Below are 144,179 nucleotides of genomic sequence, written 5' to 3' on the forward strand. Positions count from 1 at the left end.
TGCACTAGAAAACTCAAAAGCCTTGCCGTATTTGTAAGTTATCACAGCATACAAGTTTGGGATAATATATTATTATATGTTTATTAAGATCTGATAAAATACTAGACACAAATATAGACAACTCTCTACTGTAAAAGTTTATACACTAAACCAAGAAAATATGGATTGAGTAACAGGCACATTTAGAACATTTTTGAGTTAGTCTTCTCTAGCTTAAGAGTTTGTTTCCCCCTTCTTTTCAGTATCTGCAGCAGTTGTGACAATGCAGTTCTGAGCTCTGATAAGACTGCCTGAATTGTGACAGGATATGGAAACCTCAGCGCATCGGGTTGAAACTCCTGTCACTGTTAGATATCGACAGAGAAGACACTTGAAATACATGAGAAGCTTAGTAAGGTGTTGGCAGCTTTCCTTAGTTCAGTCCCTTCTTAGAAAGAGCCAAAGAACTTGTGGAGAAGACCTTGCAGGAACTGATCTTTGAGGCAGCAAAAGTTCTCGGTGAAAAACACATCAGCTGGCTCAGCTGGCTCAACTGCACTGGAGCAACTCAGTAACTTATCTCCTATCACCTTGGAAGAACCAGAATGCCTCAGTATCAAAGCTTTGTGGAAAGTCTGGAGAGAGCTTTCCTATCCACCTCTCTATCCATATGTCATTCTATCCATAGCTCATGGCTGAAGTATTTTTGTATTAGTCTAGAAGGTTTATTATAGGAGGTAGAGATTGCAATGGTAGTCAGTCTGATGCCAAAAAGTTCTTCAGATGACATGAAGTATGTAAGACATCTGGGTAGAAATGACAGTGAAGATGAAGAGAGATCTAGAAGAGCCTGGCACCTTCTGGAAAGACGGCTGGACACGATGCAGGCTGCCTGCAATGTCAAAAATGTCTTCGTTTAGGCAACAATTTCCTACCCAGTATGACTCACATCTTTCCATGAAGTTCTGTGTCATCAGGGAGAAATGCCACAATTTGCTGATTCTCCCAACATGTATGGAACACAGTGTTCTCATCCATTTTTTAGGCCAAAAGCAGTCAATATCTCAGTGAAATGCAGATTGTTTCACTCCATAATATATTACAGAAAGACACAAGATGCCATGTTTTAGTGGTCTATTAAAATTCACCTGCTGTGCTTCAAAACACTCAAGGCTGGGGAACTTCAGCTACCCAAAAACTGTACTAATGGTCGAATAATACATGCCTTATTGTGTGCTATTCCTATAATAATTTGGTTCTCTAATATTTATCAATAAACATCCATTTTAATGAAATCTATTTCAATGAGTTCATACTCCTATTTATGGAAAAATAGATTGCTATAAAAGGAGAGGGCTTCTAGTGCACTCTGATACAATTTTCTAAAGCTGCCATTTTAATATAGTACACTGGAAATGTAAGTGATAATCACAAATCATATTCACTGGGGTAAGATTTCTGTTACATAAAAATCAAACTCAAGTGTGTAGTTCAGATGATTACAAATTTGCACTTGGTTACTAATGCACCACTGAAAAGGTAGGATTTTTTCAACACTCCTTTTCCCTTATGCAGAGGTAAAAAGGTCATGCCACAGAAGATAAATGTACAAAACCATATGCTCCCTTCTGCTTCTGTGAGTGGAAGAGAGCAGACAGCTGTACATCGCAGCAACAGGATGGATCCCAGTAGGGACTGCCAGCTCCACGTTGGCTTTCAGTTCGACGTAGAAACACTTCTCTTACCCTGGAAGGGCTAATTTAGGCCATACTCCTTACGATGATTTGGCATCCCTTTCTTTCTCTGGTTGGTCTTACTCCTGAGATTGGAGCTGTGAAGGGCACTGCTCCCCTGCAAAAATCTGTGTTTGCTCTAAGTGGCAGAGGTTAGCCTTCATCATTGGGGAAAGAACTTGAACCTTAGATGGATTCAAACCTCTAAGAACTTATTTTAATTTTTTAACAGCTGATACCTGCATTCAATGGTTAGCCTTTTAAGCCTGGTTTTGACATCAAGTGCTTTGCATTTGGAAGACCCCAATTAATTTCCAGGTTAAGAAATGAACAATTAGCTGTCACAAAACCTCAGCTGCTGGCCTTACCAGTAGTGGTGTGGAGTACAACTGGAAACATGAGCTCTTGTGACCGTGGTACTGGTGATTGGAGGTGGATTGGAGGGTGGATGCATCTTTCCCAGAAGCATCAATGAATTGAAAATTAGTCCTGGATTCTGCATCCAGTGTGTAGTGGACTATATTCAGTCCTGTACTGGGACAAGAGTGGTTTTGCCCAGTCCAAACATCCGCAGACTTGCTGTAGATACAGAAACAGTGCAACTGCAGCCTTGCAATAGTACCAGTGGGTGCAGAGTGCTGGGATCTCATGATATGGAAGTAGCATGTGGCTAAGTATGCCTTTGTGTCTATAGAGTAGTTGCACCTGGCCTTGCTATAAGTCACTTTTTCCCTGCCTTTGAGCTGTGTCTCGTATTCTGCAGACATAGATGGGAATCTAGATAAGATATAAATTCAGGGCCCTGAAACAACAATCAGGTTGCGATTAGAAGAAATCACATGGCCTTGTGACCTGGCCAAAATCTGTGCAACACTTTCATAAATCCAACCTAAAGATGAATACTTTCTTTATTTCTTGTCTTTTTTTTTTTTTTTTTAAAACAGCTGTGCACTGTTGAATATCAATGGCATGTCCTCTTTCCTTCTCCCTTCCCCCCTCCAGATTCCAATATTTGACTGACAGACAAATAGACAGTATCTCTGCATAACATATATACAGTTTGGTCTCTCATAGGCTGAAGTCCAATACAATACTAGGTTACAGGTAGTTTCCACTATTATCTAGCTTTCCTTTGAGTAATCTTATGCCTGGGAAGCTACTGCTGCCAACTTCCACTTTTGATTGAAGATGTATTTAATTTTTTGGTTGGTTTGGGATTTTTTCTTTAATGAGAAATGAAAAGCCAGGTAGGAAGGAAGTGCTATTAAAATCACTGGGAGCCTGTTAACGGAAAGAAAAAGGATTTTTACCCTTGTCTGATAGAACTAACTCAACTGTGACTTTTAGCAGCAGCTTCTAAATTTTGCTTTAAAACAAGTCTTGAACTTTACACCATTCGATTTTTAGTAAAATATTTAAGAAGTAGAGAGGAAGCCCTATGATGTGTACACAGCTTTTGAAAGGCACAAAAACGCTACATAACATCTAGGAGGGTGTCTGCTAAAATCTGAAGTCAAAATAAAAATTAGGACCCAGTGTATGTAATGTTGTTAGAACCTAAAAAACACAATTTACTATTTTTGCCATTTTCATTCGTAGAAGTGCCTGTGGGCTAACCAGAAGTGGAATTTTAACAGATTGGGCACTCTTTAGACACAGAATGAAGATAATCCTTGCCTTATGGATCTTAAATGCAAATAAATAAGTCTGAAAAACAACAAGGATAAAGTTATACAATTAATAAGTACTGTAAAAAGGATAGTTCCTTTATGTAGCAAAATGTCTTTAAAATATTTTCTTTGTGTAAAAGAACATAGAAGCTATTCTAATAATCCAGTGCAATGTAAAACACTGGATAAATATAATTTCTATTTGGTTTATAAATCATTCTCTATAAATTACAGAACAGTAGGAATGCAAAGGATCTCAAAAGTCAAACAATCCCTGTCCCTGTTTCAAGGCAAGATGAACCATACCTCTGATAGTCTGAAGGATCTCAAAGACTGATGACGCTGGAAATTCTGCCATATTTCCTAGGTGATTTGCAAAAATAATATCTTGCATGAGAGAGTTTAGCCAATAAGCAGAAATTCAACCCTGCCAACAGCCTTAGTCCTGTGAAAAACATAAAATAACTAGCCTGTACCTTCCCTTTGGCATATGCTGCCCCAAATTAGTCAGCTTGTTCTCAGTTGCCTCCTCTGCCAGAAATTTGTCTGAGGCAAAGGAAATAAGAGCTGTATCTGTAGCTCCCACAGACAGATTTGTATAGTACAACTCCATACATTTGTATTGTAACTCTCCCTGTTCCCCAGAAAAAATTGGACAAGGAGGTTCAGGAAGCTGTATTTTCCCTGGCTTTCCAAAATGCACTCCACAGCAAAAATGGTGTTTTGACTGGACATAAAACTCAGAACAAAAGGATACCATTAGTCCTACAAGCCAACTTTTCTCAAATGAGAAGCAATTTTGTGAAAGAAATTAACTATGGGAACAAAACGTACAGATTTGGGGTTGGTTTAGATGATGCAGTATAAGTAATTAGTCTTTAAATGGAGATATTGTATTACATGTGCACACAGTCAATTATATTTTTTAAAGCCTGGTTTGCTCTGGTGGCCATAATTAGATTTCTTTCAAAGATTTTAAGACTTTTAGGATGGACTCAAATCTTAAAATTACATATTACAGTCTTAGAAGCATTTGAAAATTAAAGAGGAAATGGAAGTTATGTAAGATCAATACTATTGAAATAATTCCTTAGCTACTCTTTCCATGGTATCATATTTGTCATAAGAATTTGATCCCTAAATGTGGCTGTAAGTAAATGATTCCTTTCTAAAACGTAAAATACCTAATCAGCAGTTATTTTCCTCTCTTTCTCCTTTCTAATCTATGCACCTTTTAAAATCTTCCTGTATTGTTTCTTCAACATTTGGTCTTTACTTCCTCATTCAACAGAAAAGTGTCTTCTGATGCTGTTGTTGCCTCTGCCAGACTGACCTATGGGTTCCTTTAAATGAATTTGCTACAGCAGATAGCAGGGAACAGGCAGCAAAGCCTGCTACTGACAATGTTTATCTTTTACTAGATTTTCACTGGACACACATTTTTTTTGCTGGTATTCCATTGAGCTGGAGACATGAATGGCAATGTATTTCATCTCGAAAAGATTTGCAGCTAAAGAGTTTGGGGAAGGAACTGCCTTTTGTAGCCAGAGCTACAACAATTTAGGGAAGAGGACTTTGCAGTCTGAAGCTGCTAATTTGCTGTTCATTTCTCTCTTGTAAGGGGTGGGTCTTCCTGCCCTCAGCTGACTCTTAATTTGGCCTTGAAGCATGAGGATACAAAGTTTCTCTGGCAACACTTACTGTAAGAAGAACACTGCTAGGAAATGAGCTGAGCCTACTCGTGTAGGCTGCAGAGCTGTGGCTTTTCTGATATGCTTAGGTTCACAAATGATTTGATTCCCTGGAGTTTATTTGAAGTTTTTAATTAAAATTCTCTCCATTGGTACTCTGATTTTATTGAATGTGACAAAGATTTCTTGGGACTTGATTTTTCTTTAAACTACAGTCCCTTTACAGCCATCACATAGTGTGAAAGAATTTTGAAGTGTGTGTAAATGACATAATTTTAACAATATAAAGGAAACCTTTGGGAAAATGAGAATGTCTGTATTCTATTTTTCTGAAATTTCATCTGTGTGTCTCTGGACTGAAGACAAGACTGTGAAGTAGGAGAATTTTTACATTTTCTTTCAAGAAATTATTTTCAGATATGAGTTCTGTGTCAATACATTTTGCAAGCATTATTTTCACAATTTTGCCATCCTTCTCTTTCACTTTGGGGGGACCTTCTTCTCTGGGAAGGAGGCCATGGAAAGGAAAAAAACTAAGACTTTTGTGGTGGCCATAAAAGACTTCAAATATGCAAGCCTTCTTCCTAAAGCAGAGCAACCGACAGTGCGTGGTTGCTGAGACCAAAAAGAGAGTAAACAATGGAGAGTATGGCACTAAGCTCACTTGCTACTGCACAGCTGGGCAGTTGTAGCTTGGATTCTGGCCCATGCTCCCAGTATAAGTTAAGATTTACCATTTTATTGGATAAACTATACCAGAGCTGTCTTCTTTTCCTGTCCTTCTTTTCCTTTACTTTCCTTCTGTTCCTTCACAGTCCCTGTGAAGTTTTTAAGTCATTGAATCATTGAGTAATTCAGACAGGGAGGGGACCCAGGGGTTCTCTAGTCCAACCTCATGGTCCAGGAAAGGACAGCTATGAGAACACACCATATTGCTCAGGGCTTTATCCAGCTGATTCTTGAAAACCTGCAAGGAAGAAGACTGTAGAACTTATTTAGGCAAAGTCTTCCACTGCTTCCTAATGATGAAACAGGAAGTCATCCTAATGATGAATTCAGGTTGTTTTCTTTACAGCCTGAATTTCTCTTGATTTCATCTATGTCTAGTTTTTCTCAGCCTTCAGTCATGCACCCCTGAGGAGCCTGGCTCCATCTTCCCAATAACCTCCTAGTAGGCACTGCCAGGCTAGTGTTATGCCCCACTCAAAGCCATCTCTGCTCCAGACTGAACAAGTCCAGTTCCCCCAGCTTCTTCTTGCTGGACAAGTGCTCCAGTCCCCAACCCTCTTGGTGGCCCTCTGCTGAACTTGCTTCAGTTTATTCAATGTCTTTCCTGTACTGGGGGGTCCCAAAACTGTATTTAAATGTGATCTAACAAGTGACAAGTAACGGGGGCAATAACATACTGACTTTCCTCTTATATTAATAAAGCTGGGTTGCTGTTGATTTTCTTTGCTGCCAGAAGACACCCCTGGCTCATGTTCAACTTGCTGTCCACCAACACCCCCTGGGCCTTTTCAGAACAGCTGATGCCCAACCAGGCATTTTTGCCCAACCACTAACATCTTCTTCCAGCTTGAATCAGTGCAAGGAGTTAGTCTACCTCTGGTGCAGGACTTGGCATTGGTCCTTGCTGATTTTCATGAGGTTGGCCCATTCCTTCACTATGTCAAGGTCTTCCTGGAGGGCAGACCTTCTCACCAGTATTTCAGGTGTACCCCAAACTGCTCTCATCTGCAAATCTTTCGAGCAACTCTGTGAACTCCTCCGGACCATTGTTAACAATGTGAAGCAGGACATGTTCCAGGACAGACTGTTGTGGTGCTCCACTTGCTAGATTTGCTACTGTCCTCTGAGAAGAGCACAGTCCATTAACCACTGCTCTCTTGGCCTGACCATCCGATCCATCTGCTCATCCAGACTGAAACAGGTGAACTCGGGTAAAAGGGCGTTGTGAGAATCAATGTCAGAAAACTTGCTGTATTTTATTAAGTTTTTTAAGCCTTGCTTAAGTCTTGACATCCATAAATCTAGCCATTTTACCATAGAAATGCTTTCAGGTTGGTTAGACATGATTCAGTCTTTGTAAATCCACACTTTCTCCAGTCACCTTCTTCATATGCTTAGAAACGCGTTCCAAGAGGACTTGCTCCAGGACTTTCCCAGGAACCTAAGTGAGACTGTCCCTCCTGTAGTTTCCTTCTTCTGAAGATGGGTGCAAATTCTTCAGTTGTCAGGGACCTCCTTTAATCTTTATTACTTTACAAACCTTGTAGAGAGCAGCCTTGTAAGGACATCAGCCAGCCACTCAGCTCTTTCAGGTGCAGTCCATCTGGTCCCATGGGCTTGCATGAGATGAGTTCTTGCAAGAATGCCCTGTCATGATTTTCATCTGCTGCTGGTACTTCTCTTTCTCCTTGCACAGAACCCTGGGAGACCTTGCTGATGAAGAATGAAGGAAAAACAAGGCCCTGATCACCTAAAACAGCTATGTCTGTTGTGACTAAATTACCTACCCTATTCAGTAAAGAGAACACTTTCATGGTTCAGCTCTATGGAACTTTCGTGCCTTGTTCTGTATTCAGGAGAATACTGTAGACAGTAGATGCTTTACTGAACTTGTTTCTGAGACCTGGGGAGTAAACAAAAGTTTTATATTTAATTCAACTTCATTTAGCTGAACCTTCTACAGCTCGGGGCCATGCAGCCTAGTGAAAGACAGTGGATGAATATTCTTTCTGTAAGAAAGATAAGCACTACTGCACCTGCGAAGAAGTTTTGAAATTGTCTTTGTTTAAGCTCCTCTTATGTTTTCAGATTTTCTTGTCATGTAACCCAGGTTTCAAGATGCCAGTGAGGTTATGTTTTGGTAGACTTTTTCTGTGCTCTGAATGTGGGCTGAGAGTTGAGATTGCACATAGGCTGGGCACAGGGGAAAAGTATAGGCCACCTGAAAATAATTAGTACTTTTAAAATAAATATATTTGAGATACGGGTCAGGGTAATGACAGTTCTTTTGTTCGAGGTATAGCTCAAGGAAACAGAATTGTTTTCATAATATTGGTTTGCAAAGAATTCTGCTGTTGTGCTTCCTCTGCCTCCTAAGAAAGAACCCCACCAACTCATAAAGAGTATCACATTCACATAAATAACATAAATTTTGCAGAAAAATAGCTAAATATTTTCAGTTGCAGCTAATATAATTTCCCTGATGCACACACTGATGGAAAATAAAATATAAGTATACACACAAAACACCTACAACAATATGTTCAGGCAATTAAAGAAAATCAACAGTACTTCCCAAACTAAATATTCCAAACACATGTCATTTCAACTCCTAGCTAAGAGCTCATCATCATTTAGGGCTGTGTCTTCCTGCCTAAACCGCTACTAAGATGTAAATTTTGTAACATTACTGACCTAACCAGAAGGAAATGTGCACTTGCAACCTGCAACATCTTAATCAGTGCAATTCCCATGTCTAGTCAGTGACAACTATTTTTGAACTGGAATACCAGTCTCAGGTGGAGGAATTTTTGATAGATTTCAGGCAGCACTTAGGTAATCATGTTCAGGGGATTTTTTTTTTTTTAACAAACATGAGAATTGTAATTCTAAAATTCTGACAGTTTAGAGGAGCAGACGTGGCACAAGAAAATAGTGCTCTCTGTCTGGCCAAGTACAGCCTCTGTTCTCTAATAACAGCAAAAGCTGGTTTCTTTAGAAGGTTGTACCTCTTCTTCCCAATAATAACCTTGCTAATTGTATAGTGCTGTATACAGTGGAAAGATTTTTCCTGACCCCGCAGGGAACTAGTGCTATGAAGCATGAGATTTGATTAGCCTTATTATCTTAGCTTGCCCAGTTACCAATGTTGTAAGCTGCCATGAAATTATCCACCCCTTTTAAAAATAAAGCCATACTATTTGTCTTCATTATCTCCTCCTGTGGAGTTGAATTCCACTTGCAAACAGAACTCAGTGATGAAAATAGCACAGGAATTAGACATATAGCCTTTTAACCGTATAGGTGCTGTTTCATTTTATTCTTTCATGTTACTTTTACATGTAAATCAACATTCTCCTGATTATTGTGGTTTTGATAACCCACCCCTAAAAGAAAACTGGTTTTATTTTACCATCAATATTTGTAATCATCTACATGATCTTTTAATGAGTTCCTCTGAGATAGTTTGGAAAATTGTGTTATTTCTTAGAGATTTTGCTGCATTTACTGGATCTTTTTTAAAATCTTCCATGATGTCTTATGTACAGACATGTAATCAAACTGTATACCAAAAATACATAAAAGTAATAATAATAATTAAAAATCCCGTGGTTCATTTCTTTGGCACAAAGAACTTAATAAAAAATATCTTGGATGGTGTGCCAGTGGATACATAAACATTGTAAGATTCCCAAATGGTGATAAACACAGCAAAGAAGTTGATACTTTATTGTCTTAATTTATTGGGTCACGAAGAAAGCATATTTTAGAGGTTATCAAATAAAGAAGTAGTCTAGAATTCCAGCTGTCTTAAGACTGATAATAACAACTGATCCAAGCTAGACATTGGTTAATGAAAGTACACAGAACACTGGACTTGCTGAGTATGCCACCAATCAGTTTAAAACTTCCTTTAAAAATATACACTGTCTCAAAATCTTTCACTCTAAGTGCTCAACAACACTTTGCCACAATAACTAGATGTGAAAAGGGTAACTAACTCAAAAGAAGAAGCTCTTCTTTGGGTACATCTGTTCATTTCATCATTAAAATTGTCATCGGAGCAGTGATAGAGAATTCAGAATTCAGACCCAGAGTTCTGCACAGCATGAGATAAAAAATTTGGCATCGTTGACACCAGGCAGTAGATAATTTCTCCACTATTGTGGCAGTGCTGGTAGTGATTACAGGTTTTCTTTTTCATGTGTACATCCAGAACTGTAAGTGGACTGAAAACCACATCGTCCTCCTTCTCACTTTCTGTATACTGGAGTGTCTGCTCCTCTAACTACTCTAACATCAGAGTGGGAGCCCCAGGAAAACTAAAAGATCCTGGATAAAGACCTCTACTTTGTTACTTGCAGCATCAGCACGGAACTATCACAACATTAGCCACCCTGGTCCCTGCAGTTTTACAAAAAGGAGCAGCAGACTTCATAGTAAAAGAAACCCTTTGCTTCAGTGAGATCTGTATCATCAAAGGCAGAGTTCAAAGCTCTGTAGAGTCATAAACTCCAGTTCTAGTGAATGCTAATCAGTCAGTCCAAAATTATGAGAGTTGGAGCTACCCTATCATACAGACTTTATGCTCCCTGAATCCTGTGGTTTGACAGAGACTGAGATAATCCCTGGCATAAAGCAACTTGGTTTTGGCACTATTCTAACTTATGCCTAGCTGACCATGATCCCTAGCCAGACATTGCAGGGACATAAGTCAGCCCTGGCCGGGTCCCCATCTTCTCTGCCCTAAACTGGGAACAGGGTGAGGTTTGGCTGAAGTGCAGTAATTGCCCATTAAATGGATAAAAGAGATTTACAGTCATTTTTGCACTGCGGGAATGCCACAAAGCCACCAGATTGAACAGGACCAGCAGGGTCCTAAGGACCATCCTTCGACGGCAGATTTCTTCTATGAGCGGCATTTGAATGTAAGTAGTAAAGAGTCAAAAGGATATGACAATTCCTGCCGGAGGGTGAACATCAAATTCTAAATTCTTCTCTGAAATAATACATCTCTAATTCCTTCTTGACCCTAATGGGTCAAATGTATTAAACAGTGGGCAAAATATGGTGTGTGACCATTTGGGACACATTAGCTAGAGGGCTTTAATAGTCAAACAGCAGCTGTGGAGGCAAGGATGAAAGATGTTCAAAGGGCTGTGGAGCAGTCAAAGTACTCCGTGTTTAGATATTTCTGTTACAGCCAAAAACAGGCTCTCATGTTTCACAGGTTTGGATTCAAGCTTTAAGTAGCATTGTAATAAGGAACCTCTAAGTTTTGCAGTGAAGCAATTTTCTTTCATAGGCCATGAAGGTAAAGTCAGGATATCATGAAAGATGTCAGCATAAATTGCTACAACCCTTTCTCCTTAATAAAATACTGTTCAGTCTCCACAAATGCGGGGACTGTAAGAGAAGAAGTCTACAAAATGTTGAGTTGCGAAATACAGGACGAGATGACATTTATGCCTTTTGTGGCTCTGGTTCAAAAGATTTTCCATTAGAACACCACAAAAAATAAGCAAGGGGCAAAGGAGAGAGAATGATGTGGAGTTATTTTTTGAGGAACGAAGATTTTCTATGCCTGTCAGTTTTTCCATCATAGCTGCAGGGGTTCGAACGCCGAAATGGTAGTGTAGGTAATTTTGTAGCTTAGAATTCCTCATGCCATTTTAAGTTTCCTTTCAGTTTGGTAAGGAAAAGATAACTGCTTGTGAAGCAAATTACTAAAAATATGTTCAATTTGGACTTTTTAACTGAGAAATTGCAGGAGGGCTGTAAGCTCTTTGGACCTGGGGATGCATAATTTCACATGCTTGTGAAGCTCTCAGCACAGGGTAGCTACTGTAATTTTAAGAGTAAGTAAAAATGATTCCTGAAGGAATTTTACATGCTGGTTTCCTAAGATGAGGTCCACAACATCTTGTTTACTTGATGCAACTTTATTGGTCAATCTGAGAAGGGTTTTTCACCTGCTGACTGCTGTTCCACAGTTTCTGTAATTATGCCCATCATATATATAGGCTGCTTTTTTTCATATCTTTGGTTGCATAGAAATCAGCTTATTTGTTATCTGGTAGGAAAGCACAATCTGAACCCATTAGAATGAAAATTGGTAACTGTGGGATTTTCTGTTCAAACTCTGCCCCCACATAGTTCTGGCTTTCCCTTTTCCCCAATGGCTCCCAAAGGAAAAGCCAGTGTGAATTGCAGACTGCTTGTTATGAAGGGTTACCATGTCACACCAGGCTATCAGTTGTTCTTGAAACAGTAAAATTAAGCAATTGCAGCCAAACTGTACACTTGGATTCAAAAAATGTCAGGAAAGTCTGTATGAGAAGGAAAAAAGTGAATTAAAACAAGCTGAAGAATGAAGGGTTGTTTTGGATATGAACATTTTCTTTTCTGGGGCAAATTTTACCCTTAGGTAAAAACTAAAAAAAATCCACCTCTAGTTAGGGAGAATTTTTCATACAGGACTGACCGAGTGCAACCCAAATTTCCCGAAGTCCAAGAGTATTCAAAGGTGGGAGCCTCTGTAGAAGCAAAAAGTGAAAGCTACTCTATTATCACTGTTCAAAGCAAACGAATTGTTTAAAGCAAACAGCGAGCAGAAGTGCGGGAAAATCGGTTTTTTCGTTGTTGCTTCCAACTCAGTGGTCTTGCAGGCTATTGGCATCAGGGGAAACTACCCGCCTCCCCTTTCCCCTCCGAAATACGTGACTTCTCTGCCAGTATTTCTCGCGCTCGGTGACTGATCAGGCAGCGCCACGTGTCACGCCAGCGCGTCCCCTCCGGACTCGGACCGAGGAGAGTCCGAACCAGCCCGGGCAAAGCCCGAGCTCCGTCTGGGAGCGCCTGCGCTCCGCGGCGTGGGGACACGGACACGCTCGCACACGCTCGCTCTGTCTCTCGCCAGTGCTCCCCGTCGACAAACGCGGTGGCCCTCACACGCCTGTGCTTTTACACGAACACGCGCGTGCTTTTACACGAACACGCGTGTCCCCTCACACGGCCCCGCGCCGTCCCCGACACGCCCACGCGTGCCGCCTCACAGACACGCGCTCACACAGGCACAGTGGCACGCGCAGTCACACACTCGCGCGCTCACACGCGCTGACCCCTCTCGCCCTCAGCCCCCGGCACACTCACACAGGCTCTGTCACACACGCGCGCGCGCTCTCTCACGCGCAGTGACACGCACTCTCACACGCGCCGACCCCTCCCGCCCCCAGCCCCCCTCGCTCCCGCACACACACACACACACGCACACACACACACACGCGCGCCCAGCCCCCCTCGCTCCCGCACACACACACACACACGCACACACACACACACACGCACACACACACACACACACACGCGCGCGCGCACGCACGCACGGAGGTGGGGGCCGAGTAGAGGCGCGCGCGCTCCCTCCGGGAGGTGGCTGGAGCGGTGTGGGGGGGGTGTGAACGGGAGGCGCTCGCGCGCTGCCGCCGCGGAGGCCGCGCGCGCGCTCGCCGGTGGTGGGCGGGGGAGGAGGAGCGGCGGCGGGAGCGCGTGCCACAGCCACGCCGGCGGCGCGCGCCGAGGCGGGCGCAGAGCGGCTGCGGAGGCACCTCCAGCTCGCGCCGTCCCTCCGGGAGACCCGCGCGCCAGGGATAATCCATGGGGCCGAGCGGCGCCCGCTGAGGGAGGAGGGAACGAGGAGCGGCGGGAGTCGGTGCCGGCCGGTGAGTCCCCGTACCGGCGGGGAGGTCGCGTGTGCGCGGGGCGGGGGGGGAGGGAGGGCTGGTCCACGCTCTTCTCCCCTCCCTCCGAGCCGGCGGGGAAATGGTGGTGGGAGGCGGGGTCCCGCAGCCATCCTGGCCGAGCCGCTCGTCCCGGCGGCGGGAGCGGAGGCGCCCCGTGTTCGTGTGGCGTGAGGGGGAAGAGCCGCCCGCAGGTAGCGGGGCCGGGCGGGCCTGCAGGGGAGCGAACATGGCAGCGCCAGAGTCCGGGAAGAGGGATTTTTGCCCCCAGAACGAGGATTAACCCTCCTCCTCCCGCCTCCGGATGCGTCCCCGGGAGACTCGCGCTTCATCTGCCGCTCTGGATTATCCACCCGCCCACCCTCCTTCCCCCACCCCCTTTCCCGGTATTTTCTCTCCTCCTGGAGATTATCAGGTTTCCCGCCCCTCCCTCTCCGGGATCCTCCGCCTCCCCCCCTCCGAGGGGATTATCTCCCCCCTTCTCTGCAGGATTATCCCCCCGGTTCGCCGTCCCTGTCCCTCACTCCCTGTTTAGGCTCCTCCGCAACCTCGCCTCTCGGGGATTATCTCCTCTCCCTTTGGGGTGATTCTTCCTCTCTTGATCTCTGCCCCGGCCTTTCCCTGCCTATTTTCCTCCCGAGGAAGTCAGCCCTCCCCTTCCGTCTGCTTCTGACTGGGGAAAGGGACGAAAATGTGGTTGTGATCGGGTGGGCAGGAGTTTCCAGCAGTGCTGTCACCTCCTCGGTCGCTGTACGAGTACTACAGGCAAGTGGATGTAGGTGGTAGGAGAGAAGGCACCAGGGATGGATGTGCGGAGCTTGTAGCGGAGTTCAGCCTGTGGCGTTGTGTTCCGTATGCAGGAAAATATCTGCACCCTTTCCGCGATGTTACATCTGATGGAGGTGAAGGAGAGCCGGTCTAGATCAGTGCTTTAAAAAGACATGCATGGCCGAGTGGTAGAGACTGCACGCCAACAGCCTCCGAGTTTCTTTGAGGAAGGTGCAGCGTACAGGAGTAGCATTGTAAGTGGGAGGGTGCTTGGTTGACATTGCTGCTGTCCAGGGGTCAAAGCTTACTTGGATAGCTTCTTGGCTTGCAAGCTGGCTTGGGCTGTTGCTCAGTGGTGAGGAGGAAGAAGTCAGGTGTGTTTTGCTGAGGCTCTGATGCTGATGTGGTTCATTACCATCAACATGCTGGCAGAGAAAAAATGAGTGTTCCTAAAGCGGACAGGGAAGGTTTGTGCCATGTATTTGGCTGCTATGTAGGTTAGATCAACCTCATCTCATAACCCTTGGTCTTCACGCACGTGGGTTCGCTGGAGGAGAGTTGCAGATCTGGCCATCTTGCAGCCCAAGGCCCAGCATTATATCCATTAAACTTCTCCCACTTGGCTTTGAGAGGAGGAGAGGCTGTGAGAAATTGTAGAGAGACTGGGCAGCTATAAATAGATGTCGGACTAGAGGAGGCTCTGAAATCTTAGCATGCTGCTTCTGAACAGATAGTATCTGTTAAACTGCTTGGTTTGACACCAGCATCATAATGTTTCTCTTTTTTTCTACTGAGGTAGTTGGCTTTTAACACTTTGCATATGGCTGGACCATACAACATCTGCCAAAAAATTCTTCTTCAAAAGGATATAGACAAAATTCTCATTTACATAAAGTGCTGATAATTGGAGTCTAGTTTGAGCTTATTTAAATGTGATTTTTAAAGGACCTTTCAGAGAAATCTTTCATTTCGTCTTCCCTCCATTGAAATGTTTGGAATTGATGATCTTGCTCTCCTTAATTTGTTTTCCAAGTGTTGCACTATATAGGTACCTGACTTCCATGTTGCTGTGAAAAATCTGCAGTACTGAGGTATGGCCTCTAGCATTGTTAGGCTTTTATTTTATTATTGAGGTTTTGGAGGTTTTTTGTTTATTTTCTTTTCTTTCTTTCTTAATGGAATCTTTGACATCTAACCAAAGTGTGTATATTCAGCTTTTTTGAATTCTGAGTGAATTCTGAATTTGTTTTAGATCCTATGCATCGCTGCTCTTTCACTCTTTCAGCCTGTCTTGTCAAGAACTAATTAATATGGAAATTATTGACAAATATACTGTACTAGCTCTGTGAAATGGTGTCTGTTCTGCTGCTGTATTAGTGGGCTAACTGCATACCAAAACTCCCTAAAATGATTGTAAAACTGTTGCAACATAAGTTCAATTGGACCTTTATTGAACTACCTCTTGTGCCTTTTTTTTTCTTTAAAAAATAATGGAAGCTATTAACTTAAATCATAGGTTTGTTGTTTTGGTTTGGGGTGGTTTTTTGTTTGTTTGTTTGTTTGTTTTTAATTAAGGAAAAATAAGAAAGAAAGTAATGAAAACATGCCCGGCTAATTGAAAGAGTTTTAGTGAAGGCTAATAGAGAGGATGAATGTCTGCAGGAACCCTGACTTTTAGGACCTTTCTTATTGAAAGCATAAAATTTTAATCTCATCTTTTTTTTCTTTTTGTGAATTCTTGTATATGCAAACCTCAAGGAGGTAGAAAGGAACAGAAATCTTGGCAATATGACTTACTAGTTTTGGCATTTTTATTTGAGGTTTAACCGTAGTAAGAGCAGAAAAACCAAGTAATCTACAAAATAATTTGGCTTAATTTTGAGCTGTTAAGGATGTGATCAGAACATTATCCTCAAACACTGTGTGTCTTTGGCCAGCACCAAGCGCCAGCTTGATATTAGGTCCTTGTGTTGGGTATTTCTACACACAGAAAAAAAGGTCAGTGGTCTGGAGAAAACTTTATAGTACTGCAATGACAAGAAAAAGACTCTTTAGTGTGTCTTTGTACAGTGTCACAGTCCCTGAATCATTCTGTTATTCTAAATGCATTTGTTTGTAGAAATTACAGTTTGAGTGCAATTTTATAAAAGTTCAGTGTCCTGCTTTAAACCCATGCTTTCTGCTATAGTTATAGGTGATTTAAAGTTATCATTTGGTGGGACTGTCCGTGCAGGACACTGATCTCTAGATCAGGGAGTCTTTTCTTTATGCTGTAGAAGAAGAGGGAGGATGTTCCTTTTACTTAAGAGACAGGTATGCACTTAGGATTGTGATAGTGTTTGTGGTCGTAATTTAGGTGTTGCACTCTCCATACAGATGTGAAATGAATTATACTGTCTCAAGATTTGAAAGGTAAAGAACTCACAACTTTAAATAAAATGCCCTGTTATGTTTTGTGTTTGAGGTAAAAATGGATAAAAACTGGAATGGGTTGGCCTGGCTCATGTGGTGAAAACTTGACTTTTTAGAAGCATCCTGCGACTGGAGGGGTACAGACACCATTGGACTTATTTGTCCAATACAAAGTACGAAGTAGAATGCGATGGCAGGATTAAGAGTGAGTCTGTTAGTGGGAAAGTGGTTGTACTGTCCATGATGAGAGAAGCAGCTCATAGAAGGTCCTGGAAAAGGGTGAGTTTAATTCAGGCTGACATGTGAGAGACAGGCTGAAATACAGGTGTACTGGTCACAAATGCTGTTAGAGGGCTTATCTGAGGCCATGGTCTCTATAACCATTTCCAGATGGATCTCAGGTTATACTACAGCAAAACTGTAGTTCAAAAAAGCATGGTGATGGTAATGTGCTATGCTGTGGCTTAAAATTGCGTTTTTTCAGAATAAAGCAAGACTGAATTGTGTGGTTATGGCTGATGTCATTCTTACAAGAATAATAGAGCTAAAAAAAGAGAAAGGAGAGGTTAGGGAGAGGTGTTTTTCCATATCAAAACATTAACATTCTTTTTTTGGGTTAATTAGAGTCTTTTAAAGCTATAGCCATTCACAACATGTGTTCAGTAATAAAAACTTAAAAGTGGGAGGTTCTCTACTTTTACCATCATGTTTAATTATTTTCAAGGTCTCTGGCTTAAAGGAAAAAAGGTGTTACATACTGAGAATGCTTCATATTAGCAACCATTCTGTGGGTTTTGCACATCAGTTATTTAAAGAACTTGTTCTAATGTTAGTGTCCAGGTCTCATGAAGGGATAGTGGAAATCGGCAAGATACTGAAATAAGATGACATTTCAGATTTACTAGCAAAAAATGTTATTTAAGAAATTACTTATACATGTTTTTTAGGAGTATTAATTAGTTTTGCATTCTGACAGGCAACTGTTTGAGAGCAGGGACTTTGTGAAATCTGTGTGAACTGCAGGGAATAGCAGTGGTTTCTGCAAACTTGTGTTTGGGACATGACATGTGATGACACGTCACACGCAAATTCTTCGCATCTTACACAAAAATCATTGCTCTTTTACTTACCCAAATCCCAAAGTTTCAAATTACTGTTTCAGTTAAATTCATTTTTCCAGTAGATGGAAACACAACTGTTGATTTCAAGTAAACTTAAGCTTTTACTTTTTTATTGCAAACATTTTGTCAAGACTGTTGAAATAATGAAAATTAGAATGTAAGAAAAAATTTAAATTTTTATTTTAAGATAGTTCATTTGATCCTCTTTTAGTGAAGTAGTGTTGGCATTCAAATATTGTTTTTGTAGGAAGTGTCTACTCCAATAGTTTGGTTTTAATTTTCTAATTAAAACCTTATCTCCACCCAATGGTCATATGTGCATGAATGAAAAGTTAAAGTGATACCTTTTTAAATGTCTAAACATAGGATGGGGAAAAATAGGTTGAGGGTAAATGAGACTGAGGGTAAAATGATTGGGTAAAGTTTGGTTTGTAAGACTAGTAGCACAATGTAGGGAGCACTCAAGTAAATCAGCAGGGGAATAAAAGAAAAATGTATCAGCCATTCTGACTGTTATTCCATTCCTTGATAATTTTTTTTTTTAAATATTTGATTCCATGTTCATTCATTAGTTGTTCAGGGATCTGCATGCAGGTATCATGTGAGAGGTTTTGTGTGTAAAACATGTCAGCAACTTTTTATGTGACATTGATTTATTTTTTTAACAAGTCAGTGGGCCAGTTGGTAAGTCAGCCTTTACGTATCTTGTTAGAATTCCACCCCATGCCTTTCCTGATCCTCTGTTGAAGTTTACAGGAGTCTTTTTGGCAAGATGAAACTGCTTATGCAGCAGAAGTTCTGAAACTGGGAAGGCAAACCGTAGTCTAGTGAATGAAGTGAGGGAAAAGTTTTATTTCTCCTTTCCAAGCACTTCTGGCGTACTGTATTGTGAGCTGTTGTTCTGTAGCAAAGCACAGTGTTGCTGGACAGAAATTGCTTGAACAATACTAAATTTGCCGTAGTCATACTGCTGCTTACAGCTTCACAGGCATTTTTTGGGTCACTAGAAGGAGGTGTAATTAACAATTTAAAGTTCAGTTTACGCATTCTTTGGTAAAGAACATGAGGGCAGGGAGAAGTCAGTAAGTGAAACTTAATGTTCATGGAGTGTGCGATGGGAAGGCAGTCATCTGAATTCAAATCAGGCAGACAGCTGTGCTTCCCAGATCTGCTGGTACGGCTTTGCCGCTTACACTAGATTGGGTATGCAACAGCAAAATGGGATGAGCAGGGCTTGATTTGGTCACTTCTGACCAGTGCAGCTGCTTTATATAGATTTAATATTTGCACTATTTAAACAACTTCCAGAAGTGTATTGCTTGATGTAGCTGGCATTTGTCATATGTGATCTTCCCTCAGAGGACAAACTCTGTGTGTACACTGCTACGTGTGGTATTTAAAGCAGGGTTCAAGTGAGGCTTATTTATGAAGTGAAACTCTGGTGATACTGGGGGTGGCTCTGTGATTTTTGTTTCATTCTTTCATAGCTTTCTATGTGCCATTTGCTGCATGGATAAAATTTAACCTTAGCATGAGCCTGTTGTGTGAGAGGAGTTGTCCATCGTTAGCTCTGTGATAATCTTAGAGGTGTCGTGGCTCAAGGGGGTTTAAATGAATGCACTACCTTTTGAGTCACTGTGCTTTGGGAAGCAAGATAAACTGGTAACCAGTGTGGCTGGGTTTTAAACAGCACTTCTGTAAAATTAGCTGGTCACACAGAGGTAATGATTGTGCTTGAGTTACTCTGACTGATGGTTCTGAATTCTCATCATTCTGCTGCTGCCTGCGGGGATCACATCCGCTTCATGTTCCCATTGGTAGAAGGGAAAAATGTTTGGACAGTTTTGAGGACAGGCCATAAATGCAGTAAGAGAAAGGATGGGAAAGGAGTTGGAGAGCGTTGAAGAGTTGGCAGTCGAACTATCCCTTGAGTTTGACACATAATTCGATAGGAAAAAATCTGTCCATCCATCTGTCTGTCTGCACCTCCACCACCATTCCCCTGCTTATCTCCCAAGAGGTAGATCTTAGGGATCCAGGCATTGTTAGAAATCTTGCTGTTGGGATGGGAGAGTAACGGGGTGTGTACACTGGTGAGAAGGGTAAGAGGATTTGGATGTTGTTAAAAGGTGCAGAAAGGTGTTTTTTATTTAGTGATTTCCAAGTGTGGAGCCCGAACGCTCCGGGTCTCCTCAGAAAGGTGGCTCGAGCGCGCCCTCCAGTGTCCACACTGGGACAGCGGCGCCGGGACGCGCCCGGGGCTGCCGGAGCCACCGCTCTGAGTGACAGAAGCCAGCTCCGGTTGTGCGGGTGCCTGCTTGCTTAACTGATTACACTGATAAATAAGCCGTGGCTTCTTAACAAATAAGTAGATAAATACATTAAAAAAAAAAATCTGCTGTAGCCAAAACGTGATGCAGTTAGAAGGCTTGCTCTGGTAGTTGGATCAAGAAGTGACTCCTATCCAGTAATCTATTAGTTGAGGAAACTGGTGCAGTCTCTTTGCTGGGACCGCTTGTGCTGTCACCTGGAAGCATGCAAGTTTACTGCTATGAATTGAAGTGTGCACATTTAACTGTCAGATCTTGGCAAATAACTCTGCGAACAGCATGGACTAACTAGACAGCAGCAGAATGAAATGTGTAGTTCTTACCAAGTTTACCATACAGTTCTCAGTCTTAGGTCAGATTCCATGCTGTTCAGGAACACAGCAGGGACTTTCTGAAGGAAGAACTTCATCGGTACTAATGAGTAGGAAATGGAAAAGAGAAGGGCGGACTATTCAGCAGCTGGACTCCTAATAAAGTGGAAGGTCTCAAGGTGTATTGTCATAAGTAATTTGAGATTGCCAAGATTTCATAGATGTTTCATAGATGATTTCAAGTTTCTAGTATTGTTTTGCTTTATTACTTATTAACTGTTCAAAACTTGAGCTTCTGGCTCCTAGTAGAGGTGTTTTTTTAGACAAGGCGTAAGGTTAGGCCTTGTTTGACCACACACCTTATTTCTCCATAAAGCCACCAAACTGTTTTGAAACAGTTGTATCACAGTGAGACTGTCAGAATGGTCCTCTTAGGTCTTGCTATTAACTGGAGTTGTTGAAATAAAACACTTCATTAAGTAAGTTTAAGCTCATAAGAATATAGTGTTTGGTTTTCTTTTTAAAGTAATCTCGTTTGTAAGGTACTGGCAAAAATCTACATAGAGAAGCTTTCAGTGAAACCCATAGGAATTCTTTCTTTAGAGTTATAAAAATTAGTATAATTACAAATTTGGCAAGAAGTACTTTTATAAGACGTTCCAGAGCAATCTGCTACTTAGCTTAGAATGTATGGGCACTATATGGAAAAGTGCAACTGTGTGTCTGTTCTTACTTGACATCTGGTGTGATACAGTCTTACCAGTTACATGTATCTGTTTGCCACCACCAAGAAAGACCTTATACGGAATATGTACTTTTGTACTCAAAGTTCTTTTCTCAGTATGTATGTCATTGTGAGGGTTTTACACATTTCAAATAATAATAAAAAAATAAAATCCCTTGGGCCTCCCTACCCCAGGCATAAGTGATTTTACTTTAGAAATATAATTACTGTACTTCCAGAAGGTAATCTCTCTGGACAGCTATAGACTAGTTTGAATTAGATTACTCTGGTTTTTCCTCCAGGGTGAGTTAATACATTGAGTTTTATTTTTCTGTAATTACTTCAAAATTCAGATCACTTCTAATGCTTGCTATTCTTCCTTATTACTAGATTGGGAGAGCTAAGAGTACTTGCATATGAAAAGTTAACATCAACTTTTTTTTACCTGTAACTTTATTTCTTTCAGGTAGGTATCTGCTCTACTTCTCAGCTTCATACAGCTTATGTTGTAGTCATTTAGTCTCAGTTGTAGAGTTTCTTAATTTGAAAATACTGGAAATATTTACTTAATAAGCAGAGAGTAAGCACACTAAATCTTTCAGCTGTGACATTTAAACAAGTCTAGCTAAAGCAATGTTTTTGTTAAATCTGTATTTCCAGAGTTCTGCATTTGCAAACCTTTCAAGTAGTTTGGCAGTAAGCTGCATGGATAAAACAAGTTATTACTTTTACCTCTATTACAAAATCTTAGGACAGAAAGCCAGTCAGTATGAAAAAAACAGAGAAGCAGAGTCAGTCGTGGGAGATACTCAGTCAAGAAAATGTTTTTCCCATTTTTTTCATGAACTTCAGCAGGAAGTGCAAATCTCTGGATAGATGACTGTGAACCCCTGTGGGACACTAATTCCAAAATGCAAATGCTTTTATATAAATGACCTGTTTCTATGTGGATTTTTCTTAGTTTAAAAAGTAGAAGTACACTTAAGCACTAAATGAGAGAAATCTACAGAGATGAATTTGTAAGTGAACCTCGTTGTTTGATAATATAGTGCTGTTTTGAAATAGAAGAAAATCTTCAGTGTTTTGAGGTCTCAGGACATGAATTCCTGGTTGTGTTGAATACAGGACTAGCCAAGATATCTGTAGAGGCAGTTCATTTTAGTTCTGTAGTTGGCATCTGGTATCAAAGTGCAGGAGTGTTATGTACTAATGCAAGATTTGTCCTGCAGCCTAGCTACATAACACCTGAGTCCATTGCAAACCTGAAAGTATTTTGGTGCTCTTAATACAGTAGGTTTTCAAATAGTAACACCTCTCATTGGGTCGAAGGTCCATCTAACTCCTTTTTACAGCATGCAGTACAACTTCTGAAACCATTCAGAGTCTATCAGGAGCTCCTGTTAACATTATCTCTGAGCAGATTTTCAAGATGGCAGAAGTAATGGTTGTCTCTAGATGAGAAGGAGCTGGAGCCGGAAAATTTAATGTCTGGATAGCCTTAAATTCAGCTTCCAGATAGGGATAAAGAAGAATAAAATGATCCCTGAGTGTCTAGACATCATTATCCAAAAACGGGTGAAGAATTTCGTTGTGCTAATCTGCAACAGTGTCAGAATCCAAAATTTAATGCGTTGTTCACGACTAAAATAACGTCTTATGTAATTGCCCTGGGCCTGCACATTAACAGCTTCCTAAAAGGTCTGATAGCTTTGCAGAGGGGATTGAAAACTAAGACAGCAGAATGACTGATAATGATAAAGATGTAAGACTTGAAGGTCTCCAGAAAGTCCATCCCTTTGTAAACAACAGATAACACACTTGCCACACTTTCTCTGCTTTTCTGCAAGTCATAAGGGAGCCAGCGTAAGTGCAAGAGGATGAACTACAATACCAGGCACAGATTAGCAGCTATGGGTATGGCTACTTGTAAGAAAAGGATTCCATTTCCCTAATATTGCACTGAAGAAAGACCTTGTATCAGGACCTTTCTCCTGTTTGATGTGATCTTGCTCTGTGTTAAGGTATTACCCATTTGAGCTGAACAGGGTTGTTAGCAGTAATCGGTTGTAAGTGGCAGTTCAGTCCTTTAAATGCCCTTTAAAAAATATGTTTATTTTATTTTCTTTGTATGTGTGCATATGACTGTATACATATATGTATACATAAATAAAAGGAGGAAATTTTTAATAAAATATGGTATTTTATATGTATGTGTAGAGATGCATGTGTGTATATAAAAAGAGCATTTGTCTCTGGACAGGAAGCCCAGCATCTGTGAGCTGACTAGGAAAGCATAAAAGCAAAGTAAGCATACATAACATTTTCCCCAGGTAATCTCCCAGAATCCAGCTAATATTTAACTTGAAGATTTTTTTAACCAAATTAGGTTTGTGGATTGCTTATGTAATTTGTGTTGTGTGCTTTTGCTATTCAAGATGCTTCCATTTCAAAACTAGTCTCAACTTCCTAATGGACTAGTATTCATACATAAATTGCTACTGAGCACTGGAGATCTGTTTGATTAAACATGAGAAACTCTTATCCTTGGATTAGATTACTGTTTAGTTTCTTTAAATAATTGATATGGGTTTTCACTGAAGTGCTTGATAACTGAGATGTGATACATGTATCATTGTAGCCTACTGTGAAGATTGAGCCAGTGCTAGTTCTTGTTTTGGTAACAGAGCTGGTGGCAAGTTTACAGCAGATTAATGATTACCCATATATTAGTTTCAGAAGCATGTCAGACTGACCAGGAGGCCCACAGATTGTTCTTTGGTTGGCCATTGCTCCATTCTGCCTAATAATGTGTCCAGGTGGAACAGCAGAAATAGATGTTTAACCTCTAAACACTGGAGCCTGTATGGCTTTACATATTCACCTACTCTCCAAGGCTGCTGGAGCCCTGTGTGAGGTTGGACCTAGCTTTGGCCAAGATCCTGGTGTGGCTTTAAAGGTTCTTCTGCTTTCAGTGTGGGGTTTTAATGAACACAGACAGATACTGTGTGTGAAATGGGACTAAAGGAATAACATTTTAATAGTTTGAATTTTGGGTTGGTTGGTCACTGAGCCCTTTTAACTTACTTGTCTGTGCTGATAACAGGTGATAACTTCCATGTCTATGCTGATAAGCTAAAGGGAAGACTTCTGGATTAGCAATAAAAGTACTCTTTCAAGTTAGACTGGACGGTATGGTATCTTGTACCTGGCAACATCTTCAACTGATGTGTGGAAATGCATAGATAATATGGAAACAGATCACTGTTTCAAATTGCTTTCATTAAAAAACATTCTTCTAAAGTCTCTCCTCACATGGTCCTGTATCTGTACTCAGAATTGGGAACAAACTGTAGCAACTGGCTCATCTTTCACTTACTTCAGTCATTCTACAGGTAGCTAGCAGTTTGTTACATTCAGTATAAGTGAGACTTGAACAGACTTGTGTTTTCTCTTGCTGAAGAAATAGATCCTTCGGAAAAAAATTGATATAAAGTGCAGCATGCATATACTTCTTATATAGAAATAGGAGAAAAAAGAGAAGTAAAATTTACCAACTATACATTGAATATTGTCTTTTCAAGTGATGCCCAAAAATACTCTTGCCCATCTGAAGATGTTGAATGCATCATAAATCTCAGCTAATATTGTCTAGAATTGCTATACTTGGTTATCTGTGACCAAAATTAGAATCCTGCTAAAGCTTCTGTTATATACTTTTTAGAGTTCATTGGCAGCTTCGGCTGAGTTACAAAGAAGAGGAAGGCAAAAGAAGTGAGGAGTCATGAGGACTTTAGATCCTGACCATCTTACTTTAAAATAGAATTTAAACTATTAGAAAAATCTCTAAATGTCTATAGCACAGCTTCTTTTTAATCAAACTGCTCATGGTTTTTATGCAGCTAAGCTACCATTTTGGTTTTCTGCTGTTTCTTAAGCATTTTTGTATACTTAGGAAACATTAGGAGTACTTTCTTGAGTGAACAGAAATATGCAATGAATGGAAGGAGAGTGGAAAATATCTTGAGTATATATGAACCAAATGGGTTAATCAAGACTTACACTGTGTGACATTTCACAGTTTGTACTTAAGGAAATATATGCAAATACCTCTTGTCAGCCTATTTTGAGGGGATCTGAACATATAAACCTCCGAATGAGTCTTTCATTCAAGTAGGTCACTTCCTTTTTGCTTTTTTTTTCCTGGAATAATTCCCTAAACCAACTTTAACAGATGCCTTAACTTTGAAGTCACAGGGACTACTTGCTTGCTTGCAGGCGAACATACAATTAAATGCTTTCCAATAGTATTTTAGCAAATTCCACTTCTCTGTAATATTGTCTAACCCAACTTTTTTAAAGTCAGCAGGCTGAAAGAGGAGCACAATGAGTAGCAAGTTGAACCTACTCAGCTTTGGGAACCTCTCTTTCTTTCTCATCAAGGAAGAAGTGTAATGTCATCTTCCAGGTAAAAGTGCCAGGCTGTGTACATGAAGACAGGGGGAGCAGGTGACAGTGCCATTTAAACACCCCTTCCAGCATGGTGTAAGCACCATGTTTTAGTGCTAGACTGTGTACAAAAAAGGACAGACCAGGCATGGTTTCCTGGGCCATCAGCTGGAACATATCATTAGACATTTCACATTTTTTCTTTTTTCTTCTGATCCATTCCTTTTGTGGTATCTAGTTTTTCTGACTTCATCATAATGTGTTGCCTACTTTCTAGCCATTTTTTCTCTTTTATTCAATAAATTTTCAAATAATTCACTATTAAATAAGAGTTTGGGACTTTGGGACTCAAACAGAATTTTAGTTTTATTTATTTATGTGTTGGAGAGATGACCAACTCTTCTGTGTATGGTAGGGTTTAAATTTTGGCTAAATGTTTTAAACAGTGATGTTGAGGTGTGTGCATATGCATATGTTATGATGGCTGGTTTAAACTGGAAAAGATGACTGTAAAAAAAACCATGAGAGATAATCTGACTCTAAGATGATCTTGAATTTCTGCATCTCGGTGGTGTTTAAATTCATTAAAATATATTTTCCACCGCTTCCAAAATATAATCCAAAAAACCTTCAAAGGATTAAAGTCAGTTTTTCTAGAGGCATCTTTTACGAAGTGTCAGGAGTGGTATGTCTGTAAGTTTGTTTGGGATGCTCTTGTGGTGATATGTGTCTTTTGTGGAATCTGTTTCCCTTCCTCAGAAGTCATAGGACACTCTGTGTTATTGGCTTTGCTGTGAGTGCTGTAGATTCAAGTAAAAATGTTTGGGGAAAGCAAGAATGTCTTGGATGCAGTTGCAGTGATATTTCCATGCTTCAGATTTGTGGTAGAGTCTTGCAACTGTGCTGCACTGTGCACTTCTCATCTTGTCACTCTTTGCATTGTTTTTCTGTATCTGTCATACAGAAAAATCTGTATCAACCTGTTCTTAGAAAGCCCCATAACTGAAGAGCAAGGCTGGTAGAATTACTGTATTGATTATTTTATTAAGTCTTGAACTTAAGATAGTCTTCCTGATAATTTAAAATAAGAGCTCTGACATGTGTGCACATACAGCGCTGTGTGAATGTTCCTTCATCACAAAAAGATACCTGGTTAGGTTCAGGTGTCTGTCTGGAACAAGAACTGTCTGCTGAGTGATGGACTTCATTAAAGAATTAGGAAAACTGACAGGCAGTGCTTTATCTGTAAGGCTTTGGTAAAAAGTCTTTAGGGGAAGGGTTCTACAGTATCCTCTTGTTAGTATTGTGTTCAGAATGGATGAAAATGTTTTTCAGTTTATATTGAAGTTTCTGATTTGCTCACGAAACCAGGAAATTACAGGGCTTTTTGGTGCACTCTGCTTTGACTTGTTTGATATGCTGACAATTCAATTATTTAGCACAGGAAGATTGGTTTTGAGCACATGTGAAATTTATGTAATTGCATTGTGAATTTCAAGTACTTAGAATGTATATAAAAAAATTATCATGAGACTATTTAATTCTCTACCCTTTCAGCCATAATTTAATCCTGTGTTGAGCCAATGCAATGCATGCTTGATTGTATCTTTATCCTTCATAGCCCTCGATGTCCATTGTTCTGAACAGGGGGGATGGTAATTAATTTGTGAAAAGAATTTTTCAGTACAGACACCTGGCTTCTTTTTTGAACTACTGGCAGGAGCTCATTCAAACCAGTCTCTTTGGTATTAAAAGGCAAGTGTTGATTCCTTCTGTGTGAAAGTTGGCTTGTCTGGGTTTGAACTTGTGCTGAGAAGTGATGTGGTATTTAAATCCTGACACTGTATTTGGAAAAACAGAATCTCTGCCAGAGTTTCTGCAGTTGAGAAAGCTTCTTTCATGTTTCAACTGCTTCAGTCATTGAACACAAATTCCTTCCTATGGGATCAAATGTGATTGCTATTTTCTACCATGACAGGTTTCTGCAGAGAAATACTCGGTGCCATCAGTAAGCTTGATTTGTAGAAAGGCTATTATGCTAATGAAAATAAAAAATAAATCTCTAAGCAATATGGTGTTATTATTGCTAAGGTCTCTTCCAAACTGATCATTCCAAAGGGAGTTTCAACATGAAGATCTGATGCTTCTAATGCATCTCTCTATGTGCAGATTGATGATAGTAGGTAGACCTGCAGTCCAGTGGTTGCTTACGAGGCTGCTGGGCTTGTGCCTTTGTTAGTGTGCCACTGGATCTGTCTGGGGACGGATGTTCTGGCAGTCTACCTGCATGGGGTTTACTTTATTAGATCTGTTTGTTCAACCTAGTTTTCCCTCATCACTGGACCAAAAACCAAGCTAAAGTCTAGCATGTGACCTTGCAGCTTAGCACGTACTTGTAGCTAACTCGTAGGATGCATGTAGCTGAGCTATCAGGTTCTGTTGATTTAGGGAAGTGCAAGCCTGGGTACTTAAAAATATCAGCTGCTCTTTGAGTAGAGAGAGTCAACCAGATTCTGTCCTGAGTGTAGGACTTGTTCCTGAACCACATGACAGGTGGAATGTTTACAGGTCTGCTGGGGGCCATGTCAACAGCCAGGGTTTCTGAATAGTTGAAGCAAAATCAAGATTTCATTTGGGTTTTGGGCATGTCTTCAGGAACAGTGTAGTGGAAAACGAAAGAAATACAGTTGATTATTTGAAAAATAATTGAACAGATTAATTTCTTTTCTACAAAGATGAATTTACATTTTCTGAAAATGCATTCTTAGGCTATGTTTTGTTTCAGACCTTTCTTAAGGAAGAATGGGGCCATTTGACTTCAGTGCCAAATTTGCACGAGACAGTGACTACTCCATCTGTTTCTTGCTACCTTGTGCGCTGCGTAACCTCTCTGCTGATATAGAACTTGTTTTCTTTGTTACCATAAGTTATGAATGTCATTAATGTGGTTTTGACCTTGTAACACCCAGAGAGCGTTGTATCTTAGCATTATGGAAAAAGACATCATTGCCCTTTCAAGTTTTCTTGGGAACTTGTGGGTAATTTCATGTTAAATTATTCCACAGTCTTAAAGCTAGTTGTGACCAAAGAACCAATTTATCTGTAGGAGGTTACACTGCTCTCCTTTTATATTGCTCTCAGGCCCAATACTCTTCTGGGAAAGAGGAATTTAATGGGGAATATAATAAACAGAAACTACCATGAATGGGACTGACTGCTCTGAGAACTCAGAGTGTGAGGAGGCAGTCCTCTCAACTGCCATGCTGAAGATGGTTGGCAAAGCAATTGCTCTTTTCCAGGTCAGGACCCAGACTTCATAAAACCTTCTTGTGGAAAAGCTGAAACATGGAATTATTTATGTATTGCAATGAAATTCCAAAGCTGGGGACAGAGAATCAGGGTCCCTAACCTACCATTTCTGATTGTTCATGGGAGGGCTTTAATAGGCTATTTAAGGAGTCCTTTCCAGCTCTTTTCTGTTGATGGTATTAGTAAGTGGTTCTGGCTGCTGATACCCAGGTAACTGGGCCTCACAACTTGTGTGAATCTGAGAGGTTCTGTTGTCAAAAACCAGTGAGGTTCTTGCTTGTACTTGTCTCTTCTCCCATCCCTTTCTCTGAGACCCCTAAGCAGTCTGGGGAAACAACAAAACAAGGGGACTTGAGTTAAAGCCAAGATAATGTGGCTTTTATTGCTTCAGCATAAATAGATTTGAAGAGAGTGTATGAGGATGTATATGAGCTGCTTTTAAGAAGCAGCAATTGCAGTTTGAAGTCAAGAAAAACATTATCTTAAAACTTTTTCATTTTTTTTTTCCCTTCTGTAGACTTTCTCATGGTTCAGATGCGGTCAAAAAGCCAAGTTCCATCATGGCCTTATTTTTACAAGAGAAGACATTGTAAAAGACATCATGTAATAAGCAAAAGTTGTAGTTTTAGACATCTCTACTTCCAGATTTACAGCAATTTGCCTGTCTCAGAAAATGATAAAAAGCCTCGACAGAAATGATTCTTCACTGAGTTTCTTCTTGTCCAAGAAGAAAAGTTCAGCTGTCTTTACATTTGTCAGTACTTCTTTTGGGAAAAAAAAAGAAAAGAAAACATTTGAACTGAAAATGTGCAGCGGTTGGCTTGTGCAACAGTAATCGAGTGATTTGTGTAAAGTGAGTGAGTGGAACTATATACGTGAATAATTACTGCTATCAGGGAAGAGAAATAAACTGAAGTGAGATTCCTGGTGGGCAATGTGAAGCTCAAAGGCAACCAAGGTTTTCCAAAGAAACAGTGGAATGGAACAATGTTTAAAACTCATTGTGTAATTAGAAAAATTGTAACTATTTGGTCAAAAGTTATTCACTGTAAGCCTTTACTTAAAAGTTCTCTGGTTGAGAACTTCAGTTGAGGTGACAAGGTACATGACTAAAAATTCAGAAGTTCCTAGGCAAAACTTAATGAAACCAAACTTGGTGTTCTGAGGGAATGGAGTAGAAAATTTCCAACATGTCAGTATGCATCATGTGCCATGTAGAAGATACCCTTTGCAGTTTGACTCCCTGTGCCCACCTTATACACACAGAACAGTGGCATTCAGGGGTTACGGCAGTGAGTTGGAAATTGTCTTTAGAGTGAAGGTGGTGAACATTCAAAGTGGCAATTTCCTTAAAAACATGTAGTTCTTAATGCAAGCTGCCCTGAGACCACTAGAAAAAACTTTCCCCCCTTATTACTGTGCCTAGATATTATTAAATTGAAATTAGATTTCCCACTTCTCATTACGCATTTGCAGTCATAAATAAGTCCTGATAGCATAATGTGCGGAAGTAGTTCAGAAGGTGAAATACAAGACTAAGGGCAGTGTGACTTACTGCATGGAGTTTTTCAGTTCCCTTCAAAATACGAGTGTCAAGGTGATCTTTTCATTCCTTTTCCAGGGTTCTGGAACATACCCTTCAAAGGACTAAAGGAAGTGACTGCTGAGGATAACGAATATGCAATTGTGTAAATCTCAACTGCATTAAATTGAAAGAAAAGTTTAGAATAAAGTCTCTTAACTAGGGAAGGACAGAGATGTGTTTTGGGCATTCCTACAGGTCAGTAAACCTTTAACAAGCCATCATGTTTTGCCATCTCTGTATTAAAGTACAAAGGTTTTATGTGGTATTTTTTCATTATTTAGAAGCATCAGCAGTGTTGTTCTGCAAACAAATTTGGAAAAGCCATTTTATATCTACTACATCACTGCTAACATTCCAAGTGTGTTTTGGAAATTTTCTTTTTAGGTAAAGCTTTAGCTGTGTCCTTAGAATAAACAAGAACTGTGTCATATGACAAGGGTAGCAGAGTAAACATTTTTCTCTTTTCCTTTCGCAAGTCACCCTGAACTATAACATCATTAATTTAGCAAATTGCTTTTATTGCTTCCTATTAAGTTTGTTTGGACAGAGATGGGGAGTGCTTGCTTGAGACAGATTAGTTTAGTGGAAGTGGGAGCATTAGAGTTTAGGGATGAACTGCAAATGAAACTCCTGGAAAATAATCATGTAAAATTGAAAACTGAGGTCCTGGGACAGAGATAATTGAATTTAAAATTTATAAATTTTGTAGATTCACTTTTCACCTTCAAACTGGGATGCATTGGAAAATCGGATGAAATTAAGTTGATTTTGAATTAACTGAAAACTTCCCAATGGAAGTTCTGTATGGTGGGTCTTCTTCCCTCTATAGTAAAATGGGCTAGATATAATATAATCAAATATATTTTTCATTCTTTATTAAAGAATATGTTGAAATAGTCTAAATATTTTGTAAAGTGCTTTAATTTATTTTGTGCTCCAAAAAGCTGTCTCATATTTCTGTTTTCTGCATCTACATTTATTGAGCAGTTTTCAAATGTTTGTGTAGCATCTATAGTAGAATCTCAGAAATATTTTTAGGCATGCATTGATACGTATCGAATTTAAATACTCCAGTGTTTTGGGTTGAAAAGGATAATTTAAGAAGTACTTCACAGGAGCAGAAGCCTGAAATAGGGCATGCATGAAATGTTAATATATGGGTGTGATGTGTTAAAAGGGCATAGGTGTAGTTTTTGAAGTGGCTGAATCATAATGGAGCAATCAGATTCTGAAAGTGCTGTGTTTGGATGCTTTCATTTAGAAAAGCATTCTGCTGTTGTTATGAAATAAGTCTGCGAATGTGTTATAATACAGCCTTGCTTCACTTGATATCAAAACTCTTCATCATAAAATTCCTTATTGTTAGAATTCCTCAATGGCTCCTACACTTAAAGCTGTAGAAGGAGGTTGTGTTTAAAGCAACAGTAGTATCTGGATGATGTGTGGTTTCTGGTGGATTTTGTTGTCTAAGCATTTTCACTGAAGCAAAAGAGGATCAAAGCCAAAGTGCCAAGAACTGATTTGAAGCCTAAAGCAATAGTAGTCGACAAAATATACTTGTAGTGTTTTCACTGAAGAAAGAGGACACTTTGTTCAGCTACAAGTGTCAGGTTTGGAGAAGAGTGAGGTTCAAAATGATGTTTTATACTGTTTTGTGACAGACCAGGAGATTAAGCTGACAGTATGATATAACTATAAAGAGGACAAAATACATCTTATTATCTATCTGTCTCAGTAGAAAGGGAAGATTTCGGGTGTTGGGCAAGGCACTCATGAGACTCTCGTTTAAAATATTTTGCACAGTTCTGACTGTATTGAAAAAAGGTGCAGAGTGGAAGAGGTACAGGGAAGTTATGCCAGGCTTGCTTCTTTCCTGGTCAGTATAGGAGTGGAGAAGTTGTCCTCCGTAGGGCAGAAAATTGCCCTCTTTAGGTTAGAAGAATGAGAACTGAGATATAAAAAAAAATTGGTTTGGGAACAGGAACCAAAAAGAATTGTTTAAGCCAGATTTCCTAGGTTACCAAGATTAAGGAAACACCCAGGTATCTGAAGTGTGGATTGTTTTGAATGGTATCCTCCTGAGAGTCTGTTGAGTGATCAAGTCCTTTCAGATTGAAGGATACAAGTACCCCTGAGATGCAAGTGACAGTGGAATCAGCAACATCTCTGGTAATCAAATTCCTCATAGGTCTCTGGAGGTGCACAGTCTTGTTACTTTACTATACAGTGGAATATCTAATTTTGTTTATTAAAAGTATATTGTCTTGTTTGCAGATGTGCACAAACCACATTATAAAATACTTCTATAAGTAATGTTCCAAACCATGACATTTACACAGACAGTAGAGTATGTTACAACCCTTGTGAATTTTAGCTTTCTTCTTTGACTATGCTTGCCTAGTGTTCCTAGATGAAAGTGCAGATGGTTGAAAAAACATGTTCATAGCAGAATTTGAACCAGTTGCTGTTGGTGCCTGGTCTCAGAAGTGGGGCACAACATACAGCCTGCCTTTATGCACTAAGACCATGTTGATTGGAGGCCAGCAACAAGTTGCAAGGATGTAACAGTTGGAGTGGAATTCTGCTTCCCTTTGGAAGTGTGTTCATTATTTTCTCTTCAGGTCTAATTTTTGGACGTGTCAAGAAGGGATCTAATTGAGGAAGAAATTATTTGAGTTTTAGTTGGCCCGGGCTTGAATTTTTTAATGGGATAAAACTATAGATAGTTCTGCATGGTTTTGCCTCAAGTTTTCCACCAAGAAAAGTGGTATAATAAACTGATATTTTGTTTGTTTGTTTTTTGTTTGTTTGTTACACAAAACTTGTTCCTGTGGGTATGTAACTGTGGTCTTTACTTATGTTAGTATTTTGTCAGTTTTGCTATCTTCAGGCTCTGTCCTCCTGCAACAGATAAATAATTTTGAGTCCTGTGGCAGAAATATAGAGATACAAAGCTTTGATTAATTTGGAAGGGTGCACATTAGAGGAAGAAATACTTCAAAAGATGTACTTGCTTTGTTGCATCTGTTTTGCTGGCATTTTGGACTTCATAAATACTGGCATTGATTACCAGAGTGACTGCAGAGAATACAAGTTTCTTCATCCAGGTGCTGCTTGCAAATAATAGGGACGATGATTGATGTGATGCAATAAGCTCAGGCTGTTGTATAAGTCTAGTGGAGTGCAGGATACATCCTGAAACTTTGTTGAATTTGTACTATAATTTTGAGTACAAAGTAGTATCTTAAACTGCATATCCACTGAATGTGTTTTACCTTCATTTAAAAATCTGTTTTAAAATATTCTCCAGTACTTGAACTACTAAAGTGATTGGAGAACTAAGGGTAGTACAGTCTTTCTTCAGCAAAATTGAAATTTCTCCTGGGGCATGTCCTAGTATTCATTTAAAGTACAGTAGTTTTTGTGTGACATCATCATATACTTTCCTAACATCCATAGCTAACATGAAAGAAGATTTTGCACTAAATGCCTTCTATATTCTGCACGCTTGTGTGTGTGTGTGCATGTGTGTGCTTCCTCAGTTAATCACATCTGTGCCTGAGGCTTGCATCAGTCTTCCTCTCATTAAAAAAAGTCAGAAAATGTGGTAATACCTAACACCTGTATAGGCTTATCTTCAAAGCATCAAGCTTAGTGAGCATCAAGTTAATTGCCTTTATACTTTATGAAATATTTTTCTTTGCAATCCTTTAAGAAAAAGAAGTCTAGCAATTTCTGCAATACTGGATTTTAGTGTATCTCTTATCAATATCTCATTGTTTGTCATGATATATGTGTTCAAATAATACTTAACCTTTTAATTCTGCTGATTTTGGAGTTGTGATGCTTTGTTCCCTTTTTATCTTTGCTGAGATAATTTTTAAATAGAGCTTTTCTTTCCAAAAGATGCAGCTGTGTGGTCCATCTGTTCATCAGAAAATTTGTGCTTCTTCTTTTTTTAGACAAACTTCACAGCCTGAAAGAAGTATGTCTGCAGTGTTCGGGATGAGAAAGGGTTGTTCGCTCTTCCCCACAGCTTTTGTGACCTTCACAGTCATGAAAAGTGGGCTTGTAAGATTGAGCCAGGTTTGATAAGGGTAGGAACTGCTCGAGCTTCTATTTATAGCTATGCTAAAATAGCTCCATCTTGGTTGCCAGTAGACTTGGAAAAAATGAACTAAAAAGATTAGCAAACCTTTCTAAGCACTTATGTTATTTCTTTTCAACATGCGAAAATTCAGTGGGCAGAATTTGAATATCCAGAACACTCATCCTTATCAATTAGACTTTCCTTCTTCCTTTGCAAATTCATTGTGATTATGCAGTCAGCACAGTGTGCATGCTGCAGACAACAGCTTCCTTCAATAAGCAATCTTATTGTCTTTCTAGAGGAGATGTACTGTATTTACTGCATGAGGAAGGGGTCCTGTTTGGAAAAGGTGCCTGTTACAGTGGACTGCTGCCCAGGAATGTCTGAGTTAAGGTGGCTGGCTGCAGGGCTGGAGTGGCACTGGCCCAACACTGTCAAATAGTAGATGCAAAGTCTGTGGATGCTTGAGAGCCCAAGCGCTGTCGTACCCTACTACAGTCAGCAACGTGTGTGGGATTAGGTGTAACTAATTTGTACCCTATCAGGAGAAGCAGAGGAGCTGATCTGCAGTGGTCCATCACTTCTGTAGCGCTTCTCTGGAGCAGTTGCTGAACGTGATCTGTGCTCAGTGGATACAGCTGCTGGCTGTGAAAACACAAACATAATGTTGTATGTCCTCACTGCATAATGCTTTCCAGAGACTTATGTTAAAATCTGGTTTCTAGCAGTAGTAACAGACGGCTTTGTTAGTGTTTCATACACTCTGGGTCAATAGTCTGTTAAGTGAATGAATTTGTTACATGTTCTCAAAACGTTACCTCATCCGTAGGTACTCTTTTTCTAGATTGCCAAAAATACTATACTTTATAACTGGGGAGAGAAGTGGCCAACACAAAATAGCTTTTTTCTTTGCCTTATCTTAAAGCATAAATCTGTTATTTTAAAAACATGAATGCAAATAAGAAAAAGTTAGTGTTTTCATTGGTTAAGGGCTAGAGAAGTTACAAATTAATTTTCTTTTGTCTGATCTTATTTGGTGTCTTGTGAAACTTTTCTTTTTGATATATCCCACTTGAAAAGGTTTTAAGTCACACAAGAAACTATTTCCAAAGTTTCTGTATGTGACCAGGTTTTAATCTAATTTCCTAGACTGTGTGTGACGCATCTGCCTCACCAGTAGTCCTTGAGGTATTTATTATACCTTCCTAGCCAGATGAGTAGGCCATGTGGAAATAAATATGCATGTTTATTTAAATATATTATACATAATTTTCTTTTCATTCCTGTTATTTTGTAAGCTTGGAGACTAATAAAATGAAACTGAGCTAAAAAAATCTGTGCAAGGTATTCACTCTGGAAAGCTTTAATTTTCCCCAGTGAGTGACACATTTGTCTTCTGTCTGCAAATCTGGAAAATTTATTTAAATGTATGCTTCCTCTTTCCTTTACATAGAATTAATATAGATGAGAATTAGGCACTGAAAGAAAGAGTAAAATCAAATTTGATAGAAGAATCACAATTGAGAGCTTGGTGAAAACCTGTCTTTTTCTTACAAATACAAGAAGAGAAGAGTTATCATAGGATCTTTTACTTCTGTTTGATCTGAATTTACTATTGTAAAGTACAGTGTGTAGATTAAACCTTTGAAGCATCCTTTGGTTGTCTGAAGAGCTCTTTGTGAATTAGGAGGAGTTAATTATGGCTAGTAAATTTTGCATTAGGAAGTGGGATTTCTGTATTCTTATGCCTCGGGATGCATGCTGTTTGCCACAGAGATAATTAACATGTCTTCCCCCCTTTTACCTTTTTGATATGGGGTTCAACTGACAAACTAGTTTCCCCAAGTATGGGGTCCTGTGCATGGTGGATTAAATTGTTCAGTGCATGTACACAGCAGACCAGTAGCTCCTGCTGAGTCTTGCTTGAGGCTTTAAACTTGCTATGGTTATGAAAATGTTCTTTGAAAATTGACTGTGGAAATTAATTCTGCGTTTGTGTGTGTTCCCTGTTATCAGAGCCAGGGGCTGGAGTGGAGAGGGGCCCATTGTAATCTCATTTTCTCTTAGGAATCCCAAGTCAGACTCAGTTTTATTGTCACTCTTTCCTAAGAATCGATTAATTTCAACACCTTGCCTCAGCTGAGAGCCTGTTTCTGCTGCTGGGTTCATCCTGTTGTGTCTGGAGGCTGTTGTCAGTGTGTGTTTCTTGTAACCGTGTTCCTAGATGGTCTGTTAACCACTGTAGTAAACATTGCCTATCTCATACTGTCCTCACAAAAGCAAATCCTCTTGTTTTGTGATGAGACTTTAAAGTTTTATGCAAATGGGTCTTTGAATATAGAAGAAGGCTTGTCTTCAGAGAGAGAAGGAGATGCATGGTAGAGCTCTCAAAGTTAGTATGTTCTTATTAGTTTTCTCTAAATGATGGGGCAAGAGAGACCCAATTAATTTTCCACTGAAGAAAAAGCTTTTAATTGGACACCAAAGCATTCAACAACAAGGAGCACTTCTGCCAACCTGGTTTATGCAGTTTGTTCATGTAGTCCTTATTCTGCAGGGCTTTCTACTCCCCCAGTGGGTAACTTCTGTCAACATTTCAAGGGTGGATTTGCCACAAAAGAGATGTGAGGCTCAAAAGGCAATTTTTGATGGAGTATTTAGATTTGGTAGTTTCTAAACTCCTCATTTCCATCTGTTTCTTGCTTGATAGGACCTGATCTTTTAAGTAAAACTTTGCTACATAAGTACTTCCATCTTCAGCTTTCATTCCTGCTCCACAAAGATAGGATAAGTGCTAAGGTGGCTTTAGCCCGGAAAGAAAAGAGTGAAATAGTTTAAAAGACTGCTACTTGAAATTCCTTGTGTGTATACATTATTCTGAAAGATCATTATAATTAAGCCTGGAAACAACATATCTCCCACTGTTTGTTTTTTAATAAGATCTTTTTTCCCTAGAAATGAATAAACAAAAGCCTTTTGAATAGCTACCCAAGAAGAGGGCCCATAATACATTTCCCAAAGTGTCTTCACCTCCTCCCTTCTCTGCCCTTAAATAGTTTTTGGATAAATCAAATTGTTTGAAAGTACATGTATGAATATCTAAGGCATATGTAGGTCAGTAGTTGCTTAGACTTTCAAAGTTATTTTCACATGTAAGCAAATATTAGCATTTTGCATTAAATGGGAACTATGACTTGCATAATAAATGTAAAACACTGAAATTAAAATGCTTAGTCTAGTCTGTCACAAAAAGTACTCATGTATTTGTTGCCTATTCCTCTTACATAAACCAGCTGACATAATTCCTGTTGGAAAATGCACTTGGTGACTTTTTGAAAAATAACATTTGATCATGTTCTGAATTTTTTTGCCAGGTGAATGTAAAGCAGTGAAGCATATAAATGTTCCTCTGCCTACCATGTGCTAGGTAAGAGGTGCAAAGACTTTGTTGAAGGTCAGGCTTTCTCTCCTCTTAAAAATTTCTTGCTTAACGTTGTAGCTGGCTAAAATAAAGGGGTACTTAACAGTAGTATTTTTTTTATTCAACTACTGGGAAAGATCTTCCCTTTAAGATGGGACATTAGCTATGCTGAGGCAATTGGGAGCCTCCTACTGTGTTAAACATAAGCAATCGAGGATGAGTAAATGAGTTACCTTTAAGTAACCAATTTGCTTATTCCTGCTTCTTTGTTTTGCTTTCTAATATTGAGGCAACAGTACTGATAGCTAAGAAGACTCTTGCCATTATGGCTGTACCATGAGAGAAGGCAACCATCAGACACACAGCAATAAGAAGATATTCCTGAAAACAGCTGATTTGGGTTTTGATGACCTGGGATGCAAGTCTGCCTTTGTGGATTTTTTAAACTCTGAATGTTGATAAAGCTGGTTGCTGTTTTCCAAGAATGCCGAAATATAGTTAAGTAGTTCTGATGCTAGATGTTTGTGAAACCTTTATTAAATAAAATATTATTTTGAAAATACCCAGTCTACTTGTACAAAGGTTGAAAGACATTCTTAAGAAACTTAATATTGCTCTTAACAGTTTATCATTGATTATAAAGTTTTTATGTAGGGACTTTATTTTTTAATTTGATCTTTCTAAGATAGGCAAAATTCTGAAAGATTTAAGTAAGAAACAGCCTATTATCATGGAGATGTGTAAAGAATGTCTGTATTATGCATGCCTTTGTCACCATCAAGTGCTGGAATTGCAGCTGGCAGTTGAGATGAATGCTTTGTCCTGAAGGAAGTTTTATATTTTCTCTGATTATTTATAGGAGCAAAAGGCTAACCTGAAATCCTTTAGAAGCAATTTACATAACTGTTAAAAATGTAAAGAAAGCTTATTATTATAACACAGTATTATGCAGCACCTGATACATGACGTAAATTCATGAGAAACATCTGTCTACTTCTGCAGATATTATAGCTTGCATAACTTATACAGTAAGAGTCTGTAATTGGAAACTGAGAAAACACGAAACAAGGCAATTGCATGTGCAGCTGAACTAGTCAAGATGTGGGACAAACCTAGTCTGAGGAAGTTGTGACTGTTTACAAAGCAATTTAGTGACTTTACGTAATGTGTGATTGCTGACAGCACTTTGTCTGTTATAAAGTAGAAATAATACTGCTTCAAAATCTGAAAGCATAAAGTGTCATTTTCCCTCCTACTCATGGTTTCACAGAAAATTCACTTTTTGGAAGCGAGAAGTATGGCTAAAACACGTTTAAAATAATGCAGTCTTTTGACATGCACTGTTGTACTTAAAATGTGACATGAGATGATTTGATTGAAAAGTCAGTTCCACTTGACAGAAAGAATGGCCAGAATTTTTTTTCTCGTGATGGAATTTTTTAGGAAGAATTGAAATCAGAAAGTAGGTGTTTAGAAATGCTGTTTGTTCTGTTACTGTGCAGTGTTTCATAATAGCTTTCATTATAAAGCAATGTGGAAAGTTAAGGGTAAATTCCTGTGTGGGAGAAGGGGCATATAAGCTTTTCTAATTCACTTGGTATATACAGCTCTGCAACATGCAGAGCATTGCAGAATGCAGTGGTTGTTCCAAGACTTTTTATCTTCTTGGGGATCTCAGCAGGAGATTTTGTTAGTATACCTGTGTGTGTGTCTGATCATGTATATGTAACTCTGCAGTTAAAAACAAGAACAAATTCTTCTTAGGACAAGACAGCTGGGATGGTGGAATTTTCTGGCTTTTTCTTGGGCAGTATTGTTCACTCTCACCCAAGCTGCTGCAGTTCTCTCTGCAAGTCTGTAGATAGCCAGGAAAATCTCCACTGAGGGTACTGGGCAGGCACAATACATTTCTCATTGTAGGATATCCTTCCCATTGCAGTGTTCTGTGGGACCAGGTTGGTGTTAGCATCTGCACTTAGTGCCAGTCAGAACTGGTTGTAAAGGACTGATGGGGATGGACACAAGGGTCCCCAAGGTAAGAGCTGCCTTGGAAGCAAATTTTTGGTTTAAAAAAAATTATTTCAATAACAATGAATCTGCCTATACAAGCATTGTAAAACTTGTAGTTGGCTGGTGTAGGTACAAGGTCTGGAAACTTCTTCTGAAAGAGGGATTAAACAAGAAGAGTAGTGAATGAGTTGCTTTTATTGTATTTGGAAGATTATGCTTACCTTGTACATAGTTTGTACTTGTTTGTTTTTTTCCACCTTTAAGTGGTAGTGAGTCTTGAAAGGAATGTGCCGGGCCTGCGTTTAAGTTGATGTGGTGGTCAGGGTTTGGATAGATCCTTTATTTCCATCTGTCAAACACACACAAAAAAGATCTTTTTCTATTCTGTTCCTTTGTTCTCAGTAGATGTATTTGACTGCTTAACATCTGTAAAGTTAATATTGTGGTATTTCCCAGAGCTTTTGCTCCTCATGGAAGCCTGTTTTGGTCAGTACTTACTCTTTGTTTTTGTTTTGTCAGCAGCCATGCAGCAGGTCTTAGACAACCTTACCGATCTGCCGACATCGACAGGCGCTGAAGAGATAGACCTGATTTTCCTTAAAGGAATTATGGAAAACCCTATCGTAAGATCACTTGCTAAGGTATTTAAACTTGCAGCTGGAAATATTTTAACTCTTAAATTATTGTGTGAACATTGAGTATGGATTGAGGTGTTAATGGCTTTCATGTATGGTATGTCTTATTAAAAGAATAGAAGGCAAGCTTGAAGGTGAAGATTTGGTATAGTATAATTTCTGTGCATGCTGATTAATTGTTATATGTAAGATTCTAGAGAAAGAAGAAGAATTCAGAGACTACAAAAATAATGTGGTTACATTATTTATGAAAAAAGTCAAAATACTTGAAATTAGACTCAATTGATTTTAATGTAGTCTTGTAACCACTGTTGTGTGCAAAACCCATATGCCCTCTGATTTTTAGCATTTTTGCCAAAGATGAAAAGTGAGAGCAGTAACCTTCCTTCTCCTGTGGCATAAACAAGTTTTCTTTTTGTCTTTAGCTCAAAACTACTTTCTGATCAGTCCAGGAAAATATTGTCTTCATGCCCTTTCCTGGGTCTCAGAATAATGCTGTTACCTTTGATTGTCAGCTCTCTGAGACATTAACTATCCTTAGTTTTGGTCTTGGGTTACGAAAATCTTTTATTTATAGATGGTAGCAATCAATTATGAATACGTAAGGTGATATTTGCAAAAAATCTTGGGGCTCTGTAATTAAAATGTAGGTGATCTTACCAATAGGAAATGCAGTCAAATATTGTACAGCACTTAAATTCTTTCTTAATTTTATTTCATAAAAATAAGCTCCTTTCATGAGGAAAACACAGTTAACTTAAATGCAGCTGTGTCTTTAATAGGAATAGACATCTGAAAGCAATGCCCTCTGGGCAGGTGTGAAATACTCTGTAAAGCTGAAGGATTGTTGTGCAGGGATTTTGCTCAGTATAAAAATCTGGAAAGGAAAACTTCCCATGAGAATTCATAGAAGAATTTACTTCTGTTAAGCTGTTCGAAAAAATGGTTTTGAGTCAAAGACATTGCATAGTAATAAACTGAGAAGTAATAGAAGTGCCTCATCTGCTGGTGAAATGACTGTGGAGGGAAAGATTTTGTACTAAATTTGCTAGAGTAAGTAAAAGCATTTTCTTGCTGAAGTTGGAAACAACTCGTTAAGTATCTGCTCCATAGGTCATCTTTAATTTAATATTTATCATGAAGAAAATGTTCATTGCAAAGTTTTTTCCTGTCAAGAATTTGTGCTTTAATGGCCAATTACAATTATGTGGAATTTAATGACTAGCAGACGTAAAAAAAGTGCTTGTAATGGAAACAGATTCTTAACTGTACACATGCTTTATATAGAATGCTGAAAGGTTTAAATTGTGTTCACATGGCACGACCACACTCATAATTTCTTTTGTAATTATTTTGGAAAAAATCTCAGTCTTAGTCATTAGAACTAAATAAGGGTAAGTTCAAAACACATTTCATGAAGTGTGTGTAGTTCATACATTTGTATGATATCCATTTGTCCCTAATATCCATTGTCCCAAATATCCATTTGTCCCTAAAAATACATAAGCTTGTTTTTCTATTAAAAGAGCTAGTTTTAACAGTATACAGCAATTCTCAGAACTCTGAGATGGCCACACTATTTAAACAGAATAATTTCAAAGCAGGCCAGAACTATTTTCATTTTCCTTTATTAGCCAGTTATTAAGGCTAATCGTTATGTAAATTATGCCCTAAAGGACAAAAAGAAACTTAGGGAAATTGGCCACAGGTCATACAAACTTATTTTTTCTTTTCAGTCCTTAAAAAAATGAAGATAAGCAATAAGCATAGTAGTTAGTTTATAATATTTTGCAGTGCAAAGCATGGGTGGTCTTTTGAAACTGGGTTAAGTTCATTTCACACTTTTTCTGTGTAGAATAAAGGCATCAAGGTAGAAATTACAGATCTTTTGGGGGATAGGGTTCTTTGATGGTATCTTTCCATTTTTTCGTAGGTAGTAGGAGAAAGGGGAAGTAACTGTAATCATTGTAAAATGTTTTTTCCTGTTACTTACTGATGTTTATAGAATCATACAGTAGTTTGGGTTGGAAGGGACCCTTAAAGGTCAGCTAGTCCAACCCCCCTGCAGTGAGCAGGGGCGTCTTCAAACTAGATCAGGTTGCTCAGAGCCCAGTCCAGCCTGACCTTGAATGTTTCCAGGGATGGAGTGTCTGCAGCCTTTCTCTGGGCAACCTGTTGCAGTGTTTCACCACACTCATTCTAAAAACTATCTTTGTTATATCTGAGCTCAGTCTACCCTCTTTTAGTTTTAAATCATTATGTCTCATCCTATCTCTGTGGGCCCTACTAGAAAAATTTTTCCCATCTTTCTTATAAGCCCCCTTTAAATATTGAAACACTGCAATTGGATCTTCTCCACACTTAACAACCTCAACTCCTGTGCTGACATTTGTGTTCAATCCTAACTAGCCTTTAGAATTATTATGCTTTTTGGAAAATAGATGTTGAGCTTGGAACGTGCATGAAGTTTACTCAGTTTTGCTACTGAACTGTCTTATCAGAATTCTCTTCTCCTGGGTTGTTAACTATTCTTTCAAACCTCAAAACTTTTATCTTCTTTCTGCAGTCACACTATTGCTTTTAGCATTGTATGCCTGCAGCATACCAGCACAATGCCTAACTCAGACCAAGGAAACATCTTAGGAATAATCTTTAAAATTTGAGTCCAGTATTTAGGATGTCGTATTGTTGGAGGTAAAAGCCTTACTATTTGAACATTTGGCAAGTATAATAAATATCGAATGCACCGAAAGACTCAATTCAGTATCACTGTTTCTGAAACGATGAATTGAAATAAAAAAAGAATTGCAGTATCTAAGTTAGGTATTCCTGTTTGTCTGTTGGTTTTTTAAATTATTCATATCATTCTGTATCCTGCTACTCCTCAATATATTACAGGATCAGAGGTTGTTCACTGATAAAACTTCCTGTTCCCTATTATATACATGGCCTTTATTTTGGAGTAAAGGGTTAGGATACTTGTATTTAAATTATACTTAGTGGTAGTATTTTAAAATGAATATATGAGAAATAAGACAACCCATATTCTCTAATATCATAAAGGTTCTGCAGTTGGATTATGTTTAAAAGTCATAAGATTTGTATTTTTACTTGCTGTAAAAGAAGTAAACTTTAAAAGAAGGATATTGTTTACTGTATGTATTATGTACAAAATAGCATTCCCTTATTAAGAAGAATGTGTGTAGGTGCCAAGCTTCCTATGCTTTGTAATCACAGTGATTTGGTTTGTGTGTGTTGGTGTTGGGGAATGTTTGAAATGTCTTTTTGTTAAGTTAGCCTTTCCAGAGTTTGATCATCAGTCTGGCAGAAGTACCATTTTATAGATACAAAGTAGAATTTAATATTCAGATCATTTCAGGAAACAAAGTTTTCTCGCTTTAGCAAAATTTTATTTTAAGGTCTGTTTTAAAGTGCTAATAAGAAAGTAGAAGTGCATGAATACCTTCAAATTATATATATGGGAAGTATATATGGGTGAATCTCAATTATATCTCCTATTTGTTTGTTTTTTATATGCCAGAGCGATTGCTCTTTTTTAAATCTCTTGTTGCTATGGTGTTGGAAATAACTCTTAATTAAGTGAGTTGAGAATCAGTTATTTTTGGCCTCCTCCTTTTCCCCTAATTCTATGATACAGCACTACCTGTAATAAGTTAGTGAAGTATTCAGATTTATGAGATGTTTCTCTTGCTGTTTAAAGCTCCTACCTTTAAATGAATTTCAGTATCTGCAGTGTTTAGGAAAGGATTATGTCTGCAGGAATAGCTCTAGAAATAGATGAAAAGTTGTCAAAGAATCACAGCATAGTTGAGGTTGGAAGGGACCCTCTGGAGGTCATCTGGTCCACCTGCCTGCTCAAGCAGGACCTCCTGGTTGCCCAGGACCACATTCAGACAACTGTTGAGTATCTCCAAGGAGTGAGACTCCATCCTCTCTGGGCAACCTGTGCCAGTGCTCAGTCACCTTCACAGTGGCAAAAGTGTTTCCTGATACTCAGACAGAGGCTCCTGTGTTTCAGTTTGTGTCCCCTGCCTCCTGTCCTGTTGCTGGACACCACTGAAAAGAGCCTGGCTCTGTCTTTTTTGCAGGTACCTGCAGGTACTTATACACATAGATGAGATCACCCTGAGCCTTCTCTTCTCCAGGCTGAACATTCGCCTTTCCTCAAATGTGAGGTGCTGTGGGCCCTTCATCATATTTGTGGCCCTTCACTGGGCTCTCTCCAGTATGTCCAGAACTGTACACAGTATTCCATGTATGGCCTCACCAGTGCTGAGTAACACTCCCACTTCTGGTAACATTCCTCTTAATGCAGCCCAGGATGCTGTTAGCTGCCTTTACCACAGACTCTTCTGTAGCATTTCCTTTAGTTATGGAGGGTTTCCTTTAGAATGTGCTGTTTTGAAGGTGTTTCAATGGGAGGAGTCTAGGGTAAATGCTTCTCTTAAAGAGTTTATTTTTTTTCTGAGCTCCCATAGTTCCTTTTTTTTGTCCTTCTTCTAGAAGGTGTGCTTGTACAGGGTTCTGAAGCAGAAAAGATCCTGAGGCACTATACTGTTCTGAGAGGACTGTTGGGTGTATATATAGAGGTTACAGGAAATGAGGACATACAAGCTTCTCTGACAGGTGTTGCTTATGAAGTTTGTTGGGTCACATAGTTAAGCATGTGAAATCCTTCAGCAGTATAAAAATAAAATATACAGGTTGTCCTAAATATAATTTTTCTGGCTTTCCTGCTGAAGGTTGCACCAAGAAATTACTTTAAAAGTTTATAGATGGGAACCTCTTGAAACTTATTTACAATATAGTCTCATATATTTAATCTTACAGGCTCATGAGCGACTGGAAGATTCTAAACTTGAGGCTGTCAGTGACAACAACCTGGAGCTGGTGAATGAAATTCTCGAAGACATCAGTCCGTTAGTAAATAAAGATGAAAATATTGCAGAATTGGTTGGAATACTCAAGGAACCTCATTTTCAGGTGCCACCTTTTTACTGTATGTTACCAACTTACTGTATCAGTCTCCACATATGAATCTAGGAATAATAATGAAACAAAACCTGACCTGTAGCAAACTAATATGTAGAATTTTACTCTGAATGAAAGGTAAAGCAGAAGACCTGTGGGGTTACAAATAAGCCTGATTTTATTCTTTGATATCACCTCAAGAATATCTTCACTCACTGTATTATAATCTACTGGAGTTTCTGTTATAAATCTCGGACAAGCATTTACTTTCTATATGAAAGTTTTCATAACAATTCCCTGAAGGCGTCATCCTTAACATTTCCAGGTGATCTACTGATAATTCTGCATTTCGGTTCAGCTCATTCAAGCTCATGTGTAAGACGTACGGTTTGCAGAGTGAATGAACATGACTTTTCTGTGATCTGATCTGCAGCTGAAGTTCAGACACTGCATCCTTCTCCCTATTGCTCTGCTTAAGTGAGGGGTTGACGTACTTGTCAAAAGCAGATGTTTTCCATAGCTGCTGTTCTATGACCAGCTGCCATACTGACTCTTAAAGATTGGGGTTTGAAAATCTTTGGTAGATTCTGGCCTTTCTAGGCGGGCTTCAGCAGACTGTAGTACTTGGCTATAGGTATCCCGTAGAAGAACAGAAGCAAACCTTTTGCCACAGTACAAATGAGCTTCTTTTGGCACGCAAGTATGGAGTCGTAGACATTTTTGGGGTATATGAGTTTAAATACACTTTTTTCCCTAGGTTTTCAGTTACAAACTATACAAACATAGCAGTGAGGTGCCTTACTGTTTAACATGGATAAACACTGGAAATACTGTGAAGCTATATTGTGGTCTCTTGGAAGAGGGAGCACTTTAAGAGCTCAGCTTTTGAGGTAGTAGCTCTTGTGAGTGATGACAGTTCCACTGCCTCTCCTGAAGAGCAGTGTGTTGGCCTCCTGTCCAGAAAGGCATCATAGCTAAGTGATCAAAGGCTACGATTTGGAGACTTACTGGTGAATAAACCTGCAAATCAGTTTTTGATCCCTTAGCAGAAATTGATACTTGAATAGGAGAGGAAGAGCTTGGAGGAACTGGTATTAAAATGCAAAAGGATTAGAATTGGGGGCCAGCTGGTGCAGTGACACACTTGACAACGATCTATTGTGTTAGATAGAGAAACCAAAGCTGAAAGTTAAAGAGGATGAATCAAAAGATGAAAAGGACATAATAATCGAAGTGCTGCACTTTGAAAGGCACTGTAGCAGTGATTTCTGGAGAGAGATGGCAAAGACCAGAAAGCAGCTGGGCAAAGCATCTTTGGGGTGGAGACTGAAAATGACCTGTAGGAGAGTGAGGTCAAAAAAGAATTATATTTAAAGTGAATAGCCAATACTGAGGCAAACCCAGCATTCACTCCTGTTCAGGGGTCAAATTTACAGAAAGGCACAACATGATGCTGGTGTCAAATACTCCATTAGTTCAGGCTTAAGCAACTTAAATGGGTAATCTAAAAGTTCCAAAGTAGCTGGCAAACTAAAATGTTAGTATTTATGCTGTTTCTTGTATGTTTTTTGTTGTTTGCTTTATAGGAGCAGATGTGAAATTGCATATTGCTACCTTAACTTTACGGTTTTCCTCTGATCTTTTGTTAGTATTTCCTGATTCCATGTTAAAGGTTCATTTAACAAACATCTCTTCTGTTTTCCTTCCCTGTCCCAGCACTAGTGAAGACTGTAAGGCTAGGACAAGCCAACTGTGATACCTCCCAAAATGTTTTGTGAGGATTTAGTAATTTTTTTGCTCAGACTTCTGAGTGAGAAGTGGTATCATTCACCCATGGGTCTCCTCCATGAGATTGTTTTCTGAGTTGTTTTTTCAGTCGTTTTTTGAACCCATATGAAAGTCTGTCACTCACAGCATCCCCCATCAGAGTGGAAACTGTGCTCTTTTGGTTTTGAGACTGTCTCCTGTCAATTTAACTTAATATTCCCTTGCTTTTGTGTAGGAAGAAAGTGAACAGTTTTTCTTAATCAGCTTTTCCATGTTACCAGTATTTGAGAGATCTCATTGTGTCTGTCTGTCTCAAGTAGATAAAATGAAGGGAAGCAAAGCTGTATACAGTGTGGATTTATGAAGTGGTGTCATAATTTCCATTGCATCTCCTACTCATGGCCTAAAAGTTTTTAGTATTTGGTTCCCCTTATAACAGCTGATGAATAGACTGGAATAGTTCAGTTGGAAGGGACCTACAGTGATCATCCAATCACTGCCTGACCAATTCAGGGCTGACTAAAAATCATGTTATTAAGGGTGTTGTCCAAATGTCTGTTAAACACTGACAGACATGGCACAGAGGCCACCTCTCTATGAAGCCTGTTGCGGTGTTTGAGCACCCTTTCAGTAAAGAAGAGGTACCTCTAGAGTCAGAAACATAGAAGTGGATTGGTTGTTAGACTTGGATTGGTTTTGTACTGTTTGCATCTCCGAGATACCATTTCTGAGTCTGTCAGTTAATATGTTAAACTAGGATTATGTTTCCCCATGCAGTCTGTATTGAATTTATTTGCTCTGTTGCTCATGAGGTGCCTCTGCAGGTTACAGTCAGTAGTTTTAGTCCTTGAATAGCTGAGCAGCATCAGCAAACCCTGTCATTTCACTTCTCATCCCCGTTTCCTAGATCATTTATCTGACATGTCAGTGTATCGACAGGTGTAGGACTGAGCACAGCTGCCTGTGGGAAATCCCCTGGTGACATGAATTCTGGAAACTAATACTACTATATTCCTGGCACCAATTTTTCTGTCTTTTAACTGATATTTTCTTCCACTCAAGTGTCTTACTGCTTATCCTATGTAGTTTTGTTTCTTTAAGAGACTTCTATCAAAGGCCTTATGGAAATTGATCTATATGTACAACTTTAAACTGCCTTGTTGCTGTGCCTAATGACTCTTCCAAGGAACCTGACGAGATCTGAGAAGCATGTCTTCCCTTTATTAAAGCATGTTGATGCTTTCCTCTGATCTATTTCGTCCAGTCATTCTGGTTTTTATAGAAACTTCAAATTTGTTTAGTATCAACATCAGACTTACTGTTTTGCCATTTGTTGACTCTTCCTTGGAACCCAGTTTAAAAATTCATGTCATGATTATTGCATGCTGCTGCTTCCTGGGTGGGTCATGGGTATGTAAGAGCAATACGCTATTTCTAGAGCTCCCAACTTCATTTGCTGCAAAACCTGGATAGCACAGAAAGGACAAAAAAGTGTGAAAGGAAGAGAAAAGACTATTTGATGGTTAAGATAGTTAAATACTGCCCTGAAAGGAAGAGAAAAGACTATTGGATGGTTAAGATAGTTAAATACTGCCCTGGAGAACTAACCTATTAATCACTCTGTCAGAATTAGAATTCCTTTAAAAAAAAAAAGTCTAAAGCAGCTTTAACTTGTATTTTTTTAATATATTTTCAAAGTGCCTGTTGTGAGGCCTTCAGTATCATTTGCAGAAACAATGAGCACTTTTGGCTGCTGTGTACAGGCAAAAAACTACTTTGAAGTATATCTGCTGTGATTCAATTTTGAAGCCTAAAATTAGAGCATACTTTTTGGCCCTTCATTTTGTGCTTCCATCACCCATGGCAAGGCAGGCAGCAAAACCAACTGAGGCTGAAGTACTATTATTTTGATTAAATGTTTTTATTTAACTGATATCATAGTTATGGTGTCTCTAGAAGAGCTTCTGGGGCAATTTGCAGACCAAACTGTGGATACAATATTCTTTCTAAGGCTTGGGGAAGCTATATGTCTCCCTCTCTGAAAAGGAAAGAGAAAATTACCTAACTACTCAAGAAATAAATGCTATCTTTTATGCCTCATTTGGTGCAAAGTGGCATATTCCAAATTGTGCAAGAAGGGAAAAAGGAAAAATACAACATCAATTGCAATTATAGAAAATTTCATTTGTATCCTTTCTCCAGTTCAGTAAATGTGTAAACAAGCCACCCTGACTCTTCTGAAGTTTCATGGACACTATTGTGTAACAGGTTTAGAGGTTGATTCTGTATTTTACAAATGAATGGTGCCACTTTATCACAGCATCACCTTACAGTTGTAACCTACCTTAGCATACAAGTATCAAATGTGGTATACAAATCATCACTGCAATAGCTTACTTGAATGTATCATTTAGTGCTAAAAATATCAAATTACAGGACTTAATTTCTTTTACACATTTTTATAGTAGAACATTTGGGAAAGACTAGCTTTAGGAGTACAGGTGCATGCATGGCTATAGGATTATGTTTGCCTGACTTCCCTCCCTTTTCTTGTTTCTCCTTTCATTCCATTCCTTTTCTTCCCTTCTGGTTTTAACTCTTTTTAGTTTTAACTGAACCTTTCAGGGGTCAAAGTGTGGAAGTTCTAATGAGTTTCACAGTATTGATGGCTGGCCCATATGTTTTGAAGAGCCAGCTGGCACAGGCAGCACATGGCAAAGGCTGTAGCAAGTCTTACCAGGCAGTGGCTGGAGAGCAGAAGAGAAGAGTGGTAAGAGAAGTTGCCTTAAGGGAAGAGGAAGCAGTTGAAAATAACCAGACTGTTGAAGTGGTTAAACATGCAGAAGAATCACTTCTGCTGCTTATGGAAGACCTTTTTCAGTTACTTTCACCTTTTCAAGAATTAGGCAAGCCATTCATCCTAAATAGTAGAGTCTGCTGGCAATAAAATACTTAATCTGAAAAGCAGCCAATATATTATTCTAATAGTTAGGTTTATAATGGCTGATCATACCTTTAAAATGTTTCATATTGAAGTGATCTTAAGTTGCCTCCTACACAGATATTAATTTATAGGGTTATTTCCCCCACATATTCCTGTCTCCTTACCAACCTACCTGATTTCTCTAAGATCATAAATGATTTCTTCACATTTTCAGAATAGCCTTTAAAAATGCTTCATAACATGTATACATTGTGTTGAGAATTTTTTTAGGAAAAACAAATTCTGAATTTGAACTTGGCTTCAGCACTGCAGAGAGCCTTGGATGTTTAACGTTTCTCTGAGTTTTTACTTACTTTTGAAATAGCTTTTTTACCTGTTAAATATGTGCAGCCACAGAAAACTACTGTAAGGAAGTCAATATCTCTTAAGTTTATGGGTTATTTTATGACAGCATCTTGCATAAAGGGATCATACTGTCTGCCACAGGACTGTGTGTCTTTTGTGTGATCTCTCTTGTGCTTTGTAGAGCTCTTCTAAATGTCATATTCTGACAACACTGCCATTTTTTTCCATGAGAACCTTTCTACAGCTATCCAGTCTTGGATAGTCAGCTGATCCTGTTTACAGGAGGAAATTTTGTATGGAGGAAACTTTGAACTGTTTTATGGTTGTTAATTGTTCAGTCTGTGTTGTTTTGCAGACTTTGGCAGTGGTTTTATAAGTGTTCCAGGACCAATATGGAAAGGTCAGATTCCAGGGGAGCTCTGGAGTTGCAGGGGCACGGGATATCACTTTTTCCAATACCACAAGAAAGAAACAAGAGAAGTTCATGCAACTGTATTTCTCAGATCACTCAGCCACGTTACTGAAATAAGAAAGTAACTTAGCGACATAGTTGGCGAGGGGTCCTGCAGTGGTACAGACACATGGCCCCTGTTGCCAGGTGGCTGTGCTTAAGTGTTCTTCAGGATTGTAGGCCATGACCTGGCTGGCTGGAAACAGCCTCATAAAACTGGTACAGATTCTTCAGTTTCAGATCTGAGAGTTGGGGGTGGGATGATAATAAGTGAACTATGATTGCAAGGAAACCAATGAACTACTTTTCTTAAAGAAACCACTTTATAGTTCTGGGCAGCGGTGTACAGTTCCTGATAGTCCTTCTGTGACCCAGCCATGAAATAGCAAAAAAAAATCCTGTGACTGAGAGATGGTTAAGTAGCAGTTAAAAGACTTTTTGCTGATCCATAAAACTGAGTGGTTAAAAAGTATCAGAATGTGGAATGGGATCAGATTTAAGAACTGAAGAATCTAACAGAGCACGTTAATTTGAAAAGGATAACACAGACTGTTAGCTTAGTAGTCATTTTGACTGTGGATCAAATGATAATCCATAAATTGCATTACCATTAAAGGGCAGGGAGCTGTACAAGCATAGTTATGTGTAAGGCTTCATGAAAAGTATAGTGGTTGCAGCTAGAAAGTTTGGGAACAATTTATTCTAGCACATGACCAAAAGAAAACTGGAATTATTATGGTGATGTATCTACCTGGTTTTATCAGTGGTAATGTGTTAAAAAATGTGTAGCTGATGCTAGTTGGTTTCATTTTGAAAATACAGAAAGATCCAAAAAAAATGTTGCTTGCAAACATTGGCAGAGAGAGAATTATTCTCCTGGTTTGGATTGGATAGTGAAGAATTAAAAACTGCTACCGTCTGACAGCTGCTTGATTTAAATAAATGATTGTTTTTCCTATTTAATTTGATTTCAGAGTATCAGAGCATCCACAATAAGCAGCTGTCTTTACAGTCTTAATGGAAGGGGCAAAACTGGTGAATTAATACTTCCTTCTAACCTCAAGTTGAAATATCAGCAGGTTCATTGTGTAATGAGCAGATTAAAATGACTGTTCAGGTTTGTGACCCTTTGAGGGCTTGTATGCTGAGCTTAGCACTAAACTAATGTGGTTACACAATGTTTAGCTTGAAGGTGGCTTACAGAAGGATGGAGCGGACTGCATAGCAAAATCATTAACGTTACCTACTTGCCTGCTCTGCTTTATAGTAGTTCTCTGTCTTCCTTTGGCATGTGCATGTCCGTATCAGTGATAGTCCCCGTGGTGTCTTCCCTTTTTAGCTACTTATGTGACACCGGTCAGTGATCTGATTTAAGACTGTATCTCACCAGGTCACTGTTTGAAACAAAGCTACATTGTTTGAGGCTAGTAGGCATCTCCTCTGCTTGCTTCTTTTTTTCTCTCTGTATCTGTCAGTGTGACTCTCTGTGCTGTAGGGGCTTTAGCTTGAACTACTGTATATGATAGCTATTGGGTGTTTCTGTTTTTCCTCATAGAATCATAGAACAGTGTGGGTTGGAAGGGACCTTTAAAGATCCTCATTCCAACTGACCCACCACAGGCAGAGACACCTTCCACTAGAAGGTGACAGGAAGACAGAAAGTCTCCACTGTCTTATTTTACAAGTTTGATCTTGGTTTACCTGTATGTATTGTCTTAGAAACTTTTCTTTAAATCTTAAGGTATCTTTTATCAGAAAATCATGCCTAAATTGCATTGTCTTCCAAGCATGATGATGTTTATTTCGATCTCCTCCTTTGGCTTTGTATTTGTGAGGACTGTTGAAAACACTTTTAACTATAAGGTCTGAGCTCTTGTCTTCCAGAAAGTAAATTCTGTCAACTTGGATTCATTTGGTGCTAGCATTCTGCCTTGGCTTTGTGCAAGCAGGAAGCATTCATTCTGCAGATTGCTAGAAATCCTTGCTTACCTGTAATTATCCAAATTACTGGTGGGGAAAATTTTACTACATTAAACACAAGTATCTAATGATGAGCTGTCTTCATTTTTTGCAGTGGGTTGTTCGTTTACTGTAACCATTTGCTGGGATACTTTCTCATTAGGTGAAAGACTATTTTAGGTACTCCTTTTTCTGTCTCCTTCCCTGGCAAGATCACACATTCGTCCCAAATTAATTACATTTCTCCTATACTTCCTTAAGAAGCTGCATTTACAAAAGAGAGCATATTTGCCAAGACAGTAGGCTTATCAGTCCATGTGAGCACTGTTGATGTCAGTTTTTTCTTCATTCCATGTGAAGTGAGAGTTTTATGATCTGGTCCCAAAAGATTATTCAGCACTAAATCCTTTTGCAAATGATTATTTCAGGATTTAAAGAAAGACCTTTTCTGTTCCTTTGCAGTCACTCTTGGAAGCACATGATATTGTCGCTTCAAAATGTTACGATTCCCCTCCTTCTAGCCCAGAAGTCAATAATTCTTCAGTGAACAACCAGGTTGTTCCAGTAGATGCTATTCGTATCCTTGGAATTCACAAAAGAGCAGGAGAACCACTGGTAAGTAACTGAAGATGAATTTTTCTTTAGATTAGTACAGTTGAAAATGTTTGCATGTGCCTGGTTTCTTGCATTATGTTTTAATTATTTACATTATTATGTTGTGTAATTTAATGGGTGATAAGATCTGTATTGAGAGGTTGAAATAAATGATAAATTGATTTAAATAAATGATACTTATGTGTTCTCTCTCTAAGATATAACAGGGTAGTGAATAAGCAGTCACTAGGCCAAAGGACTTGCTAGCATAACTGACTAACACACATTTGGTCCCAAGACAAGATGGCAGGGTCGCATGCAGTTGAGAACAACACAGTCATTTTTCAGTCTTATGAAAACCCTGTCTGAAAGCACTTTTATGTCACCTGATGCTTCTCTGTGTATTGGGAGCTCTTATTCTGCAGTAACTGTTACTGTCTGTTTTCATTGGAGTAGGTGGAATATCCCATAGCTGTGTATTTCTGCTTGAGATAATGGTAAAATGAAACTGAGATTCTAACAGTGGTGAATTGGTTGTCACATCTCTCTTTCAGGGTGTTACATTTAGAGTTGAGAACAATGATCTGGTAATAGCACGAATTCTTCATGGAGGAATGATAGATCGACAAGGTCTTCTGCATGTAGGTGACATTATTAAAGAGGTGAATGGCCATGAGGTTGGAAATAATCCAAAAGAATTGCAAGAACTGCTGAAAAACATTAGTGGCAGTGTCACTTTGAAGATTCTTCCCAGCTACAGAGACACCGTTATTCCTCAACAGGTGAGTAGCACATTTCTAATGGTTCTGTCAAAAGAACTTCTTCTTAGTACTGTATTATGTAAGGTTATTTTAAGATTTTGGATTAAACATAGGTTGATTATTTTGTGTGTATAGTGCTAGGAAGAAGGCTAAAATGTAGACACCTGTATTAATTTAATTACATTTTTGAAATGTGTTTATTCATTACCTTAATGTGCTACATCCAATACGCCTGCCTGAAAAAATCTCCTATCTGAAATCGATGAGCATTTGTATATTACATATAAAGCACGTTTCTTTGACATCGAGTGACCTCTGATGACCCAGCCACAATCACACTAACATGCAGCGAACTCTGCGTGTGTGTTTATAACATGTTTGGCGTCCAAGTAATCTGTTTCATGGAATTCAGAAACATACTGAATTCAACAGATTAGCTTGAACCCACTGATTTACATAGGAACTTAAATGGTGGCTATTCCTTATCCTTTCGTTGTTGCTGCAGGCTGTCAGTCTCTCCATGGCAGAAGTAACTTGTTGCTCTAAATCAGTGCCTTTGAAACACCTTTTAAGATGCTCCTTCAGTGGGTCTTAATGCCCATGACTGTAACAGGCTATGCTTACATTGAGTAGAGGCTGAGGGAATGATGTGCTGTCTTCGAGGCAGTGCTTCCTCTGCTCCCCAGCCTGATACAAAGAAAGTCAAAAGATGTTTCCAGTCGACTGATGATGCACCTTACTGTTTCTTCCCTTGCATCAAATTTGAATCTTAAGCAATCATGTATCTTATCTGTTTTAAAACATTGAGTTCATGGCAAAAATAATTCTTAAGATTCTGCAAGCCTTGAATTCAGTGCTCACATTCTGAGAATTTTTCTATATTTTTAAGTAATTAAAAGTCAGAATACTAATTGTATATACTGAAATGCAAAAATGAGTGTTTTGTAATACATTGTCCAAATGGAGCAGTTGGGTTTTTTTATTTTTATCATGAAGCTTTTTCAGCCAAGGTTTGCACTGTTGATTATTCTGTCTCAGCTGGTATATACCTTTTTTTCCCCTAGTTTGTATTTTACATGTCAAATGCAACTTCCATCATGTCAAGCTTTTTATGCTCTAGGTAAAGACATTACTTCAGTTTGACAGATAAATTAGTCAGAATGTATTTTATAATGTCTTAGCTTTGTTAATTTTTGCACATTTCAGGTTTTTGTGAAGTGTCATTTTGATTATAATCCATATAATGACAACCTCATTCCATGCAAAGAAGCAGGTTTGAAATTTTCTAAAGGAGAAATTCTTCAGATTGTAAACCGGGAAGATCCAAATTGGTGGCAGGTTGGTAAAAATATTAAAATAAATAAAATAAAAAACTGAAAAGCATCAGTAGTTGCCTTAATAATAAACTCTTTAAATTGTGATCTGCTTCTATTTAGCAGTAGATACAAGAAAAAATATTTACACTCCAATTCAGTTTCAAGCTAATATCAAGATATTAACAGTTGAAACTAGAGGAAATTAAATGTTTTAAATTGTATTTGTAAGGCTTATTTTGCTGTTAGGGCTACTTGTTTTGTTTTTTATCATAGCCTGGATGTTCCAAAATCAGTTTAAGTGGAAAATTTCTAGCAAAAAGTCTTAGGTTGACTATGTTAATTGTGGTAAGCCTTCCCTGACAGCGACTGTGGAAGAAGTGGACCCCTTCCTGAGTGCTCAGAGTTGAGGAGAGAAAGAGGGAAATTAATCTTATGGATTTGAAGAAGGGTGAGAATAGCTATTCAGAGGAGCTGTATCTTTTATTTCTACAGTGGTGATCAGCGTCTGTGAGCTGTATCATGCATGTTCATAGTCCTAGTGTTTGTCACTACTTCACATATTAACAGTTCATCCTGCTTTAAGGTTGTATTTCTACATTCAGACCTTTAGTAGAAATGTAATCCAGTGCTTCTGCTATTTTGATTTTTTCCAAGACACTCTACAGAGAATTAAACATCATGAGTGCCTTTGAAAGTGGGCCGAGTGAACCTTTAGGATTTTTTCAACTGAGGTACTCAGAATTAGAAGTGTCAAAGAGTTTAGCATTATTAATTTCCCTTGCTACCCCTACATTGTTCACCCTTTGCAAGGTAAAAAGCAGTAGAGAGCCAGACATTACTTGAGAACAATATATACGACTTCTTTAAAAGCAACAAAAATATTTGAGTATGCATAATCAACTGCTGAATTTTGTTGCTTGTCAGTGACAGAAAGAGAATAAAAAGCATGAGGGAAGGCAGAAAATTTATTACTGCCAACTTAATTAGTTTCAGAAGTTAGACACTCCAAAACTCTGGAGTAGTTTGACATTTAGCTACCATGCTGACTTCTGTATTTCTTTTCAAATTCTCCAGCTGTAACTTGTGGGAGTCCAAGAGAAATAAATCTTCAATACTTGATCAGTGGCAAAATTGAAATGTATTAAATCGCTATAGTGTATTGCTATGCAGATCATGCCGCTGGCAAAAAAAGTTACTTTTTCCTTGTACTTTCTAGAAATGCCAGACTGTTAATGAAAACTTCATACTGTAAAAAATGAGTTAGTCATAGGTAAAAGCATACAAGTTGGAAAGCAAACATTTCCTATTAGCAAATGAAAGATTTATGCAAGCGAAAGATGTATGGAGAATTATAACATTTCATAACTGTGTGTTTGTACATGTTAAGCTTGCTGAGAATTGAGCTTGCCATGAAATTATTTTATAGAGAATCTTAGCCAAATTTTCATTACAAGGAATACTTGAGTTACTAAGATTTTAAATGTGTAGTTACTTAGTGAAAGGAGTTTGAAGGCACAGTTAGGCACGTGTTAATGGCATTCGCTGTGAAATGGCAGTTAATAAGCTGCACTGGAACCTGTTTGTAGCAGCCCAAAAGACAAAATAAGTGTACTGTGTACTAGAAAATCTTGTTTTGTCACCTGAGAGTTCAATATCTGGAGCTATAGAATTCCATTTTATATTTTCATGCTAAAGGTTTATGGCTATAGGAGCTTACTAACTTAATGGGAACCAGTAATGAAACTTGTATCTATTTTATTTAAGTTTCCAGAATTGTAATACTCAATGGCAAGACAGTGTTCCTGTAAAGGAGAACTTTAATATCCACATCTGAGTGAATTTCCAAATTTCAGTAGTAAATGTGTCAATATTCACCACTGAGAAACTCTGGTGGTATGGAAGTCAAGTCAACACCATGTTGATGAGCTCAGTGCTTCTCACAAGTTATAATTTTTTTGTATTATTTTTCCCCCAGGCTAGTCATGTCAAAGAAGGAGGAAGTGCAGGTCTAATTCCCAGCCAGTTCCTGGAAGAGAAGAGAAAGGCCTTTGTTAGGAGGGACTGGGACAACTCAGGTGAGATTTAGTGAATTTCAGGAGTAGCTTTTGCTCTGGCTCCATTCATTTTGCTTTTCCTGCCGTCATAAATAATAAAAAACTGCTGTGTGAGATTACACAGAATATTGTGAAACGCTAAATATTTTATTTTGACTTTGATTGAAGGACAAAGGCTAAAGTCTCTGCTTAGTGTTCAGGGATGAACTGATTCAAACCTGAATCAGTTTTGCCATCTGCTGATGAAAACCTGAATGAGGTGGGACAGGCATAAGAATTAACTTTTCTTTTTTTAAATTATAGGATTTTTAGTATGCACTGAAAGTTACTTAACAAAACACGGATTTTCCTGCTGCTTTTTACAAAGCTTTGTAGGAAAATATTTTTTTTCTTTGTGTTCAGTTCTTCCTATACCATTTGACGTGTATGTAAATAGATGTGATCTCCTGCCTTAGAACATACAAAATTCTAAAATAGTCCTTATATATTAAATTAATCTAAAATTTCATATATTTGTGTAAGTAAGCTTTGGAAAAACAGATTTAACAAAAATTGCTAGTTCATATCATTTTTTATTTTTAGGGCCTTTTTGTGGAACAATAAGCAGCAAAAAAAAGAAAAAGATGATGTATCTCACTACAAGAAATGCAGGTATCTCTTAATATTACATATGAGTCAAAGTTGTCTAGATTTCTAAACTTGCAGAGTCTAATGTATCTAAAGATTTGCAGTAAAATATTTGATCATAAATTTTATAGATCAGATAGTTTTTATGGTTTAAAAGCAATAGTAACCAGTGAAGATATGGTTGTGCTGAGTGCATCATTTGGTAGGTGGAAGTCAGAGAAAAACTGGGTGTTAAAAGAGAAGAAAAGCAAAAGCTTTGTTTCCAGCAGGTTGAGGGGATGTGATCCTTCCCTTCTACTTGGCATCAGTGAGGCCACACCTGAAAAGTGGCATCTGAGCATCTCTCCAGTACAAGAGAGACATGGGCATACAAAGGTAGTGAAAGGACTGGAGATCTCTCCAGTGAGAAGAGGCTGAGAGAGCTGGAACTGTTCAGCCTGGCGAAGAGAAGGATCAGGGCGGGTCTCATCAATGTGTATAAATACCTGAAGGGAGGATGGAGCCGGCCTCTTTCAGAGTAGCTCAGTAACAGGCCAAGAGTCAACAAGCAACAACGCAGGAGGTTCCCTCTGAAAACACTGTTTCCACTGTGAGGGTGACCGAGCAATGGCACAGGTTGTCTAGAGAAGTTGTGGAGTGTTCCTCCTTGGAGATACTCAACAGTTGTCTGGATGTGGTCCTGGGCAACCATCTCCAGGTGGTCCTGCTTGGGCATTGTGGTTTGGCCAGATGGCCTCCCAAGGTACCTTCCACCCTCAACCATCCTGTGATTCTGTAAAAACTCATTAATTGTTAATCACAGTTTTTCCCTTCTGATCAAACTCCAGTTTTCTCCTTGGAAGTAAACGTGAGAATCTGACCTTGATGCTGTCCATGGAGGGATAGCTATCTCGCTCCCAAACCAATTTAAAGCAAAAAAGCTCATATTAGACTTACTGCCCTTTGAGTACTATTTATATTCACATGGGATCTTTTGAAATATAGCAGGACTGCTTAGTTGTTTTTTTTCTTACAGCACTGACTGTGTATTAAACTTTTTTGTACATTTCTCAATCTAGAATTTGATCGCCATGAAATCCAGATCTATGAGGAAGTGGCCAAAATGCCTCCTTTTCAAAGGAAAACACTAGTCTTGATTGGGGCCCAAGGAGTGGGGCGAAGAAGTTTGAAGAACAGGTTCATAGTACTGAATCCTACTAGGTTTGGAACTACAGTGCCATGTAAGTTGTCAGCATTGCTATCATCATATCATACTTTAAGTCTCTGATTATCTGGAAAATACCCGATGTTTATCCCAATGATTCAGTGTAGGATTACTTTTGTCAGAGTATAAAAATTATATAGAGTGGGAAAATGAAAGACACTTCCTCTTTTCAGACAAATGAACTAACATATGATGACTGTGAAAATATTTGTAACTAGCAGTTAAATGTTACTGATGCTGCAGAAAACCAGTTTTTGTCTGTGCAGTATTTCAGTCTGTGGGTTTCTTCAGTGTCAGTCACCATCCCTTACTGGGGAGATTCTAGAAGTTTCTAGTAGCCTTCTGTAAGGAACAGCCAGTGGAGTTTCTCACGTCTGCCTTTTAGTTTTCCACCTGTGAAAGCATCCTAGTCATTATAAATTGTTGCTTTAGTATTAGAAATGTAGGGAATAGCAAGAAATGTCCAATAAAACTGAAGTGTTTATACACCCAACTTGAAGTCCACGGTCCTTCATTTTTTCTCTCTATCAGCTGCAGAAAAAAATGCTCCTCCGTTACTGAAGTATTGTTTCCTTGCCTACCTTTCAGATACTTTGCTCATTCTCAAGACCTTTATGTTTTTTAACTGCTCCCTCCTGTTTGACTGCTGACCAGAGAAGTCCACCCTAGCTACATTATTATTCTCTGCCATATGCTTTTCAGAATTCCAAAACCAGTCTGTTCCCTTCTGTTTTCAGTGGGAAGAAGTAGATCTGATGATAACAGGGGAGGAGGGACAGGTCTGAAAGATGAATTGTGCAACATGAGAGAACCAGTCTCTCTCATTTTCTGAATCTCTTAACACCAAAACTAGCCAGGGTGTTTAGAACTGGTATATAGGACTGATAATAAGGTCGACTTCTCAGTGTTACTTTTCTAAGGAAATCTTGCCCTGGGAACCTCATTATTTTATATTGGCAAAATAGTAATAGACTTTTTATTGCTTCTAAAATTCTTATTCTATTTTAAAAAAACCCTCAGAATTAATCGTTTCTCTAAAATGCTATATAAATTATAGTGTTAATGTTTCTGTAGAATTATGACTAAAACCAGATGTTCTAGTAATATTGTTTATCATTAATAGCTTCAGAAGATCATTTTCACTGAGACTTGAGTTTTCTATCATATTGAAGTTGATAGGAATTACTGGAAGGGAGAGACCGCTTTCCACTTGTATCACCAAGTTGCACCAAGTGCTGATAAAAGTATTACCAAAGGAATCCATTCACTGTTACATTTAATATGTTCAAGAGTTCAAATCTGATTAAATACAAGTAGTGGGTAGTTAATATGGTGATAGGATTGCAAAGTCAATAATAATTCAATAGGGCATTTTATTTTATTTTTACTTTCTTGCTTAAATAATGTCTGTACTGTACAGTTTAGTCAATAGCCAAGAGAATTGATAATGCTTTACTTAAATATTGGCTGCAGGGAATTTACCTTATTTTAAAGGGTAAGTTGTCCTGGAAAGCAGCATCAGTTGGCCTCCTCTAAGATTCTGCAACAGTGGCTGGGCTGCTTCTGATATTTAAGTAACTTTCTTTATAGCTAGCTTAGGTAATTCTATCCTGAATAGCAAGGGCAAATACAGCGAGCAAAGGTTTGGGGGTGGGATGAGGCAGATCTTGTTGTGTGTTCAGTTATTTTCAGAAGTACATTTGGCATTTGAGAGTTAAATTTCCATTTGATTTCCAAGTCACTTAAATAATTATTTAACCAAAAATACAACATGAATGTGTATTATATATTGTGTGAAGGAGTAATACAAAGGAAATAGGCAAATGAGTAAGAAACATAGAGGAAAGAATAGAAATAAAGGGAACAGAAGGGGCTGTGTTCAGTTTTAAAACTTACACTAGAATAATGAATTAATCTGTACATGGAACAATTACAATTGTATATTAATGCATATTATATTCTCCCTAACTTAATAGGCAGACCAGTCTCATATTTTTATTCCAAATATAAAAAGAAAACATTCAATTTATATTTTAAATTTTTTGTTTAGTTACTTCACGAAAGCCAAGGGATGATGAAAAAGATGGGCAAGCGTACAGATTTGTGTCACGAGCTGAAATGGAGATGGATATTAAAGCTGGAAGATATTTAGAGCATGGAGAATATGAAGGAAATCTTTATGGCACCAAAATTGATTCCATCCTTGAAGTTGTTCAGACAGGAAGGACCTGCATCTTGGATGTAAATCCACAGGTATGTCATTTATAATGTTCCACTACAAACGTAGGAGTATAACGTTGAAGAGGTGAAGAGGTATGCGTTAAAATTTGAAGGCTTCTTATCTGGTTTCAAGATTACAATATCAACTGGATTCATGCCTTTGTGCCACCTCACTGGAATGCGTTAGAGAAAGATGGAAAAAACCCAGCCTAGATTCTGCATGAAAAAGGAGACTTGCAGAGTAGTAAATAATCTTTTTAGCCAAGGAAGGAAGGATGTCGAGCATTTCAAAAAGCTGTGTAGGAGTTTCTAAAATAGAAATAAGAGTGTTTGCTTGTGTGTTCCTGTCCATTGTAACAGATTAGTTTTGCAGTGCCCCTTAAGTAAAGGGGATATGTGGTGAGTCATTCTCAAACTTTGGGGTTTTTTTCTTTTTCTTTGCTTCTAGGCCCTGAAAATACTGAGGACTTCAGAATTCATGCCCTATGTAGTGTTTATTGCTGCTCCAGAGTTGGAGACTTTGCGAGCTATGCACAAGGCTGTGGTAGATGCTGGAATTACAACCAAACTTCTCACTGTAAGCAGATTATTTCTTATTTATTTGCTTTTGCTTTGAACAGGTTATTCTTAGATTTTTTTAAAAAATTTTTACCTTTATTTTAGGTTGAATTTGTTCTGAAATTAATGTCTATAAGAAAAATTAGGCAAGACTTTTGCTGATTACTTAGTAAAAGTTAATCAAATACTACGTATAAGGAAGATTGCTTCTTTCTTAAAAATAGACCTCTTGCAGGGAAGTGTTGATTACAAAAATTATTTGTAATGTGTTCTTTGGAAAGTGTCACCTTTGATTATTTGCAGGAAATGGTTGATATTTCATGGTGGGAATTGTTCTTTTATGCAAATGTCTTTCCTTGACTTTCCATATCTCTCCCCCAAAAATCTTTGTTCAGTTTTGTCTTATAATACACGTGTGCCTTAAAAATGGAATCTGTCATCCTTGGGAAAGATATTGCAGCTTTTGTAAACCAAGCCAAACAAACAACAAAAAACTCCAACCATCCAAACAAAGAAACCCCCAATAAAAACAACCAAGAATGCAGGTAGTCCTTGTTTCAACTGCTGCAGCAGCACGTGCTGCACTGAGAAATGGCTGAGAGCTGCCAGAATAGGAAATGTTGAACAGCTTCTCTTCCCCTGAAGTTCCTTGGATTTGTCATATACAGAGAAGTGGCCCGTTTTATTAATTAGATCTTCCCTGCCTTTCTGAGACACGGTGTGTAGCAGAGGGAAATGAGACATGCTTCCTCAGGCACAGCAAATCATAAATATTCTGTGTGGGCATGAACTTCCCATCTGCAGGAGCAAAGGAAAAAAGCCAGATGAGCAGTTAAGAAAACTACCCTCTATGTTCAGCAGAGCCACTTCCCCATCGGAGAAAAGCCGAGGTTTGCTGACGACTCACAAAGATAGTGCTGCAGCTTAGTAGCAATATCTTGAATAATGCTGACAAGGCATTCCAAGCAGTAAAATGGGGGGAGGGTTAGTATTCCACTAAATGAATGTGTGATTTTTAGTTATGGATTCTGGTTATCTTATATTATATTCTAGTATCTCCGTGGATGCTCAGCCTTTCCTTCTCCCTGCCCCAAATGTCCCCTGAATTTTGTGGTGCATATACAAGAAGCCAGTGTTAAAAACTGTCCAGACAAGTATAAAAATGATTTCCTGCACTTTCTAATATTTGATTCCCTAAGGGACATCCTTGCCTCTCTATTACTTCTCCTTCTGAATAATAAAGAGCATAGTTATATTTCAAATATGCATTTTTGTGTCTTTACGGATTCTGAATTGTATCTGTGCACATGTGTATAGAGTATGATTTCCTATTTCATATTCTTGTGCTTCCTCAACAAATGAAAAACAAATGTAATTTTAAGTATGATATTCTGCTTGTTAGTGGGTCTGTCTGTATTATTTCTAGCATTCTAAGCCATTCCATTACAAAAATTCTGGCTCTTGTAGTCATACATTTACTTGTCTCCTTCATTTACTGTGAAGGAAAGGCTATTCACAAACTTACTTTTTCATTTTGGCTTTTGTATTGACAACTGTGTCAGGACTTGAAAATATGAAAGTAAATATTGTAAAGGGGGACAAATCTCATAACTGCTTACAAAAAAAATTCTATGGTGCAAAAGCAGAGAGGGATTTTCTAAGAATGTAGGACTAATGAAACACAAAAATGTACTCAGAGGTACCTTCATAATGTAGGAATATAAATTTCTTGCATATTTTGTAGCTCATGTCAGAACTACAATAATGCAGCAGTAGTTCACAAACCAGTGTCTGGTGAGCAGGGCTGAAATGCTGCCTCTAAAAGCCATATAGTATTCTAGAGCTTTATTCTGATAGAAATGTATCTTTCATTGGGTTTTGTTTCATACTGATTTAAATCTTGGATTTTTGGTGCTTTCTGTGGAAGTAAAAGGGGCACAAATATATTTACAAAACTGATTGACTCAGTCATTCCTAAAGCCTTAATTTTATTCTGGTTGGATCATCAGTTGCACGTACAAAAGGATTAACTACCCGTTGTGCACACCAGCCCAAGTTCACATGATTCTAATGATTCAAAATTGCAAGACTGGCAAACATTTTCTTACCATATTTAACATTATTGGCACAGCTTGTAACTTTTTCAGCCCTTTTAATGTATTTTAACTAAAGTTCTGCATGGATTTACTGTAAATGAAAACTTTTCTTATTTTTTAAATATATTCAGTATATAGCTTTGTAATATGTACTGAAGGGATATTCTTCTGTGTTTATAAGGATTTGCCAAGTCTTATCATCAAATCTTTAGTAAGATTTAGATTTAGTAATCCTTCAAAATCTCTTCCACAGGACACTGATCTGAAAAAAACAGTAGATGAAAGCGCCCGGATCCAGAGAGCGTACAACCACTACTTCGACCTGACCATTGTCAATGACAACCTGGACAAAGCCTTCGAGAAGCTGCAGACTGCCATTGAGAGACTGAGGCTGGAGCCACAGTGGGTCCCCATCAGCTGGGTGTATTGAGATGTCTCAAAAGGAGCTTAAGTAACAAATAAAATCAACAGCAGCAAATGTGACATGTAGATACCGATGATAACCTACAGCACCTGTGCATTTTTACTCTGTGTATATTCAAAAGTACACTGTTCTGAATTTTTATAAAAATGTTGAAGAGAAAGTGTACTTAAATATGTAATTTATTTTAATTTTTCTAACTTTTTACAGATAACCTTTCTATTCATATCACATAAAGGAAATGCGTTTAAGCATTTTTCTATGTTTTGATTTAGTACCTTTGCCTTTTTCATCTAAGAAACTTTCAGTCATTCACTTCAACATTTACATCTTGGTCTTACATTTTCACTGTGATTAAAAAAAGGATACTTGAAACAATTTTTGTAAAATTTGTTAATGTCAGTGTTTAACTGATCAAAAGTGTATCGCTCTTATTAGGAAAGAACACTAATTTCTTCGGGTTTTTTTTAAATTCCTTAAAAAATCAAAATTTCATGGGAGCAGAATTTTAAATATTACAAGCAGCAACAAACAACTCCATTGCTCCAGCTTCTTTCGGCTTAATGTGGGTGCATTCCTGATGTTTCACAAGTTCTTGATATCTCTTGATTTAGGTAACTTTTATGTAGGTTCCCCTATATCTGTCTCCTAAGTTAACATAGAGCAATACCTTGCAAGCTGCTTATTAAGCTTTCTTGGGAGCCAACCTGTTTGTTAGCCCATTAGAGTTGAAGTACTGATATTAGAAAGTCATATGCCAGGTAATTCAGTGCAATTTGAATAAAGGTGAAGTAGCTTGAGAGAGAACCTGATAATGTGGAGCCTTGTAAGTGACACTTAATGTTTAGGACTATTTATTCACACTTGTGAAAACAGACTGCTTAAAGAAAAAAAAAAGGCATTTTCTTTTCTTAGAACATTGTTCTATATTTGTATAGTGATCTGTGGCTTCATTTCCAGTGATGTCTGGCTGGGTTCTAAATTATCTTTTAAATATTTGTGTGTGATCAACTGCTGTATTTTATGAGTGTTGCGTAATGGCATTACTGTGCTTTTTCTCACATTGTTTTTAATTGCATTTTTCATTAGATAGCTTGTGAATTGGAAGCTTACTACTAAAAAGCAATGTTGTTTATACCTTTTTTTTTACAATGTATTTTCTTTTGTTTAGTGATAGTTCTCCCCTCAGTAGGCTCATTGATATAATTTGTATTAGGTTCAAGTTCATTGATCAAAACTTAGGCTGATGTAAATTTCTGCTTAATGAGAACAGAACAAAAAGACAGCTTGTTGCTCAGACGAGCTCTTTTTGTGACCATGTTTTATATTATAGTGTCAGCTGTTGTATATAGTCAGATTCACCATCATGTACTGGGTTAGGTGTCTAAACTGAAGTCATCTGTTTAATTTCTCTTCCATCTGGTGACAGGCACCTGGCTTCTGGATTCTTTCTCCACACCAAAGTGTGACACGGAATGCTATCAAAAGGCAGCTTCCTCAGAACTATTTCTGGAGGAAGACAGGCTTAGACACTGAAAACCAGTATTGCTTCCTGGGGCTCTCAAAAGACTTTTATGTGCACAAGGAAAAGAAAAAATGGAGTAGATGCACTACAGGAAAAGTGTGTTAAAAAAAAATCCCTCAAAACACCCATATACTACAAATGATTTTTACAAAGCCTATGAAGTTGGTTGTTGTGGGGGAAAAGGGGCGGAGGGGACTTTAAATCGCAGTGTATGTGGAAAATGTCAGTCAAACTTGTGTATAGCACAGGAAATCTTTGTGGCTCTTAATACTGAGATTTCAGTCTTTTAGAGGGAATCTGAAATTCTCTAAGGAAAATTTGTACCACTACTTTGTTTTACTGCTATACTTTTCGGGATGTGTTTTCTCTGGTTTTGTTTAAGTTTGGCAGAGCTTTTAAATGTGGCACCAGCATGGGACTCTTAGTTTCCTTTCCCAGGAAACATGTTCTGTGATCCTATCACTCAGAGGCTGCTTTGAGAAATGGATCAAGTTTTGTATGTAGCAGTAAATGATAGCAGGGCCGTTGCTTGGCTATTTTAATGATTTGCTTTTGGCACTCTATGCTGAACATGACTGAACTGTGTTTGTGTATTGTGTCATAGGAGACCTCCATATGCTGTAAATAAGATGTGCTGTCTGGACAGATATGATGCCTTTTCATTATGAGTTAGAAAAATACTCTTATTTATGATGCCAAAAATGGGCTGAGTTCACTCTTCCCTAATGAATGGAATGAGAAGATTCTTCAGTTTACACACCATAGTACTTTATATTGCAAACATCACTTATTTTTATCTTTAAGTTTACTTAACCAAATGAGACACATGAAACATGGACACCAAGGTTTAGTCAGGATAAGCTCTCTGCTCCTTCTGCTTCCATCCCAGAGAGAACACTGTCGAAAGAGTCTCCTAGTTAGCAATCTCCAAAATATCCACATATTTGCTGAAGCCTAAAGCTTTAGCATTTGCTACAGGTTTGCACTGTGTGTTTAAATCAGGCAGTGAGCACAGTGCAGCCTGGTGGCTGAGCATTGGGTGGTGGTAGTGTAGATGCCAATGAGCAGTACAATTCTTAAGCAATAAGAGAAGATGGCTTGCTTAGGTTGCAGGCAATGATTGTATGGAAGTGTCTGCAGGTTTTATCTGGATGTCCACATGCCAGGTTGTAAGGGGGAAAACAACCCAAACACCACACTCCTTGCATCTTTTAAATCTTGAGGGTTCATACTGGCATGTTTAATGTTGAGAGAGGGAGAAAGGTTGGCTTGTTTTTTTGCAGTGGTGGGTCTTGGTTTTGTTTTTTAGCAAAAACAGATTTTCATCAGATATTCTGCTTAGTTTGTCACTACCTGGTAGGATGACTAGCATGAGAATGACAGTGACTTTTTTTTTAAAAAAGCATTCTTGGGGGTTCTTACAGTGCTGGTGCCATTTCAGTGACATCCACAGCAGTGATAGTCCCAACCTGCCAGGGTGTGCTGGATCAGCTGTTACACAGGGACCTGTATATTGTGCAATTAGGGGAGAAAGACACTATGAAAGGCTCATTTTGAGCAAGTGAAAACATTTCATAGAACAGCTGTTTGAAGTATTTCAGAGGAGTTAAAATAACTGGGATTTCATGTATCTCATTCTGTACTAAACATTAATTTTCCAGATACTAACAGGAAAACTTTTTACATTGACTGTTAATGATTACAATAGGTGTGTCTGAGCGAGGTGAAGATGCTGCTAAATGTTTAAGATATGTGGTATGTATCACAAGATAAATATTTAAGTAGTTTAGAAAAGTAAATTATCAAGTAGTTGTCTGTGTATATGTATGTATGTGGATGGTAAAACAAAAAATGCTCATTGGTTATCACATTACTAAGCTACCATGACTTAATCCAGAAATGTACCTGCATGTGAGACTTTAGAACTGGTACACTTCTCTACCTGGTTTATTGTGTTTACTAATGTATATTTTTCTAAATATACAGATATTTCAATCTAAAAAATTCTATATTTATCTGTAATTTCTATCTGTTTTGGACAGTGCATGAGGTGCTGTAAAATTCTGTACATATAGAGACTTATAGAAGAAACACTGTCGTTGCCCTGTGAATGAAAAGTTATACATAGAAGTACAGTCAGTATGCCAAGACCTGTAAGTTATTTCCCTGAATTCACCAAAAATTCCCTTAAGCGTGCACCAATCTCAACTTTCATGTAAATACCCTGGTGCATGCGTACCCAGGTGATTACCTTGCTGTCTCTAAATGTTACTAGCAGGTCTATTTTAGGTTCTGCATCATGTGACAAGATGCAGTTCAAGTTTAGTGGGATAATTATAATGGAAAGTGGGATAATTATAATGGAGTATGTCATCTTGCATAGATTTATAAAAGTCTTTCAAAATGTTCTGCAAATATACAGTGAAGGTAAACTTGGAGCACAATCACAGACCTTTGTAGGCAAGGAAAATTGAATTTATAACCAACGGAGTATCTGTAACTTGTGCAGTGTTCTCAGATCAGGGCAGCTCTGTGTACTTAGTCATACAAAAGCTTTGTGAAGCAGGATGGTGGATCAGCTCATCGCTTTTGAATTTGTGTTTATATAAACTGTCACATCTTGGATAGGCTCAAAATGTGACATTTATTTCCCCATCCTCTGTACTCACTGCATCTTCTAAAATCACACCTAAGTGACTTGCTGTACAAATTGCCTGCAGCTCAGTGCTCAGAAGTCATCTGGGTTTGGTTTTGTTTTGAAAAGGGTGATTCAGCTGAGAAAAAGGAAAATTTTTTTCTCTTTGAAACACAGAAAATCCTTGGCTGGGTACCTCCTTGAGCCCAGCTGGCCTGTCTGGAATGCTTAAGGACCAGTGGAGGATGATCAAGCAGAGCAGTCCACAAATAAGGAACTTACCTTATTTGGGTTCTTACCTGTCCTTATGCATGAGCTAATATTGTGTACATAAATTCAAACTTCTTTCACCTATTCCTTGGTTTCCCATCCAGGCTTCCTCTAGCTTACTGCTCCGTTCAGACTGAACCTTGAGGCAGATGCTGTTCCTCGCTCGCTGTGCCTCTTAAATGCAGCTCTAAAAGAAATACAGCTGGAGCTCTGTCACATCTGTCACGCAAATCTGTACAGACTGTTTGTTTCATGCAGGGTTTCTTTCCTGCCTCACCCAAATTCCGAAGGGTTCAACTACCACATTGTTATTGCCAAACTTCATGATACTACTTTTGCAAAAGTGGTGAGATCACTTTATTGATGTCTACATAGTGGTTACTGGATACAAAGACTTGTAGTCTGCTAGGCCTCTTGCCTTAAGTACCCCTCAGCTCCCAGCTGCCCCCCAGAACCTCTCCTGGGCCACTGAAAGGGTTTCTGTACTTCAAGGTACTTTAATTTGCTTTCTCTGGTGGACTGTCATGACTGACAGTGCTGAAGTCCTGGCCCCCTGTTCTTTTTTTCTGGCTTTATTTTTTTTAGCCTCTCCTTCTCAGTTTTCAGGTATGTTTAACGGGCTTTCTGATGGAAAGCGTCTGGGATTCTCCACTCATGTCTTGTAGAGGAAATAATAGTCAATATAAACACTGGTATTTCGGACTAGTGTAACTTACTGGTTTTAGGCCCAAGAGAGACACTTAAAAATAGAGTAAAAATGCTTGTAAAATAACCAGTTTGGGTTATTTTACAGGCAGTGTTGGCTTCCAAACATATTAAAAGTGTGCTCATGTTCACACACATACATGTAAAACTTAGGGGTAAATACTGCAAGTAATTCAGGCAGTATCTGCTAATTTACCTGAATTCTCCATGGTGGGATGCTATTCCACAAATGGTCCCATTTTCAACTGCTGAACTCTTGAGTTCATTTGCTGGTATTGCAGCTGAGATTTATCTGTACAGGCTTAAAAACAAACCCCAGCTTGGTGAAGGCTCTAAAGCAATTTCACCCACAAAAAGAATTTATTCAGCAGGGGTTCAGCAATATTTATATTTTATGGAATAAATTACACTTTAAGTAAATTAATTTTGTTCTCAGTATTTGGAACCATTTCTTACTTTCATTGGGTATGGAGTTCCTTTTGCTATTAGGGCAGTCATTGGACAACATAGTTGAAAGTAGTCCTGGAAACACTTTTTCCCATTTAGCCTTCTCCCTTTTACGGCAGCAGCTACATGCCAATGCTTCTCCGTGCAACTTTGGCTGTCCTCATGGCTCAGCCAAGTATTATTCCACAAGTAGCCAGCATTTACCTAAAACACAGCAGAGCCTCTTCCAAAACCCCAAGTAACTTCTCCGTTATTTGACCTCTCACGATACGTAGTGTAGTGCAAAATGAATGGCACTGCTTTGTACAGTTCCAGGCTGGCAGCCAAATTCTTGGTTGCAAAGAAAAACTTGACTGATTTTTGTTTGGTTGGTTTAGGTCTTGTACACAGTTATATATGGAGATAACTGTTGAAATACATTTTTCCCCCTATGAAAATGCATGTTGAGCATCCCTTCCCTGCCCCTGGTCCCCCATCATATATTGCCCGTGTGTAACAATTGTGCACTGTGGTATAAGGAGGGGAACCACCTCTGTGGATTTTAAAATACAAGAAAGTTTGCCTCTCTCCCACCCTACACTGGGCTAAGAACTGTAGAATCTTGGTTAAGTGTTTGGGTTTAAATGTCTGTTAGAACTCTGTTGCTTTGTGTTTCCTTACCTTGCTTCTTCTCACAATTGGTTTTGCCAGTTGGAAGCTCTTGTGGTTTTTGTTTGTTTGTTTTCATTTCTACAGCATATTAAATTAAACTGGATTTGACATTTGTAAAATTTTCAAAACTGCTCTCCTGTAAAAAAATTAGTTTCTTTAGCTGAAAACTTCCTACAAAAAAAAAGTTAACTATTAGCTAGACTTTTAATGTAAACCTGAAAATTATTTAGTACCTAATTGTTTGAATACTGTACTGTAGAGCAGGCCTAGGATATGGGACTTCTTAGCATTGTGACTTCATACTGATAAAGTCAGCTACTACGTGGGATGTTTTTAAATTGTGACTTGTTTTCTAAGACCCCCCTCCTTGTCTTTTTCACAGCTAATATTTTCACAATAAACACAGCCAAACATAAAAATATTAATGTACAAATGATGAAATTCTGTTAATTCCCAACAAAATATTTTTGTATATAATAAAGATTTAATATTGAAAAAATGTAATTGGCTTTTTTCCTGATTGTTTTTGGTCATACTCTTGAATTCTAGCCACATAAGGTATCAAGGAGCAGTCAGTGCACCTCTGCCTTTTTATCTTCAGATCTCAGGGGCTCCACGTTCAGAAAAACAGCTTTTCAGTTGGTCTTATTTAGCTCCATGTTCATGCATATGCCAAATCCCCATTCCATGTGCAGGAAGACCTCGGGGCCTCTTCGGCCACCCTGTGAACGTCACCATTGCTGAAGCTGGGTGCCCTGTTTTCTGAGCACTGCGGCACTGAGGGAGTCACTCTCTGGGGCCTGCACTGTAATTAGCCAGTGTACAGAAGCCCGGGGGACTCAGGACTGAGCAGCCTGAAGGAGGAAAGTGCTGGTTCCTGGCAGCACGGCAGAGCCTGCTGGCCTCTGGAGATAGCACATGCTTTTTGAAAAGAGGCTGCTGACCTCCTTCCAGATTGTAAAGGTATGGATTCTTCCCCCTTCCTCCTGGGGAACGCAAAGGGAAGCGGTATTTTCAGGAGGTAAGTCAGGATGTGGAATCAAATCTTTTATGAGACAAGCTTCAGCCTTCTCTAAAGCACCCTCCCCTCCAGCTCTTTCACCAACTCCTTTCCTAGGGAAGACCACATCTAAGCATTTTCTGTATGAGGTCAGCCTGTCACAAGGAATTGCTGGTTTGTCCAAGAGGTAGTAGATGCTCATCCAGCTCTTCTGAGGTGGACTGTGAATTAATCTGGGCCAGTGCAGCTTCAGCTGGGTCCCTGAAGAGGGTATGCTCTTAGCTTAGGGAAGGGCAAGAAAGGAGTTATTTGAGAGACAGGCTGCTTCTCTTGCTCCCTTGGATCTTCTTATTTCCAGTTTGACCTAATTTTAAAATTCACCTGAGTAACAATCCTGCATTCAAGAGCATGGAAGAAGGAACCGGAGAGAAAATGGTGATCATACAACCTGCCTTAGTGTTTCTTTTTTTGCCCAGTTGTGCTGCTCACCCAGTTCTAAAAAGGCCATTCTACCCTACCTGCTGTTCTAGAGGTGCTTCTGTGGTCACAGGAGTGCTGCCAAACCAGTTCCCTCTTCTGCATCTGTGACACAAAATCACATCCTGAAAGCAGTTACACAATATAGTGCACAGAAGGCTCACACCAAAGCTCTGTAAGGAAGATCAGAGCACATGGACAGTGGCACTGTGTGGATGCCCAAACAGCCACTTGCCATCTGTGCACCACCTTTCAAAGCCAAGGGAACCCCCAGAAGAAAAACAATGGAAATTATATTCATGATGTTATAAGTTGTTCTCTTGTTTTGACATAACATTCAACAGAAATTTTTGATAAATTAGTTACAGAGGCAACTTTTGAGTAGTGATTGGCAAAAGAAGACTTTCCCATTTACACACATCATTCCAGGAGCAGAGTTACATGCTTCCATCCTCCTAAAGGATCTTTCCATCTACACCAGTGCAAGGTTCAGGCAACACCATCAGCTTCATTTAATGGATGAGACGCAGAAATGCCCACGGCGCAGCGTGCAGAGCTACCCTGGGCTCTTGGGGTATGGAAAGGTTCCACGGTGCTTTTCTGCAAAGTCCATGTCCTCAGGGAAAGCTGAACTGCGGTGACTTTTTGATAACTTCTTAGTCAATCCGCTCAGGATCATGTGGGAATAGAGCAGGAAACAACCAGACTCCTATCCACCACCTACACTGCAGGGCCTGGTTACTGATCACATAGGTTCCTGCTTGTTTGTCAGCCATCTCAGAGTCTTATCTGCAAGCACTGATATTCCACTTACCTGGAACATCATCTTCCCAAGCCCACATTTGCAGTGATCTCTGCTGCATTTCTGTTCCATCCACAATTACAAAAAATTATGATGGAAAAAAAGGCAAAATAGTTCAAAGCATGCAGTGAGTGCTTTACTGACACTTTGCTACTAGTCAAAGAAATGAGCAAAGTATCTGCATTTAAAATATCCTACGGGTGAAATGATAATTTTTGTGGTGTGCAGCAGGGACCCTTCATGTGCACACACCAAAAGGCATTGCCATACCTCAAAGTTCCAAATGCAATTTAAGCTTGCTAAGGTGAGTAAAAGCTTATTAGAAAATAGAAATGCTGTACTGATGTATAAATCACTAAGGTGGTCTTGGTTTTTGAAAAAAAGGATTTTATATTTCCTGCATTGTGCAGGAAACGCCAAACAACAATAAGACAACCTAATCAAGTACCTCTTTGAGAGCCCTCCATTCCACTTGCTCCAGAGTGAAGGATTCTGTACATCCAGTCTTAAAGGAGCAAAACAATTGCTGCATTGCAGAACCCTGGATTTCCACAGCCTGCTTGCTTGAAAAAAGCAGTTTGTACTTTGCTGTTTTCTCCCACGCATATTAATGCAAGCAATCAGGTTTCTACTGCCCTGCAGATCTGACAACTACCACAGCAGCTCTGTTCAATTTCTGTTCCTCACTTCTCTTGTTTAATTCCCCCCTTCATCCTTTATTTGTGTATTTTCCACTGGAACCGCAGAGGGGTGGTACACCTGATGGCAGTGCAGAGCCTGTACCCTCGGTGTTCCGAGTGCCCCCTGACCGCCCTAACCCCTGGCTGTGCTGCCCTAAGGACCCAACAGAGCAGTTCTACTGCTTAGCCCAAACACACCAACACTATGGAGCTATAGAAGAAAGAACAGACTAGAGCAAAAACTGGATACTCAGTAAAGCTCCTATACATTCCCACCTAAAGCATGAAGCCCACACAGCGCAACATAAAGAACGAGTGGGAAGAATCGAGGTTCTTTCATAGTTACAGCTTTTACAGAAGACTCTGTCATTTCCAAATTAATGTTTGATGAAGCAAACAGCCTTTTCACGACATCAAATCTTCTCCTGTCAGTGAGAGTGGCCACCAAAGGACTGCTCAGCACCACACTGCCATCGGCTGAAGCAACATCAGGCTGTATTTATGAGAGCAAAAGATAAAAGACATGAAAACATTTTCCAAGCAGTGCTGTTCCTGCCACTGCACAGCTCAGTTCTTTCATACAAAACCACTGTAGAGCTTACAAGGCAGCAGCAAAAGGGCAAGATTCCCTTTACTATTGGGCTTACTGATCCTGAACAAAAGCTCTATGGCATCCTTTAAGGAGCAACATCCCTCCCTACTGTCCATCTGTTCCCCTAGTTCAACTTCTCTCACTACAAATCACATTTAACTCTCACTCTGAGCAAACAGTATCACTCCTCTTGCCCCTACATATTTAAAGGATTTTACTATTGTTTTTGTAAGTGAGCTTAAAAAACTCAAAAAAGGAGAAAAACATAGAATGTTTTGGGTTGGAAGGGACCTTAAAGATCAGCTAGTTCCATCCCCCTGCTGCCGTGAGCAGGGACACTTTTCACTAGACCAGGTTATTCAAAGCCCCATCCAATCTGGCCTTAAACACTTCCAGGGATGGGGCATCCACAACTTCTCTGAGCAACCTCACCACCCTCACAATAAAGAATTTCTTACGAGCACCTTGATTTAAACCTACCCTCTTTCAGTTTGAATCCACTCTTCCTTGTCCCGTCACTACGAGTTCTTGTAAAAAGTCTCTCTCCAGCTTTCTTGTACACTCCCTTCAGGTACTGGAAGCTGCAATTAGGTCACCCTAAAGCCTTCTCCTCTCTAGGCTGAATAAACCCAATTCCCTTACCCTTTCCTCATAGGTGAGGCACTCCATCCCTCTAATGCCCTGCACCATTCCTTCAGCAGTTTCAATAAATGGCCTCAGAGTTTTGGGACTTCAGAGTTTGCCATGGCTCAAGCACTGCTGCTGCCAAAGGAGAATTTCTTTCCCAAGGGAGGTGATTACTGTTACTGAGCCTTTAAAACAGTGAGACTATTAGTAAACTAAAATTCAAGCTTAAGTTACAATTTTCTTTTGCTCACAACCCACGAAACCTCCCAAATACAGAAATGTTTAGAAGTTAGGTATCCACCTGCAGTAAATTATGTACTTCATTTGCCACTGTCAGACTGACCTTGGCTAAGCTCTGCCTACGGCTGAAATTCGCACTGGAGCCTGACATCTCCTTTATTGGGTGAGAAACATGGTGAGGCCAATGACATGGTCATTCCTGCTGCTGGGCCCACATGCCACACAACCACTTCTCAATTACTCACCAAACAACACAGTGCTGGAACAACCTGAAGATCACAGCAGGCACGCAGCAGGACCAGAGTGTAATCAGACAGCTCTGCGAAGGAAACATTAACAGGGAAAGATTGTTTCCAGTGAAGGCTGCATGAGGCTGGCTGCTGGAAGGGGGCCTTCAACAAGGAACTCTGCTATGGGATTCTCCTTAGCTGGATGTTTGGAAGAGGCTGATCCACCCCTTTCCTGCCTGCAGAATAAAATGGTATGGGCAATGGGTCTGATTACCTCTGCCCTTGAGAAAAGGCACTAGTAGAAAAGGGGATTTCCTTCCCATCATCCTTCTCTGCTCCCTAAGTATCTCCCCAGTGTTTCACCCCACATCTACAGGCTGAATAAATGACTTAGGCCTTGAATAAATCAAGAACCTACACTCTCAAAATTTATACAAGCTACTGACTTCTGCAAACCACAATCTGAGAGGAAATGACACAGCTGAGACTGCCTTCAGGCTGGGAGATGGAGTAAATGATCCCTGTGGTGCCCTTCAACTCTGTAACAAAAAGGCTGTAATTCCTAACAGGCAACAGGGATAATACAGCTTTTGAATCTTGATCCGGCTACACTTATGCCTGGACTTTAGCAGCAGACATTATGTCCAAAGTCAGGTGATAATGCAACACACTCAGTTAACTGCACCCTGCTGCTAATAGCATCTGAGAAGTCTTACCACATCAGCAGGTTTCTGTTTTCTATTTCTTTTCTGTCTCCACAGATGAGTTAAACTATCCTACCTGGGTACTGTGTGTATATGGATGCACACTGACATTTTGCTGCACAGTGCCACATCTACACTGGACTTCCCTTCGTTACCTTAATGTCAGGAAATTCTTTATATATGAGAGAGAAGAGAAAAAGCCAGGGAAGTCTGTTGTGGACTTTGCAGGTAGCTTTTAATTAACACTCTGATGCCAACGAGATTGTGAGGATGGCATTTGTTTGACATTTATGTTTAATCTCCCATTTCAGTAGCTGCAAAACAACCTTCTAATTGCAGTGTCTCTATGTTAAACTCATTTTTGCTAAATTTAGTTTGCACCTCAACAATATCCGCTGTTACACAGGAGACATCACCTAATTTGTAATTCTCAGCACTTAGGCGGGAAGAACTCTGGCATGCAATAAGTACAGAAATTAGCTTGCCAAACTGCAAATGCCCACACTCAGCAGAAGCAGAGTCGAGCAGTCTTGAGGGAATGTGTATTTTACACGCAAAATCTGTCGGTGATTGAGGGCTGAATTTAATTCACAGGCAGGAATGCTAAGCATAGTATACCAAACTCATAAAAAAGGAACAGAACAATTTATGTTCACTCAGCCACCAACTGCTCAAAGAGAGCCATAAATGCTTTAGCGTGGAGGGAGCTTCTAAAAGGAAAATCAAATTAAAAAAAAAGGGCTCTTAACAACGTACCAGAGATAGCACTGATGAGAAGGTGTGCAGCTGAGAAAAGTTCTTCATCCTGAGGATGACATTTCTGCAACAACAGCTCACTCTGTAAACTGCACCCTAAGAGCTGCAAGAAGTCAAGGAGGTCTCTTTGTTGTGTAAGTTTTAACTCCTCCAGATCTGGCTCGTCTCCTGTGCAGATATCATCAAACTGAAAGCAAAAGAATAAGCAAAATTTCTTGAAAAGAGAAAAATTCAAGCAAAAGAGAATGTTCGTGCTATTCTGAAATTACTTTCAGGAAGCAAGCCAAAATTTCTTCATCTTACCACATCCCCCAGGGCAGTCACCATTTCTTCATGGAGCAAGAGTTCACAAAGGGTTTTATATAAAGCTCTTTGCTTGTCTTCTGGAAGCTTCACAAAGGGCTGGAACTGGGTCTTCAACTGTGACAGATCTTTCCCAAGAAAGCAGTAAAAAGTAAAACTAAGTACTTCTACACAAATGCCAGTAAAAACAGTTAACATTTTTGCTATGTGTTTCATAAGTCCTTTTATCACCACACCCTGACTACCTGATTTCCACGAGCACAAGTTACAATGCAAGGCTGAAACAGATCTGATTATAATTCCTAAGGAGCCAATGAAGCCTTAATGAAAACGCTAAGAAAGAAGAACAGTTACCAAGGATCACCATTTGGTGTTCAGTATTTTTAATATTTTAAAATCAGTATTTTAATGCTAACTTAAGTTTCTCACTTGAAATTTATCTCCAAAATATGTACATTCATACGGCAGAATGACGAGTTCTGCTCATAAATTTACTTCTGATCTGTGGTTAGTATGAATTACAAAGTCAATGGTGTAAGTCCACATAGAGATCTATTAGTATCCTACATTGTTGTCCTCGTATTTCATCAGGTGAAAGAAAGAATTACAGCCCTTCACCCCTGACCTAATTATTATTAAAATAGTCAGGACAAAAATGCCTTCTTAATTGAAATTCCGAATCCATTACAGTACATACAATAGAAGTACAAGAAGTGCACTGCACTTCTTTCACCACAATTCAACTATGATCGTGTAACTAAATACTTTTTGACATCAAATTACCACTTTGCTAAAAGAAAATAAGTTTTCAAATCAATAATGCCAGTTGGAAGGTTGGAATGTTTTTTCTCACATTCCAAAAATATAGGCATGCAAGTGTTCTCAACCTTGTTTAAAAGAAATTGTCCTTCATGTCACTCCGGTCGAAAACACGCTCTCTTTAAAAGATGTCCTTTATATCTAAAAAGTTACTTCACTGGGGAAAAAAAAAGCCCAGCCACAGGCAGATATTTTTTTATCTGATGCAATTGACTGTCTATACAAATAACAGAGAAGGAAACCTACTTTCAAATTCCTTAGCAAAAACAAATTTTTTTTTAGGTTTTTTTCCCCCCAAGAGACTGTGTAGGTTAATTAATTAAAAGAAATCTCCAAGCCTTTTAAGCAAGAAGGGCACAAAGGTATTTCGAGCTAAAACAAAACACAGAACTGTGGCATACCATTCTTTTACAAGTAAGTGGGTTTTAAATACACATGGAGACAGTTATTCCTTTCAAGCAAGTCTACACAGGAGAATGACAGAATTTACATAGGGACAACAAATATCTATTCCGGCCACAGTCTACTGAACAACCATTAACAAAGGGTGAAATTTATAGATAACAGAAGTGATGTTCATCAGTAGAACCACCTGTAAGAACTCTACCAAGAACTGATGAAAAGCAAACTGTGTTCTGAGGCCTTGATTGGTTTTCCCTTTTTTCATTCCTCCAGTAACAATCCTGCCCCTTCCTTCCACAGTCCTACAACAAACAACTTGTACCTGCTCCTGTTTTAATTTTGTCAGTTATAAAGCTTCTCTGAAAATAATGAGGCTAAGTCTTTGTAATTTTGAGACTTAACCTCTAACTATGAAGCTTTACAGAGAGTATTTTTCAAATATGAAAAAGTATTTTCAGTGACCCTTTATGAATGAAAGCATAAATCATCACTAATCTTATAGAGGTTATCTGGAATGTAACAGAGCTGACATAAACACCTGACTTTGTAAGATCATATTTACGACAAATGGATTCAGGATGTTCCTAAGGAACAGTCCACTGCGTATACCTATTGCAGAACTAATTTTTTATATGCTTTCAGTGCATTCCCCAAGAGTTCCTGATAAGAGTTATTAAAATGAACTAACGAGATTTCTTACGTACTATTGTACTAGATTATTTCTCCCTATCATGTTGCTTAATTCACTGTAATGTAATCATTTCTGGTAATACCTTGTTTCAATACACTTATAGAAGCATCACTGGGAATGAGGTTTTCAGCCCCAGAGTACATCTCATTATCAACAGCATCTGGCTGATAGAGAAATGAAGCATCTCTGAATAGAGCTGAATGGGGATAAGTCGAGCCTTCTGTGCTTTCTTTTTCAAAACCTCCTTGCTGTTCATCTAGCAGACAGAACTCTGTAATTAGAAATTCAATTAAAAACAATAATTAATAAAATACACAAGCAATTACTAAATAAGATGCTAGCTTGTATTTTCTAGTGTTCTTGCATGTGATTTCTCCATGTCTCGTCTCTTCCAGATGGAAAGAATGCCAGCTGTTGCTATGCATGTGAATTATGGAGCACTGCTGCAGCCCTGGTGTTTGGTACAGCGTGTACAGATTGAAGGTCCCGTGATGCAGCTGCCACCTACAAAATGTGACACCAGCTCCTGTGAACTAAAGTAATGCAGACAGCAAATACCATGAAACAACACAGTAAAAACCTGAATGCTGCATACAGGAGATGCAGGTATGAATTTCTGACATGCTGGAATGCAGGCTGCTGATCCACTCATGATGGAGACACATGACAGCACTCTCTGAGACTCGTAAGAACTCTTGAGAGTCCTTCACAGAGCTTCTTTTGGTCATGGCACTGACAAGACACTTCTTTCTCAGCTAAGCCACAGGTCCATCCTCAAGTTCTCCAGATGAGTGGAAAATAGAGAGTCTCGAAAGGACATCACCTAGGCATGTTCCCAGAGTCACTGCAATATACTGTCTCTCTGCAGTAACTTCATGGAGGAAATAATGTTTCCTGGCTGGATTATCCTTTCTGCCTCATCTTTGTGACAAGCACTGACTGACCTCACCCAAGCAGAACTGCCCTTTTCCTGCCACCCCAGTGCCCTCAGCTTAAGGGACTCCTGCAAGGTACAGGAAGCCTCTGTAATACGCTGAGAAAGTCGGAATATCAAGTTCTGTGCTCATGTGTCCAGCACTGTGCCCCAAAGATGCAGAATACAATCAAAGCTCTGTGCATACTCTGACCATCTTTTATTGGCTCAAATGCAAGATCTGAATCTGTTCCCCTGGGACACTGCAGGAGGTCTGAGGAAAACACAGGCAGGCTAGCAAAAGAAACTCAATTTTAAAATAATACCTGACAGCAAAGAGGGAAAAAAATGTAACTAATCAAGTACAGTGCTCACGTGTACCAGGCACAAAACCTAAATATAACCTTCCTGCAGTTGTAAGACTCTGTCTCACTAAATTAAGGACATTCAAAGCAGATGAGAAAGCATGGAGAGCACTCCATCAGCAAAAAGCTTTTCAAAGGGAAAGCAGACAAAGAAATCTCTGCCACAGAGGAAGAAAGAAGACAGACCTTTATGCTTGCATAACCCTTTGCAGAGAAGAGCGAGTTACAGAGAAGCAGAAAGTGATTAACACAAGCTAAGAACTTCCCAAAGCATCAAGACTCTGGACAGCAGCTGAGGCACCATCAGGCCAACTCACTCATGTTACTTTCCTTGATAATAACAAGGCTTTCACATGAACCCTGAGGAGGAGGACAGTGCTGACAAACTGACTCCCCTCCTGAGGCAGAATGATGCTAATAAGGGAAATCAAACTTTTCAGATGATGCTGTGTGTTAAGAGATACAGACCCTGCTGTTAACTCTTGTAATGGGACTCGATTCAGAGGAAAACACAGGACTCAAAATTTTGTATTAATAGGACTGTTAATGAATTCCGTATTGAATGCTATCACATTAATCGATGACAAACCTCCAACAGTGCAGTTAGAACTTGTTAGTTATTCAGAAACGTTAACAAAAATGCACGAAAACCAGAGATGATCAATGAAAGCAATTAAAGAGACTCCTTTGTGTGAAAAGGTGGAAAAGATTAGGACGGTTCAATTTACAGATACTTAAGAGGAAGCAAGGCACACAGTTTACGTATAAAAATGTCCAAGCATGTTCCGTCACATCAGCCAGAACATTTTAAGGAAAATTTATATAACATTCTTCCTAACAATAACTCAAGCACTGCCACTGGCATAGAAAAACAGACAGTAAAAAGTTTATATGCACCCTATTCTGTAATTATCTCTGAAGAGAATCCCACTAGGTTACACCTGCTACAGGTCACTTTTAGTCTCATGAGAAAGGACTACATTAGGCCCTGGATTTAACTTCAAAGGCCATTTCTATTTCCATAAACAGACACTGATCACTGCTGCTTAGACATTAACAAGCTGAAGTTTAGGCTCCACCATACTTATTCTTGCTGGCAAATCCTTAATTTTGTTGTTAATTCCTACCCTTTACCTTCTCAGTGATAGTCAGGCAAGGGAAAATAGCTCAAATTAAAAAAGAAGAGGCAAGACATAGGTTGTTTGAGATAAAACATGAAACAAGCTGTGCTGGTTTTGGAGCTTGAAAGATATTAACATTAAATATGAAAAAAAGAGTGGGAAAAGAAACAGAAGTGGAAGAAGAGCAGAGAAATACAGATCATTAACAAGACCCATGTATCATCAGCTAGCAGGACACAGGAATTTCATCTGGAAATCACTTAAGTAGGTTATCAGCTACACACCTATGTAGTCAGACAGCCTTAACTGCACCTCATTACTCTAAATTACAGTCCTATTATAACCATGAAGTCAATGCCCTTTGCCATTATCTCTGTGTTCAGTCTACGTCAGAGCAATTCCACATTTCAGAAACTTTTTACAGGTTACATAATATTTACTTCTACTCCTGAGCCTATAGACTTCCTTAATATCAGAAGTCAATTGAAGGAGAATGATGCAGAATTATCTTCTGCATTTCTTATCCAAACAAAGTGCATCCTGGATTCAAATCTCAACTGTACTTCAATTATTTCTTCAACGTTATCTCCTGTTTCTCTCCACATGAGTCCTTCCCAACTTCCAGCTCTACCCAGTCCATCTGATTTCTTTTCTTCTCGCATAAAATCCCCTGAAACCTCCTTTAGGTCAGGGAGTTTAAATGAGGACAGACAAGAAAGAAAAACCCAAGTGATTCTGCAGAGCAAAGTTACATCCCCCCAAAGCCAATTTCAACATTTTTTTTACCCTGAAAAATATTCGACCTGACATAAGTAAAGCATGACCAGAAAACATGACAAGGACATTTCTGCAAACATTCTGAGGGCAATCTGTATATGAAAGTGTAAGTTAGAAAAGTTTAAATTCCAGTCCTGTATGAATGATTCTTTTCTTAACACGACTGTTGTCTAAACATTCCTGGTTGGCCGTTGATTTACATTCAGGTCACTCTCCTGCCAACAGGTGAAGGGAACAGTACAAGCCAAGGGCCAGCTAGTTAGAGCAAAATTGCAGAAAAAGACCAGGACAACAAATTTGAGAGGATAAGCAGCGTGCCCCTGCAGTTACTGAAGTTTTCTGCATACTGGGCTGTACTGACAAGAGTGTAGCTAGCAGACTGAGGAAACTGAATTTTCAATTTGGGAGACTGTATTCAGTGTTGTGCCCAGTTTTGGACTCTCCAGTACAAGCCCCACGTGCACATAATGGAGCAATCTGGCAAACAGCCACCAAGATCGCTGGGGGCTGGAGAGAGACGAGATGAGGAGAGGTTGAGAGACTGGGTTTGTCCAGCCTGGAGAAGGCACTGCTAAGGGAGAACCTTACTGCTATCTATAACTACCCAATGGAAGCGTGAAGAGAAGACAGAGCCAGATTCTTCTGTATGATGACAGGACAAAAGGCAAGAGACACAAATTAAAGAAAGGGACATTCTCATTAGATATTAAGGACAAAAAACCTTCACCATCATGGTGGTCACACATGATAACAGGCTGCCCAGAGGAGTGATGGAATCTCTGTTTCCAGAAATAATCAAAACTTTAGAATAGACAAGCAATCTGATCTAACTCTGAATTTAGATCTAAGTTCAAAAGCTGGCCCTGACTTGGTTGGGGCTCCAGCTAGATGACCTCTTCCTCTGAAACCTAAGTAATTCTGAGTTTAAAATGTATTCAAGCAAGTAAAAAAGCATTACTAAATCAGAAGTGCAGCATTTCCAGCACAAATAATTATCAAGGCAAAAGAGACCATACAACATCATCACCTTCATGCACAGGGAAATGCAAAAATCATTGCCCAACGGACAGCTTTGTCCACAGCTGAACTGGGTGCCACAGAAAATGAGCCTTTCAACTTACCAAACTTGCCATTGTGCTTTATAAACAGTTCAATTACACCATAGGCAATAGTGGTTGCAGGAGGAATTTCAAGAATCACACTAGAATCCTTCACCATACTTCCGTTTTCACTTACTGAAACCTAGAAGACAGATTTATTCACCATTTATCTGATTCAGCTATTGCATAGCTTAAACCCATAACTAAGGTGAAAAATACAGAGAAAGAATGTGCTTTATTCTCTGTGATGTCTAACTTAAGCATGTAACATTTGACATCTGCAAAAGGAAGTAGATGAAGAGCGAGGGAGAGCACAATGCCAAGAGCAGCTCTCAAACTCTTAGCTACCCTGTCTCAACATGAAGTTGAGTTCCAGGTGCAGCTTTTGCCACACATAAAACACCATGTCACTAGGAAATGGGCACCCACTTCAGTATCCTGCGCTGCCCAATTCTATCTTGACATATCTTTTGCCCAGCTGGAGACTGCTACCCAGAAGGTGGCACTTGCACAGAGGGTGGTTGTCCTGCAACTCCCGGATTTCTGCTACTGGAAACACCCTGTACACAGAAGTGATTCATCTCTACCATTAAAAAAAAAAACTTAAAATGAATAAGCATATGTTTTGGCTTTGGTAATTCCTTCTCAATTCACAGGCAATTTTTCAGATATCCTCATAATGCAGTTAATCTCCAGTCCCATGATCGAAACCAAATAGCTTCCCAATAAATACGAAAACTCAGTAGACACTGCAACCATTTGTGAGGAATGATTACTTGGCTTTTCAAATAAATTTGCTTCAGCAATGCATTTTTCTATTCAACTTTCAGTGAATTGCTGTACATTTGCTTTATGTTCTGCTGTAGGCAGGAATCTACACAGAAACTGAATTGCAATTTGATAGTGTTGATGGAAACTACATTCCAGACTCACACTAAAAGATGGCATCTTTTGCCAGAAAGGCAAAAGAAAAAAATATTTTGCCTTTCTGAAGTTTCACAATTAAGCAGTACAGCAAATTCAACATGTTAAGGAAGCACAAAAAATACTCTGAAGCCTATCTGGAGAACCCAAAATTTCTTCTCAGATAATCTGCAAATGTTCCATTCCTTGCACATTTTTAACAACTTTTACCTTTACTGTTTTTGCAGTGCATCCCATCACACCACTGACTTTTTCTTCTGTCTGGATATGTTCAAATATTGTACACCTCTGAGTTGTTATTATCTTTTCTCTCAATATGCACAGCACTTCCCGTTTTCTTTCTATTACTTGTTGCAGTAAACTACTGTTTAGATCTATTGTTCTGAAAAAGAAAAGACACCATTAACAACATAAATAATAGAATTGTGAAAAAAAATATTTTCTTAATTGCTTGAAGAAGCTTTTATTGTAAAAACAACAATGGTTTCTGTATGGGCAGTCCCCTCAAAATTATTATGTCCTCTTTTGTTATTTGGTAGCAGTAAATATCTGTATTCCACAGTAAGTCCCGACACAAATGCTGAAGTCTTGATTACTTACTCTTGAGCACAAATGGCAGTTGTCTGGCTACTTTCTGAGCAAACAAAAAAGCACAACTTGAGACAACTTTAAGCTTCCAGGGTAACATGAAAACAACCAGCCAGGCTTGTGGACACTAGACTGAATCCTCTCCTACTCTGAAATTACCACGGCCATAGCAGCGGATGCCACACTAAGAGAGCGTTGCCTCAATGTCAAACCTCACTGCTTGCTACAATCTGTGTCACTGTTCACTTAAACCCTGAATGGGCTGAGTGGGATTAGCACCAACCAAGTACTTCAAAGGGCTGGATGAGAAAACACAAGATTTCATGGTTTTTAAAACTGAAGATCACTGAAAAAAACACCTGCTACAAAATCCTGTGTATAGACTGAAAATTCAAAATTAGTGACCAGGACTGTCACAGTCAAAAGAAAAACTAACTGTGGGAGGGACCTCGAATCTCTAGCCCACGCCCCAACTTTACAAGCCACCCTACTGAACAATGTAATTCAGCATGTTTTTAAATGCTGCTGGAGATAGTTCTAACATTAAGCTCTTCTTAGAATGAGCAGAAGACAGAAAGTGATTTCCCAGAAACAATACAGAAGGTTTATTTTCTAAGAAAATGTTACAAAATCCTCTGTCTTTTGGGGTGTTAACAGATTTTTGGTAGCAGTTAAAGCAACTTCTTAATTGTATTTAATTGATTAAAATACGTCAATTATATTATACTTTTGCAAAATACTCACTGGAGGTCCTCAGATGAGATGTCATATTTTCTGTGAACAGATAAGTCCAGCAAGACAGCTGGAAGATTAAAGGATTGCTATCCCTGGCTCAAGTTATTCAGTCTCTTCTCCTCCCTTTTACTGTAAATGGCTATTCATGGAGCTAAATGGCAATTCCCCAAAAATGTGACAGAAAGACATGTCTGACTCCACTTCATCTAAATCGAGATATTTCCACTTTTAATTAAAAAGTTTTAGATTTATTAGATTCTGGAGTTTGGAATTTATGCAGTCTGTGTAAGTCTGAAGTCAGCTTGGGTTTTTATTGAATTAAAAATATCCTCAGGCAATTTTTGATCTTTGGAGAGTTACATGCTTATATGAAAGTTCAATCAGTTGGAATGAACTGTCTGAAAACCTTAAAGTTGATTGTTTAAACAAGGGAAAGAAAATACCTCTGAAGCAGTGCAGCAGCCACTAGAAAAGCACCCCCAAACATTCCTCAGATTATTAATATAACTCTTCTTTTGGTGCAAAGCCATGCTTTATGCTTGGAATGCAATGAATCTTTGGATTAAGCAAAGACTGAAGAAATGTCAAGCAATCACAAACATCACTGCTCTCAGAAGTGTCTGCCAAACCAGAGCCATTAGTTATCACAATAACAAGCCATCAAGCCTATCATATACTTCACAATAATTATTTATGTTTCTGAAGTGGTGTGCTAAGCATCTCAAAAATACAAATTAATGCACTAAGACCTTGCAATTCTAACATTTGACCTAGGAAGCTACAAGGGGAAAAATACAATGAAAAAGCATAAAAGGAATTTTTTTTAATGTATATTTTTGGCCGGTTTTAGAGGATGACAAACTTGCTGGATACCCCTAATATTTAGAGGAAAAAAACCCCTAAACAATGTAAGGTAGAAAAATACAGATTAAATAGAGACTTGCTATTTCTGAATGAATGTCAATAAAAGAAGCATGACCTAACTCTATATAAATGAGTTACAAAATAATTCAAGAGACTTTTTTCTTCCATCTGCTTCTACAGCATTCTGCCCGAGGCAGGACTGGCTCAGACCCTGTCACACTCCTGGCTCTGAGGTCCAGATGCAGAACTAACAGGAGTGTGGCAGAGTGGAAGAGTCAGAAGACACAAGTTAACATGCAAAGAGGCATAGTGAACAAATTTAGGAGACAGCGCTGGAGGAGCTGCTGCAGCACTAGAGGCTAAAGAGCAACAGCAACACACAAGGGCACAGAGCTCACTGCCTGGCCCCTGATGCAGCACTCTCACCTCAAAGGTGACTGGGGTCCTCCACACAGAGCTGCATGTGTGGCAGACACATGGCCACTGCCTCAGTCCCAAGGTTTGAGTGACTTCAGTGGGCTGTATTCAATTGCAAAGCTGTCAGAAATGCTCTCCTCTGCCCAGAAAGTTTAGTGTCTACTGAATTCAGAGCTTTAAAACACATACCCTTACCCACAGGTACAAATACCTTTTGTTCTAGGGCAGCACAGTAAAATGTTCTCCTCTAGATTTTCTATCATAAAACAGACTCTAAGGGTTGTGTGTGGACACATCACGAGTTACTACTGGGGCACAGCCTGTTGAAGGCAAAACATTCTGCTCTTCTCAGTGACTCAAGCAGGAGATGACATGAAGTAAGCAAATACCCATCTTATCTAAATTATCATTGAAAGCAGTCTTCAAGAGCAAAAAGCAACAGGGTTAAAGTCTGACAATCAGAGCAGGGCTTCAAGTATTGCAGGGCAATGGCCACAATCTGTAACTGTATTTTTGCAAGAGCTCAACTTACTTGCTAGCATAACACTGAATAATACAAGATGAGTTATACATGCATGCAGGTATATGAATTGCATTTCATTTTATTATGTTACAGGTCATGTTTTAGAGCTTTTATTTCTGTTCTACAACCATCGCTCTTACTGTCTCTTCCACTATCTATTGCACAGGAGCCCTCACCAACCCTGTGCCACCTGTCCCACATCACTGTACTCCTGAGCTGAAGCACTGTAAAGTAACACTGTATAAAATACAATGAAATTTTGGTTTGCTAAGTCCCATTATTAACACACAGAGTATGAGCCTGTATAAATAAAGATCATTTAAAAGGATTATAGCGTTTTGCTTGTTTGTTTGTTCTGCTTAAATAACCTTCCTGGGGTCAACGATTTACTATGCTGGAAGCTCTATAGGTCAAACATGTACAGAAAATAATCTCTTTGAGTTTTGGTCTCAGTCCCCATTTAACTGGATTAAACACTTCCATTCTCCTATAATGCAAAGACCTCCTTCACCCTCATTCAACTTTTTTCTTCTTGCATGAGAAAAGTAGTGAAAAACAGAAGCACAAAGGCAATTTTCTGCATACTGAAGGCAGAAAAGAAGGGAGAAAGGCAGAAACCAAATGAGGATAAGAGAAAACAGACAATACTTGGCAATATAGCAGACTCACAGTTAAAGCAGAGAGCAGGTGCCTGGTCTAAACCCCACTGCTGAGACTGAGGGTCTTTCCTTTAGGTACAGAATTTGATCGAATTGTCCAAAAAGGACAGGCCTTAGGACCATTTTTCCATCAAATCCTGCCTAGTCTTCTCAGTAACCCACCCAGGAATCTTCAAAGCAAGAAGCTTGCCAGTTTACAACAAATACCAAGAATGGTTACTGCTGTGAGCACTCTCTATCCTCACACTGGACTCAGCACTGCTGCCTGCCTGCACAGATTTTCACTAGTCCAAACTACCCATGAGTGAAAACCTTTTCAGTCCTGCACTGGGCAATGTCACTGCAGCACACCTCCTTTCCTAACTCTAGAGACACGGGTAGCCCACACTCACAGCCTCCACTGCATTTATAATGTGCAATAGTCTGATGTCTTCCATACAAATGCTGCTTGTTGCACAGCGAGAGCCTTCAGCCAGCTTTGATCCTGCTCTAATAGAGACATCTTGATGAATGCCATGGAGTAAAATCCACCAGACCTCGGTCTGCCACTTTCTGCCAAACACAGATGGCATAATATTTATTTTGTTAATCCATTTCAAATATAATCTCTCTGACCTACTTCTTACAGAACACAGCACCTGCAATAGTCAGCTTATTGACAGCATTTCACTATTTTCCCTACAGAATAACCTGACAATTACTTCACAGAACATCTTCCCCAAGAATACCAGAGACTTCTCAGACTGCAAGAGACAGGTAGTTCCTCTATTTTCTCCTTATTATTTCTCCTTTCTCCTTGTAAGGCATGCTCCTTATGTTTTAAATCACAGACACACACAATTGCTTTTATTCAATCCTGTCTCATAACATTCTGTGACTTCATATCACCATGTAGCACCTTTGGTGAATGATTTTCTCACCATACTCATAAATGCTCAAAGAGGTTTAATAAATAACAAAATGGTCTGAATCTCCATGGTACTCAGATTAGGAACGGGCACTTATTTTCGTCTCAGTGTGGACAATAATATGCACTTTCACTGATTTAACTATAGTGCAATATGCAATAGTGTAAAAGTATCTTTCAACTATGCCAGAGTATGCTGCTAATAACATACTGTTTTCCTAATATGCTAATCACAGAGTTAGGAATCATTCACATGGTATGATGAAAGAGTGACAGGCAATTTTTTCTGCAGCTGATGTGAAGTGACTGGCTGCTGCCACTTGGTCCTATTTCTGCCGTCACTGTCATCTCAGAACTTCTCTTTCAATCACCTCACATGACTTTTAGTGAAATGGTAAAAGCAAACAAGCAAATTTGTTAATCCATGAGAACTACAGAGATTATAACCTCCTCATAATCCTTTTTACTGGAGGGAAGAATACAGAATGGTTGAGGTTGGTCTGGTCCAACCTCCTGCTTAAGCAGGGCCACCTAGAGCAGTTTGCCCAGGATCATGTCTCCAAGGAGGGAAACTCCACAGCCTCCCTGGGCAACCTGTGCCAATCTTCAGTTACCCTCACAGTGAAAAAGTCTTCCTGATGTTCAGACAGAGCCTCCTGTGTTTCAGATTGTGCCTAATGCCTCCTGTTCAGTCTCTGGGCACCACTGAAAAGAGCCTGACTCTGTCCTTCAGGTATTTATATACATTAACAAGATTCCCTCCTAGCCCGAGCCTCCTCTTCTCCAAGCGAAGCAGTCCCATCTCTCTCAGCCTTTCTACAAATGTGAGGTGCTCCAGCTGTTTTCATCACCATAGTGGCTCTTCACTGAACTCTCTCCAGTATGTCTATCTCTCCCTCATAGTAGGAAACTACACAGTACTCCAGGTTTGGCCTCAACAGTGCTGAGCAGAGAAGGATCACCTCCCCCTCATTAGTCCTCCTCATGCAGTCCAGGATACCACTGGCTTTCTTTGCAGTAGGCACACATTGCTGGCTCATATCCAACTTGATGTCCACCAGGATCCCCAGGATCTTTTCTGCAAATCTGCTTTCCAACTGGTCAGCCCCCAGCATGTACTGTCACCTGGGGTTGTGCCACGTGCAGCATTTTGCACTTCCCTTCCTTGAACTGCATGAGCTTCCCACCAGACCAGCCTGTCCAGGTCCCTGGGCATGGCAGCATGACCCTCCGGGTGTTATCAGCTACTCCTCCCAGCATTGTGTCATCAGCAAACTTGCTGAGGATACACTTACTGACTCCATCACCCAGATGATTAATGAAGGTGTTCAACAGGACTCGATGCAGCATTGTCCCCTGGGGTACATAATTAGTCACTGGCCTCCAACTAGACTTTGTACCACTGATCAACACATTCTGAGTCCAGCCATTCAGCCAGTTTTCAATCCACCTTACTGTCTGCTTCTACAGCCCATATTTCATCAACTTCTCTATGAGGATCTTATGGCAGACAGTACTGAATGCCTTAAAATAGAAGATGGAATATACTCTTAAATCCACAGCAATCCAACTAAGGCACAGGATTCTGACCCAGAATCGGTATGTTACAGTACTGTGTGAACTAGCAAGCACGATGTAATATAAAAACAAGACTAATGTAAAATGAAATATGCCAAATATTGCTTAACTTTATTTTAATATTCCATATTATATGTTCTGTGCTTACAATGTCACTGCTTCTGCAAACCAGGAAGGATCTCATCCCACATCCTTCAGCTGTCATCCCTTTTCAAGAAAAGGAGCCATTGCAGCATCTGGGATCTAATTAAAAGATCAGTAGGATTCTCCTTCAGAAGGTTCACCTAAGAAGTGACAGGAAACCGATTAGCTGCCACTAGCACTTCCAGCTTGCTGAACTCTGAAGACTCACATGACTTAGTTTAAAAGGCATAACGGATTTGACTTTTCAGAGTTTTCTGCTATTTATCTGCAACTTTGACTTAATCAGCCTAATACAAGAACATATTTAAAATGCAACTTGATTAGGCTACATATGTAGAAATAATAAATAAAACAATGATTGATCAAACAAGCATAAGCACCATGTGTCATTTAATGACATCAAGAACACTTTGCTGATGCTCATTTCACAAGGACTGACAGGTAAACATCCTCTTACTGCCATTAATGTTTTGCATCCAAAAATCACTAACCTGTAGGCACCAGCATTCCCAAATTCCACAAAAAGCTCCATGAACGAGATGCAAGTTTGAAGATTGGACACAATCAATCACAAATCACAGAATATTTATAAACAAGTAAGCAGAATTTAATCTATAACACACTGCCACCATTTCCAGTGAGCCTCTGCATTACGCTGAAGAAAAAAAAAAACTGAATTCTGCTATCATCATTATTTTCAGTGATCTGGCAGAAGGCAGACTGACTTGATATCAGTTATACACTGTGCATCATAAGCTTTAATAAGCTATGAGCATCTTGTCTATGAATTGAGAACTAGCTCCTTACATAAAGTGGCACACACATCAGCCTTATTTACAGTTACATATAGATTGGCGTAGAGCTACTGATTTACTCAAAAGAAGATAACATATTTCTGAGTATTTAGTTACACTCAGGATTACAACCCCAAGATGTGCTGCTTTGCTACGGGAGGATTCTCTGTGTGAATCTGCTTATTGATCTGAATCAAAGTTGCTCTAGTTTCTTTCTCTGTAGGACTTTTTCTAGTGCTAGAAACAATCTTGACTGACACTATTTTCCTGATATTAGATGCATATTAATTTTACAGACTTGGTACACACATTTAGCCCAGTATTTTCTGCTTTTAATAAGGCATTTAGCACAAAGAGAGCAAGGTGCCTTATTAGAATAAATCTGTTGCCTTGTGAATGCTCATAATAAAAAGAACACCAGCCATTTGTTCCCATGAAAATGGAGAATTGATTATTTCTAGAACATCAGTGTATCTAAAGCAAATTTACACCGCTTCTGACAACTTCTGCACTGATAACAAAAAGCTATCATCTGTATCTTCAGACCATCAGCAAAGGTTATTAAATTGCATTACACCCCCTGCTGCAGATCTAGAGTACAATGCTGTCAAAACCAAACCACCCTCATCTCCCAGGAGTCAGGACCTGCAATACAGAGTAGATCCCTGACTTGTCAGCTGATTGCCAAGTAGACTTTGGTCCATAACTGTCTTATTGCAACATTAAATAAATCCAATTTCAGAGTAGGACAGAAAATGAGGAAGTGTTATGTATCTTGAAAAATACAGAATATGGTTCCCTTCTGTTAATACAGCATATAACAAGGAGAAGTAGATCTGTATTTTGTTCAACTAGTAGAACATGTGTTGACCATGCTTGCTCACCTTTGCTATTCCTTCAAGTAATCCAATTTTTTAGCACAGTTGCTCACACACACACACACACACATACACAATTACAAAACCTGCTTACAAGAATATTAATAGTTCTGAATTCAGTTTCCACAGCATTTGCTCCAGTAACATAGAGACACTAATGCATTTTTTTTCCAGACTCTTACCTCAGTACAGTCCCACAAAGAAGGGAGTAATGTATTCATGCAAATATGTAAGATGAAATTACAGAGAGATGTTTTTAAAACGAAAGGGAAAAGTTTGATCATCAAGATTTCAAACTACGGAAAATTTTGGTTTTGAATATATGATTGATCGCCTGAATACGAGAGCTTACAATAAAAATCATTTTCAAACTACAGCAACACTATAAAACTGACTGCTCAGTGACTGTACCTGGCCCAAGTCTTTTCAGCTCTAACCCTTCCTGGCCATTACAATGCCAACATTAGAAACATACCTGTCCTTGACGTCTTTCATAAGCTGCTGCAAGTCAATCTCCTGCTTCCTCAGGTTTCCAAATGAGGACTGGTTTTCCACATAGCCCTTCCTTCCAGCTCCCAGGCTGATCTTTGCAAATGATGCTTCAATACTTCCTTGAAGGAAGTCTTCAAACTTCCCCATATATTTTGCAAAGTCAGACTCCACAACCACTAGGAAAGCAATAAAAGTAATTTCTACCTGTGAAGGGAAGTACTGAAACGGCCCTGAAGTGACTGGAACAACAGACACTTAATATGACAAGTTAGTGAAGGCAGCGAACAGCATCGAAAGGGAAATAATGAAATTTACAGCTCTGCAACTCTTATTTCTGCTTCCTTCATGTTTTCATCATCTTTGCTCTGCTATCTTTTATATTTTTGCCATTTTAGGAAAACATAAGGTGACTGAAATACTGAGCTCAGATGCTATGGAAGATTTATAAAGAAGGATTGAAACTTATTTCAGCTACCAAAAAAACCAAAACCAAAGCACACGCACTTTTACAATAGGGTTAGTATTTTGGCATTATCTTGGCATATTCTCCTTACAGCGCTGTCCCAAAGCTCACTGAAAACAAACTGAAGCATCTAACTGTTTTAAAACAACTCAGAATCTTATATACCTACAAACCTATGAACTGACTCAGAATCAGCTAATCTTCCAAGCTAATATCTTAACTTACAGACTTATTTATTTTCCTGTATGGAATTGTGACACATCCAGAAATACAGGATTCCATGTTGTTAATCCTAAAACCTGGATGATGTAGTTGGATGAAGAAAGAAGTACAAGAGTCAACCATTTTTAACAGTCTGTGCAAGATGAAAGGAAGCAGTGGTAAAACTTGCTTGGCCTGGCCTGGCCTGTGCAAGCATCCCCTGGGCTACTGTCACCAACAGGACACTGTCTATTCACTGCTTTTTGACCCAGAGCACAGTACAGTTTCACACTGCTATCACATACTGGAACCACCCAAAAATATTATATGGGAGTTCCTGTGACTGCAGACAACAGTGTTATTAAACAGTAGGACTGACAATCTTCAGCACTCAATTTCAGTAGTCTACACAGGCAAACATTTATTATTATTATTATTACTATTATTATTATTATTGTTTTAGTTAAATAAATAGTCAAGTGAGAAAAGAGGCACTCATCTCATTTCCACAGATGGAGAACACTTCAGAGCATTCCTCTGAAAGGAGCCCTCTAGTAACATGACTGAGAATAATAACAAAAAAGATTAGGGTTTGTATTCTTTTTATCTACAGTAATAGTGCTGACCGAGTATGGCTTTACCTGGTTTTATCGGTTTGTCTTCAATAAGCACATCACTCAGGGTGACTGTCAAGAAATGATACTTGGGCTTCTGCCAGCACCAGAATTTCCTCCTCTTCGTAACTAAGCTCAAAAGCTGTAGCTTCTCTGAGGCGTTCAAGTGGGAGACAGGGATCAAGTCACCTCCACTGTCAGTTTCTCTCACAAAATTCTTTGTTGCTTTTGCAAACATCTTGAGGAATCAATTAAAGCCTGAAAGAATACATCTGCTCTCAAACAACTACAGTTGGAAAGTACAAATATTTACACTGTCACTTTAAGAAGTTCTTCATAGTATTGGTATCAATGCAAGAACAGGTAGTGTTTTCATCCCATCTTCTCCACTCTGTCCTGGGAATGACAGTTCAAACAATTTATCCTAAAGTAAAAAAATGTTCACAGTAACTAACGAAAGAATTTTAATTAAAAGGAACATTCACAGGTAATTAATCTATTAGAGAAGAAAAAACTTACTCAGCCTACCTGAAATTCTATGAAAAAGCCTCTACTAATGAGCTCCCTGCAGAGACTGGCTGGGCTGAGGAGAGCACTGGGGCAGTGGCAAAGGATTTTTTTTTCTTTTATTACCTAACATAAAACCATCTTGCTCCATATAAGGTAGTTACGTAGTTAGTTATTACACAAATTATCCTGATCTTTTTAACAGGGAGTAAACACATATAGGGATAATAAAAATTATTCCATAAAAAGCAACAAATATTTGAGCTGGCATCTTTGTTACTAAGTTTTGTTTCTGAACTACACCCCTGGAAAGTTTCAATTAATTTTTTTCTTTATGAAATCCTTTTTTATCTCCAATATTTTCAAATTTTCTATTTTCCATTTACATAACTACAGCTAAATTGAACATATGTTATTTGCAAGTGCTATTCATATCCACTAAACAACTACATACATATCTTATTGTAACTTTTCAATGATTTTAATTCAAAAATATCAGCATCTCTTATCATGTAAGATTTTCTTTATCCCCAGCAACACATTTTGCGGTATTTACAAGGAATTTTTTCAATAAGGGAAACTGGCTAAATGCACAGAAGAAATTGTAAAAATGACCATTCACAAGTGCTAAACATGCAAGTCTAATAAACTAATATTTGAACCTCTTAAGAAATCTCATCTTTTTTAGTTTTTCAACTCCATGGTTTTTGAGCTAATGGTATCTCCAGAACTAAATCAATTTTTTTTTAAATCTAGCACTGTTCCTTTGAATCCCCCAGCTGACACTGACTGGAAAGTTCAACTAAGATCATAAGCTGTCTCAGCTGGCTATCCACACATTAATGATTAATTACCTGCCTCGTTCTGCAGAGATCTTAGATTTGTCATTGACAAGTACAGGCCAGAGTAAGATAGAACAGACTTCAAACAAAAATGGATATTGCAGTGAGCACTCAGCATTATTAACAGAAAATGGAAACCTGAATAAAGATATTACTGCTTGGACTACAGCCTCCACATTTTAGAATCAGAGGGGGAAAAAAGCCTTTTTGCAGATGGAAACTTACCTTTCCATTAGTCTTTCCCAAATCCCATTTTGGATATTTCACACTATTTACCAATTCCTGTTGAGGTAGCTACCACCTCATGAATCCTCCATGGCCTAGTCTATGTAAGGAGTAGAGGGTGTACAAGTAAAGGGTGTTTTCCAACAACACCTGCCTCAAAAGGATTTGAGCAATGTCAAAGTCACATAACATTTTACTAAAGAGTCTTCTGGGGCTTTCACTGTAATTGCAGCTGCAACAAACCCTGCAGCACAGCCTCAGCCGTATGCACTGGGAATACTTCCACTCATTTTCTTGTTCTCTGACCTTTTCCTAAACTGAACCGAGACTGATTTTTTGCATTTCTCCTCTTTAAATTTCCCTGGTTTTAATCTCAGTGAGAACACTTTAACGGAATAAAGCAATGAAGCTCCACTGCAGAAGAAAAAAAAAACAAAACCAAAACAAACCAAAACTAGTTTTCTTTATCCCTGGGACTTCTTTCGCAGGACACTGTATTTTGCAAACAGCCAGATGACTGCTTTGTAATGGAGGGGACCACCAAGAAAATTCTCATGAGGGAGAATGCATGAGCTTCCTGCATGAGCTGCCTTTCCCTATCATAACCTTCTTCAAACATTTCTGTGCTTTACATGACTGCTTGCTCTTTCTGATCACCTTCCTACATAGCCAACTCACATGGGCATAGTCTCTGAAAACAAAAAGGCCACCAATTTCTGAGGAGTTTATCATAAAAGAAATTGCAAAAAACAATTCCTAGTATTGTTAAACTTCATGTGAAAAACCACTGCACCATTCTATTAAACTTCCAATTCATGGTATTTTGGCTTCACTCCTAGGCACCACACTTCTGACGGGCAAAAAGAACAACCAGGAAAGAGCACTGTGTTTGTGAGGACTGAGGAGACTCACCAGGCAGGAGAAATGGGACAGTTTTCAGCCTCAAAATGGCATGTCAGTGTCTTCCACACTTTGCTGTGCTGGGAATGTCTTTTCAGGGAGCATAGTTGCTGGTGCAGCTGCCCCTGCAAAGCAAGAATATTCTATCCAAACTGCTGTTTATGTCTCTTTGGATATAGCGCCTTTAACACAAATTTGACAATGCACCCAAATATCTTGTTTCCCAAGTTCACAAAACAAAGGCAGAGAGCAATTGAATATGCCATTAGCCAAGATCAGGGAACTCCTATGCAGCCACCAGGATTGACAGTGTCCTGACTAAAGGGACATGGATTGGTTACAGACCCAGCATTAAGAAAACTCTGCCTCTGGAGCTTCTTCCTCTGGAAATTTTAGTAGAGCTGTGCTTGGTTTGGTAGAATTAAAAGGGAAGGTATCAAAGCTGGTAAGAAACGCGTCAGAGTGAATTCACTCTTACAGATTGACAGTCAGGCATAAAAACAGAAAAGGAAGGAAGAGCACCTTTCTTGCCTACTGAGAAATTTAAAATTAGCCTGAACCTAAGCTACAGAAGGATTATTTAATGACAGGGATGAGATCAAGTGAAGATAATTACAGCAACTTCACTGTTTACTTAAATAATCTCACCCAGTTCCTTTGCTTTATCACAGCTCCCTAACTCAGTACAGTGGGGCATTAGATCCAAAGCAACATTTGATGAATAATCAGCACAAAAGCAAGTTCTCAGCAGTTGCCTGATATTTCTTACAGTCTATATCCTTTACAGTAAATACAAAAATTTTTTTTTCTATTTAACATAAGGTTACACAGCACACTGGCCACAGTACACAGAGAATTAGGGTACAGAATGGCAATTGGATTGCCAAATGCCGGCATACCCCTTGCCAAACCAAGCTGTAAGGAAACACAACCCCTGAAGGCCAAAGAGGACCGGGCAGGAGCCGCAGTGTTGGAAGCGCTATTAAGCATTACAAAAAAAGCATCCGTAAGAGCTAATACACAAAGCCTAGCAGAACTATTCACACAATGCATTTCAGTCTTTGGACGCACGTGGTCTCCAGAAACACATCCAACAGATTTTAGCCCTGGATGTGGCCCTCTTTTGTGCCTCAAGGACTGCGCAGCACGTGTCTCCAAAGACTTGAGCACCGTGGAGGGACGCGGCGTCCTTTCCTGGGATGCCAGGCGCCGTCCTGCCGGGTGCTAGGACTCTGGGAAGGGGCCGAGCTGCCCTTGTCCTGGGTGAGCACACCCCCGCCCGCCTCACGGAGACCGGCTCTGGCAGGCGAGCATCGCCCCGCCGGGCCCCGCTGAGACGCCACTCAGAGCCACCGCTCGGAACTGCGGCCATTCGGCCTCGCCCCCGCGGCGGGAAGGACGGCGGGGCTCCTCCAGCCCCCCGGGAAGGGCGGCGCGGTAGCGGTCGGGGGAGCGTCAGGCAGAGCTGGGCCTTGCCGCCGCCCCGGGCCCGCCCCCGTACTCACGGCATTCCCGGCGCTCCCCGCCGCCGGCACCGGGGATGCGGTGCGCTCCGCCCGCGGGCGTGACGAGCAGAGCCGCGCCCCGGCCGAGGCGCCCCGGGGGGAGGGAGCTGTGCGAGCAGCCCCGGGAAGCTCCCGCGGCAGGCGGAGGGGCTCCTTGCCAGGCTGCGCCGCAGCGGGGGGAGCGCAGGCCCCGCCCGGGCGCCCCGGCCGAGCGGGCGGGCGCGGAGCAGCGCCCGGGGCGCCTCCGCCGTGTTGGGCGGGGGCCGCCGCCCCGGCACAGGACAGCGGGAGGGGCCGAGGCGCTGCCCGTGCACCCTGTGAGCCCCCGCGGCGGCTTCTGCCGCCCCTGCCATCCCTGCCCGCAGCTGCCCCGGGCGTTGACAGTCCCACCGTGAGGGATGGCGGGATGGGCTGCTGGCCGTGCTCGCCGTGTCCCGGAGCGGCGGGCAGCAGTCCGGCACAGCGGGAGGTCTCGGTGTGGGGCTGCCCTGTGACGGGCTGAGGTGCGGGGCTGGATCATTCCCACGTCCTGTCACATTACACAGGCCTTTCCCTACAGGCAATTGCCTGACAGCGATGTTCTATGACAGGGTTGAGGTGGAAGTCTTTATGACATCCTTTCAAACCTGGCTCCGGTCGCCTGTGGTCAGAAATGCACAGAGCCAATGCAAAATCTGCTGGAAGCAACAGCCCTGCCACGTCTTGGGCTGCAGCTTTGCAACTTTAAGTTGCCACCCGTGGGTGGGCCTTGCGAAGCTGCCGTGGTCCAAATGGAAGCTCCCAGTCCAAGGCCCCTAGTCTAGGGACCTTGAACAGAAAATGAGAAATGTCAGTGGAGCATGGAGGGCAGGTTCGTGAACCTCAGCATGAAATACTGAGCTCCATCACCATATCTCAGCTCTCTGAGAACAACGCAACACCACAATAAAACAACTTGGTTGTTTATGATGCCAAAGGAGTGATACAGTGAGAAACAGATGAGTCTGCAGAAACCCAAGTAGTATTTCAAGTTAATAAATATCAAAGAAATTTTTTTCATGTGAACCATGCCACAGGCTGGGTACTTCCCTTGTGGTTTGAGGAGAGAGCATTTGAGGCTGTGGGGTGTAGTGACAAGTATCGCATCACCAGATCCTGATGGACAAACACCCAGGCTTTGGAAAAAAGGGAAGTTGAAAGCTGAATGTCCTTAAATGAACAGTCCTGGGTGAGAGGTAACAGTTAATGCATGTAGCTGAAGTAGATCCATTTCTTCCTTAGCTACTTATAACATCTCAACCTTCCAACTAATTTCAGCAGATTCTAATCCATTGTCTCTTTCTGATTTCCCGAGGTGACACCCTTATTGAATCCATGATAAAATAGATTTTCCTTCTGGGGTTGCACCTGCTTACAGAAATTTGAAAAAATAGCCAGGATGGAACTAAGTACCAGCATTTGTGATAATTTAATTTTAATGAACTAATAAAAATTATAAAGCTCCATTCTTAGAGCCTCATCCTGAGAAAAAGCACCCACACATCCTCAAGAGATGTCTTTTTAGGATCAGCATCGAGCTGCTGAATTGCTAGCTCCAGTAATAATCTGACCAGTAATAGCACATGTTTCATAAGCTATCATGTGTTTTTTCCAGGGAGTGGCAATGTGTGATCCATTTCACATGCAAGAGTCTGCTAAAGCATATTTTGAGAAATCAAGGCAGGAAGTTGCACTGAACCACATTGCCATGGAAATGTTCACTGGGGAGGGATGACTGAAATAAAACTAGTGAATCTTTAGTGAATCTTGCTAGTCATTTTAAGGACATTACCAGCAGTTGCATGTACACCAAATAAAGGGTGTCCACACTAGGAATATTTCCACATTTTCAAGAAAAATCTTCAACAGAAATCTTCTGTCCACTTCAAAGAGACACTGATGTAGGATAGTTTTCAGATGCTTCTCATTAGAAGAGAGAGAAACATAAGTCTGGGTGTTAGCAAATGCTTTTGGGGTTATGCAGCAATTAACTTAGAGGCTTCAAAGACTGTTACCAAAACTGACTGCAAATAGGAGACATTGAGGATTAAACACCCACTTTGAGTCTTCAGTCTTCATGTTATTTAGGTGCACTGCACAGACAAAATTCAGAGCCCATGGTTACTTTGTGATCAGCTGGGATGCCGGCAGGGAGAACATGATATCAGAGAAATACACATTCTGAGTGTGGTCTGTACTGGGATCTGTCTGCCACATGCTCCATCTCCTGAGCTGAAGTATGAAATGCATCACTGCTGCATTAGGAGATCCTTCTGCATTTCTCCTGCATAAGAAAATCCTCTTGCAGAAGGAAGGGAGGGAGAAAATCTGAAACTTTTGCCTCTGGGACAAACTGGTTTTGGTATGGGACAAGTTTAGATAAGTAAGTAAAGTGAGGCAATTGACATGAGAACTTCACAGCCGCAACTTAAAAAATGAGTAATGCACATAATAAGTGAGTAAATAACAGAAAAGACAGTAGTCTGAAAGGAAAAAAACGGCCCCCAACAAAATAGTTGTATGCTTTTGAGCATGGCTGTGTGAAATTCCTCAGGTGTAATATTTAAGATGAGATCACTTAGCAAGTCACCACAAGATGTCAGCATTGCAGAATGGTTATTCCTATGAGAAACAGAAAAGGTCTTTGCATTCTATAAGCATTTGGTATTAGATTTATTAATGGTATGTAATGCCTTGTAGCCATTAGTGTATTGTTTCAGGCTGCATCCAGCCTGACTAGAAAGCGCTCGCTCAAATTTTGCCTGTATATTGAAGTGTCTGGAGGTCATCCAAAGGTCTCTGTTGCTCAATGCTAGGCTTTTTTTAAAACCCTCACACTGGTTGGAGAAGGGTCTGCTAGCCTCAGTTTTGAAGAGGAAGTGGGAAGAAAGTGTGAAACTATTTTGAGCTTCTATTTAGAAGAGAAGGATATTTGGCGTAGCAAATCTTTTTGAAGGTATCCAGCAACATAAACCAAATCATCAGTGAAAGAATGAACTTCTTTTTTCTCCATTTCCTTTCGTGAGAATAAAAGATCTGAGCAGCATTTTGTTTGTTTATTTCCTTATTTCTTTGAAATCAACTAACCAGCCTCATTTGTCTTTCACATTAAAATTCATCTCCTGTTTTGGTAGGATGCTCTGTCCTTTTCGCCTATACCATTCAGTCCTCTGAAACATTTCCTGTTGCAAACAACAGCTTTCTGGCTCTCCCGCTGTTACAGCTGTCACCAGCCCTGCCACCGTGCCAGCAGCAAGTGACAAGCTTAGCAAAGTGCAAGTGACTGCGCTGTGCCTAGGGGAGGTGAGTGGGATGGTGCAGTAAGCCAGGAGGGAACTCTGCGAGTTCAAAGCAGTCAGAAAACCATTCTGCTGCATTTTCCTACCCACTCATGTGAGCTCCTGTCTGTTCTGCTCTGACACCTTTAACTGACTGAAGATTTTGCCTGTAAGATGAGTTTGGCCACTATTTAGAGGCCATCTTGTACTGCCAGGTTCATCTCTGCTACCTTTACAGTCCAGTATGAGGAAAAAAGAGTTCACTTCTGGACCTTTTAGTCCCTTGGAAGGACCACTGGAGACTGCCATGCTGAGATGCAGAAGGAGGCAGACATGCTCAGGATAACCTGTTTGCTGTAACTCAGATCTTGCTGCCTCAAATATTGATGTTGGCATAGGGGAAAGCAGTATTAATCCACCTTTCTGTAGTACACATGTTGTGGCACAGGGCTCCCCCCTACCATTGTAAAAGCTCTCTTAACCCTGCAGTGAGAGTGTTTTTGGTATCTTTAAAGATCTACCTATGAAAACCTTGTGATTATTTGAAGATTTTTCCATGATTTTAAGAAAATTGTCAGAAGACGTAGACTAGGATCTTGTCTAATAGATTATGGTTACCTAAGAAGTCATCTAATGATGTGGCCCTTCTGTTGGAGGAAGTCCAGAGAAGGGCCATGAAGTTGATAAGGGGACTAGAGCACCTCCCCTACGAAGACAGGCTGAGAAAGCTGGAGCTGTTCAGCCTGGATAAGAGAAGGTTGCGTGGAAGCCAGAGAGCAAGTCTTCATCAGGAGTCATAGTGACAGGACAAGGGGGAATGGCTTCAAACTGAAAAAGAGTTTAGATTAAATGTTAGGAGGAAATTCTTTACTGGGAGGATGGTGAGACACAGGTTGCCCAGAGAAGTTGTGGATGCCCCATCCCTGGAAATTGTTCAAGGCCAGGCTGGATGGTGCTCTGAGCAATGTGATCTAGTGAGAGATATCCCTGCCCATGGCAGAGGGTTAGAATTAAATGATCTTTAAGGTCCCCTTCCAAATCAAACCATTCTATGATGTCTCCAATAATAATACGGAGAACAGATTCCATGAATCTGCATGAACTTGCTGTTTCTAACTTTAAATTGTAGATTGGATGGCAGTCACAGAACTGTATTTTTTTCTACAATAATGATAAATGAAGACTTAGGAAGTGATAACTTTTCTTCAGTGTCTCAAAAGTCTTCCATAATAGTTTGTTATGAACCATCTGGTCTCATTAATGTTTTATTAAAAACCATCTGGCTGCTATATTGTTTAAGCTATTTAGCTGTAAAACTTCCTTATAATTAGCCTAAAGGAATGACTATCAAACTATTGTGTAGGAGCCCCAAACATTTATGTAGGTCCTATATAAACAGTTATTTAAAAAGTATTAAACTATAATAAACTTCCACATTAAACTACAAAAGTATAAAAAATGTATCAGTAATAAAATCTCAAATTAAGTATTTTCCCTATGCTTCTTAATTTTTCTTCTTTTCTTTTTTTTTAATGTCTTTAATTCTTGTCTAGTTGGAACAGGACCTACAAAGTTAAATGATGAACTGCATCTAAATAACAAATATTAGGGGGTTGTGTTTCAATAAAACATTGCAAACAGAGGATACTTGTCACTATGACTCCAAAAAATGAGGCCCTTCATCTTTGTATCTCTGCACACATACACATTTCAGACTGTAAGCACTCTAAAGTGTCTCTTTAAAATCGAACTGTACAGCACATGGCTCTATTTAAAGTATGGTTGTACAGCACCTAGTACTATGGACAGCTAGGCACAACTGATTGTAAATGATTATGTAATACGCATTGTTTTAATAAACTGTACTTCCACTCATAATTGTTCTACTGTTACATTTTCAGATCAGTAAAAAATTAGGGCAATTCATATTGATTTTGCTATTTATAGACAACCTTAAAGTTACAGTGAATGGAAGAACTAAGGAAAGCATATCTAAAGAACACATAGAAAGTTTAGGACAAAACTAGCAAAGCGATAGGAGTTAAATGATCCAGGAGAAAGAGCCTGTGGCTGAAGCTGCCTGTAGTAAGAAAGTTCTCTTTGATCAGCTCCCCAGGTTTGTTCTGTTTCACAGAATTCCTCTTGCATCCTCTGACGTGTGCACAAGCATCCTCAAAAACCCTCACTATCTGACTGCAGGAGCAAATTATTTGGGCAGAATTTTCCAAAGAATCGGCAGTATGTGATTGCAGTCTCTCTCGAGGCAGCCAGCTCAATGGTATTTGTATTGCATTGCTTCAGAACATGTCCAGAGTCAAACCTTGCTAACGTTAATATTTCATTGAATAACACCAGATGCATTTTGTCATCTACTACAACATTTGTAGCAATAGCTTTATTATGATTTAAAACAAATTTTCTCTCTCCCTTTTGTTTTTTGTGCCTTCTCTGTTTTATTTCCCAGTTATTTTGCAACTCCATAATCCCCCTTTCTCATTACCTGTTGACTGTCAGCTCAGTCTCAGGAACAACGGAAATTCCTGTTCCAGAGCAATCTGAAGGAGGTTTCTCCAGAACAAAACAAATGCAGTTTTAAATGCCCTCGAACATAGAAATTGAGAATTTTGTTTAGAGATCTTTGAAGCAGGCCATGGCCCACAAAAGCAGCAGATGCATTGAGAAGACCACAAACAGCAAAGAAGCCAGTGGCTCCAGAGGTTCCTAAGGATCTGTGAGGCTGCATTGCTCCCGCAAGGTGAGTCGGGGTTGCTGCAGCTTCCCAGGGACTCTGCAGCAGGAAGTGCCAGGGGTTGTCTGCACCTTCTACTGTAGAAATGCACACTGCAAGGGAGGACAAAAGGAAAAAACCCACCCCATTTCACACAGTTCAGATAGTTCAGCCCCACTGGGTACCAAGACTAAGGCAGGCCCTGTGTTTCTTCTCAAGGCCATCTCATTTTTCAGCTTGCTATTGCTGCCTCCTAGTTTCAGCATGTGAAGTGTTGTCTTTTCAATGTCTTACAGGCAGTGGGGTAAGAACATACCTGGGTTTTCCCAGCTAAAGCGAACAGGATGAAAAAGAACAGAGTTTTTTTTGAAACAAGGAGCGAGAGATGGCAAGCAGCTGAAAAGTGTGTGGGCTGGTAATTGCACGGAGTTTCTTTTATGCTTTGCAACAGTGTTGCCCAAAAGGACAGCAGGTACCATAAAGGGGGCGCTGTGGGTCAAAACAGATTTGTAGATACAAAAGTATTGTGACCAGTTCCAGACTTCTCAGTACAAGAGAGAGATGGAGCTCTTGGAGCCGGTCCAGCAGAGGGCAACAAAGATGATTAAGGGACCAGAAAGAAAGGCTGAAGGAGCTGGGCCTGTCTCAAAAAGAGACGACTGAGAGGAGACCTCATCAATGTCTATAAGTACCTGAAGGGACGGTGTCAAGAGGATGGATCCAGGCTTTTCTCCATGGTGTCGAGCAATAGGACCAGAAGCAGTGGGCAGAAATTGATGCACAGGAAGTTCCTTCCACTGGAACATGAGAAAGAACTTCTGTACTATATGGGTGACCAAGCACTGGAACAGATTGCCCAGAGAGGTTGTGGAGTCTCCCTCTTTGGAGATATATAAGAACCATCCAGATGCAATCCTGTACCCTGTGCTCTAGGATGACCCTGCTTGAGTAGGGAGGTTGGACCAGATGACCCACTGTGATCCCTTCCAACCTGACCCATTCTGTGATTCTGTGAAAAGGCTGCAGCTGTCCCTCTGAACAGGGCAGGAACCACTACAAAGCAGGGGTGTCCTGCAAATTTATACTGGTGGTGGCTAGGGATAGTCACAAAGCTCTGAGTTACTGACATTATTTGTTACATTGCAGTTATACACACAGACCAGGTCTTTGCTATGCTGGGAAAAAACCTCATGTGTGAAATAACGTGTTGGACTGTTCTCTGACAATTAAAAATGTAGTTTATTTGCTCTATCACAGGACTAAAACTGGTGTCCTTGTTCCTTGCACTGCCCTTGTTTTTCTGAATGATGTACTGATTTGGGTGAATAGCATCAGTAACAGATGATGTGAGTACCCTTGGGTGGATGGCTTTCTTACTGACAAGGAGGGTACTCTTGCCAACTGGGAGATGGGAACGCACTTCCTCCTGAAAAACTGGTCGCAGTCAGCCTGAGCTGGGGCTTACTTGGTCCTTCTGCAGTTACTGTCCGGCCTCACCACTGCCAACACACCACAGTGTGAGCAATGCAGTTTGTAGGAGAGAAGGAAGACCAGCTGTGTCCTGAGAGGAAGCATTAGTAGGAAAGGAAACAGTGAGCAACTGGTACTGGGAAAGCAGGAACCGCAGTTACTCTTTCGGCCAGGACCTCATGACTGCACGCTTCAATACTGAGAATTGTATTTCAACAATATATATTGTTTCCTTTCATCCCTTTCCCCTATCATGTCAAACAAACAATTCCTGCTGGTATCCGGACCAAAGCATTCACACGAGCATCAGCTTCAGGAAGCTTTGCAGCTAGATAGAATACAGTGGAGCTCTTACTATGGCCTTTCTTGCAATGTGGCATATCCAGATTTCTTTTTCAGTTCCTGATATTCACAAAAGGTGAGAATGTAATATCCTTGAGTTCTCTACCCTCCATCAACTTTAACAGAAGCTTTATCTCCACAATGAAAGGGCACAGGTTAAGGAGGGGCTAGGCTCACCATCCTTTTGTCTCACCAAAGGATTTAAGAATTGGGTGTGCTATTTTCAAACTTCATAAGAAAATTGATTTTTCCATCCAAAAAACCTGAAAAGCTCTAGTTGCCATCACAGGATTTGTTTCACTGACTGAAGTGCAAGTAACAAACAATGAATACAATTAGGATGATCTCCTGACTTCATCTTCAGTCTGTCAATTGCTGAAATGATAACAAATCTAAGAGTAAACAAAAGAGTAAATCTCTCCTGCTATTAGACAAGTTCTCATCTATTGATAAATCTACATAATCTTCCTTGCTCTAGGCAGCAATCTAGGCATTGCAGACATATCCTCATAAAAATCTAAGGAGGAAAGGATTTTTCAAGGCATGTACTGCAGTCATTCAAAGTAGACTTACAGCAGCCAGCCATTATTTTTATTTTTTTAATACAAATTGAAAAGTAAGAAATTGGTAATTTAGGAAAACAACTTTTTATAGAGAAGTTTTAGTAAAGAAGAACAATGTTAACTAAGCAAAATAAAACGTATTTTCAAATTCTAACAACTGGTCTTAGTAAAATAGCAAGTGAAACATCAGCTCAAAAAAATCCTCAAAGAGAAGTAGTGCCTTAGAGAAAGACAATAATTCTTGAAATTACAGTCAGAAACATCAGCTGATGTTCATACACAACATCTCGTGTTCCAGGAATTTATTTCTGTTTCAAGAGTCTGTAAAAACTTACGCCATTGAACCCACAGAGACAAATTCTCAGTTAACTTAAGCCTCAGTTATACTCAGCTCAGCAGAGCAACGTTGATTTACCTCAAATGAGAGTTTACACATCGTAATTTCAAATATTTCCCCTGGTACAGAGTAGGTAAAGATACAAATTCATAAGTATACAGCAGAATTGGGTATCTGGCCAGCTTTTTAACCCCATTTAAAAACACAGAGTAACCCTATAAATTCTTATGCATCTGCTAAACCAGAGGGGTCTAAGTTAAAAATCAATAAATTGAGCACAGAGAGCAACATTTGCAAGATAAAAGAAATATAACATAGGCATTAAAACCCAACCCAAACCAAACCAAAAAAGCCAAGATGTGTCAGTTACTATGTAGGGCAAGCTTACCTGTCAGTGCTTTTCCTCACACTGTGGTGGTTTGAATCATTTTGCAGTAAGCAAAATGACTTTAAAATAGAGATTAATGTAAAGGAACAGACAACTGAGCTAAAACACAAGCTGGATGCAAGGTCTATATGAGCCAAGTTTACACCTTGCACTTCTGTAGGGGAGAACAACCTGTTTTGTCTGGGTAGCACTGACCACACTGTGGGTACTTGGCATGGTATAAGCTCAAGGAGCGAACATGAGAAATTCACTCCATATCCATTTATCTCTGAAACAAGTTCCTGCTGCCCTCCATGTTCACAATTAGGGCACTAATGAGCATCCCATGCCATCTTTCTCTCCCTTTCATAAAAAAATATTACTGCTTCTATCAACAGTGACTTTCCCAGCAACTTGAACTAAATGCTTGTTATTTCAGATACCAATTAAACCATATAAGATCTCTATTAAATTAATCAACAACAAAGTAATTCTCCCTGACATGATGAAAAAGTTCGTAAAAGCTGTTTTTCTTTTGGCCTCTATCCTAATTCTGCCATGTACAACAGCTGAGGATATTTTGTGTGGTAACAGATTTACAGATCCAGTTTTCCCAGCTCTTCCTGGAACCTCCATGCTCCCTCCCACCAAATCTTTGTAGACACTGAGCCTGGTAGATGCTGGAGAACTGCAGTCAGGAATTTCATGTTGTTCAGGAATTACACTCACTGTACTCCCATGTTTTTCAAGATCCTAGTCCATCCATATTGTGTCTTNGAGCCTGGTAAATGCTGGAGAACTGCAGTCAGGAATTTCATGTTGTTCAGGAATTACACTCACTGTACTCCCATGTTTTTCAAGATCCTAGTCCACACATATGGTGGGACTGTTAGACATAGCTGAGATCTGACTGGAAGACCTGTCCTGAATCACCCATCGCTAAGGGAAAAGCCACCACACTGATCTCCTTTCTTTCCAGTTATTTATTTTATCCAGTAAATACTATGTTTCCTTGTTTTTAAAAGTTGTTTTATGAACATTTCGTTTGTGGTTTCCACATTCATGCTAAAGCATAACATTTATGTTGCACATCTGTCTGCTAAAAGCTGCTTTTAAGAATAAACTTCCAGCTGTAAATGGATTCCATCAGCTAACCCCTTTCCCTGCACCAGTGTCTGGCATGATAGCCATGAAGCAGAGCTGTACAGAGCAGTACAACTGGAACACTGCACAACTATACAATAACCAGACAGATTGTAAGAATGATAAATAAGGCTTCTAGCAGATGGAAGCTTTTTCCTACTTGCCATTTTGGGAACTGTAAAAAGCACAGCAGCAAGACTCGGTTCAGCTGTCACTAACAACCTTTGAAAAAAGGTGCTTACAACCCCTGGGAAAAAGTCAGGGTGCTCTATGACCTTTTGCAAGTATGATTTATTGACATCCAACTAAATTGGTTACAGAGACAAAAATAATAAATCAAATTGTGCATCAAGGTGCTCCAACATTATAAATTTTTGGAGTAAGTGAAGCAAAAACTGGGAATGGTCCTGATTACAGAAAGATTTCCTAAAAATCTGAAAGTCAGTGATAATGTGAAAGTCAGTGATAATGTGAAAGTCAGTGATCATTCTAATGTATAAGATATCATTCCTTATTCTGAAATCACTAATGCTCTATCAAAACAAACAACAAATTCAGCATTTAGCAGCTTTGTGTAATACGTCATACAGGTGGCATGTTTTTCCAGTACTGGAACTAATAAAATACTGTTAACACAGATACAAGACTACCTGATTCTCGGGAATACCAACCATCTCCAAGGTGTGGAGTTAAAGGAGTTCATCATCTCTTGTGGATCAACCTCCGAAACATTCTCATAAGCGTTAATACAGTTTTGTTTTATACAACAAAAACACCAAATCCACAATTTATATAAAAAAATGAACCGTTTAAATAAATCTTTAACATATGGCAACTATTTATGTTGAAAATTTCTCTTATTGCTTTCAAAAGCTGCAGAAAGAACAGTATCTAAGAACGGAGGAGCACAATAATACATTTGGTGATAAGTTACAGTGTTTACTAAGTTTCAACAGATAAGCAAGATAATGTGTAGTTTCTTATGAACCCACAGTTGCTGGAGTAAGTTGCATCCACCAGTAGCTAAAAAATAGAAAGAATGAATAAGTGAATACCGTGAATTTTATTTATAATAAGCATAATCCATGAATGAAAAACACACTCAACCAAAAAAACCATTTTATTTTAATGTCACTCCTTTGCATAGCACCGTCTGATTCTAGCCCTTGCAAGATGTATTCAGAGATGTGGAGAAGCTGGATTTCATCCGTCTCTCTAGTATATATGCACTGTGGGCCAAGTTTTGCACTCCTCTTCACCTTGCCCCCTCTGAGCTGTATACCAAAAAAATGCTGTATTGAACTAAGTAAGATATGCCAAAAGTTTCCTGCTCTGCCAAGCTGGTCATTTGGAGAGACAACACAAGAGATTCACACAACAGCAGATGCAAGGACACTAATAACTAGGAGTATGCTGAGCAGTATAGTTGCACTTACACCGAGTCTGATTCCAGAGTGTAAGTGGGAAAAAAGTCTTGTTCTCAGTCAAGGAAAAGATACAGAAGTAGGCCACAATGTTTATGGGAAGAGATTTTAACTATGGTTTGAGGCATGATTTATCATTTAAAAGCTTTTTAGAATGGACTGTTTCCTATTCAGAGATTTTTTTAATAAAGAGAAAAACAGGACATTGAATAAGGACTTGAAGACATAAGGGACCACATAGAAAACCTAAACAGGATTGTAAACACCTGAGGGAAAGTAAGGGGCATGGAAAGGGGTGAGGTCTTTGTTAGGCTGGGGTTTTGGAAGGGGTTGGTTTGTTTGTTTTGAGACCAGCACTTGACCTTTGTGCAACCTGAAAGCTGGTTGGGCCCTGGTTCTGGCTCCATGAATGGTGTTCCTTTCTGCACAGTGATCTGGATTCAACACTAAACTAGCAGACAGTAAGGGGACTGTGTTTGCAACCACTACATCCTTCAGGAGCCAGGTTTTAAAAGAAAGCAGCAATCTTGTTTCTAGTCCTTCAAAGAAAACTGATTGGTGGAAGAACAGATCTCTGGGATGTTTCCTTTTCAGAATTTGGGTTCGTTTTGGTCTTCCTTCCAGGCATCTAGTTTTCTGAGCTCTTTATGAAGAATCTAAGTCCAGACTGCTAGATCTGTATTTTAAAAAGCATCTAAAAGAAGTAGATCGATGCTGGCAAACTAACACATCAAGCATACCTTAGAGAACAGAGATTCAGAACGGAATGCAATTATTTATGGTGCATTCCAGTTCCACTTGGTCTAAAGGGCACTTTATGCTACCCGGAGTCGCCTCCTGAACCAGTGATGCTGTTTCATAATTCCAAATTTACATTGTACCAAAATCAGAAACTAAGCATCTAGCCTGCAGATCTGGAAGTAAAGCTGTGAGTTTCTGTTCCTATGAACACTATTTCCCTGGACTTTTTTTCTTTCTATGCTTTGTAATTTGCAAACTGAGCCAGTGTTTTAACACCGAAAGGCCTGAACTGCTACATTACTTTGACATAAGTTTGCAGTGAAGGTTTTACCTTATGAACAGACACACAAAGAAAGGAAGAGCTGGATGAATTCTTCTCAAACTGACCTCCAAGATCATATTAAGTGATGGTTATAAAGTCATGAAATAAGAGAGCTATAACAGCAGGCAACGGCCATCAGGAAATTTTAAGACTGATCCATTGAACTAATATAGCTTGGGGATCACTTCTGTGTATGAAAAGTAGCAGTTAAGTTGCTTGGTGCATTCTGGTTACCATTCAGGGTAGAAATAGTGGGAAAGAAGTCCCCCAATGTCAGTTATTAAAAACAACTTGTCTTAATTACATTGCAGAACACTAAAATAAATTTGGTACCCATCAACACAGCTGAAGTTTTGGGGAAGAAACTTACCAGAATTTGATATTTTACCAAGAATAACTTTATAGAATATATTACAGTTTGTGAATGATGAATATATTTTTATGCGGAAATACACAGAAGTAACATTTCCTTCCACTTCTTAATATACAGTTGACAGAAGTTTAGTAACTAAACCCAATTATTTAATAAAAAAGTAAGCAGGGAAAACTATACTGCTGTTGGAAACGCAGGGTCAGAGGATCATTCACAACTGGTTACATCGTGCTTGCAGGTGCGTATTAGAGATTTTAAAAAGGATCTATTACTTGTTCAATGATTTTGCTTCATGCATTTAAGAAATGCCCTAGATTATTCTCAGGCATTGTTTTTCTGAAGATGATATTAAAATTCTTCAGTTTACCTTCTTGATATGGAAATTTTGATAAAGAAAATTTTATATAAGGCACTGCTCAGCCCAGTGCTTCTTGTGATCAATCCCATATATTTTAGACAGTTTAGATTTAAGATAGAAGGCAACACTTCCAGTCTGATTTCTCAAAAATCATGAATCAAATAATGAGATTTGTTCTGTTTAACACCTGCTGCTTTTAATGCATTACAACTTTTAACTTTGCCTTTTGGCCTCTAATTCTTTAATTTTAGATGCTATCAAATATTAGGTCATATGACAAAGTATGGAGGAATCCTCTCCACACATAGAATATACAAACCCAACAATATATTCAGATATATAACTGATATATATGCAGATCAGTCAGTATCACAGTAGTTGCCAAATATGACAATGAGCAAGCTTAATATATCCTCCATAAATTTTGCTCCTTTGCCTAGAAGTTTTTTTTTTTATTTCCGCTACCCTCTTTTGTTGTTAAATGAATGTTATTTTTAGTATAAATGGTAATTACCAACAGCAAAGATAACTACAATTAACCACTCCAATCGATGCCAAGTTTTCACAGTTAATACAAGGTTAAAATACAGGAAGGGAACAAGTTATGACAAGAACCTTTTTTCCTTGAAAAGCCAAACAGCCCCCAAAGGTTAAGATTTCCTTTGGAATCAAAGCCCAGATTTTGTCTTCATATAAATGTGAACCTTGCCTTGTTGTAAGCTGTTGGCATGGTAGTCAAGTCTTAAAAAGACATATTAAATATAAATAATTATGCTAACTTCTTTGGTAATAAATTACAGAAATTATAGTGAGGCAGAGTTCCTGGGCAAAGTGAAAAATAGTGAAAGAGCATTCATCTGCCTCTGAGACAATGAGGCTTTAAGGTAACAGAAAGAAAATTCAAATATACATCTAATCTGACATTACAGATTTTGTTTAAAATGGAAAACCTTCATAGTTTTTCCTTCATCTTACATATACTACATGGATCCATTTTTAATGGGTTTTCTCTAGGACAATGCAGCACAGTTGCAGTAAAGTGCAAGCTTTTCTAAGCTACTAGTCTGTCTGCCTAGGAGTCTACCTTATCCCCGCCACATCCAAGTGTTCCAGTCATAAGCCAGTTTAACATGCCAGCTTTTGTATTTGTTTCATGCCATTACAGTGGCATGGAAGAAAAATAAAAGGGGGTGGTGACAGGATATAGACCTATCACATGGAAACTGCATTGTTGCCAGAGACACAGACACACAGAACAGACTTGAAGAATCATGGATCAGGCTTGAGTTGCAGATAGGTAGGAGTGCAAATTATTCTGTTAATGACTGTGACATTGTGATTTGATGGAAAAAACCCAAAAAATACTGCCCATCTCTATAATATTCATTCAAAAGTGCTACATTTTTTTCCTGCTCAATTTCTGACCTATGGTTTAGTAGCTTCACAAATCAAGCCATACATATAAAATTATAGGAAAGGGATGCAATTGATTTAGTGCAAGACACTTCAATATTTATCTGAAAATAACAAACAAACAGAGGAATATCAAAGACTCCATACACTTCTCCATAAGGCAGATGGTAGTTTTTTAAATATAAGATCTAAAATATGTTGTTTATTTCTTAAGAGGTAGAAAATATCAAAATACTAGGAAAAAATTTCTAGCTTAAAACAATCAGTTTGCTTACTTTTTAAAAAGTTTTACTGTTGCAATTTTTAGGTTAATAAAAACAAATGAAGCTATGGAAGCACAGGATTTCGTGCTCTGTATAGATTTCACTTACTGGAAAGAGAGAGAGCTTCTTCATCTACTCAGTGCTCAAGCAGTATATACAATAATCTCCTCCTCTTGCCCTGTTAGGGGCTATAAATTTGAAGTGGAAATTTTTCCCAGTGGAAAATTTTGGCGATTCCTGAATTTCTAGCACTACATTTAACCTGGTACAACTTATGTATAAGGCAGTAGAACCACTGACGCAAGCTCAGAACTACCTCCTCCATAATACTAAGAAGAAAGTTATTAGAAACAAAAGCTTATTTAAATCTTTTCTACAGGCAGCAAAAGATCATATTCAGATTCCAGCACCAGCTGGTAATCTTGTTTTAGCAATTTATACCTGCCCAGAGACAGCTGAACTACTCATTGCACTGTGGAATCCAACCTACAGTTTGAGTTACTAAGGCTTGCACTCTGATTCCTCAGCACAGCTAGGAGATGCTGATGCTACTGCCTCCAATGCAATTTAATAAGGCATAAGTTAACTCACAGCTGATGTTATTACACATTGAAAAAGTAGTGTAAAAGCTCCTCTTTTCCCTCTCACTGTTTACATTCAGGACTATTTATTAAATATTTTATAAAAAGAAGTTAGGGTATTTATACATTCAAACAATCATTGCAATAGTCGAGTAAAGGAAACAAATTAATTATGAGATTCTAACTTAAGCACAATTTTGAAGATATGCACATTTGCACACATACACACACCCCACACATACACTATGTGTGTGTGTGTGTATATATATATGTGTATATATAGATATATATAGTTATATTTTACATATATGTCTTTTGAATCAGATCCAAGAATACAGCACAGAATATCTTCACTTAGCTCCTCTTTCACCAGAGGACAGGATTGTCCAGTTTGGAAAAACCAGGTTCTTTTCTAAGGTCCATGTAGGTTCCATTGCTCACCCAGGAGTCATCATTGGATTTCCTGTCAAAGGTTAAATAAATATCTTAAAAGTAAAGCTTATATTTTCCATATATATGCTGTGTAATGCAGTGTAGTACTATGCACAGATACCCAATCCAGCCCATGAACCAGGTGCAGTGCCACTCATTACAGCCTGCAAACAAGCCAATATAGCATGAAGAGTCGAACAGGTATGTCTGCACATTGAGAGATGCATCTCAATAACCCACTATTCACTTTCACTGTCATATGTCTGTGCTTGGTACTTAAAACTACAGCCCAGGTTTATTTCATGGTCTCAAAAGCAGCTTTGAGGGGAAACTTGACTTCTACCTGTCCAGAGATGGCTCACCATGTTTATTGCATAAAGAGAGCCTAAAGCTCTCAGTCAAGAGCCAAAAAATCAGTCTGCTTTTAATCTAGTGCACAACATGTTTGGCACAATCGCTAATTATTCTTTTAAGAAAATCAAGGCTTGTGGCAGAGAGAAATCACTATTGAAAAGCCAAATGCATTAATTTATATCTGCTCTAATACTTTTGCTATATAGTAATTAAATTCTTTATTCCACTATTTAAATCTACAGAACAAAACTCCGTTTTCAAATCCTCATTGTAAGGATTTAAATGCTGATCCTTATTCACAATTCTCATTGTGAATATACAATCACAAAGTATTAGACTGCCTCTATCCTGCTGAAAGTAGTATTTGCTTCTCTTTAGTAGGTGTGATTGGCAAATGATGAGTTAGCTCACCAGCTTATCAGATATCTAGTGGTCTGAACCATTCTCTTTTTGCACCTATTTATACCTATTATAAACATTTCTGTGTTCCTCAGAAGTACAGTATATATCTATTCAGAAAAAATAGAATCCCAATCTGTTAACTGTGATACATAGGCCCATACAGCATTCACCTTGGCTCCAACTCTTTCACTGCAGGAGAAGAGAGAAGTTGGAGGGCAAAAGACCACATCCCCACTGGCTTTCATTTTTGTCTTTCAATGGCTGAAGTCTCCTGTTTAATTAATTTACAACAGCAAGAAATAAAGTGCCCTCAGAATGATAATTCTCTCCCCATAAAATAGGGGAAACCTGTTTGAAAACAGCACTGGAAATGAAAGGCTCCAACTCAGCATACTTCTGCACCAGGCAATCCCCCTGAATTTAACTGAAGTTCAGCAGAGATAATTAAGATAAATCCAGCTATTTCACCTTGTTTGAAAGAATCAAAGATTCTGTCAGTCAGGCAGATTCAAATGTAGAATAAGTATCAATCGCCATCAAGGCAAAAAAATTAAAAAGAAATTCAAGGATGCACTAATGAAAAGGTAATATATAATTCTGAGTTTTAACTAAGTCTGGAGTATGCTACTGGAGTATGGTATAAAAAAACGAGTATCTAGAAGAAACCTGGAAAAATTTGGAGCCTGCTCCATGATAATTCATAATCAGATCTATAATTAGGAATTTCAATAAATGACAGCATATGCTAAATATTATATAGTACCTGAAAAATCTAGGCTGATGCTCTAGATTGTTTTCTTCTAGCACCTTCCGTCGTTCTCTCTGTAGCTGCTCAATCCTCTGCTTTTGTATTTCAGCTCCTTCAATATTCCCTTCCTCTAGAAACCTGTAGCAGTAGCAATACAAGACACAATTGGTGTTCCTCTCCCCCGTTTTATGGCAGGTAGTTCACAGTGTTTCAAAGGCAAACGGCTACATCTGCAGACAACTACACTATCAAAAAGCACTTAAGGAAAACTAACTCAAAATAGTCTGAGTTTAGGCCAAAGTGACTGTATGGAAGATTAAGAACAATTTTAGGAAGACATTTAAAACTTTTTACCTTTGGTCTGGTCTAAAACGTGTATCAGTGGATGGGAGTAATGACTTAGTTTGAAGGTCCAATTCATTTAATTCCAGTGCAAATTGAGTAAATCCATACCATTGTTCATAATCTTTAGGCATTGGATCTACAGAAGAAAAGAGTACATTCAGAATTCCAAGTAAATGTTATTATCTTTAGAATAAAAATTCCAAGCTCCCTTCAGTCATTTGTTTATCCTTGATCCACAGCCTCAGTTCTGCGGGAACAAGAGGTTTTTAATAATGTAACAAAAGAGAATATCCCCCTTGATAATTGCTCTGCAACAAGACAGATTTCTGTTCTCTCAGCTGAATCAGAGCACAACTGTGATGAAGGCCATACTATTATCATAGTGCTTTTTCAAACTACAGTAGACAAAATCCCACGAGTTTGGGAGGAGTTCAGTTATGGTTGTCATTACAGAACTGAGCTTTGTGGGCTATCCTCCAATGTTTAACACATGAAATATATGACACTTCTTTATACAAGCAGTGGAGGGGTTTGTTCCTTTTTTTTATTTCCCTCCTGTTAGAGTCCTCAATACCTACTTCATGCCCAAATACGAAAATGAGGGAGAATGGCGAAAATGCAGGAAGCCACAGGATTAAGTTCTCCATATTATTTAAATGATGTTCTTCTGGTCTAAATTCTAAATGCTTGACAAAAATCTAATATTTTACAGAGAAATAAAAAGAAATTGAGGCCTAGTAAAGAAATAAAAACAGTAAGCTCTTTCTCAAGCAGATCTCAGTTCCTGCACAACAGCTGTTCTGATCACTAACTTGCTCTCCATATGCAGTTTGAAGATGAAGTTGTTCCACAGTATAAACTTTCATGCCACTTCCCAAAGAGTCGATGCACAACTTTCCCAGCTTTATCCATGACACTGCCTTCAATCTCATGTGCGTTTGGATTCCAGTACTTCGCCTAGAATTAAAAGGAACAAGGGAAAAAGGGTGCATAAGAGCTCAAGTGTGGCTCATTTTGCCATGCCAGTAGCACCATGCTGTAGAGCAGTTTTCTGAAATGAAAACTATTAATTTAGGTGTGCATTAAAATATCATATGCAAACAACTGCTGTTAGTACTATTAATCAGCTTGTTAAAATACTAACATTGAGAATCGTATTTACGTGGTTTAACTTTTTTAGGGACAGTACTATGCAAAGCATAGCTGATCTTGAATTTTGTCCAATGACAGTAGACACGGACTCCCAACTTAGTTATCTACATCTTCCCCAAATTTGCAGAAGAGGACGAGAAGGAACTGATACTTTAATCTCCCATTTAGACAATTTACAATATCAAAAGCGTGAGATTTGTAGGCTCTCAGTCTTTAAAATTTGAACTCTAAACATCTACTGCAGCTCTGAAACTACATTACAGTATTTTCAAATAAGTGTTTGAAAAAAATAATCACCCTAATACTTCTTAGAAAGCACTAGATATTCAGGAAAACAAATAAGAAAACTTTCCTCCTGCTGCTGAGCACCATGCTGCATAGGTACACTGAAGTAATTCCTTGTATCTGTATGGTCTGTTCTGTGTAAAGCACAGCCTTTCTCCAGCAATCAGACACAGAAAATGCAGGTTAAGGTAAGTCTCCTAGCATGCTTTGCAAAACTATTCCTCGGGTTAGAAATTTTAGCATGGCTTTGTATTTTCATCGATTTCCTTTATTAAGAAGAAGAAGAAGACATCTATTACCAAAACCCAAATTTGATTTCAGTTCTAAGGACAATTCCTGAAGAAGTTGTATCTTGAGGCCTTGTAGTGAAGAAAAAGCTTTGAGTAACACCATAACCTACAGCTGTTGAATGAATATAACCACAGCACATGCCAGTGGGTTAGCAGGAGGCATGTGGTAAACCACTGTCAGTAGACAGTTTGTGCCTATGTCTCCCATAGAGTAAGTTTTCCATGATATTTCTTCCTTTCCTTTCTCCATACTTTTCCTTAACGCCAGTGAAATCACCTGAGAAAGCTATTGTTTCTCTTTCTTGTCTGGCTCTGCCTAGTAAACGGCAATTCCTTCAGAATTAAAGTTGCTCAGAATCACAAGTAATTACAAGCTTGTAAACAGTAGTACTGAGCTTCATCAGAGAGCATATCCACCCACTGCTGTGTCTGTTAGAAAAGACACTGCCAACATTGCTGTGGTTACCTTTATGAAAGTCAGTTTGCAGTGGCAAGTGTCATCATTAAGATTTTTGATGATGATCTCTCCATAGTGTTCAATCCATCTCTGCCCACTTAAGATGTTATGGATGCAAGATGTCACCTTGTTCCATGCAAAATGGTCTTTAAAACTGTAAGGAAAAATACACACAAGAAAAATCATGTGTCATGTTCAAATGAGCTCATAAACTTGTGAAAATATTTGCAGAAAACTTGATCAAAGAAACTCAAAATACATTTTTTTTTCCTGGAATGCCTCATTTTCTTGTTCCACACCTTCTCAAAACAAACCCTATGACAGTAATCCTGTCTCCCACAAAACCTTTTTTGCATCTGCTATAAACTTTGGTCTTGAATTCAGATTTCTCTCAATTTACTTATCCTTCTTTACCAGTTTTAAGTTTCCAAAAGAAATCATTCTAATGGCTTCTACTGTCTGAAATGCCCATTTCACAGCTTGTAACACAGTGACAACAGAAAACACAAGGACATGGGCCACCAGAGTCATCTGACGACTTAGTGAGTGGGATGAGCTTGGCTCAAGCTCTCAAGGCTGAGCCTATGTTTTTGCTTTAGGCAAGAGCAAAACTTCTCACCAGCTACTTCAAGATGCAGTTGCACACTGGAAGATAGCAGACAGGGAGAGATGAACAAATGCCAATAAGGTAGCACAACATTCTACCTTTTATTAAAGAAGTAGGTGTTCTTATAAAACAGCTTTATAAAACATCGAGGTAAGTTTCATGAAGACATATTCTACAATTTGTTCTGGGTACGAATAGCCAAGTCACTACTGGTAAGGTAAAGGATAAACTTAGAAAGCACCAGTTTCCCCATAGCAACTGCTTCACACACATTCCATGGAGATATTGGAATCTGTCCTTACCTCCTATTCATCCCTTGCTTTCACTTACTGCTTTATAAGAGCACACACACAAAGACAGTTTTAACAGACCAGCAGATACGTGACCAATTTACCCCACAGTAACTTGTTTTTCTGCCCCTAACTATGCAGGTCACATGGTCTATCACAAATGCTAAAAACCTGTAATTGCTCCAAAATTAACCTTAATACTAATGCTTTATTTTTCCCTATAGCCTTAGTACCTTTTCTGTACCTAATTCTATATCAAATACACAGGGATAGAAACCAGCACATGGAGATCACATATAAATCAGATTATTTTCCAGTTCATCAGCCCATTATGAGTTCTAATATTAGTTATCTTGCTTCTGAACCCTCATTCACATCCTAAAAACCTTTCATTCCACAACTTAGGCTAGCTGCTATGAACATAACATGGTTTATACATTATCTTTTGGATAACACCTTATGATATCACAATTTTATCCACTTAAAAGAAAAATGCATGCTTAGTCCCTTAGTTTGATGAGTGCTACGTTCTTGAACTATTTTTATTCCTTTTTTTTAAATTGGTAAAATAATTAGTTTTGTACTCTTTCTTTGGAAAACAGATTTAATTGGAACATTACTCAACCTTTAGATCTCTGGTTCTGCAAACATGATAGATATAGGCCAAATTTTAAGGGATTTTAATTGTTGATCAATAATGGGCACTTTGACAAGCCAGCATAGGAACATTACAGATTTTTATTAAAAAAAAGCAAACAAACAAAACCACAAACAAAACAAAACAAAAAACTATACTCAACACTTAACTACAGTGGCTGCTTACTTCCTTGGATAATAAATACCAGATATGTAACTGGTTCTATTTATCACCTACAATAATTATTTCTGCAGTGGTGATGGCTGTTGACCTCACTGCAGTCCAGGACCCCATCGTGTCAGGGTCCATATAAATATAGGTACAAAGACAGGAACAACAACAACATCCATTCCCCCAAACCCATATTCAAGCAAAATAATTTGTAGCTTCCTCTACGAAGCAGTTTTGCTCTGTGACTTTAAAATGCATAAAGGTTGAAATTCAACTGAAGTATGAAAATACCAACTTTTCTTTTTTCAAGGCACACAGTAGTGATTTTTTTTTTTCAATGTTTGTTATAACTTTTGGAAGAGTTAGTGCTTCTGATTTATGCTTCTGGTTTTGGTTTGGTGGGGTTCTTCTTCTTCCCCTTTCCCCCCTTTTCTTTTTGAATTAAATCATAGTCACCAGTTCTTCTAGAAGTCTAACAAAGCACAGCACAGCTTGTTTTCATCTGGATAAATGTGGCTTCAGTGTGTGCAAGCACATCTGTGCCTATGTGTGAACAGCAATGCACAACTGCAGCACTTACGCTGGAAGAGTTACATGTGTTGTACCAACTGGAACAATTTCCATGGACTTTCCCCAGAATTTGTTTTTCCATCTTACATCTGAAACAGGAAGAAGAAAAAAAAAAGATAGGTTTAGTCATAGGCATGGATGAATCAGTCTGTTCCTGAGTTCTACTTTATTGTCAAGGAATTCAAAATAACAAAGTGCAACATAAGTGCTCAAAGAATGCTGTGGACCTTCGAACACTGGTTGTTGGTTTTTTTGTTGTTTGCTTGTTTTGTTTGATTTTCATTATATTATTATTAAAATAGCAAAGTAACAGATGTTTAAAGTCCTCTCAAAAACTTTTTCAAAAGAAAGGAATTTGAAAAGCTATAGGCAGCATATACTTGTCTACAATTCAGTTGCTAGTGAATGAATGCAGACATTTTCAAAAACAAAAGCAGAATTTCAAATACAAAAGTATAACAAGAACATCCACAGTGAAGAGGTCAAAGAATGTTTCAAAAGGCACAAAATTACAGAGGGATTTAGTCTAACTTCCTCTATAAGTTTAACTGTCCTTTTAAAATCTTGACTGAATCACAGAAAGACGTCCTAGTCACATCATTTCTTAAAAAAAAAAAAAAACAAACAAAAAGATAAGAAAACTCAATGCAAGTTTAACCAAATTTATTGAGCAAAAACACCTGGAGGAGAAAGAAACATAGAGAAGCAAGAAACATAGAGAAGCATGGCAAAAGGGGTTTAGAGTTAAACTGGGCTAGATAATCAGATAGTAACTTCCATAATAACTTCAGAGCTCAGGGGAATAGTACCTTTCCTATATCAGACACCAGGAACTCCATTTCCTACACAATCTGAAAAAGAGGGGAAAATTCAACTCTAGTCTCAAAAAGATGTTAGTTCTAGCACAAGGAAAACAAAACACTGTTTCCCGTGCAATTCTGGGGGGAAGCTGTTATGGTGGCTGTGAGATAGATGCTCAAACCACAGTTAGGAGATTACGTATCTGCCAAGTATATATGTACAAGTGATGACTGAGCCACACCAAGCTGACTGCCATTGCAAAGACTGGAATGGGACATAAGGTAGAATGGAAAAAAAAATGATCCTTTTCTTATCACTTGAGAGAAGGACCTTTTGGGTTTTTTTCCTGTTTTGAAGTTTGATGCTTAGTCAGCATCTTCAGTGACAGCAATTCTGTTGTGATTCCTACACCGCCCAATAACAGGTCCAACACTACCTAGAGTATGACATTGTTGAGCTGAATTCTGTACTAGCTTTCTCTCTTCTGCAGTGGGATGGAAGAGAAAGAACAAACCAGCAAACCCTGCTGAGTTTAACAGTTTAAATGCATTACCAGACTGTTTCACATTCTGTGTTCTCACAGATGGCAAAGCTGTCCCACAGTGATCAGTATGTGGGAGACATCTTGGGAACCAGTGTGCAACTTGATCATGCAAGAATTTTACGACAGCAGAGAAAAGCAAAGTGTTATTTCAAAGATATGCTCAGACTAATTCAGGCACAGACGTTGTAATAGCTGGAACTTTCTTAATTTCCATTGCTCATGTGTCGACACTGTTTTGCAGAGTCAGCTTCCTAAGTCATGAAAAGCTACTTCCAAAATATCTGTCCCTGTCAGAACTCAGTCTTCTAGTTCACTAGAAATGATCAAGAGATTTATTGATATTGAAACACATGAACTAAGGTCTGTTTCTGGTGGGATGACAGCACTACTCTGGCAATGTTGCGGAGTACTATCTCCTTTTCAGCTGAAAAGGTAATACAGCAAGTAAAAAGATCTTTGCATACAGAAAGAACTAAATTCACTGACAAGCTGCCTTTATGATTAACTTGATGTTAATCTTTCTACACATAAGTTAATATAACCCCATTACAAGAGATCACAGCATTTAAAAATTGCCTTTGCTATGGAAAAAAGTCACTGTCTAGACCTCCTGTAAGCTCAGCTAACCGCATTCAAAAACATAACAAACAAGAAAACCTAAATCCTACCATACCCTGATCGATTCTCCAGTGCTCATCAAGACCAAATCTCAGACTCTTTCTCATTAAACAGATTCTCAGCTCTCATTATTACAGCAGACCTTTTTTCTCTAAATGGAAGTGTTAAAATATTTGAGTGATAACAGTTGTCAAGATTTGTTAAACAAATCAGTCTCATCTATTTTTATTAAGACAGGCTGCTATCTAGTCTTATTTATACAGTATTCAGTTACTGAATATATTTTTGGTCATCTTAGCTTTTTGGCTAACAACAAAAGGATTCTTGTGTCTCTATATTTGCTTACAAAGCAAAGAATTACATGGAATAATAAAACTCAGACTAATGGGTTCCAATTTCTGTTCTTTATGGCTACATCTGTAATAACTATAATCAAGTCAGCAGAGTCAATCATAAAAAAAAGATTATAATATGGCTACATTGTGAATTGACAAACCTCTAGGTGAAGGATTTTAACTGAGTTAAAAGGCATAGTTATGTTTTGTGTACACTCCAAAATTATCTAACCACACAAGGTACTATTACTGGCTGACATCTTCACCAGCATTACACAGCAAACAAAGCTTCAACACATGTCTTTTGAAACAATGTTAGGAGTTACACAGCACAAAATCTTACATACTGTAATAATGCCAGCATGTAAATGTATTTTCCCTTGCTGTTAAACCCATTTTTGAGAATTACTTTCAGAACAGGTTTACAAGATTTGCCAAGGTTCACGATTTAACTTGTAGGTTTTTTCATGCTGTCTTCTAGATTGTTTGTTTTATAAATAGCTTGAGGTACAATTCTTCTTTACTAAAAAAACCACACACACATCCAAAACCCCCTGATTTTTAAGAACTGCAGACATTTTTACATTAAAAGAATAATCAATGTTATATATAAAAAGCCAAACCAAACCAAAACACTTTGAACTTTTTTATAATAGCAGAAAATCCAAGTAAGAAGCATGCAAGTAAGTATAGGTTAGCATTTCTTAAAGGCATGCTAATACACTTAAAGAAGGAATTTCAACTTTTCCTAATTTCTGCATATTTTGTGTTAGACATACAATGAAAATATTATGAACACTATAAAAGTAAATGAGAGACTGAAGAGTTACCTTGCCAAAAAGCAAAATTCACAGATTCAGCATGGCATGCAGAAATAGGTGGATGGTGACTGACCTAACAAGACATAAAAGGGGGGGGGGGAAAGATGAACATATTAACCCTTGAACTGTCATTTTGGTTTGTGTTTTTTGGTTTTTTTCCCCTTTCACTCCCATACGGTGTTTACAATTTGAACATTTACTTTCCCTTTGCAGTTGTGCCCTGAAGGGGGAGGCAGTGAGATTAATAAGGTACTGAGGCTTAAGAAGCCTTGAAAGAAATGGGAAACACTTATTTTAAAAGGCCTGTGAATTTTGTTTGAATGAAAATCTAGCTATATATTTTATACATTGTTTGTAAGGTGATAATTAAATTTACCCTTAGGACTTCTTAATAGATTAAGCCACACTTTGAGCACACAGACAAATTAAAACAAACAAACAAAAAACCCCCACACAACAAAGGGCCTAAAGCTTCTGTACAGTAAATAACCACAAATCCCTGACTATGAGGGAGGAGACAGCAATCAGCATCTCTGAGGGGGCCACAGGTGGAGAAATCAAGCCACAAAATTCCATCCAGCAACCCCTTCCACTGCAGTAGTGACACCCCAGGTGTTTCTAAACTCTAACCACGTACACTGCATTTCATCAGCTTTGGGTGATGGCTGTACATGAATTAGGGCAACCACCAAAAGAGCAAAGCAAGGACTGAGAGTAAATAAACAAATACACAATGCAGACTATTCAAATGCAATAGTAAATAAAAAAACTGCACAAAGTGAAAGCAGCCACTACTCCTTGCCTTAGAATTCTCCCCTCTGGCTGAACACTAACAACAGATCAGGACCAGCGCTTTGATGCCTACAGTCCTTTGGGCAACTCTATTTTCAAGTCAAATTGCTATTTCCCACTATGAATTTAATTTCTTAACCACCTACATGGCTCAAATGCAGTTTTACTTTCTTCTTTGTTACTCACTTTGCAAATCCGTTATTGAGCATTTTTTCCACAGGCTTCCAGTTATTTATTGAAATCCTCTACTTGGTTTAAAAAGAAAGATAAAAGTACTAATTACTCTCAGCTATGGCCTAATCCACCAAGAGCATCACTCACTCTTACATACTGTACCTAGATTAACCCCAGATGTCACTATAATACATGGGTTAAACTTGGCTCTCACTTAAACTGTTATAATTCCAGAGTAAGGTCATGGTGCTAAGAGGAGTTATTCTAAACTCACTCTAGTAATAGATCAGAATCTTTGTTATTTTATACATTTTGTCTATTCTACGGATTACATATTATCCACACTAAAAAATTATGTATTGCATAAGCAATAAGCAACTGCTCCTGATGCAAAGAGAAATATTTAATACTTGCAGGCTGCATGAAATTTATTTCCTCCCTTCCTAATATTTATCTACTGCATACTCTTACAGTAACTTTACCACTCTATAAACTCACGTCACTTTTTTCATGTATTAGAACAATACAGCCCAAGCCTCCTCATGTATTAAAAATCCTGCTTATAAAAAGTAGCCTTCGTACTGATTTATCCAAAATTCAGGTGAAAATTTCTCCTTTTAATTCAGTGTAACGTTAAGTGCAGTATCAACCATTTTCACCTTTGTTACTCCAATTTGATGTTACACTGGTAACTGCAGTGCTCTGTACATGTAATCTTACTACTGAAGTAGCACAGTGAAGAACCAGATACTCTGCTTGAACTTTAAATTTGATTCGTGCTTTGAATGTTTTTCTTTCTGTTGGGTTTTTTTCCCCTCTCCTTATTTTTGCTCTTGCTTGTGGCATTTCCTGAGACCAAGGAAACATCACAGAGCACTCCTTTTTGTCAGCTCTACAACATATTGTGCAAAATGCTGTACCTTCAGAGCTGGTCAAAAATACTTTCCATTTCATAAAGGCTCTTAGAAGTCTTTCTCTGATCAAATTTCTGGGTTGTACACCTCTGCACAATGTACTTTTTTTTGTTATGTCTAGACAGAATTAGACACCTTTCAATCATTCTTACTTTCCTAGGCATCAGATATTTAAGTTTTATACCTCTTTAACATATGTTTCAAGCTTAGCAATTTTGGTAACTTGGCTTGTTTAAATTTAATATTTTTCATCCATACTTAACAATTTTTCTCCTACTGAGAAAACACTTCATAAACACTCAGACCATGATGGGCTGTATACATCTTTCACCTACTCAGCTGTGGTACCAGATATGAAAGGCTTAGCCTACAAAAGTATTTGTAGAGGAAGCAGAAATATTTATGGTGCCATAGAAAATACTTGTGGTTGATTGACTCACACAAGGGATATATTTGTTATAAAAGACGATATTAAATAGCTGAAGATACAGTACTTGTAATGATCACACACAAAAGAAAATGGCAAGAATGTAAATGCTTGTTGCAGTCCTGATCAGATTTCAGCATGAGGAATTGCACTCTATTTAACCAAGTTATCTAGTTACTGGAGCAGGCAGCCTGCCAGCCTTTGCTTCTTGAGTGTCAGCTGTTGGTTGTCACGTTCCATGCCAGACTTAGCAGACTTTCCTCAAAAAAAAACAATTTCCTTCATTTATAATTCAGCAACATCCCTTGATTTTTGCTGGGCTCAGGTTATGTAAAGTAATTTTGTATTTTGCCATGAATTCCAGGGGATTCCAGAAACACATTTAGAATGATGCAACGTATCAAGTAGCAATTCTAGGGGTTGCAGCATACAATACCTGTTCTGCAAAGAACTGGAAACCCTTATCTTCACGAATACATTCATAGGTTTCTCCAAGTACAGGATTAAATGGCTTACTTCCAGCTCGGTAGTAACTGGATGCATACGCAGAGACTGCAAATGCAGCTATGTACACCTGGGAAGAACATGTTTTGCATTTTGATTAACTAATTTATGACAGAAATGAAAAAAAAAGTTATCCTAACATCAGATTCTGTATTTTTCCCATCATTTGCAAAACTATACACGTGCATGTCTCCTGCAAGTTAAGCCCTAGTTCACACATCAGAGAATTATTCAGTTTTCAGAGAGTCAGTCAATAGTCCAGGAATGGAATTATTAGTGTCAAACACTGCAAATCTCATCAATCAAAAAAAGCATTTCTGAAAAGTGTTTGAAACAGCTTAGCATTCTGCAACAGAGCTCAAAGCAGTAACCTTAAAAATCAGTGTTAGATTTTGTATAATAACTGACTTTTATAGTTATAGTCTGTGATTCCATAGATCTACCAACTATCCTTTATCTAAACATGGCACAGGAAGCATTGGATGAATTTTCACCAAGCTTGCTATTTCTAAGGCAGTTTGAATTAGATTATCTTTTATCTACTGTGTGCTATGACTTAATCATGAAACTGTTCTTGATTAGGACTGAGACACAGGTAACCCAAGTCAGCTCAAGCACAATTCCTTCTAAACACGAGGATTTAGAATTTGGGGTTGTTTCATTCAAGTCTTTTTTGTACTATTTTTCTGCTTTCATTTCCTTTTCCTCATCTTATGAAGGTGTAGATGTTCTCCTTTCACAGTTTCAGAAGCCAAATCCACTTAAGAAAGTCTCTTTTATGAACTATTGCAATTACTATGTAACATCCAGAAATAATTTCGCCTCAGGAATTTCTCAAAGGCAAAAATTACTCCTTTCTGATGTAATTTCCAGAAGCTTGGGAAAAAGCTTCTTTTCACTCCCCTATGAAAAACTACTGCTCATTTCCTTTTCCTGTTAGCATATGTTCTCAAGAGAACAAAAGAAACTATGGACTGGAAAACCCCAGTGAACAGCCACACCCTGGGAACAGACCCTATATTGTAACCCTTGAGACTGCCAGAATGAGGCAGAGGCTTTTCAGAAAGTACTTGTAACATGACTATTTACATTCATTTATAACCTTATTTTAAGATAAGATATATTGAGTTGAAAAAGCTTAATTCAGTTTATGGGAAAATCTTTATCTTCCTTTTAAGAGAATTTAGGGAGTTTCTAATCCTTTATTTATGGGCTTACATATTAAGTAGCTCTTGTACACCTGGAAGCAGAACAATTGAAATGCATTTTTCTCTTGTTTTTTTCAAGTGCAGAATTCAGAGTTCTGCACTGGCAGAAGATGACACCATTATTGTACCCAACATACAATTGTATTGCCTGGTTTTGAGATCCTGAACATTTTGGATCAACCCCAAAACTTCAGAAAACCAGTTCATAAAAAGTATTGAGCTCATTTAGTTAATACAGAGATATCACAGTTTTGTAGGGCTGGAAGATCCAGCATCCTCTGTGTACAAATGTTACCAGATCAGACACCCTTAAAAAAAGAGAAATTGTAGTTTTTATACTCAATCCTCTCCTCCCTTTTTGCTGTAAATTTTTAATCTTACAGAGCGAGAGCTGCAAAACAGAAGTAAGCTCCTTTTCTGTTTAAACTTGCAGAACAGCAAGGTACTTGAGAAAAGAGAGGCTTCCTGAAAAGGCAACAGAAATGATGTAGAGGAGTCAAAAGCAGTGGCTATGTAAATATGTACAGGCACACATTTGGAGAGTTTGCCTCTCTCAGCTGAGAGAAACAGAAAAATGCAACCGAACATCTTCATTTCTTTAGCACTGTTTTTATATTTACTCTATTGCAATTATACTGAATGTTACCCAGTATTTGGAATAACGTTTTTACCATCCGTTCAAATGGGTTTGGTGTGTGTGCTGCTTTATCCAGTAGTTCACTGTACTCCAGCTCCTCGCAGAGACGCTGAAGGGTGTTAAGCGGCTCATTTAATTCAACGGGCATGGCCACTTTGGAGAGATCCTTTCCGATGTTGTTTCTCAGGATATTCCATAGGCTGATGTTACTCGTATTAGGACATGGAGCTGGTAAACACGTTCTCCGTTTAGAATTGCATCCAATTCCTCTTTCAGAAATACAGTCTGAAAAGGAAGTGGCAGAACAAGTCAATTCACACTTACTTAGTTTCATCCCCCTTGCACACATACATTAAAATGTAACCATCTTTTCTTCTGTCAAAACTTCCTTCCACCCACAATTCATTCAAGTATTTCACTTGTGGTTTGAAGATAGCCTGTTTTAAAAATGACAAAATTAAGAACAGGATTTTATGTATTTTAACTGAGGTAAATGCCAGGTACAAAAGATGAGTAAAAAAAATTACCTTCCTTCCCCTTAAAGGATGTAAGAAAAGACTCAGACTTTCCATTGAATTTGAAAGAGTAAATATTGTAACCATTTTATTTGTAACAGAGATGGATTCCTATCTGTTTGAGGGACATAAAACCTCCTTCCTTGACAGAGCTTCAATTAAATTGACACTTCTCAGAAGGCGAGATGTAACTTACAGATTTAGGGATAATAACAACTCCTACTGATCTTTTCCTACTTTTTTGAATACTCCTACCAGGGAAATTTACTGCACACAAATTTACATGCAGACTTTTCCACAGTGTTCCTATAGCATTTAAACTTTTTTAGTGACGTTAGGTTTGAGATACGCCCATACAGTGATGGAGAAATGATGTGTTTTAAAGGTGGAAAAGCTGAGGAAACTGTGGAGCTATGGGTTTGCTAAAGATAAAAAAAAATAAAAATACTCGAGTCAAGAGTCCTTGAAATGAAAATCTGAAATCTGTGTTGCTACATCAAGGCCATTGGAACACGATAAATAGTTCTAAGTGTGCCATGAAATGATTTGTAGCAGGATCCAAATAGAGCTACAAGCTTCTGCAACAGGCACTAGTCTGAAGTGATTACATTGCTTAGCTGTACATCACTTTCGTTTCAGAGAGGAATGTGTTTGCCACTACAGGAACATATTTTATCTTTACACATCCTTAGGAGCACCTAGTAAGCTGCTGCCTTAGAATCACTTACTGTTTGGAGACCCTCGGGCATAGCCTCCGTCTGTCAACCCCATCCTTTCCTGGCTTTCCTCACACAGCTTTGTCTCAGAGGAATTAAAACCACACTGGGCAGCACGTCTCTTCTGTGCTGCACATGCCCAAAGCATCCCTGCCCTTAAAAAGCACAATTTCAAAAAGCATTTCTTCTGCTGTTCCACTGACATAAGCATGGTGTCAGCAGTGCTTCCAGCAGTGACAGACAACCCCAAGGACAAGCTTCTCCGTGCCTGCTAGCCCACACCTCACATGGAGATTTTAAAGTGTAATCAGCAGCCTCAAAATTTTGAGAAAGAAGTTTCCATCTTTCCTGCCACTTGCAAACTAGCAGTCCTAATAGCTTATGTGGCTGAGTTACTGTAAAAAGGACAGGTGAACTATTTGCAGTCCCTTGCCTGTATCTTTCTTTTTGCATAAAAATGGCATGGGCACTATGAATCAAAAAATCTATCTGAAACAATTATACTGTTGAGAAGTAAAAGATTGGCTCCTATACTTCCCTATTGGAAGAATTTATTTAATATCAGAAGAGGCCAAAACCAAGGATGTTCCCTTAGATACCTCAGGAATGAAGAGATACCTGGAGAAGGAGGTAAATGCTTGATTACAAGGGATCCCAGAAATGGGATTCCGGCTACTAACTGACTTATTTACATATTCTGCAGTAGCCCGTTAAGTGGGGTAAAATGGTGAAAAAACAGAGTAGAGTAAGAACTAAGATATTCAGATACCAAATTTTCTATACACTGAAATTTGCCCACCCCCCATTACAGAAAAGCCTCTGCAGTTCTGGTTTGCAAGAGCTGTGACAAATAGACAGCATCAATACTTAAGGAGATTCGTACATCTGACTTCCAGCTAGACACAGTGACCTTTAAGGCCAAACTGGACCATTATCAACATCTGGTCTGACCTTCTACCTTACAGTGGCCAGAGGATTTTATCATAATCACACAATTTATGGTGCAGCTAAAGCCCTGTAGAAAAAAGACACTCAGCTTTCTATTAATGGCAGTGGCAGGCTGCCCAAAGCACAGAAATAGCAGGTACCAGAAGCACGCGGAGGTACTGCTGATACAGAAGAGCTTCAGTGACAGCCTTTGTTACAAGAAGATGAACAGTCACACCAGTACAGTTTTCTAAGGTCCTCATCATGATATGAAATAAATCTGTATTCTTTCCTATCTTACAAAAAAAAAAAAAAACAAAACAACAAACTCTTCATTTTTGAACAGTTACAAAATACAACAATTCTCCAGGCATATCGAACTACCCAGGTTCACAGGGATCTGCGGGTCCTTGGAGATGATCAGGAAACAGTTGCTAGTGAGAAATCAGTGTTCAGCAGTTTTGAAGATAAAAATACATTGTTAGAGTGGGAAGAACATTGTGGTTAGCTGAAAGGAGTTCAAGGCACAAAGCTGATCAGTTTGTTATGATCAATTCTTCTCCCTCTTTTTTTGAATCTTTTTCTAATTTGAAAGACAATTAAATTAGCATATGTACTAACAAGACTATCATGATTAAAACACGCACCAGGCCTGCCAGTGTGCAATTATTCTCACATTCCTTTAAACATGAGTTCTGCTAAAACAACACAATTCTGAATGGGGTGGTTAAATTGCAGACTGAAAAAACAGTGACAAGAAGAAAATTACTTTTTGAAAAAAAAATCAGTTAGGCCTTGCTACTTTGAAAAATCCTGTGGCCATGTGAAACTGAGAGGGAGTGGGAGCTGCACCAAAGAAGTCAAGAAAATAAGTGTTTTCCTGCTGATACAGAACCACTATCCTGCTTAATCAACGATAACGAGGCCCTGTTAAACAGTTTAGCCAGAATCTGTTGTTCAAAAAAAATCTGAGGTTAAAGAGAAAAAACACAGGCTGTTTACATCTCAAAACCTATAATACCTAATTATCTAGTAAGAGAAGAAAAAAAAGTATCCCAACCAAACAGAAACAAAGAAAATTCTCAAAACATGGTGTAAGAAAAAAATGAACTTACCTAAAGTTTGTCTTTCATTCTCCATGTCATTGCTTAGGTTATCTTCTGAGACATTATCACTGATATCACTTACATACGAGTCATCATCCGATACCTGAGTGTGGGGGAAAAAAGCAAGATTATACTCATTCATTAAAATAACCCCATATGCATGAGAAAATTGTTACTGTCCACTGCAATTATCGTTTTAATATATTTGAACCATTTTCAGTACTACAGAAAAATGCTACAAACCCCTAAGAAGACACCACTGAGTTTAGGAGATATCATCATCACTGAAAATTCAACTACTCTTTTAGTGGAGACACACTTGGTCTTCTTGGCCTCATAGCTAAGAAGACCAAGCTTTCCTCATATCAAAGACCAAGGTTGTTACGGAACTCAAAAGAGGTGACAAAATGAGCTAATAAATTTCAAAGTGCACGACATCAGCCACGAGATACCTACAGATACCACAAGGACAGCTATGAATAACTATTTCTGTGATGTGACTCCCTAAGCACCTGTATAATGACTGAAGGCAGACAATAGAATATACGCAGTATCTGCATAGTAGCTACCTAATTGCCATCTGCCTCGATGTGTATATAAGAGTTCTCCAGAATAATTGCTACACCTTACTGTGAAGAGACAATGACAGAAAATAAACACAAGTGGCATATTACTTTCCAAATATTTTGAAAATTCAAATTTTCTGGAATTCTAATGTACAGTTGGCACTCAGAAAGACTACATGTCAATTAGCAGATAAGAAACTACTTCAGAATGATATCAATCTTATTGCTCAGACCTCATTTTCTGAAGAACTAGCAGACAGTAGGACTTCCTGTGCATCAAAAAATTCTGTGAGAGAGTCAGCTATAGACAGTCTGCTTTCATTGGAGACCTGGTGAACAAGACCTCTGCCTTCTTCTCTTGAATTTTCCTGTTTAAAAGAAAGAAAAAATTTTGAGAGGGGAAGTACCACAAACAACATTTATGCATGCAATTCCACAATCACATAACTTGAAGGGCTGTAAAACACTGGGAGAAGATTGCACGTGCTCCTCTCCAATTTAAGTGAAAGGTAACATGTGTTTCAAAGAGGGATTTAAGACCAAAGTAAAACAAATCAAAGAGAAGAAGGAAAAAAGAAGGCAAAAAAAGCAATGCCTATTCAGTAAATCAGTTATGTGCTGCATGTCAAAATGTTTTGCTATTTTAATGATTTAGCCAGATATATAAAAGTGTATCATCAAAAAGCCCACAAAAGGACAAAACTCCCACATCTTTATATTACATCCTAGATTCACGCTCCTTTCTGATCTTGGCAAATGAATCAGTCTTTTCCTCCCTAACCCTTGCTTTATTGCAAAGCCTGCAGTACCGCGGTGTACAAAATTCAGAGGGGTAAAGTTACTTTCTTTATAATAGAGTGTTTTCCTAGCTCTTTTTCTTCACTAATTTTCTATGATGTTCTTCGGAAAGCTTTCCTTTATATCCACGCCGGAGATATCTCCCATGTTATCCAAAACCAACACACTATCAAAACCATATCAGCGGAATTGCTTTTGCTGTTGGAGGCACAATCTCTGCCACAGAGATCTTGATAACTCCTCCCATAGAAGCTCTACAGATTGGTGTAAGCAAAGTTCCAAAATGTGGCCTAGCAAAGGTGAGGTGACCAGTGAGACTTGGCTCATTCTGTGGATACAGTAAAAAAGTTGGAGAACACTGAGCACTATTGTTTTTCCTGATAACTCCACCAATACAGAGAAAGCTGGCCCAAAGGACTGTATTAGCTGCTTTTCGGCATGAGGTGCTTTACTAATGTGTTACCATGACTGTTCTATCATAATTTTGCAGGAATTGTAGTATTTTATTTTCAGAAAAACATAATGAACAGTCTGAGAAATCTATAATCAAACTGACAAATCTTCTTTCAAAGCTTTTCTGTTGGTAGGTTTTACTATTGTATGGAACGTTATTCAGCACACGCTGATAATGGTGACATGGAAAAAAACCAAACTGCTATACAAAAGACTTAAAAAAACCCCCTTCTGATACAGCAGGGAAAAAAGAGGAAACCTCAATATTGTCTCTTCTGTGGGAAGGTAGTTACACTAGCCTACCAGTAAAAAAAAAAATAAAAAAAAAATCTTACACACATAAGCATTGTTACTGGGATTGTTTCCAATACTATTTTGAATCTGAGAAGGAAAGTGAGCAGGAAAGACTCATAAAAGAACAGTAGGTTTTTATATCTAACACATAAGTTTCAGGTTGTCTTCTTCCATGTTCCCACTCTGGCATGATGAATTACAATTTAACTACCCAACAGACGAACTAAACTTTTCCTTTATGCAAAGGCTTGAGATACTATCTTACACTGCTTCAATTTTCACAGGTCAATCATAGCACCTGATGTATTATTTAGTAACAAGTTTTGTGCAGTGACCCTGTCTTCCTCAGAGCAGCACTACTGTATCACAATCCTCAAACAATTTTAAAATTAAACTTCTCCAGTATAAATGATTTTATCTTTAAGTTCCATCCCAAACCTTACCAGAGGGAATTTGTGAATGAAACCTCTAAGGACTTTCTGAAATCTGTTTCTGTCATGTATTTCTCTATGTGCGTATAGTGCACAGAACAAGTTTCAGAAATAATCCACTGTCACTGCAAGGACGTCCACTAAATAAAAAAATAAAGAACTCCTGAAATTAAATAACAGTGCATTAATGCTTTTCTGGATAGCAGTTTAAGTGTTGTTCAAATTCTTATGGGATTAAAAGCAAAAGGCATTAGAATGATCAACTACCTTAAGGAAGAAAACCCCAAAAACTGAACAGCTAAATATGACCAACACACAGCTCCACTGAAACAGAACTAAGCCAGAAGTGAACAGATGGAATGACTAAACTGTCTTTAAAAAGCAAAGGAAATAATTAGTTATATAAAACCCCCAGCATTACATCCACTCAAGTTCTAATGGAAGATTTATACTACAAGCGCAGCAGAGGTTTCTGTATGAGTTAACATATAGGAAAATCCATCAGAAATAACACTGTTCTGGCTTCCCTCACTAACACCATTAACACTTAGATCTTATGACTTTTAATTACACCATATTCACATGCATTCTGCAGTGAGCCAGAAGACTGTCTGAACATCAGTGCATCTCAAAGTGGCTAACTGGATATATAGAAGACTTCCTGCCTTCACAAAAAGAAAACTAAATGGTGGAAAGAGCTCTTGTATGTCCAATTAACTTTGATCCTTTCATGGAAATGTCTAAAAGATGTTCTAAACCTTACACGATCCACACCAGTAGCCAACATTCTGGGTTAACAATACTTCAACAGTCAACAAAAGGTCTACAGAACTTGAAAGTTAACAAGGGACTAAGGGCGATAGAAACAGCAGCACGACGGTAACAAAGTGGCAGCTCTGTTCATGCTGAATGAGAAGCAGGCAGGAGGTGAGGGAGAACACCAGGAGCCAGTAGCAAAAGGCAACGGAAGGTGTGCTCGGGAAACCTGCTCACAAGGAAAGTCCTTGAAATCAAATATCACACAATGCATCATCAGACGTGACTCACAACCACAAAAGCAGACTCGATTTGCTAACACGATACACCACAGGGGAGACATCAAGAAAGGACAAGATGCAGCTATGTAGCACTGTCTAGATGTAGGGGCTTGAGGAACAGACATCACTGAAAGAGGAAATCCATACCCACCTTCACTAAATCTGGACTTGATTTTGCATTAGATGCTGAATCAAGGATCATAGATTCGGCATGTATTCTGCGTAACCGGTCTTTAAGATCTGTATTTTGTGCTATTGCCTGGAATATTTAACAAAAATATTGGGGATATAAAGTTCTCTCAACTAACTCAAATGTGGGTTTATTGTGTAAACAGGGGTAAAGAGTATTTAAAGTGCAGTATAAAACACCACCACATCATTTTTTACCAATTCAGCAAATCATTTACCTTAAATTCTTCAAACCTTACTTGTTATCTCTCAAAACTATTTTTGTTCAGTGTGAGGGAAAAGACACATAAGTGGAAAAAAAAAAGTCAGAGATGGTAGGGATATTTCAAGGTTTGCAAGCTGATTTCATAAGTTATAAATTAATTTTGTGCATCTTTTTTCTTTTCAAGCTCCCTTCCTTCACCTCCATTTCCAGCTGAGCCTCTCTCAACATTAGTTTTTGCCACATCCAAAACCATTTGATTTTTCCATACTGACAGTTCCCTTTGCCTTCCACTGACAGAGAAATAAGACTTAAATTCTCACAGGTACAGGTACAATTCAAGTCCTATCAGATTATAATAACAATGATCAGAATAAAAAGCCTCTACTGCAAACTCATGCTTGTTACATGTTATTTATTCATGCTGGGTGCATCTGATGGACAAATGTCAACTAAAGTAGACTTGTAGGAAGAGAGTGCAACCCTGCCTGCAATGAAAATATCTCTGAAATAAAAGACTAGGTTACTAATTTTGGAACAACACTGAAGACTCAGTGATCTGAATCAATACCAGGACATGGAGAACCCTGCTGTTTACACATCCGTGTTATCCCACAAATGCTTCTGATTTTGGAAGTGCTTTTTGTTGAAAATCACCTTGGGAGAAGGAAAGACAAGTAAGCTCAAAGTGATGATGGAGGGGAGAAAATAATTTCTGGCTTTAACTATATGTGGGCTGAATTTGCCATACAGGTGTTTAGCACTTCTGCATCAAGTGTTCAGCACTGTGTTATACCCACAGCATCAGGTAAGTGCAAAACAGAATTTACACAGCTGCCCCATAATAGCATCTTCCCATTTTCATTGTTTGCTACAGAATGTTTTCTTCCTTCTGCTCTCTTCTTCCTCTCCCAAAACCAAAAATACTGTATTTATTCTCATTCTGTATTTGCTTTTCTCAGACTGTGTGTAGGTCAAGGATACTATCTTAATTAGGGAGAAGCACAGCCAGAGATGCTAATTTTGTGGTGTTTTATCCACTTTAAATCTGTTCACTTTTCTTCCCCTGTCAGGTTGATAAGAGCAAAACAGAGCTATGTTTGATAGCTTTAAACCTGTGAGTCTGATTTTTTGTTTCTCCTGTACAGAAAACAAATAAAATGAACAACAACAAACATGAAGTCAAAGTCATCAACACAGGACTCTCTCGCAAGGAAGTCTTCAAAATATGTCAAGTTTATCATATCCATCTTTCCTATGTTTCCAAATAAAGCTTATTCCTTTCTCCTATAGGATCTCTGCTGTACAGGGTGAGAAAATTTGGCATCATGGCTTTGCAGATCTGCAGGCCCTCAGAGGCGTTAACCTCTGCTGAAACTGCCAAGGTTCACAGATGACTTCTGGATTGGCTACAAAAGGCTTATTAAGTATCAGATAAGACCTAAAAGAATTACTTTTAAAAGACATGTACAAGATGAAGATGGACAACAGAATTTCACTGCCTAAAAAACCAAAATAATTCATGCTAAACTGAGTGTTCACTGAGTTCAGCAATCTTAAAACTGATTTTTTGATATAAAATGGTAGGCAAATAGCCCTGGAAAATAAAAGTCACCTATTCAAATATCAAAAGAGGAACATCTGAAAGCCAAAACCAAAGAAGTGCAAGTGAGCGAGTATAGTTATTATGCACCAGGCTTCAGCTTTCTCTAAATGCTATGAAGACATCATGGCCTTTAAAGGTCTAGGCAAAGAGATATGTTAAAAAACCATAACCACATGTAGCTTTTGTAAAGCAAAGGGAAGTTTTCATACTGAAATAACTCTAAGATGATCTACATCATACTGATCAGTGTCAGAGAGTCTCCCCTGCCTCTGATGCGGTATTTGCAATAAACACTGAAATTTTAAGGCCATAGTAATGATGGCCTTCATTGCTCTGAAATCAGATCACTGTTCAGTAGACACACTGAAACATGACCAATCTGAAAGTTCTGGTCTCAAACAATTACATAAAGCACACCAACCAAACACTCCCCCTCTCCCTTTTTTTAAAGAGCACAATCTTTTGTCATTTAGAACTCTGCTCTACCAACTCCATCGCTGCTATTAGAGGACTAAGAGACAATTAAGGTTGGAAGTCAATGTAAACAAGTTTTACTAGAATTTGCTTTGCAGTGTCTTGGTGCAGCACGGTGAAGCTCTCGTGCATTAGAAGGGACAGCGGAGTGCTTTCAGCCACTCTCACCTTTACTTTATGCCAGGTCATACAGTGAACACTCAAGTGCTGTTTAGGTAAAGAAAAGGAAAAGGAAACCTTTTCCAAGAGGTGGGTGATTAAACAGTGAATGTTTAGAAAGAAAGTAGACTCATAGTCACACAGCAACCCTCCGATTCTTAACACCAAATGATACAGATTATACTATATACCTATATCAATCCATCTCTCAAACTTCAATGGTTTGACAATACCTTTAACATTCAGGAAAGAGTCTTTGAAAAACACCACATGTAGAACTTGCTGTGATTAAATTCTGCACATTCTAGCACAGAATAGACACCAAAGAATCAGAAATTATCTACTATAAAATTTAAAAGTAGTATCTGATGACAATGAAGCTCAGTGAATTTCAGCATGTCACTTACAGATGATAAGGCATTCTTCAAGCCCACTATTTGTGCAGATGGAGATGAAGATGCATCGTGCTCCAGCATCTGCTTCAGCTTTTCTCTCTCAGTAGATATGGTGCTGAAAGCTGACCTCAAGGTGAAGTAAACTAGAACCATTTTGTAAAAAGTGACAGTTAAAAACAGCTGCTACCAATTGTATGCGTACTAATTACGTAAAACTTAAATAAAACATTGTTTATGGTGACAGAAACAAGAATTTAGGTTGAGAGATCCAGGGTGGGTTACTAAAAACAAGTAATATTAATCAAGGTTATAGGGTAGATTTTTAGTAGGAGAAATGTTTATGGTGAATGCTACTGTGTTGACTATATTAGCCACAGTCAAAATTACTCTGATTATTTGTGACAGATGGCAACAAAGCTAACTAACCACATCTGCTCTTCACTTGCTTTTGTTCCCCAATTAGCTTGAATCTTCAGATGGTCATGATTCTATTCCACATTCCTTTATAAATTCCAGTGGGGGAGAAGAAGAGACGAAAGAAAAAAAATTAAGTAGGAAAAAAAGTAATCAAAAAAAGCAGCTGTAACACATATTGTGCTGCAGCTATAGGGTTAGTAGTTTCCCTGCAAGTCAACTGTGGTGTTGAGTTTTGTTATCTCTTTCTGTAACAAAGAAATTTCAGCTTGTTAGATGATTTAGTGACTCAAAAGGTCAGAGCCTGAATGATATGCATGTTATGCTGCTACTTCTACTCCTTCCTGAGGCACTACCACCAGCCTGATATGTTTAAATCAGACAACAGATCATGCAATTTTAAAATCATTGGATTTTTAGAGGGAAAATACACTTTTTAAAGTTTTTTTTTTACCCTTAAGACATTTAATCTTCTCTTTAACCACAAGAAATAAAAACATTATTTGAGCAATAGTTATTTATGTAGGTTTTCAACATTCAATTAGCTGGAGTATCAGAGGATTTCTGAGGGTCTAATCAAGCCCTGTAATACTATCATGAAAACTGCCCATGCAAAAATTAGCCCATTTACAGGGAAATTAGGGTAAAAAATCTGGGCATGGATGTGTGAAAAGAGCAATGATCAAGAAATCCCTGATACTCCTCTCTTCTAATCATCCACTCTGAGTTAACCTGAATCATCACTACTTCGTTAATAAGTTATGTAACCCAATTTAGTCTTCTAAAAAATTAAAGTATATTCCAACACTGCAAACCATTACCAAAGCTAATTCTCATACTATCCAAAGAAATCTTTAGCAGTATCACAGGCGGTGGGGAGGGAGATATATCCACTATGATCTATTCTGTTAGGCTTTCATACATAGATAACATGACCAGAATCTTCAGTGACCTTAAATACATTTAATACGTTGTATACTAACTTCAATCTTCAAGTATCATTACATACTAAACAATGTTACATTTTATTTAATGTGTATCAAAAAGCTGAAGCAAATGGTTTCTTCGCTATTATTTTTGGAATGGGTGTGCTATAAAGTAACTTTGGAAAAAAATTCTTTGTCCTCTTAGTAAATTGATACTGCAGTAAATAGTACCAAGTTAATTGTCCCTTCTAATGCGTGGATCAATATAACCAAAATTTCCAACATGGACATTTCTGGTAAGATGATCTTGAATAGGTGATTTCTTTGCTCTGCTTAACAGCAACTTCTCCAACTGCACCCCACCCCCATTTCTTTTCTTTTTTTGGAAAACATACATCAGTTTTGACAATAATGGACTTTATCAAGTTTACTACTTAGATACATTCCTTACATAACAGAATCAAGATATATCAGCACCAGAGGGGAAAACAAGCAGAGAGTGCTTATTGATAACATCAACCATTATAGTGTGCCAAAGGGGACAAAGCCAATACTTCCAAAAGCCTTTCAGCTATAAATGCTTAAGTGCCTTCCTCATCAAGATCACTTAAATAATAAAAATGCTTCTGGTGCGAGGGTGATGGAGCAAAGCACTGCTAATGAAAAATGATTTTGAGGGAAGAAATATTTCTAGTCAAGCTCCCCTTCTGGCTGCTTTGCATGATTTTACTCTTCTTATTCACTAAAAATAGGTTACTACCATAGCAACCCTTGCATCATCAACAAATGTTGACTCTGAAATACAGTGAAGCACACCGAATATAGAAACATACGTGTGCTCATATGAACACATATGCGTGCAAACACAAAAGAGTATAATCTTCTGTTGTGTTTCTAACACAAAAAGAGTATAATCCTCTGTTGTGTTTCTAGCAATTGATTTTAGGTATTTTACCTCTTGGCCAAAAAAAAAAAAAAAAAACCACGAACAAACAGCTAGGTTTTTAGCACAGAAGACAAAGGGCTGTCCTCTATTAATTAAAAAAAAAAATCAAAAATGATGATTAAGCCACCTTTTTTAAGTGACCCACAAGTTCAACATTTGCAATTCCTAAAGGAAATTAAAGGGTGTTTTCTGCATTTTCTAAACATTAAACAGGAAGCATTCTCAGAAGTCACACCGTTATTTAAGTTGTGATGATATAAAACCATATACGGAAGACAATTTCATTTACCTTTATGTGCAACTTGAAATAAGTCCTCTTGCATTTTTGTAAATTCTGATGATGTTTCAGAGCCATCAGAGTAATTTTTCTCCTCTACAAAATCTATTGTAGATAAGTTTGGATTGGAAGCATGCAGTCTCATAGGGGCAGAAAATACTGAAGGCACCTGTAAGGAGGATGGTAATTTGTGATATTTTTATAAACTGTAAAGAAAATTTTGTTTTATTGTACCCACCTGGGTTACATGTTGGAGACAAAAAAATGAAATAATTACTGTCAATTACCAGTAAGCTTGGAATGGATGACACCTGGCAAATGAAACCAGAGCTACAGCTTTGCCCAATATACCATAATGGGATAATTGGCAAAACTCAAAAAACCAAGTCCACTGAGAGTTGTAACATATGCTGTATTATTCCCCCCACCTGTAAGTATCTAATCACATGGCCTCTGGATGCAAATGTGTACAAAACTATCTAGAGAATTTTAAAAATCTGTACTGATTAAAAAAACCCACCAGCACAGCCCCCCATATTGGACACAGACTGAAAACATGGGTAAAAAAAACATGGCCAGTCTCCTGAAGGTAACAGGACAGATCCTATTGCAGATATCAAGGACAATATATTTGTGTTTTGTCAGGTATATTACCACTTAAAATGAGCTAGCGCAGGACACTACTTGGAAAGGATTCGTATTTCCTAAACAGGTCATGCCAAGAAGTGATCAATAAGGTTTGGAGGAAGATGAGCCCCTGGAAGGACTGAAGTTACCTGTAACGTTCCTTTAGCTTCTTTCCCAACAACTCTGGATCGCCACCTCCTGTGTGTTCTCTTTTCCTTCTTTGGGCTTTCAAAAGGTCCAACCTTTTAACAACACACAGGACAAAAAACAATACAGATTGCCATATATCTAACAGAGCTAAGGAAGAAATAACTTGATTCTTTAGGATTAGGGTTGGTTTTTTGAATTGTAAGGGAATATGCTTTTTGCTTTTGTTTCTAAACAACAAACCTGCATAGCATTTATAGCAGGCGCTGAATACGTCCTGTGAAGAACATCCATGCTCTGTAACAGCTGGTTCATTTCCAGTAAATATGTGTGACAGTTGGAGAGGTCTGTTTAGAACAAAAGAATATTTTCAGTTGCCCTAAAGTAACAGACACACTGACAATTTTTTTTCTTTGTAGGTTAGTCCTATTTTGATTGTACCTAGCCTAAGTTATTCACTGAGTAAAAGCACAGTATTAGACTGCTGGATAAAAAGATTGGGTACTATCTTCAGGTTTAAATTCAAAATAGTGAAATGCATCTATATAGTATGTGTAATGATCATGATATTTTTTCCCAGTTGGTTGCAGAAAAATGAGAATAATGTGATAATTACTGCAATTTGGGACTTGTCAAAGCTCCTAATGGTGAGGGTAACAATGACACAGTCTTCAAGTACATTCAGAGCTAGAGGTGAGGCTCTTCTATATTTGAGATGAAGTTCAGTGTAGGCAGAAATATAACAAATAAATATCACACAGACACTAACAGCATGAGAAAGATCTTCTTGCTCTTAGGAAAGAATGAAAGCAGAAGGTGACTCTGAAGTACAAAGAATTAATACTTTTTAAATTATTAGATTTTGATGCTTCCCTTTTTTGAATACCCAGCCTAAGGAAGTTCAAATCTTACGACTGAATGTGATTCTCCTGTACAAAAGAAAATGTATTGAAATATATAGGTTTCTTGAAGAGGTGTCCACAACTGATACATCCACATCCAAAATTACTAGTCCTTTTGCAAACAACTGAGTAGCCACTAATCAATGACCACCTCTTTCCTCCCTCCAGTTTGAGAGAAAACTTTTAACAGTAATGATGACTTACGGTATAATACTTTTGTTGTTAAGAAAAACTAGGGGAAATATTAGGCTACTTTCACTTTCCTTCAAATATCATTACCTCTTGAGCATTTTTCCATCTCTTCAGAAGACTGTAGCCAAGAGGAAATCCTGGACTCATTACTTGAAAAGGAAAATGACAAGTTACCTCCAGCTGACATTGAATTTTGTTTGGTCAAGCTGCCTGTCTGTTCAAAAAAACCAAAACCAAGCGAATTATTAACAAACATTATTTTAATGTTATATACACAAATTTTGACAATCAACAGTCGAGTTTCATGATCACAGCCAAAGACATCAATTACATGAAGGGAAAAAAGTGTATGATCTAGACTAGGTATACAGTCATTGAGCATAATGGCAGGTTATCTAACATAATTGCTGCCTACAAGCAGTAGAAATACTAAAGGAATGACAAAATTTGCTGAAAACTAAATTTTGAGGAAGGGTAAAGTTCTGCATAAATTAGGTCAACTTAATACAATTAAAGTACCATATCTGAGCAGGATCAAATTTGGACATTCTGTTCCTCCTACATGGTCCCCAAAGAAGCCCCAGAAGTAACTTAAATGTACCATGCACGTGTTTGTTAAAGCTATTTTTCAGGGTAAAAGCAAGATGCACTAGATATTATTTCAAAATTTTACTCAAAGTTGTATGACTTCAGCACGCATTTGGCTCAACAGGCCTTCATACAGGTATGATCACACACCTCATCTGGGTAAATACTACCCTTTTACAACATCTCTGTACACATCTTCAAACTTAGCTCAATTTCAGCAATGTCCACTACCACGTGTGGTACAGATGATGCTGTAAATTCTGTGTAAGAGCTAACTGAGCAGTACAATTAAATAGTTTCCAATGTGAAGAAATTTCTGCCCAGTACTACTACCAGTTGATCGTGGCCTATAATGCTGTTTTCTTCTGTAATGTAACTACAAATAATAGCCATTCAAATGCTTAAATTATTTGTACACCCTACTAAACCTTTCATTTTCAATAATACCTACATCA

At 38.8% G+C, this 144,179-nt stretch overlaps 3 protein-coding genes across 15 annotated transcripts in view; 1 reads left to right on the top strand and 2 right to left on the bottom strand.

Annotated features, from left to right (window-relative positions):
* The first annotated feature begins 13,374 nt into the window (after window positions 1–13,374).
* MPP6 (membrane palmitoylated protein 6) lies at window positions 13,375–71,746 on the top strand. Of its 10 annotated transcripts, none has more exons than XM_017823887.1 (16): window positions 13,375–13,520; window positions 30,581–30,739; window positions 38,009–38,061; window positions 38,345–38,552; window positions 39,995–40,090; window positions 40,585–40,706; window positions 45,552–45,704; window positions 53,621–53,773; window positions 54,307–54,534; window positions 55,720–55,851; window positions 57,805–57,904; window positions 58,466–58,534; window positions 59,569–59,730; window positions 61,765–61,967; window positions 62,383–62,511; window positions 64,842–71,746. In XM_017823887.1, the coding sequence occupies exons 6-16, from the start codon at window positions 40,590–40,592 to the stop codon at window positions 65,016–65,018; spliced, it is 1,623 nt and encodes a 540-aa protein (XP_017679376.1). In that variant the 5' UTR covers window positions 13,375–13,520; window positions 30,581–30,739; window positions 38,009–38,061; window positions 38,345–38,552; window positions 39,995–40,090; window positions 40,585–40,589; the 3' UTR covers window positions 65,019–71,746. The 10 variants fall into 10 exon arrangements, with proteins under 10 accessions (XP_017679376.1, XP_017679375.1, XP_017679377.1 ...); XM_017823886.1 differs by having other exon boundaries at window positions 40,588–40,706; XM_017823888.1 differs by lacking the exon at window positions 38,345–38,552 and having other exon boundaries at window positions 40,588–40,706.
* Window positions 71,747–73,019: 1,273 nt separating this feature from the next.
* DFNA5 (DFNA5, deafness associated tumor suppressor) lies at window positions 73,020–98,650 on the bottom strand. Of its 4 annotated transcripts, none has more exons than XM_017823822.1 (11): window positions 98,602–98,650; window positions 97,109–97,221; window positions 94,650–94,880; window positions 93,328–93,520; window positions 84,976–85,147; window positions 83,863–83,983; window positions 79,648–79,836; window positions 77,654–77,781; window positions 77,351–77,537; window positions 75,906–75,979; window positions 73,020–74,694 (listed from the first exon to the last, which is right to left on the bottom strand). In XM_017823822.1, the coding sequence occupies exons 3-11, from the start codon at window positions 94,858–94,860 to the stop codon at window positions 74,464–74,466; spliced, it is 1,506 nt and encodes a 501-aa protein (XP_017679311.1). In that variant the 5' UTR covers window positions 94,861–94,880; window positions 97,109–97,221; window positions 98,602–98,650; the 3' UTR covers window positions 73,020–74,463. The 4 variants fall into 4 exon arrangements, with proteins under 4 accessions (XP_017679311.1, XP_017679312.1, XP_017679314.1 ...); XM_017823823.1 differs by having other exon boundaries at window positions 94,650–95,046; XM_017823825.1 differs by lacking the exon at window positions 98,602–98,650 and adding an exon at window positions 98,267–98,455.
* A 15,457-nt stretch (window positions 98,651–114,107) lies between these two features.
* Window positions 114,108–144,179, bottom strand: part of OSBPL3 (oxysterol binding protein like 3) — a 79,792-nt gene continuing 49,720 nt past the window's right edge. The window contains exons 7-23 of the mRNA XM_017823906.1: window positions 143,224–143,350; window positions 142,286–142,389; window positions 142,045–142,137; window positions 141,281–141,437; window positions 138,718–138,848; window positions 135,832–135,939; window positions 132,901–133,035; window positions 132,111–132,204; window positions 128,872–129,122; window positions 126,925–127,062; window positions 124,191–124,254; window positions 121,073–121,151; window positions 118,797–118,941; window positions 117,416–117,560; window positions 116,613–116,739; window positions 116,274–116,396; window positions 114,108–114,785 (exon numbers count right to left, since the gene is read on the bottom strand). Of these exons, the coding sequence (XP_017679395.1) occupies window positions 114,689–114,785; window positions 116,274–116,396; window positions 116,613–116,739; window positions 117,416–117,560; window positions 118,797–118,941; window positions 121,073–121,151; window positions 124,191–124,254; window positions 126,925–127,062; window positions 128,872–129,122; window positions 132,111–132,204; window positions 132,901–133,035; window positions 135,832–135,939; window positions 138,718–138,848; window positions 141,281–141,437; window positions 142,045–142,137; window positions 142,286–142,389; window positions 143,224–143,350 (2,118 nt within the window). The 3' untranslated portion in view covers window positions 114,108–114,688. The remainder of the gene's footprint in view (window positions 114,786–116,273; window positions 116,397–116,612; window positions 116,740–117,415; window positions 117,561–118,796; window positions 118,942–121,072; window positions 121,152–124,190; window positions 124,255–126,924; window positions 127,063–128,871; window positions 129,123–132,110; window positions 132,205–132,900; window positions 133,036–135,831; window positions 135,940–138,717; window positions 138,849–141,280; window positions 141,438–142,044; window positions 142,138–142,285; window positions 142,390–143,223; window positions 143,351–144,179) is intronic.

The sequence above is a fragment of the Lepidothrix coronata genome, unplaced genomic scaffold (genome assembly GCF_001604755.1).
Source record: "Lepidothrix coronata isolate B3197 unplaced genomic scaffold, Lepidothrix_coronata-1.0 Scaffold106, whole genome shotgun sequence".
NCBI lineage: Eukaryota > Metazoa > Chordata > Aves > Passeriformes > Pipridae > Lepidothrix > Lepidothrix coronata.

Excerpts from the sequence above, each read along its gene's own strand:
- DFNA5 (XM_017823822.1), bottom strand. The coding sequence starts at position 94,860 with ATGTTTGCAAAAGCAACAAAGAATTTTGTGAGAGAAACTGACAGTGGA. Across the intron at positions 75,980-77,350 it reads TCTCATCAGTGCTATCTCTG|AGCTGTCTGATTACACTCTG; the intron begins GTACGTTGTTAA and ends TTTCCTTCGCAG. Across the intron at positions 74,695-75,905 it reads TTCCAGCACTGTGTTGTTTG|CCTGATGTTGCTTCAGCCGA; the intron begins GTGAGTAATTGA and ends TCATAAATACAG.
- MPP6 (XM_017823887.1), top strand. The coding sequence starts at position 40,590 with ATGCAGCAGGTCTTAGACAACCTTACCGATCTGCCGACATCGACAGGC. Across the intron at positions 55,852-57,804 it reads AAGATCCAAATTGGTGGCAG|GCTAGTCATGTCAAAGAAGG; the intron begins GTTGGTAAAAAT and ends TTTTTCCCCCAG. Across the intron at positions 59,731-61,764 it reads GTTTGGAACTACAGTGCCAT|TTACTTCACGAAAGCCAAGG; the intron begins GTAAGTTGTCAG and ends TTTTTTGTTTAG.